At 25.2% G+C, this 144,179-nt stretch overlaps 1 protein-coding gene across 1 annotated transcript; it reads right to left on the minus strand.

Moving 5' to 3' along the window:
* Positions 1–26,118: 26,118 nt before the first annotated feature.
* LOC129615797 (serine-rich adhesin for platelets) lies at positions 26,119–78,175 on the minus strand. Its single transcript, XM_055531166.1, has 6 exons — positions 78,036–78,175; positions 28,944–31,852; positions 28,749–28,877; positions 28,259–28,658; positions 27,639–27,767; positions 26,119–27,559 (listed from the first exon to the last, which is right to left on the minus strand). Exons 1-6 carry the CDS (start codon positions 78,061–78,063, stop codon positions 27,411–27,413), a joined length of 3,744 nt encoding a protein of 1,247 aa, XP_055387141.1. The 5' UTR covers positions 78,064–78,175; the 3' UTR covers positions 26,119–27,410.
* Between the last annotated feature and the right edge of the window lie 66,004 nt (positions 78,176–144,179).

Here is a 144,179-nt window from a genome sequence, read left to right on the forward strand (position 1 = left end):
ATACACAATTTATACAAATTATGCTTAAACATGTTTTCAATGACTGACCTACATTGACTTAAGTCAAATTGTAAACCTCACAAAAATAATATAAAATTAATATAAATACATTTTGTAAGAGCTGGCAACTTTAATTATTCGCTGAGCTAATATCATTATTGTGAAATTAATTTTTGCTCTATTCTGATTCAGTTCTGGTACTATGTGCTTCATTTTCGTAAGATATTGCAGAAGACTGTCATACGAGCAACAGCATAGTGAACATTATGAAGAACTCTACATACATACGTATGTAAATTATTACAAATATTATTCGATATTCGGACAACATTGCTCCAAAATGATAATTTATTTCGATTGTCACAAGAAATGTTCCCAAATTCTAGGTAATTCCAAACTAGAACTGATACCGAAGAAAATCACATTTTATTTTCTGTAAATTAACTTGCATACATACTTACATACTATGTATGTATGTACATACTTATATGGCTATAAAATAAAGCCCTTACTTCTAGAAATCTTTAGATTTGATAAGATGTTGTTGAATATTGCAAATCATCAGTGTACGCCCTTCAATTTACGCAAAAAACTAAATAAAAAATCAAAGTCATGTTCTCTTTATTAAAGAGTAATCATGTGAATGTGTCATACCCACATTCAGTAATCTTGTCATAACATGTCCGTAGACAAAAAATTATCTGTTCTCAGTATAAAAAAAATACTTAGTATCTACGTACTGGGTGTTGAGTAATGCTTATAAAAACCATAAAAGTATACATGAATGTATGTACATATGTGTACACATGTGTAAGTTTATAAAAAATTCACATACACAAATGCATATTCAAGATTTTTATTTGCAAATGATATTGACGAAAAAGAACGTATTCATGCACTTATGTGTGTATGTAAGTATCGATAAATTAAAATCATGTTAGAACATGCATTAATATTTTTGTATATCGTAATTGTTATCTTTATAGCTACTAATGATTATACCATTGTTTTATTTTTAGTAAATAAATACACAAATTCTACGTTTAATTTAAATAAATAAAGAAGGGAGAAAGGTCAGTAACATTTTTGATAAAATTTTAAATAGGCAATTATCTACATTTTTAGAAGTATTTCAAATACTTAGATACTACTAGTGATTACAGGCATGTGTTGTTATTCAATTGGAGCTTTGATCCAAAATTTTGAAAACATGTGATTAGAATTAGTTCATTTAGCCAATAATAACTAATAATTATGAAATTACTATACAAAATTTTTATATTAAAGTGTAGAGTGTAGAGAAACTGGATCGGGTTAAACCAATAACCTTCTAAATAATTATCTGGAGAAAATTTTATGCAACCACTTCTCCTAAATGTATGCAAATTTTTCTGATGTGTAAAAAACGGTAGCAGAAAAATAATTTTCATGTGGTTTAAATATTTATTGATTTGGTTATTTTTACTTCTGGTTAATTTAGTATTCCATAATTCTTTAATATGATCTTTCTAATTAATAAATCCAATATAATTAATTTAAAAGGTAATATATTGTAAAGTATTGTATTTTTCGGATCTAATTCAAATAAATCTGAAACATTCCTAGAAATAGAAAGCTACAATAAGTACCTAATGAAATATTTGTAGATTTGTACAACCGGGATAACAATATATCGCGACCACGTTTAAGGATTTATTGTGTCCCTACCTGAGACACTCGAGACTCATCCTCCTGTTGAGAGCAAGTCGGGAGAACCGTGATTCCGCTACCGTGAGAGGAAAGCCCCCCAGTATTTCTTTTCTTCTATTTGAGAAAAATCAAGTGCATCACAGAAAGTGCACTGAGGTTTCCCCGTCTCCCCATAGAACCTTCAAATGCCGCCATTTTCCAGGCCCAGCCTGCAAATCGAAATATTTAATATATGAGAGAGCAAGTTTTTTATGTATTTTTTGAATAATATTTTAAGAGACTATAACAAAATTTTCTTAAATTTGGAATTCAGGTATGTAGGGTGGAAATTACTATACTTAATCGGTCGATTAACAATATAATTAATAACATAAATATATTCTGGTCGGTCATTATAGTCTGAAAATAACAAATCAACCATCTCGGTTACAAAATGAAGTGTTCACGTTTATTTAAATACAAATTATAAAAATATTGCATATACCAAGGCGTTTATTGCATATCTTTTTTATTTCCTTAGATTTTCTTTCACTGTTTGTTCCATTACATTTATAATTTATTTAAAATTACAGGAAATCCTTTTCCTTTTAATTCATAAATACTATTTTATAGTTACTTATATAAAGTACGTTATACTCGTATGTAGGGAATCTTATATAACACAATCTTCTAAAACAATCGTACACAAAATAAAATCAATGAATTCAAGATGACCAAAAGGATAACCAAAACAGATGACCAAGAACAATCAAAAAGTCATTATACCCAGTTATTTTAATAGGATACAGATATATACATACATATACAATCATGTTATATTGTTTTAAAATTTCAATAAGTATGTAAAGATATTTAGTTTGAAACAAATATTCAAAACAAATATTCCTGTGGTACAAATTCCTGTGATACCAGAACATTCGAGTATGTACACGATATTTTTATGTGTTGTTTGTTAGCAAATAAATATTGTGGCATACTACTTATAAGGATTTATTAATTTCATTATGGATGTTAGATATTTTTGCCCAAAATTTTATGTTAACCGCTATTATTCCTAATATTTACACATGTTTCTCATGTTTAAGATTTCTATCAGATATAATTTAGCATTATTTTCCATAACTAATGGCTATATTGATTTAAGCCCAATCTAAATGAAATTTATATATGAATTTAGCCAATATTCGCAAAGATTTTCTCGTGTATTATATACAATATATATATGTGTATTATATACAAGATCGTATACTATATACAAATATGGTTGCTTTGATTTCCATGAATACCCTTGCGGTTTGGCATACAACCAACCAATTTAATTTTCTTTTTTGGTTTTCTTAACCATTACTTATTATATGTATGTATTTTTGTATAAATTTAAGACCATTAGTTATTATTTTCAAAAATATTATTCATTCTTATAGAAGAAAAATCTTAATCTTAAAGATATTCCAAAATCCACAATGTTAAATATAGTGGAAAAGTAGAAATTAAATAAGATCTAATATAAGGTCATAATGTTGAGATATTTTTATGTAACCAACTGGTAATCCGCAATTTATATTAAAGACATATTATAGACTATGATATCCTAGTTAAATAAAGAAAATTTATGTTGTTAAATGGTGAGATATTTCAACGAAATTCTATAATCCATAATAATATTATTAAACAGGTCGTAATGTAATTTAAAATTATCATTTAGAAGACAAAAAAAACAGAACCTATAAATTGTGGGATTTTAGAAAATTACGAATAATTCTAATTTAAACTTCAAGTCATAGAAGTTTTTGATAAGCAATTTTATTTATTTGTAATAGGATCACTTAATAACCGCATTGCGTGTAAGTATTGTGTTTAATTAGATTTTTGTGTCAAGTATGTAAGAGGTACACTATTAGCTGTACTGAGTGAAGTGTACCTGCAATAAGTTTACAAAACTTAAGTGAAAATATTTTTTATCGTAATGTTTGATTGATAGAACTAGCATAAATTTGCTCGTACTTTTTACAAATGAAATTTGAAAACTTTTTAATAAAATTTTTTCGAGTTGTGAAAAGTAGTTTCTCTTCAAGCATTTTATATTTTTGATAATAAAATAACAATAAATGAAATGTAACTTTATTTTAACAACTTGTGCATAACAACCGAGATCTTTTTCATTAATTAATGTCCAAAAATACAACAAATTCCCGTGAATCACTCTCAAGTGCAAAAATACATTCAGTCTCAGATAATATTTCGTCACCTAGAAAATGATTTTTGTGGGAAATATTAGTAAGTACAATGTATTCGGATCAAACTAATGATTTGTGGGCTAATCTATTTCATACCTTTCACAATTTTAGCTGTGTTTAGCTTATTTTAATATTGCATATATTTAGGAGTAGTATTCATACAATGGCCAAATTAAATTGTAAATTAGAAACCTAAGAGTAAAACGTTTGGAAAATAATTTAAGAATTTATATTTTGCTAATTTTGTGGCCAGTTAATATAGGAGGGAAAGGAAGTAGAAAAAAATTTTAAATATTTGAAATGAAAATTTAGGAGGAGCTCATTCAAGATAGTGTATTCAGTTTCGGGGGCCATTTTGTTCAAGCATGATTTTCGCGGTACAATTGAGAACGGTTCCAGTAGATGGTGTAAACCATTTTCTTTCTTCGTATAACATCATTTCAGAGAACATAGATAGTCATCTCAAACAGAATTTTTTATGAAATCCGAGATCAAAATGATGTCTTAATTTTATAATGCCATTTTCTAAATAGACGATTAATGTTATAAAGACGAAGCATATTATGTGTGTTATCCTTTTGTATACCTACAAGCGTGTATATAATTCATCCCTTTATGTATAACATCCTTATTGTAGAATCCCAAACAAAATGTTAAATAATTTTAGAAACACTACTGCTTTCCTTTTTTTTATTATTTTTTTTTTTTGTTTGATTTTTGGTTCCATTGTTATCATTTCGGTGTCGGTATCTTTAAAAACATACATTGAAAATTTCTATCCTCTTCATTGTTTTCCATTCCTTCTAACAATAATATTATGTGGCTGATTTATTATATCATTAATCCTTATATAAGGAACACAAGTACAATACTAAGGATTATTATTCTTTAGATTTGGTGAAATGGAACCAAGTGGAAATAACAAGAAATAGAAAAAGAAAATTTATAAGAAAACAAAATAGAATTTTTGTGTCAAGACAATAAAAAATTCTTATTCCTTATCTTATGTTATTTTAAAGGACATTTTTGTTTTACTTGTAATACAGAGAAAGATTTTCATATTAAAAGAAACGAAAATATATAGGTACCCTGATAAAATAAATTATTATTTGATTATCAGCATTTAGTATTAAATAATTTCAAATCTATAAAATAAAATTTACTTTTAAAATAAATTAAGTGGCCATTATAGAGTAAAATTTTTTCTTCTTCCAAACCATGGACTTAATTTGGAATAACAAAACAATTTCATTGATTGTAATGGCTATGTGCTGATGTTTTGTGCTCATTTAATATTGCATTCTTTTTGTGTTATTTGAAAAATATTTAAAATTATTTAGAAAATTTTCACTCCATTAAATAAAAATTTTAAAAATTTTAAAATAAAATATGTAAGATGAAATTTATGATTACTTTTTTACTTGGTTTGTCGTTCTTTAATAGTATAATCCTTAGAGTAATTATGTGGAATATTATAATAAGAATTTCGATTAGAAATAGTAGGAATTTTTCAAAAGATACTGTTCCTTAGGTACGTATTTTTTGTTTTCTATTGAATGCATTTAACATTATCTCTTACAATTTCGGAAATAAACAGGAAATTACATTAGGAAATTTAGAATACCTCCTCTTATTTTGAGAATGGTTTTCAAATCTCACATGGTTCTCTCGATCTAAAAATCTACTCTCTCTTTGTCATCCTTTTCTGAATCATCATTTTTAATTATCTTTATTGAATTTTCGTTCTTGATTTCGAGAAATTTAATAATTTGTATTTGGAAAAATTCAAGGATCCTAAAAGGTTCTGGTTCAAGTTCTGTTCGCATATATACAATATTTTTCTTAATACATGTAGCTCCCTACATAAATGTTTTGTTTTTCTGACAACATATAACGCAATAGTATAATTAACGGAACACTCACTTCTATGTGTAACTCTATCTTCCAAACAAGAATAAATATTAACTATTAAAAATTAGTTTTCTACTTGCGGTATAAGGTTTTGAACATGTTGTAAATTAAACATTACTATCAATTATAATAAAATTATTCTTTGTCCTCTTATTAACTCAATTACATTATTAAAAGATCACCTTTTTTTAAATCAAGGCCGCATTGTGTACAAACTGCTTTCAATATTTTTTCAATTATTAATCGAAAAATTTGCAAAGGTTCTGTTGCACTAGGAATGATATCTGAAAAAACTGGTAAAAATTAAAAGTGAAAATAAGACAGTTTGGTGCAGTAGGACCCTAGTTATCTAATTGGCACAAAAGGATAAGCAATCACTATGAAAACCGCATCAACTTGTTGAAAAATATATTTTTGCCTTCAAGAATTTCTGCATTGTTTAATCCTCCTCTGTAAATAAATAATTAAATAACAATAAGAATAAAATGCATAAATAATGACAAAAAATTTATTTAAAATTGCACTAAACCGTAAATCATTTTTTGACAATATTTCATGATAAAAGATTCACCAAATATTTTTATTTACTTCCTGTTCAAAATACGAGGTCCTGCTATTTTTTCAAATTCATTCAATAAGAAATTTTCTCTTAAAAATGCCAAAAAATTTAACATTGAGAAGAAATTCACTTGAGAAAAAAATAAATATTTAAAATTGGTTGCATTCCATATGTGTTTTATTTTTTTCCAGCTTCTTTTCATCTTTGATATGGTTACAATCAGCTTATAAATCATCCACCGTGCAAAGCTTTCAAAAAATACAAAAACAGCAAAGAAAATCGCTTCTATTTCTAGAATCCCCTAGAGAATAATATTCAAAAAAAAAAAAAAAAGGATATGAATTTAATTCGTGCAGAAATATCTAATGTTTATGCACACAAACTCACTCCTCAATATATAAGGGCATAAATATCTAAATATAATATACATAAGTTAAAACAAATAAATGGGTTGTGCATGTTGATGAAATTGTTCTTCAAAAAAATAAAATAAAATTTTAGAATATGTTTTCGTGAAGTGCATAAAAAATAATTTGTCATTGTCATAACATAAAAGTTTCAAGTTAAATTCCCATTCGAGAAATAAAATACAAATGAAAACTATTATTGTAGGGGTACACATCACTCGCTGCCTGATTTTCTCCCTCTCATTTCTACCACACCGTAGATATGCTATTTAATAGAGTAAAAGAATGAAATGAAAAGCAACATTTAGTTTTCATCTTCAGATTAAAATTTTAACTTTTCTCTTTTATTCCACATTTTTTTTTTTAGATCCTTGAACAAAAGTTTGTTCTATCTATCAAAAACATATTATAGTATTCACAAAAATAAAATATCATTCACAATATGAAATGCAATTCATTCCCCCCCTCCCTGTACTGTTTGTACGGTGATTTTTATATAAAAAAAAGAAAATCCCAAATAATAAAAACAGAACACAAGTTTCCATCCATCTTAAATAGTACATGTTTTCCACGTTGAATAATAATAAGAATCGCATGAAATGAATTGCATAATAATAAAAATGAAAATTTTAAAATCATTTTGAACAATAATTGAAAATTGTAGTCATCTGAAAATTATTGAAGCAATCGGTAAACTTTTCTAAAAGAAAAAAAATTTTTAACAGTCTCAACAACATTTTATATTTATGTAGCTAAGCGAAAAACCTAGCAACAAATGAAGAAAACTAAAACAAATTTTATTTACTACATCCTAAATATATGCAATTTTTATAAATAGTAAAATAAAATTATATAGAAGAATGAGACTCGAATAATTATTTTAGTATTAAAGGCAAAAAAAAAATTTCATTGAAATTTTTATTTTAGGAAAATTTTATTTCACGCTAAAACTCACAGTTCAAAAATAGTTGTAGTGAAAAAACATGTACTCCTTTATTCTATGCGCAAAACATAGCTTGAATGTATGTATCATAAACGAATTATATACATATGAACAGGGTGATTCACTAACAAGTTAGCAGCAATATAAGATCGGATAGACAGTCGAAAATGAGTAAAGTTTTTGTTCTGAAGATATTGTCATATAGGAACCGTTTCATTGTTATAGGGATTTTAAAAAAAATTGGCGAAATTTTAATATACCTTAGTTGTTACTAACAGCATTGCATACAATAAGGGTACCAAATTTCGAATATCAAAATTTCGGTGGGAACGCATTTCTCCATAATAGAGAAGCGTAAATTAACTGTTTTTAGAGAGATGTCGGCCTGTGTGTTGGTCAGTAGGTTTGTTGGTCTATGTGCACACTTGTATCTTAAGTTCAGCTGAACCGATTTTGATCAAATTTTATATGTGAGTTTATTTTGGCTATAATAAACTCACATATAAATTGAGGTTACTTTTGGAATATGTCAGCTCTCGAGAACTAGGCCTCTTTACGAGCCCATTTTAGATTTTTGCTCATATAAAGAGAAATGATCATCCAATTTTCTTGAAATTTAATATTTGAATTCGGAGTGCTAAAACATATAAATGAACATATTATAATGAACCTATAAATTTTTTGGAACGATCAAGGCTTGAAACCGAAATAAGGAACTCATTGATGGAATTTCTCGAAATTTGATATTTGAGTTCGAGTTGTTACTGAAACTAACTGGTGAATTTTTCAGGAAACCCGAATGATACTAAGCGAAACTGTACTAAGAGATCAAATTTACAATTTTCTAGGTATATTAACTAAAAGCTTACCAAGGTTTACCTAAAAATTGGAAAGAAGTGTGTAAAAGACATTTTTATAATCTTACTAATTAACTAAACCATATACATTGCGATCAGTTATCTGTTATGTGTTGATCACATCACATTTTTTATTGTTGTAGCTTAATTCTAATAAAAATCGAAGCTTAGACAAACATCAATCTATAAAATTTTTTTTTTAAATTTAGTGATTCGAGCAAACCGATAATTTAGAAAGACTCAAATTCATACCGACACGCTGCTATACATGTAGTATATGATTCTACTAAAATAACTTGTTCTAAAAATTTAAAAGAGAAAGAAACTCAGTTTTGACATAAACTCTCTCATCTTTAATATTTTAATATATTCCTTTAAATTTCAAGAAACATTGTTGCTACCATCAAATGTCCGTGCAATTTACGTTTTGCATTTTATTAATTTCAGTTTTTATACGAATAATTCTTAATTCTTTAACAAAAACTAAATTAATAAAAAAAAAAGTTGTACACCTAATTTATTTATTATTCTGGATCCAAATATAAAATGAATAAAAGTTCTAAGTCAAATAAATAAAAATTAAAATCGAGAATAATCGCTTAATTTAAGTTTCATTGTTGAAAGTTTAGAACGAATAACTTCTATACATTTAGAAAGAAAATAAGAAAAAAAAAGTTTCTTCAAAGAACGCTTTTGAAATTTTTAATGCAATATCGAAAGTATCCAAATAATAAAAGTTTTTCCCACGAAAATTCTCTTTAACTGAGGATTTTAAATAAAATTTTGGAACTAAAAATAAAATGTCCTTGCACACAAAATGTACAAGAAAATTTTGCAATATTTTTATACCCTGCACTTCGTGAAGGGTATATTAACTTTGGTATGGAGTTTGTAACTACTTGAAGGAGTCATCTGCGGTATGGACATATATGTCGTTGATTTAGACATGTCCGTCCGTCCGTCCGTCCGATCGCACGATAACTCAAAAACGAATAATGCAATCGACACCAAACTTTCACAAGTTGCTTCTTTTGTGCCAAGGACGAACTCTATTGTTATTGGATCAATTCGGACAACGGGTTCGTGTAGCTGCCATACAACTCAAAGAGTTTATTTTAATTATTTCAAAAACTAATAAAGGTACAAATATAAAATTTTGTATTCATGTGTCCAATTATATTCTACATATGCTCTAAAAATTTTAATGAGATAGCTGCACCGGTTCGGGTGGCTGCCATACAACTCCAAAAGCAAATTTTTTATATTCGGCAAAATAATAAAGTCAGATTCATGAAACTTGGCAGTCGTGTGTCCAATTATAGGTTAAAGATATTTCTGAAGTTTTGGTGGAATTGCTTGACAGGTTCGAGTGGCTCCTATACAACTCCAAAAGCTTATTTTAAGTATTTGGAAAAGTAATAAAGTTAGATTCACGAAACTTGGTAGTTGTGTGTTCAGTTATAGATCAGACATATCCGCAAAGTTTCTATAGAATGGTTTCGCAGGTTTGAGTAATTGCTATACAATAATGAAAGGTGCAGGGTATAATTCAATCGGTTTATACCAACTGAAACGTTTTTACTTGTTTTTCTTATCTTTTTGTTCTTTTTCTCTTGCATGTTTTAACTTGATTTTAATCCCTTTTCAAAAAGCAGAAAAAAATAAGGAAACAGGGGAGAAAAGACAAGGAATTTTTTTGCTTTTTCTTAAGAAAGAATCACTATAAATCTTTTTTTTTTTTTTGCTCATATTGAAAAGAAAAAGAGAGAGAAAACGTCGAATTTCTTTCCTTTTTTTTGAAATATTTTGTATTTGGTTCATCAAATCCTTTTCGATTTAAATTTTCCACTTCTTTTTTCTGTTATTTGCTAACTCTGCTCTTTTTTTTTTATTTATACATTCGCTACTTTTAAAGAAATGTGATTTGAATTCAAGAATATGAAAAGGAATTTAAAATTTTTTGTTTTCATCTCTTATATAACAGAATTTTAGTTGCAATGGGTTTTGTGTTATAAAAGTGTTATTCAGTTGATTATTCGGAATATTTTATTGTTGACAATAAATTTAATGAAAGTGCTGTCAATGTTATGCTGTCAAAATTATTTTAGAATTAAGTGTTGAAATATTACTGGTATTTTCAAAGTTAATTGCGACAAAGAGATTTCATATATCTGTTACTAATACTGTTGTTTTTCATCTGATCAATGGTGTAGTGGTTATGGCAAATGTTTTTTAACTAAATGGGTCTCGGGTTCTAATACTGGTCAGGTTACTAAAATATAATTATACTTAACTTTATTATAGCTTATATTATGCAACATTATAAGAAATTAAATATTATAATATAAAAGTAATTGGGCAGATATCCATAATATTCGTGACGTGCCGACAAAAATCAGCAATAATCATCAATAAATTTGAATATTTAATATAAGGAAAAAACCACGGCAAACTGGTCACCACTTATTTAAACTGCCGTTTAAATTGAGCCGTAAAATTGATTACTGACTCTAAAGTCGAGTCAAGCCAGTAAAGTAATTATACCAGCACAAACGTACTTTCGAAAGATGTTATAAATTTGTAACACTCAGAAATTATGGTCTAAGATATGGACTGATCAGCCTCGAATCCTGAGTCGATTTACTAATGTCTGTGTTCTGTTAATGTCCTAGTTGAGTTAAATTCACCAAATTTTCACAAATGATTTATTATTGTAAATGCCAGAACCCTATTTAAATTGGATATGATCGACTTACGAGTACTAGTTTGGATATCTGCTATACAACTTCAAAATTTATTTTATTATATCTTTAAAATTATTTAACCTATAGTAATGAAATTTTGCAAAACCAAATATGATAATATGATTTCTGACAGCTGCCATATAACTTCATAAGTTGTTTGACCATAGCTCAGAAACTATTGAAGCTACAAAGCTTCAATTTTGAATAAACGAATTTGATAATGTGAACATCATTTTCAGTTAAACCCCTTTTTAATTTTATGGGTCTGTATAGTAGCTACCATATAGACCATATGTGTATAAAATAGCACTAGACATATAAAAAGCAAGAGGTTGTATAAAATCGTATGTCAATTTATCTCCGGCATTTAAAACCATTTACTCGTATTCTAGTGTTTTTTTCGTAATAATCATTGTAAAAGGTCATCAGTATCGAACCTGTAGTCATAAAAATATTGAAAGTTCGAATTATTATTTTTCATTTTACTCGGTATTTTTTGTTAATTTGCTTTCTATTCATTATGTACTTGAACGCAATCATGTATTTGTACAGAAAACTCATACTCAACATTTTCAAAATTTCGAATTCCATTGCAGAAATTCCAAAACGAATGGATTAGATCAATATTAGTTGGTGCAAGCAGCCTACGATCATGGGATGTTTTTTCTTATTTTAAACGTCAACAATAAAATTTCAAAATTTTGTGATTCCCATCTCTAAAAATTTCCATATTTTCTTAATGTTATCAAACAAATACCCGAAAGTTTTCAAGACAAACATTGTATTTTTCTTTATTCTTCAAAAAATTTGTTCAACTGTTCCAGTTTTTTTTGTTTTTTTTTTATTAATCATCAAAAATGAAAAAAAATTTAAGAAGAAAAGAATTGCATTTTGTGACACTATCGAGACACAAATTTTCTTCTTCTTGTCAGTATGCTTGTATATTTTTGCATATTCTTGAGATGTAAGGAAACTCTTGCGTCCCATATCTTCGCATTAAATTCGAAAAAAAAATGGAATTATTTATACTTGACGATATAATAACAATAACTTTAATAGTAACAGTTATAACAGTAATAAGAGTAATACAGTTTTACTTTATAAAGAAAATTAATAGCAAAAATAATAAAAAAAAATTTTGTATACAAGGATAATGAAATTCTTTTTTGTTCCTTTTTTTTAAGGAATTGGAATTTTTCGATAACAATCGTATTTCGTCTTTAATGATCCTTTCGTTACAAATTTTACTTTGTTATTATGTAGAAAAAATATGCAATTTTTCATGCTGTTTATGAATGTATGAGGCTGTGTGTGTGAGTGGATTGATGTGCAACGAATATCAAAAAATCAAATGAAATCAAATCACGTTTTTGTGCATTTCGATTTTTTTTTTTTGCTTTATTTGAAAATTACAAACATTATCCTTGTGATAAAAGGATAATCAAATGAAAAGTGAGAAAAAAAATTATGTAAAAATTTACAAAATAATTTTTTTTTTTATTTTTTCTAAATTTTCAAAGTGTATAAGGATTTTCTTATCGAAAATAATTTTATTTGTGAAAAATAGAAGAAGAAGAATTTCTTGTTGTTTTCTCCGTTGTTTTGTTTTTGTTTTCTATTTGATTGAAGTGTTCAATCGTTTCGATCAATTTAAATGATAACTAAAAAATTTAAGTGAAAATTTGTAAAGCTGCAGCATTTAAAAAAAAAAAAATACAATTTGAAATTTGTAATCACAACGCAATTTAGAATCATTTTGAAAAAGAAATTCACAAATGATTGAAGCACCCATTCACATTCATTTTCAATCCTCCTTCCACTTCCCTCCCCCAACACTTTTCTTAATTTTGCATATTTTCTTTCTTTTTTTTTGAAAATAATTGAGAATGAATTTTTATTTCAAGAAATCTTCTTAGCTGTCTTTAGAATAACAATTTGATCCCGAATAATTGATTTTCAAATGGAAAAACAAAAAAAGAAGACAAAAAAGAAAATAAGGATTGCAATTTGAAGAAAGTTCAAATTAATGACGTACAGCAAAAATTTTCAATTTATTGAAAATACAAAATTAAGGTAATTGAAAAAATAGACAATAAAAATTTGCTTAAAATTTCTCGGAATTTTTTTTTTCCGAATAATAGAAAAATCGGAATTTATAGTATAAACGAGAAAAAATAGAGTTGACCTTGTCAACTCTGTGATATCCGTACGAATTTGTTATCCTATGTGCGATTAAAGATATCATAACTGAGTATTGGACAGACTATGAATTTAAGTTGCAGTATTACCATATTAATTTATGCAAAATTTCAGTACAATGTGTTTTTCAAAATGCTGTGTGTACCAAATTACATTTGAAGTTGTATGGCAGCTACCAGAAAGAGTCAAGCAATTTTAACGAATTTTATCAAACACATTGGCCCTACTAATATATTCTGTTGCGCGAAATTTCAATACCATAGCTTTTATAGTTTGTGAGATACAGTCAAATAAATTTTGAAGTTGTATGGCAGCAACCCGAACCAGTACCCCGATCACGTCCAATTTAAAAAGGGTTCTGGCACTTACTATAATAACTCATTTGTGAAAATTTGGTGAACTTAGCTCAATTAGTCTTTGAGTTATCGTTGGGACGGACGGACAAACGGACAGACAAAGCTGAATCAACTCAGAATTCGACGCCGATCAAAAACATACACTTGAGTCTATATATAAGACCGTTATTTCTTAGCGTTGCAAAAGGTAAGGCAAATTTAGTATACCCTTCGAACATACGCTCGTACGGGTATAAAAAAATAAATTTGATTAGTAAATGATTGCTATATGCAACTGATCTATTTCCATGGTTAGCCGGACTGGTTAAAATAGTTGAAAGGCTAAAATTTGACTAAAATAGAAGGAATCTTGCTCAATATTTTGTTAATTAAAGAAGCTTTCATTTTATAGAAAAGCGAAACTTTTACGAATTTTTTTTTTATTAAATTTTTGGGGTAGAATGAGACTTGATCATATTGGAACAGAAAATTTTATCTTATGTTTCAGTATCAACAGAATCCATATTACATTTACATTATATGGAAAGGCAAAAAACCCGGACACAAAAACTTTTCAATTTGTTATAATTTACCTTAATCTTTTTAGCTTTTCTGTCCAACAGATAAAAAAAAATTTTGAAAAAAAAGCACGTTAGTTTCATTCCGTCTGTACGTGAAACGGTTTACAAAAACTTCCTATACCCATGAAGAAAGTAAGTTGAAATTTCATATATGCATAGATCTTTACTAGAAACATATTTCCGTAAAAGAAAATTTTTACCTGTCTTCCAAACTTTAAAAGTTAAGACATAAAAATGCTGTTTTTCGACTATTTACTTTAAAGAAATTATTAAAAATTTTCAAATTTTATTAGAATAGAAAAATAGTGCCAGATTTCTTCCACCGTGGCACGTTACAAATAAGTATCAAAAAGACCAATTGGTGGCTAATATCAACCGTTACCTAAAACCCGGTTTTTTCGAAATTTTTGATATTGTTTTTTTTTTTTAACTATAAGTTGTAGGAGTTTAAAATTTTAGCAGCTTTTAGATATTTTGTTGGAAGAAAATTTTTTACTACCTCCAACCCCTCTCAAGTTATCACCGCTCAAAATTTTATAAAATTTTATGAATTTTCGTGAAAAGTTGACAGTAAATACCATGCCATTAAATAATATAATTATTTTTCTTAACTCACGCAATTGACTCTTGAATTCGAGCATTATGTTAATGTCTCTTTTCAATTATTAATGACTTTTTAATAATTTAGATCCAGTTATCTAAAAAGAATAAGCAAAATTATTATTAGATCTTAATTTAGGTGTTTCCCCAATAACTATTGTTTGTCTTCTGCATGCATATGTCATTCTGCAAGCTTCATTATTATAATTTAAAATAAATTTTTGATTCTCTCTTGAAAAGAATAACTTTTCAGAAAAATAAAATGTATATATGCTGAACAGGAAGATTTACATAAATTACAATAAATATTTTCATACAAGGGCACATCTTTACTACTATACAATCTTTTTACTTTTAAAAGACCAAAAACTTTTGCAATTGAAAATAAATTTAAATAGTAATTTTAATAGAAAAATCCATTGAATATAAAAAAATGGATCGTAAAGACTCCATATAGACATTATTAAGAAGTCTTCGAAAAGTAAAAAAATCTCAATATCTGAACCAATAATTTTTAAGATTTAAATTCAATTAATTGACAACGAAACCTAGCTATATGAGGAATAATAAATTTTATAAGTCACCCAACTTCTTCTTGATATCTCTTATATAATATAAATGGGATCAGCTCCTGCATATAGAACAAATTTTCTCCTTCTTTTAGCTTGACAACATATATAAACTTAAGATGAAACGACCAATAAGGAATATTAAATGTATAAAAGTTTTTCTACCAAATCAAATATTTTATTTTAATACAAAAATTTTATTAAAAAGTTTTCTTTTCTAAGGATGTAGAGACTGCGAGAAGGAGCACAATTGCATGTATACATATACTGTCCTACTAAATATTCTATAGTTATTATTGGTACCTTAACTCTTTACGCACATATGCTCTTCTTTCTATTTATCCTTTTTAAATTTTAAACCCTTACGTTTTATTTTACAATTTAATATGAAAATATAAAGAAAATTTTTCAGATACTTTAAATAAATCAAATAAAATTGGCCATATAAAATCTGATTTTATGTTATCTGCTTTGTATTGTAGCTTTTATATCAGATAATTTTAATGGAACTTAATTTTTATATATGTATATGGAAAAAGTGGCTCGGAATATAGACCATCGAAACTAAGCGAATATTAGTGTCATATTGTGATTTACAACTTTTATTTAGTGATTAAAATCAAAAAAAAAAAAAATTCGGAAAAATCAATAAGCAAATAACATTGAAATTAGTCATATCATGAAAACTATCTTGGGAAACAATTGTTCTCCTATAAATATTTATCTTCCACATTAATAAAAATCGTAGAATTAAATAAATTAATTGTTATTTTATTTGGATGGTATAAACTTAACCCTACTCCCCCTACCTCCATAAAGCTATAACAATGCCATTTTTCGACAATTAATTCCAAGGAAGCCATAGAAATAATTTTCAAATTTTGTAAACGTAAAATAATTGAAGCTGGTTTCCTCTACCGTGAAAAAACAAAATTAGTTCCTTTCGAATTTTTGATATCGTGTTTCTTCTAGGCAATAAGTTGTAGAAACCTTAAATTTTAGTAGCTGAATATTGATAAATAATTTATTTCATAGGAAGAAAATTTCGTCATCCCATTCTCAAATTATCAATTTTTGGTATTTTATATTTCCGAAACTGTGACTTTTCCAAATTTTTATAAATGCAAAAGAGGCAACAGTAAACACCATGCCATTAAAAAATATAATTATTTTTTCTTAAATCGCGCAATTAACCCTTAAGTTCGAGCACTGTTGTAACGTCTCTTTAAATTTTTTTTTGTCTCATCCTAAATGTATGCAATTTTTGAAATACTGTAATATGTGAATTTTAATTTTCCAAAAACACAAATTTTTTAAACATTTGAAAGGGAAAAATTCATTTTAATTAAAATATAAGAAAATCCTTTTATGCACAATAGACTCTTGATGTTTTTTTATAATTTTCTCAAATTTAATATTTTTGTTAAGGAATTAAACCTGTGTATACGCAAACAAACATGAGTTTAAGCTAGAATTTTAAAAAAATTAAACAAACATTGAAATTCCTCTCGGAAACCCTAAAAATTGAATACAAATTGTAGGCATTTTTTTTTATTATAATAACCTTTGCGTGTCCACAATTATATTTACAAGATTTAAAAAATATATGTATAAAATGTTTTAAAACCACTTTTCAAAAAAGGATTTTTGGATTTAGTAAAATTAAAATTAAAAAAAAACAAAATAACGAATAGCAAATCCTTGCTATTTTTATTATTTATTCAATTGAAAACATTTAATTCCTGTGTTTTTATTTGGAAATTCTACATAAATACAGCAAGGACATCACAATATTTTAAATTTTCCCTAATTGAAATCAGCTTAAAATATTTACCTGTTGAATGGTTTGTCAATGAATGAATGGTATACAATTATAGAAAGGACTTTTTACCTACAATATTTTTTGTTGCGATTATTAATGAATGAAAAACAGTCGGCCATGAAATCCGTATTTGAGGGTAATTAACAATTCCAGTAATTAATAAGTAAACTGTTGCCAAATTCTATATTGAGAATATTAAAATTCACAATATTCTTATTGTAACTTATTTGTACAGTTGAATCTGAATCATATTTTATTTTAAGAAAATTTCAATATTTCAATAAAAATTTTAAAATTACTTGGAAATGGTTTTGCCTTATCTTAATTTATTTTTACCAAATTTGTAATACGATTACTTCTGAATGAACCGGTCTGTCAGAAAGATTTAAACGACTTCTGGTATTACCAATTTGCTATTCCGGAACGTACATTCGAAAAAGTTGTTGATTACAATTGATATTTACAAAAAAAGTGGCCCTAAAAGAATACGAGTACTACAGCTTTCATTCAAGTTTAATTTAAAAAATTTGACATTAATAAGCGAAAAATATCACTGTACCCAAAAATATCACTAACTGAATAGAATTAATTACAACTGTACAGAATCTTGTGCTCTGTAAATAAATTTTGTTCAGGTTTTCGCTTCTAAAATTTTAAAAATTTGTTCGAATTCTTATTAGAACAAATTTATTTAAATTCCGTCTGTTGTTATAGCTAAAATGCAAATGCTAATTATTTCATACCAAAAATATCAACTCATTCCTCCACCTTTTTAAAAAATTACACTCAAGAAATTGCAAATTAAATTATTAAATTCAAAATTTCTACCAATATTTTTTATTTTCAAATATTTCTCCTTATATACTTAATTCATGATTCACAAATAAATAAAGAAATTAATCTGAGAGCATGTGATTTCATTTATTCATTGAAAATCCGATAAAGTCACTAAAAAATCTCTTAAGAGTACCGAAGATTATGTTTATGTACGTGCATATTTCTATAAGAGTTTTCCACATAGTATCTTGTTAATTCTATGGTTAACCAATATTTACAACATTATTCTGTTTTGTATACAATGTATATACACACATACATAGAACACATTCATATTTTGTGAATAAAGTTATTCAGAATACCATATTAAAAAATATTAACGTTATGTGCATGATGTACGCAATGTATGTGCATTCTATACAACAGATGGCATATGTGAGATGCCAAACATAGTCTGGATCATTTTGAAAAAAATTCAAAATACGTAAATGTTTGCTTTTATCTTTTATGAATGCAAAACTAATATTCACAATACACTTTAGAATATTTTTAGACAAAAGTGACATCATAACGTGCAAAGGATTTAAACATAACCTGCAAAAAAAAACCTGCATGTATATGTTTGCAGTGTTGTAAGAAGTACGGCTTTCAAAACTGAAATCATAATCAAATCAGAATAATCGTATAGCTGGTCATGTTAAATTTGCAATATCCGTCTGAATCATTGAGTCTATGTGTTGCTCTTTCCTTGCATGCATATCAAATTTGACAAGTATGGCAACTTGAATATTTTATGAGACATAATTAAATTATTATTGAAATTTTATAGCAGTAAGGTTTGTAAAAATCCAACCAAATTCGAATAAATTTTTCGCAAGAATATTGGTCGGAAATAGTACAATCATCTATATAAAAATAATGAAGTTTCTTACAGTATAGTTTTTGACTGTAAATGACTTTGAATTTTGATGACACTTACATAAATTATTGCGTCTATCATATCCAAAACAAATTTGTTTCTTACATTTACTGTATGACAAACCATTTTCTTGCATATTCGATGAACTTATCTAACTTAACAGCTTAGACTTTAAGATCGAAAAGGTTTGTCACAATTCAATTTAAATTTGATGCTGAGCAAAATTAATGTACCAAATACCTACACATACTCGTATACAACTGTTATTTAATAGCATACCTTTGATGTAACAACGATAATCATTGACTTCATAATAGCTGACAATCCCCCAAGAACTCAACTTTTGAGTAAAATTTTTAGCAAAGCTTTTATGACACAAAAAATTTGGTATTTGTAAATATGACAAATGAAGTAGGCGATGTAAACTAGAAATAATAAAAATATTTGAAAATTAATTCTGAGACCTCTGGTCTTATATTAAGAACGCATACTTAGAGAGCATATTCAATGTTAAATTATAGAAGTGTGTAACACGTACTCTAAAGTGCTTAATATACTCTCAAATATTTGTAAAAAAAAGTGTCCTGCTCCTATATTTACACAATTAAGGGCTGCTGTTTTAAAAACAGCATAAATTTTTCAAAATTTTGTGATTCCATTTGATGTAGTGATTTTTTCTTGTCTTAGAGAAATATTGAATAGTAATGAAACTTTTTGTACAATCTTTCATATTGTAATTTTATTAAATTCTATTAAAGAACACCATTGTATTCCATGAAAATTAAGAAATTGTTAAAGATAGATTTGGAAATATTTGGAATAAAATTCATTGCCTTCACTTTAATATCATAAACTTTAGATTCTTTCTCACATAATCTTTTAAGAAAATTTAATGATTTACCCATATTTTCATAATTATATACACGGCTGTGTTCATATCCTGAATTAGTTGAAAACTATTATAGTGAGAAATATATAAGTTTTAAGATTCTTTTAAAAACTCTTATACTTATTCAGTGTATTCTTTACCCCCTTTTTTTCGTTTAAGTTTTATTTAAAATTTCTCGTCTTAACAGTATTGTGTAAAACTTTGCTAATTTTCTGTGTTGAATTTTTTTTTTTTGTCGTTTTGGCAAAAAAAAAAATAAAAAAAGTTGAAAATTTTAAGACAAATTTGTTGTACGAATTTTTTCTTTTCCAGAATTGTGGACCACAATCTTTGTTGCATTCAAAACATTTCACTTATAAACTTGGAATTAAAAAACTTCTTAAACTATATATAAGTATATATTCCTAAAACTTGTTAAATTGTGTGTTAAAAGAGTTGGTTCACTTGTAAGTTCGTGTAAACTATAGAAGAAAATTAGTTCGCTAAAATTTCTTCAACGAAGCAGAAAAACGACGACTTGAAATAAAATAAAAGAAAAGAAACTATTGCAGTGGTTCCTATTTAAGTTGAAAGATAAAATTTTAAGTTTTAAAAAAAGATAATAGGAAAAATAGTAAAGAAAATAAATGAAAATATTAGAATGGTGAAAATAATTCCATTTACCACGACAATTGGTCATACACCACTCAATAGAAGAAGAACAAGATATGGGGTTAAAAATGAATATTTTTTGGGAACTTTTAGAGCAAAACGCAAAACTTTATCAATAAAATAAAAAAAAAAATTAAATAAAATTTCAGTACCAAAGGAGCTGCCACAGTTCCGTAGTGTCGTTAAGGCGCTTGCAATAAAATCATTTTGTACTGAAGCCAAACATGTATGGTATAAATGTCAATATGAAAAACTTGCCATTTCATTAAAGTTCAATAAGAAAATGCAAACGTATTCTTAATAAATTATTATAAGGCAATGAGAGTTAGGATTATGAAATCAAGTAAGTCTTAATGAAATATATATATATATACAATATAATGAGTGTATGCGACATTCGGTGTAATGTATTCATAATGTTTATTGTGAATAATCCCGATATTACCTTGTGACATTCGCAATAGACTCAAATTTTCCATTGCATGCCGACATTTATTTTTTAACATTTTATATAGTCACTAATTTGGCATTAATAAAAATAAACCATTTTACCTTCCAGCCGAATTTCTAAATTTCGAAATGGTAATGCGGAATATTTGACAATTACAAGGCAGTCATCATGTAATTTAAGATAGAACCCCAGTGGTAATTTAATTATTTAAACTACCATTTTAAAATTGGATGTTTATCATGTTAGAATAGAGTAACCACATATTGCGGTAAATATTAAACTAGTAAAGTAATTTTTCTTATCAATATTTTTTAAAAATTTTGTAAATTAAACTACAAGGATTTTGGATCCAGTAAAGTAAAGGATATTACAATACGCGAGTTGTTTTCAACTACAGATCCCAAAAATTTAGTCTGATATGCGAAAACCTTGAAATTTATAATTAACCATGTAATTGCAATTTGTTTAATAAACTCTTTTCTTGCAAAAAATGGAAGCATAAAATAAATTGTAAAATTTACGTTACTTGTTGGAGTTTTAAGACCATTTTTTTTTTAATATCTGCACAAAAAAAAATTATTTTAATTGGCAACTTTTCTAATTACCATCCAAGTTTTTTCTTTTTTTAATTTAATTTGTGTTTTCCTTTTGTTTTCCACTTATTTTAAGGAAAAACTTCAAAATAAATAAAAAAAAAACAAAATTTTCATTTATTTTTCAAAATTGAATTTTTCCAGGATACGTTCATTTCCTTTCTTTCTTTTTTCCCATGAACTTTTTAAAATATAAACACTTTTCATTACATTTTGCTATAGAAAAAAAGAAATATGCAAGAGTGTTGTTCCATTTAATTTTTATAGCATTAAAAAATAGGTGAACATTTAACCGGATAATTCTGTTATAATTTTTTTTTTCCATGGATTCAATAAAAATCTTATTACCCAAATGGTATTATTAAATTTAATTTTCTTTTATTATTAATAATAAAAAATTTATTAAAGCTATCTTAACATTTTGTAAAATATGAGATCTGTTCTTTTTGCTGAAGTAGACTCAAGTTGAATTCTCGTTTGCAGTTTTTAACAAAGATCTGCAATGCCACCAAGTTTTTGTAGTTTGGTGCAAGAAGGTTCCGCTTTTTTTTGGTAGAAATGCAAAAGATCTTCTTTTAAATCGATAGCATAGAATTTCTTTCTGTTATTATATTGAGAACCTCAAATAGTAGAGAAATCAATTAGTAAAGAATATAAATTAAACATTTTAGACCAGAGTTTTTATTGACAGTGCAGTGCGGCTTTATTAGTTCTATTGCAGTACAGATATCTAATTAATAAAATGTCTCGCAGTCAGAACTGCAAATGCGAATTTAAACTGATTGTGAATTTTTGAAATAACGTCCACGTAAAGTAAAACCCTAGTTTTGTGAGTTGTCACAAAAATACAGTAGACTCTAAGTCAAATAAAAAATAAACTAAAATGTTACAAGTAACCAATTAAAATAGAACAAAATCTGTTAAGGTATCACAAATTAGTTTTGCGCTAATTTTTGAAACTATTTTTTCCCCAGACTAGACGAAAACTTGGGTGATTTTAAAATTTTAAATTTATTAATGTCTTATTTTATTACAAAATTTAATTAATTTAAAATTTTCACCTAAATTTATGCAATTTTTGTCGTAATAACGGAAATAATTCAATAGAACATTTTCATAATTTAGAACAACTTACATCTAAAAGTGATGTAAGGATAAGCACAGTTTTAACAGCCAAAGAAAAATGTGATATTTTACAAACCATAGGTTCAACTTAACTTTTTTCCTATTCACAACTTATTTTCAATATCTTAATATTTTAATGACCAACTACAAAAATTCTCTCATTTTCTCTTTTGTGTTTATTTCCGAGTTTTATCTTTGAACAGAAGTTTATTTAAAAAAAGTTTTTTGGGGAAAAAAATTTAATTTTTTATTTTTCTTTATTGTTTACGATAATTTTTTTTTATAGGTTGCACAATATATTTTCTTTTTTTTTTTTATAATTTTTCCTGCTGAATGGTAACTTCCGAAAATTTTAACTCATCTTTATTTTTCTTTTTTATGTGTTTGGAGAAAACAAGTTGTAAATAAACACTTTCAGTATAGTGTAATAATTTGAAATAATTTAAAATGCATAGGAAATTTATTGTGAAACGGAAGTAAAAGAAAAAAATATTATAAGAAGTAAAGTGAAAAATTTTTATGATTTATTTAAAATAATAAAAAACATAAATTTATTCTTTAAAATATTTATGTTTTTCCTGTAGAAAAATTGCCAAATTTTCATAAAAAAAATAAAATTTATTATTGCCCATTTGTGTTATCGAATAAAATTTCATATTAAAATTTAATTTTAATCTGTTTGTATTATTATTGATTCTGTAATTTAATTTAGCAATTTGGGATTAGCTGAATTTCAATTAAAACTGAATTTCAATTAAAATTTCTGTTCTACTGTGGATCTAGACTTCAGATCAAAATTGCAGTCTCTTCAAAATTTAAGAAATTTATAGAACATGATCAGGTTCTTTATTAAAATTATCTTCAAAGTTTAGCACTATAATATAAAAAAATTAAAAATCTTATTTTCTAATTCATGCTGTCCAAAAATTACTAAAGCATTCATTTTATGTATTTACTGTATAAGTGTTATGTATTTTATAAATTTATTTAATAAGGGTGTTAACTATAATAGTTATAAATAATAATTTAATAATTAACAAATCTATAACTAGGTTTGAATTTCCAAACAAAATGTACGATATTGGCAATCTTAACTCTGTTTTAGTGAACAGATTTAAAGTTTCTTGTAGAAAATGGTACTATTCCATTTGAACTACATGATTATTATTCTCTTTAGTATATTTAATACTAAATAGAATAATAATCAATAATAATAATAGCCTTCCCATTTCATTTGAAATCATTTGTAAAATTTAATTAATAAATTTTTTCTTTTAAAAACTATTATATTTTTATAAAATTCAATAAAAATAAATTAATACCTAAATCCAACTAATACAAAACTCAATTACAATTTTATTTTTCATAAAAATATTTATTTTATTACATTATAAAGTCGTATATAATAATAATTAAAAAACAATTACATAATATTTAATATTTTGATATAAAAAATTTAAATTAAATTTCTTATTGTTTATTTACTTTTCTTGTAATTTTATTAAGCAAAAACTTTATAAAAAAAAAAAAAATTTAACATATTTTTGTTTTTTTTTCTTGATTTGCAGTTGTTCAATTAATTAATCATCAGGTTGTATTTTAAAATTTATTTTAAAAATTAATTTTAATTCATGTTGATTTTAATTTCACATTTTCTATCGGTAAACAAATAAGAAAAGGTTCTTATGGCAAAAAAAAAAGTTTGCAGAAAAAATTTAATAAACAATATTAAAAAAAAATAATAGTTTTAAAGCAAAAATATTATTAATGTATAATTGCGAATAATAATAATATTGTAATAATTATAATAATAATAATAGTACATAAAGATTATAATTAATTTAAAAATATTATTTATAATAATGTTAAAATATTAAAAAAAAAAAAAAAAAACTTAAAATTAATCTAAAATTTCACTTGTATTAATTATTAATTAAATTAAATCTTATAACATAAAAAAAAATCAACATAAAAATTAATAAAAAAATAATATTATAAACATTTTTTAACATAATTTAAATTTTAAATTTTACAAGGTGTTTTTTTGAAGAAAAAAAAAATAATTTTTTTTTTCTATTCCATTTTCCATTTTATTTTCATTTTAGCTCATTTTACTCTTTTCTATTTAAATTCAACAAGCTTTTTAAGCTTATATTTCAGTTGAATTTTCGAGAAATGAGCAAGAGCTTCAATTATATTTATTAACCAAAAATTAAAAAAAAAAATAATAAATAAATAAACACACAAACAAATCAAAAATTAAAGATTAAAGAAATTTTAAAGTTTCACTTTTTATAGAATCTACAAAAATAATTAGGAAATTTTTTCGAAAAAAAAAATTAATATGAAGGCACGTCCTCATAATTTTTTGACTTTCAAATATTTAAGCTGAACTTTTATTGAATATTGATCGGGAACATAGTAAGAAATGATTTTTTAAGTGTTCGGTTTTTAAATTTAGCGAAGAACATATAAAAATTGCAAATTTTAATGCAATTTTTAGTTGAACCGATAAATTAAAGCATAGCTTTTTTATACTTTCTAAATGTTATTTCAGATAAAGATCTAATTTCGAACAACAATATATCTAATTATGCGTTTATTACTTTTCTTTTCAATTCTTCAAGTCTCGACAGACTTAAAGAATAGCAATAATTATTCATTGAAAGCACTATTATAATTTATGCTTGAAATAATAATAATTTGAAAGAGTTATTCATTTCTTCGAATTTAAAAGGAAAATCAAATTGAACCGATTTGATATTGGCAACTATATGAAAGCAATAAAAATAAAATTACAAAAAAAACCAAACATTAAAAACCGCCCCATTTTCTTTGCCTTATCATAAAAATTTTAAAAAATTGCTAATTCAAAGTTAAAATTTATTACATTCTTAATTAATAGTGTGAGTTCCAAATTATTATTAGTAATGTGAACGTGAAACTAAAAATGAATTTTTTTTTAAATAGTTTAATATTTTAGATCTTAAAAATACTATAATAATGATAACATTTATGAGATTTTAATTCTTAATAGAATTTCAGAATTCTTGTAAGAAAACAACAAATTGCACATTTAAGATCTAAAATAATTTCATTTTTAAATATAATTAGGATAAAAAATTATTTTCATAAAAAAAGAATTGCACTTAAATAATAGTTAATTTTTGTTTGTTTTTTTTTTCTTTTTACAATAAAAAAATTATTTTCTTTAGTAAACATTTTATGGAATATAATATAATTATATAGAAATAAGATAATAGAACCAAATAGAATTAATACTTAAGATTAATATTAAAAAAAAAATCAATAAAATAAAACATAAAATATTGTTATTCACAAAAAAATAATTAATGGTTTTGTTTTTTTTTTTTTAAAAATAAGCCAAAATTGAATTTATAGTTTTACTAAAAAAACAAAATTAATAATGGCAAGATTTTGTTTTATTATTTGTTTCTTTATAAATCTCACTTTTTTTTTCTTTTATTTTTTTTTTTTGTTTTGTCTTATTTAGTTCCTTATTCTTACTTTTACTTTGAATTTTTTTTTAAATTTCAATTTTATAAATTGAATTTTAAATATTTTAAAATACATAATATTCTCACTGAAATATCAGTAATCTCTTAGCAATTTTTGCAAATCATATGAATAGGGAAAGTTATTGGTTACGATAAAAAAAAAAACGCAACGATAAAAAAATACAACGAGGCTCCCAATTTAGTCGGAAAACCCCATGGATTCTACATAATATTAGGAGGATTTTAGCAGATATCAGAACAAGGAGCGTCAGTGTAGCTTTAGTAGAAACACGGAACTGTAACTATCGATAACAACGATTCCAGTTGTTTTTGAGAATAAAACAGGATTTTATAAGTTAAGTCAATTAAATTTGAATTACAGATGTTATAATTTTCAAAATATAATTTTGTTAACATCTAAAATCTCAAATATGACAACTACAGAAACCGATTACATAGTCTATTTTAAAAAATCTAACTTTAATTGCATTAATCTATTGTTAACTTTGAATATATTTGACAGTGATATGACATTTTCTGATATGACAGTGAGAGTTTATCTTATATTTTTAAAAAATATTTTAAAATACATAATAATGATAAAATAAATAAAAATTTAAAAATAAAAATAATTTTATTTTTGTAATCAATTTCTAATCAATTACAATATTTTGCTTACACTTCAAAAAGTAAAAAATCAAACTTTTTCTAATATTCTATGTAAAATTATTCCTGCTTTTTTTTCTTACAAATTTCTTCATTTCAATTTAAATAAGTATTTAAGGTTTTACAGCTCTGAGCTATTTTTTTTTTTCATTTTACTACAAATCAAAGAAATTTAAACAAATAAAATTACAAAATAAAATGTAATTAAAATCGTAAAACTTCGTTAAATAATAATTAAAAAAAAAAAATTCATTACAAATTAATTACATAATTACTTTTTATAATAATATTAATTAAGGATTAAATATGAGACAATTATGTATATATGTATATATATATACTATAGATAAAATAATAATATTTGCGACTTAAATTACAACAATTTTGACTGGTCCCGACGGTAATTGTTTCATATAATTCCATGCATCTACCCGTGACATTTTTGCTGTTGATGCACCATTTATAAATAAAATTTCATCACCATTTTTAATGTTACCAGCTTTTTGTGCAGCACCACCTAAAAACAAAAAAAAAATTAAGTTAAATATAATTTTAATTTATTAAATAAAAAATTATTTGGAATTTTTTTAATTTACCCATAAAAACTTTTTTAACAGTTAATGGACGATTACCCAATGGTGAATCCATACCACCTTCAATTGAGAATCCTAAACCACAGCTATCCTTGACTATTTCAACAGTTCTAGCACCAGCTGGTATTTCTTCTAAAGTAAAATTAAAAAAAAAAACAATGTTTTACAATTGCTGTCATAAACAGGTTAAGTCAAAAAAAATATGTATATAATGGACAATTAAAATTCGTAATTCATGACGTTTTTGACAAGTCCAATTTCAATCATCAAATCTGTTTGGTTTGTAATTTTGTCACTGAAAGACTCATATCCGAATACCGCTTCCAAATTAAATAATATTTAAGGAATTGATTAGAAATATGTCCGAAGGTATATTCCAAAGAATTTATTAAATCAGTTAGCATTAATTGCGAGTTTAGAAATTGGATGTGAAATTTTAGGATATTTTAGCACGAATATTTGTAAAAATTCGACTTAAAATTGATCCGTTTTAAAGACCCTTATAGATTGTAATCGTAGCTCCAACATTAACATGAAATTTTAATTAAACTATCGATTGTTTTAGAAATTTTACAATTTTTCACTTTTTATTTAAAAACGCAATCACACGTTATTTAACTAACCTCTTTCAGCAGCCAATACATTTCTTGTCTCCCTTACACGTTCTAAAATTTCACTTGTGCTTAATTTACCACCATCTCTTGAATATTGTCTTCTTGTTCTTGAAATACTTTGTATATCAGATTCTGAGGGGCTTGCTGTACCATTGCTACCCAACGAAGAAGAACTATTTAAACCACCATTAGAATCTTTAGAACTGTCATCATTCGAAACAACATCTAGATCTAAGTCTAATGATCTGGATGCTTTATGATAACTTCTTTTTGTTTTATCAAAATCAATTTCGATAGGTTTCTCAGTTAATGAAGTTAGAGAGCCTAACGATGAACGTTTCTTACTTAATGATTTCGCAGCAATCGATTCTGAACGTGTTACAATCAAAACAACTTCTGGTCTTGGTGTCTATAAAATAAAAAAAATGTAGAATTACATAATTTATTAGGTAAATATTAAATTGTTAAAATGTCTATAAATAAAATCTGTGAAAATTACTTTTAAAACTGAAATAGATTCACGATGGGTCAAACCACGCATAGTCATTCCATTAACAGCTAAAATACGATCACCTTTTTTAAGTCTAGCATCTTTTGCTGCTGGAGTATTTGCCAAGATTTTGTGAATCTGTAATTAGAATCCGAAAAATGTTAATGAAAAATTATTTCAATTCGTTAATTTTATTTATTTTACCGTTATTTCTTTTGCCTCGTAATCGGCCCCACCAGCTAAAGTAATACCAATACTGCTTTCGGGTGTTTCTCTTTGAAGAACTACTACGAAAGCTTCTGGAGTTTTCAGTTGAGGATCTGCTTCTTCTATAATTAATTGAATGTCTTGTGCAGTAATTAAACTTTGATTGCTTCCAAGTGAAGAAAAACTACCAAATTCAGTTGGTGTTTCTTGATTTGATGGCAAGTTTTGATTTCCGGATGAGACACCAGATGAAGAAGAGGCTATTGAATCTAAAGATGAGAAACGTTCATGATAAGTTTGTTTAGTTTCTTTGATTTGTTTTAATGTATTGTTTGGTGTAATTATTTGTGTTGTTTGTGTCTGTGCTTGAGATCTCTGTTCAAATTTCTCACGAATTTCCTGAGTTGAACTTTTCGGTTTTACTGATGTAATAGTTGTAGTCGTAGTAGTTGCTGTCGTCAAATGAGAAATTTTAGGAGATGATAAAATCTCCAATTTTTCAGCAGTAGCTTTTTGACGATCAACTGAAACTTTTGTTTTAATTTCAATTGGTTTAGAAATTTCTAACATTGCTTTAGCTGCCTCAGCTTGCACCCATTTAGCCATATCATTACTTGGTTCTGGAGATATTGCAGCATTTGTTGTGATGCTAGTTCTGGTTGTTGTTATAGTTATTGGTGAAGATTTTTTCCTTGTTATTGGTTTTTGAAAAGGATCAGCTTTAAAACTAGCTTTTCGTTCCTCATCAATAAAAATTGCACTGATTTTTGAAGGAGAAGTATCAGATTTTCGACTGCTGTCATCTGTATCAGAAGTTACTTCAACGTAGGCTGCAACATTAATAACTTTATCAACAATACTTTCATCTTTTGAAACTAACTTATAATTTATTGGTGCTAAAGTTATTGGTGTTGATGGAGTTGGTAATTTATTTAAAGAGTTTTGTTTATTTTGAGCTGCGGCACTAGATCTTTGTTTAAATTTTGGTGTCTTTCTGACATCTTCATCGTCGTATCCATCAGTGCTATCTTCATCATCGTATCTTCTGTTTCTTACTAAAGCAGAGGAATCATCCCTGCCACTGCGACATTTAGCAGAAGCTAACACATTTTTTCGACTAATCGAACCAGAATCTCCTGAACCAGATTTAATAATTCTTCGACTCATATCTACTGTTGGATTGCTTCCAACTGAGCTACAGCTGGCTTGTGATCCAGACCCTGAAGTTAATGTTGATGTTGTTGAACTAGCAATTGATGTATTTGTTTCTGAACTTAATGTTCTTGTTAAAGCAAATTTTTCTGGAACACTATTTTGAACAACATGACTTGGTGACATTGGTGGTGATGATACTTTTGAACTGAAAACTGAATCTGAATCACTTTCTTCCAATTGATGTGAATTTCGGTTTAAACTACTATTAGAACTATTTAATATAAGCGAAGTTCGAGGAGGTTTCATCGGGGGAATGATATTATCGTTCACTTTTTTCAAGTTCATATTTTGAAATCTTGAATTTTGTGTTTGAAAAATATTTTTGTAAGTACCATTACTTACATTTTGAGATTGTACAGGAGTTGAGTATCGATTAGAAAATTCTTTTTTGTGACTAAATGTTTTGAAACCATTTGTTGGTGTATTTGGGTGCGAATATGAATATTCATTTTGCGTAATTTCACTGTCACGACTCTTAATTTCTGGTAAATCTAGAATAGGTTCAAGTGTTGAAACTGGAATTTGAGGTTTTTCTGGTATCACTAAACCTCTTAATTTTGATAATGATTTACGTCGTTGTTCTAGTATATTTGTTATTGCTGCTTTTCTTGTTGCTTCATCATTATTAATTTGTGTGCCCGAAAAGCTAATTGTGCGTGATAATGTTGGAGTATTCCTTCTTGGAAGAGAAGCATAACTTTGAGTGTAATCAGTATTTAAATTTTGTAATGATTCCCCTTTTAAAGTTGAACTTGGTCTACTCCGGAAACTATTACTAGAGCTAACGATATCACTATTCAAATTTTCCACACTCATTGCTTTCTTTGGAAGACTATTAAATATTGGTTGATATTTCATATTGTTATCGTAACGATCTCTTGAATCTAATAAATTTTCGGTACTTTTATTAAGTGGTTTTTTATTGCATCGGCCAAAATCGGTTTTATCGTTTTCATTAGAAAACATTGCAATTTTATCACGAACTGATTTTTCTGATTTCTCATCTTTTCGCCAATCAGCAAATTTACGTCCAGTTGCTAATGATGGTGATGATGATAATGAAACAGATTTCTTTTGTTGATAAACATTATTTGAATTTATAGTTGAAGATATTCCACCAGATGAATCAACTTGATCTAATGAATCTCGACTTCCAACTAAACGTTTTTCATATGGGAAACCGGTGAATGGTGTTGTGACTGTAGTTGATGTTTGTTCTATTCTCATATATGAATCTTTTTTTGAATCATTTAATTGATTTCGAACATCATCGACTTTAATAATTAAATCTTGTCGATAAATTTTTCTAGGAACTGTTGGTGGAGGAACTGATTTTGGTAATGGTGGACGATCATCAAACATATTATTTTTATCTGATGTTTCTTGTGCTGATGATGTTAATTTTTTATATGTATTATGTGTTGTTGTTGTTGTTGATGTTATTAAACTATTTGATTTTAAATGGCTATTTGTTGGTATTATAAGTGGTTCAGAAAAATTTGGTGGAAATTCGTGACCATCGGGTGGTAAACGTGAATATGTTGGCGGTGAACTTAATGCTAAATAATCTGATAATATTAATGTTGAAGGAACTATCTGTATACTGGTAGTATCCATTTTCGTTGTTGTTGTTGTTGTAGTTGATGTATTGATTGGTGTACTGATTTGTGTATTGTTTGGGAACATGGAATCTGTAAAAGAACATACAAAAAAAAAAAAAATTAAAAAACACTTAGTATTTGTTAGACACAATAGGATATTAAATTTAAAAGAATTTGTTAGCAGTAAGAATAAACAAACGAAAAACATTAAGTATAACTCTGACATTAATCATTAATTTTTTTACATTTCACGAATTGGTTTGGAAAAAATATAAACGAATGTCATTATTCGTTGTGTCACCTACTGTTTAACATGACGACATACACAACAATTTGTCAACAATGATTTCAAAAACACATACATAATGAACAGTTATTTACACATTAAACGTTTTTCTATCTTGTCATTTTAATATGACAGCCTTATTATTGCCATTTAAGTCATTTATCTTTTATATTTTATTAAAATTAATTATATCACAATAATATTCCTGTCAAAGTTCATCTGTATTAGATGACAAATTGTAAAAAAACGAATTTTTTATTTTCAATCAAAATTTTAATCCAATTAAATGAAAAATTGTACCACAAACATTGCATTTTATTAACAAAGTATTAAGTGTTGCCTAGTTTTGCAATTTTTTTTTTCGTATTGTAGAGTAAATACATTGTGTTACACAGAGAGAAAAAAAAAAAATAATAACAAAAGTTTTTAAATTTAGAAATTCATTTTTTCCTAAAACTAATGACCTAAGATTGATTTCAAAGAGATCAACGTAGAATAAAAATTATCAATCTGCACCTATTTAATCTTTTATATGCGGTTAAAATATCAAATTTGATTTATTTTTATAGGTTAGATTTGAAATTGGTAGGTCGTTCACAATAAGCTATTAACAATTATTTTATATGAATTTTTATTACAAAAAGAAATCAATTAAATAGCTTAAAATTTTTTAAATATTTTATTGTGTTTGTAACAATAAAAAGTATTAAGAGTTTTGCAAAAAAAAAAAATTTCATCAATCATAGAATTTTTTTTTATTATTTTTTTTTTCTATTTTTACTTAAACTACTTTAATTTTGATTTAATGAAATAAGTAGGTAACCTTGAACATATTTAATTTTTTTTCGTACATTCAATTAATGACAAATCATGAAAACAATCCTAGAAATAGAGGGAAAGATGAAATTTAATCACCTTTACAATTAAATTCGGAGTAAAATCGAAAGAGAGAAACAAAGAAATAAGTCATCATCATCATTATATAAGCAGTTCAGTTGTGGCCAACCATTCTTTTTTGATTTTGGATTTTGTAATAATTTTTTTCAATTTTATTATTTATACATTAAAAAAATTGTAATTTATATTTCGTAATATAGATGGGGTTACACATACATAAGTATAACACAAGATTTTTTGAATAATTTCAAATAGTTATTTGTTTTTCACAAAAACAATAAATAAATTTAATGTTTTCGTGATGAAAAACAAAAAAAAACAAAATATTCAATGAAATCTTAAAAATTTTTATTTAATCATTAATTTGAAATTAATAGCGATATTATTGAAAATTTAGATCAAAATTAAAAAATGATCCACTTCAAATTCAATTTGAATCAAATTTTCGTAATTTTTTTTCAATGTTTTCTTTGTGAAATATTTTCAATTTATATCAAAAGTGTATGGGTTAACTTCAATTTAATTTAAGTGTATGAAAGTAGAACACATATTCTGCATACTTCAGTAGTGAATGTAAAACAATAATAACAATGAAAACTGTTATACATATTGTTATATTTCATAATTTTGTAATTTGAAGAAATTAAGAGAAAAGAATTTTAATGAAATTTTTAGTCAGGAATTTTAAAAATAGGCTTAATTTAACTAAATGACAACGAAACAGGTATCATATCGTATGATGTTAATAACGTACAATAAAAATACCATTCAAACATTCGTTCAAACAGGTATAATCATGTAACATCTATTGGCGATTCAAAGAATAGAATAATAATATTATAATCATCTTAACACTTGTAGATATTTTATATAGAAATTACATGTAGGACTTCTTATATATTATGTATATTACTTAAAAGGGTTTAAAACATTCATAAAAAATTTGCTAAAATCCTAAAAAATATTATATAACCCAAAACAACAATTTTTTTTTTTTGCCCGCGTGCTAATGTTATTATAGATTTCTAAATTACATTGTACGTAATGCTTTCGGAATTTCCTGTTTTAAAATAATTGCACACTAAAAAAATTGGGTTAACCCTTTGCACTCGTATGTCACACTGGAGGTGGCTATACTAATTTACTACTCTACAATTCGTACGTAACACTGGAGGTGGCATTACTATTGTATATCTGTAGACAACAGCACTAAATAACTCTAAAATTATAGTTTACGTTTATCGAGGTGTTATACAAGTTGACACGCAACAAACCCTGAAAATAAATCGACCGCAAAGGGTTAATCCCGAAAATATAACAAAAAAAGAAAAAATAAAGTTAACCATGTCAACCCTGTGATACTTGCATGAATGTTTTCGAAAATTTGTGGTAATATTTTACTTGTATATAAACTTGTTTTTTATACATTAAAACTTAAGATATGAGTGAATTGTTTTCTGAATTGTTTTGGAATTGTTTATTATTTATATTAAATAACAATATTATTTTTGAAATTGTATGTCAGCTTTTGTAAAAACTTATACAAACACAATTAAAATTAACTGAAATAAGGCCCCATATTACTGTCATTTATGCAAAATTTAAATGTCATCAACTTTACAGCTCTTTGGTTTTATCACACGGCCAGAGATAGTTAAATCTATTCGACTCTAATCAAAAACCTATAGAAAGTAACAAATTTATAATATACCTCGGATAATCGTTCGTAGGTACGGGTTCAATTATAGCATTATTCTTCCTTCATTCGGCAGGCATTTCATTGAATTTTATGTATAACCTCATTTTAAATTACTTTGGTTAGCCTTTCCAAATCAATTGAACAACTTAATAGTAGTGAATAATAGTGAAAATTTGGATTTTTTCCAATAAAACTCGAAAATTCATTCTCTTTTACAGTTACAATAATCTTGCTCTCGTTCTGTATAATCATATACAATTTATCAACATTTTTCAATCCAACCAATTTATCAAATCAAAAATTATATTTCAATAATCATTTGTATGGATTAAAGAAGATCAAATGTACAAAACAACCAAAACAAAAATCTTTTGTTTAAAAATTACTTTTAAAATTTCATAAAAGAACACAAAACAAAACAAAAAAAAACAAAAACAACACCAATAAGATTGAACCAGAAAAAAGTAGACCACTAAATCACAACAATCTCTCAGATCAATAATTTTTTTCATATTCAATTTTTCTTTTTCTTTCATTTTAACATACTTTTCGGATCACCTAAATTTGAAAATAATTACAAAAAAAAAAATTAAAATTATTTTCGGCACAATGAAATAAAAATCTAATTTTCACTCTCACCTTTTTATTGTCCAAAAAGAAAAAAAAACCGTTTTTTATTTCTGAAATATTTTCATTGTACTCAAAACAAAAAAATGCAAAAAGCCACTAAATACCGTTATTTAAAAAATATTTTCGTCTTTTTTTTTCTTGCTTTGGCCTCCAAAAACGAAAACACCAACAAAATATCAATAACGTACACGAACAATTCAATCAAAAATAAAATATCAAATGATCATCAGATGGTTGGGTTTTGGATCATCCCAAAAATCGCGCAAAAACAAAAACATGCTCAATCATAAATTTTTGTAACCCAATCAAATTTTAAACAACTGCAGTCGATGACGACAGATGGATATGATGATAACTTGTGTAATTGAGAACTTGTGTACAATAAAACTTTCAATTTTAAAGGATTTTACTTGGGTCATCAATAATAAAATTACAAAATAAAAAAAAAAATAAAAAATTAATGAAGCTGAGAGGGAAATTTTTAAAGAAAAAATGAAAGGATGTGAAGAGAATGAAGCTTAAAAACATTTTTCTTCGATTATCGTAATTATTGACATAATTCTGAAAACACACAAAAAAATTAAAATTATTTGTTTTTCTCTTTTTGTTTCTTGAAGACTTTTGCGAAGCAGCTGGTTAAAATCTGGTACCCGATCGTCAATATGTAAAGGATACCAGATTTCACTAGATAATAAAGACAATATGTTGCAAAATTAGAGCTTTCTATGAAATGAAGAAAATGCTTGCTAAAATTAGAGCACACAATAAGATCTACATAAATTTCAGAAATTCAAGCCAAGTTAAGAGCAATTTTGAATAAAGTATGCAAAATTTTTGAGCATAATTTCGAAAATGCTACAAATTTTTCATTATCTTTGACATCAAAAAAGCCTATATCGCAATCAAGCGAATCACAAAATTAGCAGAACCCACGATATTGTGTCATGTAAAATTGACGAAATTATCAAAAGCCCTGAATTTCCTTCGTAGAATTCTACGAATTACGAATTTAGCTACGGCGTAGACTTTTACATGATTACAAATACCTTTCGTAGAGATTATGATTCAGCAATGGCAATACAATATTTCGAAATGTCAAAATCAGTATTTTATTTCAACTGTCAAATGTTTATTTATATTTTTTGTTGCTATTTGAGTATACTACTTTCATAAAAAAGAATATTTTTTAAAATCGGCGTTTCTTAGGGTTACTTTTACTACGAACGTAATTTATGATTACTCTATTACGAACATATATTCGTGGTAGAATTTTACTAGTTCGGAATTGAGAATATGCACTTCGTAATTTTCCGAATATCAGAGCTACGAATGAAATTCATGATAGGGCTGCAAAATATTTATTCTCAAATTTTGGTGAAACGACATAAAAATAAAATTATTAAATTATTATACGACATACGGCAACCTTAAAATTAAAAAAAAAAATTTAGCGGTGAAAGTTAAAATTGTAGTTCAAAAAAAAGGTGTTTGCCTTCATTTTGCAAACTTTTATAATCTTAAAATCCTGTTGACGGCTGAAATTATTCTTTTCAAGAACCTTAATGTGACCAAAACATGGAAAGAAAAAGAAACAAAACGCGAATTTAAATTGTTTTTTTTTTTTATTAATCAAAAATTTTTTTCGGTTTTGAATTTTTGGTCGAACGCAAAATGATTGCACACTTTTGTTTTTGCTTTTCTTATGATATTTTGGTCTTTTATATTGCTTTCTTTGTTTCTCTTCATACACTCTTTTATTTTAAAATTTAATTCAATTGTTGGGTTGCTTCTTGCTTCTTTTTTTTATGATTTAGTGGTAAGTTGCTATTTTGTTTTGTTTTTTCTTTTTAGTTTTAGTGGTTTTCATTATTTAATTTGAATTGCGTCTTTTGCACCTTCACAGGTTACGAGTACCACATCGCACGATGATGGTGGAGTCTTAAAAATTAAAAAAAAAAAAAGAATTTAACGAAAAAAATCACAGCTGCTGTTTGAGTGGAACTCTTTAGTGACGATGGTGTGCGATGATGCCAAAATGCAATTTTTTGTGTTTTGATTTTTTTTTGTATTTCGTGATCGGCCGATCGTACTTTTGTTTTTCTTTTCGTTCTTTGTTTGAGCGCAAAAATATCCAAGATGGGCTCATTATTTCGGTGCTAAACAGTGAATTGTATTTTAACAGAGTCATTTCAAAAGAGAAGGTAAGGAAATAAAAATTTTTGTGATTTTTTTCTTTAATTTAATTTTTTTTTGCAACTTTAGTATGCTTCTCTCTGATTGCTATTGAGAGCATGATATTTTCGTTTATTTTTTTTTTGTCGTTTTGACACAAAAAATTTGGCGCGACGTATTGCTTTTGTTTTTTCGGAATGACGCCTTTTTGACTCTATGAAATGTCGATGACGAAATTTTAAGACAGTTGTGCCTTTTTTTTCTCACTGTCTTTATTCCTCTTGTCTGCATTGGATTGGAATACATATATTACGAAAAAAAATTAATAATCACCAGACTTAAGGAAGGAATTAAAAAAAAATAAAAGGGTTTCTGATTTTATCTTGCTTCTTCTTCCACTTTGAGTGCAATAGTAGATCTTAGATTCCGATTGACTTAAATGAATGATTGATGGGGAATGAATCGATTACAAAGTTATATATATTTTTCTTTTTCACCATTTGGTCAATGAAAAGAAATTATATTAGTTTTCTTGGTGATTTTTTTAAATATTTCTTACAATTTTTGTTTAGAAAAAAAAAAATCACATAACACAACTTAGTTCAACAATAAATGGAAAATCGTGCTCAAAAGATTGAAATCTAATGATAAGTAAATTCTCTCTTACGATATCGAAAATCATATTATATTTTGTAGTGTAACAGGCGCAGGTTATCTTAAAAGATAACCTTTTTTTATTTTTCTTATTTTACATAATATTTAAAATTTAATAGGTGAGATTATCTCTATATTATCTTAATTTCATTTTAATTGATTTATTATTATTCGCGTTTAATTGAAATACGGAAACAATTGGATTCCTCCATTTAAATATTGAATAACTATGTTATAAAATTAAACATTACATAAGAGCATTTAAGAAAACTTTATTTTATTAAATAGTTGATAATTAATTTCGTATATTTAAAAAATTGCTCTCACAATCAACAACAAATCGAATTTTGAAATTAATTTGAGCTTGAATATTGTGAATTTACGCTTACATATTAAATATTATTACTGTTATTGATGCACAAGTGAATTCAAATTTCAAAATTTGATATCCATCCTTGTTTGCAACATGTTATTAATAGAGGTGTTACAATGCTATCGCACTTGTATATGGAGTTAGGGCCCAGGAAGACATGCAATTTTTAGCAGTTTTCCAAACATTTTTTTGAAAAAAGTGCTTATTAGTTTCACTCTGTCCGTCCGTCCGTGGACACTTTTTTTATTTACAAAACTTCTACACCCTTGATGATAGAAAGCCGAAATTTCATACGTACATAGATCTTCACTAGAAACTTATTTCCGTAGAACAAAATTTTTACCTATCTCCCCCCCGCTGGAAGTTATACCCACCCAAAACCCTAAAAATGACCTTTTTTAAATATTTGTTGCAATGAAACCATAAGCATTTTTGAAATTTTGCAAACGCAGAAAGGCAGTGGCTTGCTTCCCCTAGCGTGATATACTATAGTTAAACTTTAGAAAAACAAAATGGCCGTTCAAATTTACCGTTATCTAAAGTCCCTTTTTTTCCAAATTTTTGATGTCGTTTTTCTTCTAGACCCCATAATCTAGAACTTTGAAATTTTAGGGGCTTTTAGACATTAACAAATAGTTTGTCATTTGTTAGAAGAAAATTTTTTTCCATCTCCACCCCCTCTCAAGTTATCACCTCTTGAAATTCGTAAAATTTGAATTTTTGACACCATATATTTCCGAAACCGCAAGCTTTTCCAAATTTTTATAAACTCAAAAGGTATAATTAACGGTAATATTACGGTAAATTCCATGAAATTAAAAATTATAATTATTTTTCTTAACTCACACAATTGACCCTTAAAATCGAGCATTATGTTAACCCCTTTTTATATTAATTTTTGCTTTATTTCAAAGACTATGCATATATGCGTCATCCTAAATATATGCAATCCTAGAAATAGTTTTGTGTGTGAATGAAAATAATTTTTATAGTGTGATAGGTATACATAGAGTGTTTTTAAAAGCAGAATTTTCACTTGTTGAAGGGAAAAGTGCTACAATACAAACCATTTGTTTGACCCAACTTTATTAGTTTTGCAATTGGTGCAATTTAAATCGAATGCGTAAAAATAAAAATTGCAATTTAAATCGAATGCGTAAAAATAACGTAAATGTTTGATTGCTTAATCGCATGCGTACCATACAGTTGCATGTGTGCGCGTTTGAATATAAACCAATGGAATACAAATAAACAATCAAATAGTTGCAAAACTATAAATAATTACATTTCTATCTGAGGTCTTAAAAATACTCAGAAAATTATCGAGGCCCCGAAATAATCAAGTTCTACAAGTTAATTAAAGTTAATTGAAAAAAATATTTATAACTATCTTTTCTTACACCTTTCGCTGCAAAATAACTTCTTTAATTTATAATAAATAATTGGTACAAAATTTGCTTTTCCTTCTCTTGGCTAATTTGTAAGAATAATTACTACAAATCTAATTATAATTGTAACATACAATTTATTTCAATTTGAATTTTAAATGACACAATATTTTCAGTTGACAGTCAAGAACAAGAAATGAAATAAATTATAAATGACATTTGTCAAAAATTAACGCTAACACAAATCGATATATTATCAATGACTTAAAAATCGAAAAACAAATCGAAACCATATTCAAATTGGAGTAAACCTGTAAGTATTGATCGAAAATATCTGTATTCTAGAATAATAATTGAAACCTTTAGTTTTAATGGAATTAATTACAAATATGAGAGCATCATTTTAAGTAAATATTAAAAATTTTCAAAATTCGATCAGATTCTTAAACACTACACAGCTCTTATAAGCATTATGACATAAAACTTTAAAAAAAATGAATTTGAATAAAATTTTCGACTTATACTCAACTTTTTTTTATTTTTGAGCGTTTAAAGAACGATGACCCCTTTCAACTGAGAACAAATTCACATATTTATATTGGTATGAAAAAAAAAAAAATCAAATTTTGATCGATTAAGATCGATTTGAATAAATTAATCAAGTGACACCAAATAAAAATTTTCAAATACTTCAATTCTTAAAATTATGATTCTTCCTGGTTAACTTTAAATTTATGAAAATGAAGCACTTTTCTAACTACATATTTAATTTTTTTTTTTGTAAACGAATGCTCTTTCTTTATTAATGCGTTTTTCTAACAAACATTTGAGCATATTTTCATTATGATGGATGATCATCAATAATTCTTTCTCTATTTTTTTTTTTAAGTATAAATTATTTTTCTAAAATCTTGTTTTTTATTTGTTTATTTTTTTTATAATTTCTTACCATTATTTCCATTAGTTTTTATTCCAATTTCTTTGTATTCTTGTATTACGTTATTCTAATTTGAATCCATCAGATTTTTAAAAGATAAAAATATTTCAAGTATTTTCTTTTTTCATTCATTACAATTATTGTTGTATGTTTGTTTTTGTAGTAGGCAATAATTTTTTCATTAAAGAAAAAGAATTTTTTTTTGTTTATTTTAAATTGTTCTCTTTAGTTTAAGAGTTCTTTCAGTCAATTAAAAATTACAAGTGTAATAAAAATAAATAAAATACATTAATGAAGAAAAGAAGGAAAATTCAAACTAGTTTTGAAAGTTTTAGAGAAGTTCAACTTTAACAGTTTGGAAAAAAACAGAAAACTATTGAAAGTAAAGACACTTGATTCTTAAAACTCTGCCATTGAAGCGTCATTATTTTTGTTCTTTCTTAATAACGAAATTCAATCCCATATTCTATCAAGTTCATCGGGATACAAATAAATTGATTAACTACCAAAGTCGAACTGAGTTTTTCTAATATTTTAAAATTTAGAATTTTATTCCCTTCCTAGAATGTAGAAGTTTTATTTAAATCTTAATCTTTTATTAGACTCTTCCTTAGAGCAAAGAAGTTTTGAATTTTCCTAAATCTATTTTTGGGAAAAATTTAATCAATTAAGTGTAGTTATGGCTCAAAAATATAGGCAGTTCAACTTTTTTTCGCAAAATTAAGAAAATGTAATTTAAAATCTAAATTTTTTTCGAACACACATTTTTTGGATTCCGTGAATTTTAAACTCCTGATTTATGTGTCGAATTATTTACAATAATTATCAGCCTAATCGGGTATCTCGCTTTTTCTTCTCACTCTTTATTCATTTTCAAATCAGTATTCTTATTCTTTCTATTAATATTAATAATTTTTTCAATTGGATTTTTGTATTTTTTCTTAAATTATCAATTGAACGTTTCAGCTTTAAAAGCAAACTGAATAAATTTTGTATAAATTGTAGAAAAAATGAGATACGCAAGCCGAAATAATTCTTCTGACTCGAAAATCACATTACACAATAATATATGATAATTAATTACTTTCTTTTCACTTGGCGAGAAATACGATCAGGATCTAAATTTTTACTTTAAATTATTTAGGAAACTTGTCATAAGAGAAAAGTTTCAAACGAAATTACTTCAAATTTTTGGTTTAAATTTGGTTTTGCTGATTTTTATTAGCTCAATTTGGAAACTCAATCTTTAGTTGGAGAAGTTGTGTAGAATTCTTCCATATACAAGTCGTATAATTCTAAAATGTTGAGACAAGTTATCTAGTTCTAAAATTTATAAATTGCATCTTATTAAATTGTTAAATTTCTAAAGTGTTTAGCCTATAGAATAACACCCCCAACGTTAAATTGAATTTAATTAAACTACCTATAGAGAGCTGAAAATTTTAAAAGACATGCATTTACAATTGTATTATTAAAATTATTAGCAAAAATCCAGTTAGATTTAATTTCAAATTTAAAGTAATTTAATTGAAAAATCAAATAATTTCTTAGTAATTTCCTTATTTAATTAAAATGTCTCAAGTTTAATTTAAATTTAACATGAAATTAAAATCTAAAAATCAAAAGAGAAAAAAGTGTTTACACTCAAAAAAATTTTTCATCAAAAATCATTGAAATGAATAAGTAAATAATTAATTTTCTTTTATCACTTATATTTATTAAATATACTTTACAATTATTATTAAAATCATTATTATTTAAAATAGATTTACTTCCGAATATCAAAATATCAATAATAATCGTGCAGAGTGTTCAATCGACCATAATTTTCTTATTTAAATATTTATTTTTGTAATTATATTAAAAATTAATTAAAAAAAACGTATGTATGTAAGTATGTGAGTACGTAAATAATAATCATTTCAAGCACTGAATCAACGAACCGTTATTAATGTAATTAAAAACAATTTAAATATTATACTTTACTTATAATATTAAATGCGATTGTACCCTAACGTGAATGGGAATTCCCGTGTATCGGAATGCAAATAACAATTTCCATCCAATTCAATAATCATTAATAATAACATGTGAGTAAATTCATATAGCACGCATTTATGCATGCCCCAAAATATTTAAAATGTATGCATTTATGTGTGTATGTATGTATTTATATAAATATTTGGTGAAAAAATTAATATAAAACGATTTTATTGAGTTGGGAAAAATTTTTTTTCAATTCCATCCGTATACATATTACATACATACATACATACATATAGTTTGTTGATTATTAATTTTTACTTATTTAAAATTAAATTAAGAAAAGAAAAAAATTTAACTGCAATTTAACGAGTTAAACATACTTGAATGCACACAACCAAAACAAAACCAAAAATCAAAATCGTTTCAATTCTTTGACGTGTTGTTGTTTTTTTTTTATTTATTTTTTTTTTCTTTTTTATTATTGTTTTAATTCACCTTCTCGTATGTTTACGTACCTAATAAAAGACATCATGAAAATAACACTTATGTTGGCATGAGGCAAAAAAAAAAAAAGTAAAAAGAGAAACAAATTTTGTTATTCTCATTAAAAACTCATCATAAATATAAAGAGAAAGAAACTATAAACAGTGTTACCGTTTTGAAATATTTCTTTTAAAATTGAATTATCTTTTTTTTGTGCCGGGAAAAATCTTTATTAATTTGATTCAATTGGTAGCAAATTTTTGCATCATAGTTCGCATGTTTCTTTTCGTAGTGGATGCATTTTTGTTTTTGGTTATTGGCGACATTAATTTTTGTTTATAAAATTCATAATCTATTGTGTACTTGTTTAAATTTTCGTGTTGTATTGATTATTGACACTTCAATTATTGAATATTTTTTCGTGTCAATAATTAATATGCTCATTCTAATAAGCCATGAAAACTATTATACTGTGAATAATTATGGGTGAAAGTGAATCAAGTTTAGAAAAAATATAATAGAAAAGCTAAAAACGGATTAGGTACTTAATTAAACTGATAATGTAGGTACGTAATATTTGAACTTCGTGTAAAATGAATTATTTTTCACCGATATTAATTTTTTTTTTGGGACGAAATGATTCATCCTGAAAACAAATTTTCCCTTAGCGGCAATACTGACCCTTAAACGCCATATGAAATGCAAACAAACATTCAAAATACTAAAAACATAATTAAGAAAATATCAGAAAATAAAGGGAAAAACAAAAGAAATAAAAAAAAAGATAACGAATGGGTTCATTAATTAAAATACTCAGGTGAAAAAATGATTGATAGGTTTATAAAAAAAAAAACAAAAAAAAAAAAAAGAATCGTATAACCCAAGGTTAATCGCAGTGTTAAAAATATTTTTAGAACTTTTTCCATCAAATCCACAAAAAGATGAGATGAAAATAAAAGTAAACTACTTTAATTTATTATGATTGGTTATAATTGGCTTGTTATTATTCAAAGAATGAAAACCGTTACTCAATTAATTTACAGCCAACTAAAAAACAATAGCTAGTATATGTGAAATAAAGAGCGTGAAATAAAAAAAAATTAACATGACAATCGGAAGTAAAAAAAAATGTTGATAATTTTATAAAAAAACAAGAGTTTTAAGCGACAAAAAAAAAAAAAATAAAAATAATTTTAAGTTTTTTTTAAATAAATCGTTAATTTTATTTTAATAGTTTAAGTTTTATTGTGCTTAAGGAAAAACAATATACAAAAGGTGTTTTTCTAAAGAAGCCATGAATTACAGAAACCCAATTAAAGTTTAACGATTTAAATGAAAATTTTTTTTTTGAAATTTCTTATTTAAATTCTGCAATCTTAAGAAAATAACAGTTTCCTTAACTTTATAATTTTTAAATGTAATAATAAAATTGCTGAAAAACAGAAGGTTCCCTTACTTATATACTTATGTATATAATATGTACAAAAATTAATTAGACATTTTAATATTTTATTGTTTTACGTTTAATTGTACTTATAATTGGATGCAATTTTAGGCTTTAATTCCTTAAAATGCAATAACAACACAAATGGTATGAAAGAGAGAGATGGAGTTTGGCACATAGATTGATTTGGTTTCTATTGCATTTCAAATTTAATTTTTAATTTATATGTGCGCATTTATTCAAAATATAGAAATTATACTGGGTATCCGAAACTCGATTTGATTCGTGCAGAAGAGTAGTTGAATTGGTTGCAAACGAACAAAATATATTGTAGGAGATGTTTATTTTTGCACCTTCCTTCTAGAGCTAGAAAGACTCAAAATCGATCTGCTAAAAAGGCTTCCTGGCAGGAATATTGTAATAATTAAAACGTTTTTTCAATTTATGAAATATTAAAATTTTATGACAAAATTTTTCTAAAAATGCTTCCTTTAGAAAAAAATATAAAGCTATTTTCAGTTCAGTATACGTCAAAAGTGATTTCATAAAAAAAAAGAAGAGAATTTTTTAAACACAAAGCAGGAATTAAAATTTGATAAAATACAAGACTTTTTTTTAAAACATTGTTAAACACATGATAATTACTACCAATGGGTGTGATATGCATAGCTGTATAGATAATTAACAAGATAATCAAACAATAAACTTCAAAGACTCCCGCACAAAACAAAAAATTGCCATATACAAAAAAAGAATGCCAGCCAAAAACGAAGAATTTTTTATTTCTTAGCAAACACAAACAGAAACCAAAATAAAGAGATTCCCAGACAATAATATAAAAGGTGGAATTTCAGGTATACGTACATATTTTCCTAAAAATAAAACAAAAACAAAATAACACTCATTTTGCAAAAGCAAAAAAAAAATTAACAAAACGTCATGTCTTCCGACTTTGAGCACATCATTTAAATTTTTTTTTTTAAAAGAAGAAAAGAAGGTGGTTTTCAAATACCTTCAGTTATTTTCGTGTGCTTTTTTTTTTACATCTCAATTTCACATTTGAATACCACTTATAGTTTTTCTATTATTCTTCCACGTTCACTCAAATCGTATTAAAAACAACAACATTAAATACCTGATTTACAGTTCTAAAAAAAAAAGAGAAAAAAATAACAAATTTAAACTTGCTGTTAATTTTGTATCTTTTTTTTTCAGTGATTTCTCACAGGGAAAAAAATACTTCCAAAAATTATTCAATAGCAAAGATTCTTTAAGGTAAATACAATTATTATGGCGATGCTAACGAGAATCTATTTAAATTTTAAAAGCAAGAACAAGTTTAGAAAAAAAAACAACCAGCATTTCTTTTTTTTATATACTCGTACGATTTAGTTAAAATTTAAGTCCGCACTTATTTGTTAAAAATTTATTCCGTGGAGGACAAAGTTTTTAATAAAAGTGTAACAGAAAACAGAGTTTTTATTAAAATCCAAACTCAAGTCAATGACTTTCCACCCTGTAGACAAATTCTCTAAATATTGTTGGCTACCACGTGTTGCGAAAGTACATGGCACTTCACCATTTTCAAACATAATTTTTCAAGCGAGTTTTCCGCCCTCATTTATTGTGTAAGTCTCTATTTTTTATTCGTAACTATTTTTGAAAAGTGCTTTTTGAAAATCATTTGTTTTTTATATTAACTTCTTATTTTTTACTTGCTACTTGCATATTATATACACAAGTTTATAAAGTGTTATTTACTGTTGTTTAAATTGTTTTACAGGTACCGTTTTTCAATGTTTTTCAATGAACCACCATCGCTAATGGCGTTTATGACGTTCTTTTTTTTTCTCTTTATACCCGTACGAACGTATGTTCGTAGGGTATACTAAATTTGCCTTACCGTTTGTAACGCTAACAAATAATAGTCTTAGATATAGACTCAAGTGTATGGATTTGATCATCGTCGAATTCTGAATTGATATAGCTTTGTCTGTCCGTCCGTCTCAACGATAACTTAAAAACTAATTAAAGTAAGTTCACCAAATTTTCACAAATGACTTATTGTGGTAATTGCCAGAACCCTATTTAAATTGGACATGATCGGGGTACCAGTTTTATATCTCAGAAACTATAAAAGCTATGGTATTTAAATTCTACACAAGCGAATATATTAGTAGGGCCGATGTGTTTGATAAAAGTCGTTTTGAAATTGCTTGGCTCCTTCTTATAGCTGCCATACAACTTCAATAGTAGTTTGGCCATATCTTAAAAAATATTGAACACACAGTACTGATATTTTACATAAATTAATATGATAATACGACAACTTAAAGTCATAGTCTGTCCGATGGTCATCTATGGTATATTTAGGATAACAAATTCGTACGGGTATCACAGAGTTGACAAGGTCAACTCTCTTTTTTCTCGGTTTTTTTGTTTTTCGTTTTAACTCTTTGTTTTTAATTTTTAATGTTTAGAATACTATAAATTTTTTTTTTTTTTAAAGCTTTGCAATTTTTTTGTTTTTATTTTTTTTTCCAAATGTTTCTTTTATTCTTGCTTGTAACTATTTTTAAATTAACCAACCGTAAATACTTATGGAGAGAAAAAAATTAGGGAAAAAATTGTTGATTTTTTCACATACTGTTTGGAATTTGATTTAGAATAAAAACAGAAAAAATGAAAATAAAAGTAGCATATTAAAAATTTACCAGCACGGCGATTTTTTTTTTCATAAATAAAACAAAAACTAAATTCTTTTTTTCATACAAAAATATTTTCGAATAATAGAAAAACATATACATAATACAGAGTGTGATAAAATTATGATTTATTTCGAATTGATTTTAGGAAACAGAAGAAAATCGCTTTTCTTGTTGAAATTTCATTAAAAACAAATTTCAATATGTAACTCCAAGTTTTTAAATTTTCACAAGTTTCTCCCACAAGTTGTTTTATCGTTTTATTACCATGTGTACTAAACTTTGAGATTTAATAACTCATTTGAATAAATCTTAATAAAAGCTGCCTTTAAAAATCTCCCACAAAAAAGTTTGAGGGTATTCACTCCACAATTCTAAAAATAAATAATCTCAACTTTTTTAGGGTTTTGACCAAAAATCGAAGACAACATCAAATAAGTGCGATAATTTCTTTAAAATCGTCATTGTTTGAGTTTAAATAATTTTTGTCAGTTTCTTCTGAATTTTGTAGTTTCAATATTTAAATAATTCGAATCTCGCCTCAGTTATAAAAATGATGAATAGAAAAATGATAAAGATTGAAATGAAAATAGAGAACAATGTAATCTTTTACACGTCAAAAGTAGAATCAATTCCAACTATTCATTTATTATTCAATTTAAAATTGCCCAAAAATATTCCTAACATATTCTATAAAAAAATTTGAATATTTTTATAATTCTAAAGACAATATACATACGTAACATACTATTAAGTATTTTTCATTTTCAACTTCATAAAAAAAAAAAATAAAAAAAAAATTACCTTAAAGGCAAAGTGGTGAAAACTAACAATAATATTTTTGACTGATGAAAAATAATTTGAAGCTTATAATTTGAACCTACACGAAGGTTTCTAAATTATTATTAAACGTCATAGAACAAAATTATATTATTAATAATGTGCAAAACATGTTCATAATTTACTTCTGGGTTTAATTTGGTATTATTTTCCGATATTATAGTGTTACCAATTATCAGTTTTGAATAAACTATTTCTATATTATTGTACAAAAGAAAAAACGAGGTGTAAAATACAATAATTATATGATTAATTTTGAAATTCAAAACTATATGAATTTAATAAAAGAATAGAATACAGGTAAAATTATTTATTATACAATATTTTACCCGGATTCCGTTAATATGAGGTAATAAGTAAATTATTTATAATTCCGTAATATTTTATTAATGAAAATTTTAATAATTACATTTGTTCAATAAAAATTCAATATCCTTTTATTAGATTTCATGAGTGAAAAGTAGTTCTTTGTGTAATCTATTAATTAATTTTAGTAATTTATTTGAGGATAATATGCAATTAAGGTACCATCGGGTACCTTAATAAATTTCCAGAAAATTTTAATATTACTTTAAGAAAAATAATACATTTTCGACACTTCAGAGTCTTGCAAAATAGATTCTAAAATTATAAAAAAATATTAAAATATTGAACGATAAACTTCTTAGTAAACGTAAGTTTCAAATGATTAAAAATTAAAGTTAAGATCATTAGCATATTAATTCTCAAGTCGATGATCTGCAGAAAAAATAGAAAGCCAAAGAAATCCAGATAACTATACGCAAGGTTCGGATAAAAGTTCAAAGGAGACAAATCGCTCTCTCTTTTCCTTTCTCTCTCTTCATGTTATTGCTATATTAGAATTCGGCAAATATTTTGACATAATAGTATACGAAACATTGATAGTATAATAGTTTCCGTATACGGAACTCTTAGTTTAATTACTTATTCGTTTATAATACATAAAATCTTTGCATATACAATGCGTTCCAATAAATATATCACATATTCATATTATATAGGCACATATATACTTGCAAAATATAGTCTACCCTACTTTTTAACACAATTTCAAAAAATGAGGAGACATTTAATATCAAGAACAAAGAAAAAAAAACAGACTGACAATAATTTAATCTCGTATGCACATAAAATAAATATTTTCGTAACCTTAAAAAAAAAAGTAAGCCTCACCTTTTTAAGTATTAATTTTGTAGATTAAAAAAAAAAGTATCTTACCATATCAATATAATAAACAATTTTATATTATTGAATTGCATTACATATATGTATATATATGTATGTATATAAGTCCATACTAATAATTTAACTTTTAAATCCTTAATTTTCACTCAATTCATTGTAGATTTTTTACATTGCATTATTCTCGCAAATTCTTTTGTATTTGCCTTATTTAGATGGTAAGAAATTAGTAACAATAGGTAACAGGTTCATTGAAGTTCCTATTTTTTTCTTTTTTCATTTTTTGAATAAATAAAAGCCAACCCCATATTTCTGTTCCGTCTCTGATCAATATATTTTATAACAGATTTTTTTACTTTTTCCAACCCAAATCTGACACATAAAATACACATGTACATACGTACACAATATACATACATAATATAACATGTGTATTTCCATATTGAACAAGTTCATTTTATAACAATAACAAAAAAAAAATATTTTATTAATAAAATTATTATTGTCAAACAGTTATTTTAAATTTTTTTGTTTTTATTCTTTTTAATAAGAAAATAATATATACAATTGTAGACAATTTAAATGACACACCAATTTAAATCAATCATAATACACACATTTATATATGAGTACGTATTTTATGTTTTATAAATTGATTCCGTTATGAATAAAAATTGTAACTATGAATAAAATGCAAAAAAAAATAACCGTATAACATTTTATTTGAGTGAAAAATGATTTGTAACCCTCTAACCGTTATATTATTTATTTCAGTAGTCACACCCAATTAACTGTTTCTTTTCCTCTTATTAATTTTTATTTTCTTTAATTTTTTTAAAAATACACATATTAATTTTATATATACAATTTATAAACAAATCAATTAGAAAAAAAATATTTAAATAAATAAAATAAAAAATTTAAATTCCAGATGTCAAAATGAATTAATTTGCGAGCATGACATTTCGTAAATTATTTGACATATGAAGTTAATAAAAACAAACTAACAACAGGAGAAGAATAAAAGTACGTAATAAGAAGAATAGAGAAAGAAAGAGAAGAGAAATCATAAATGACATTTTAAGAATTTTTACCGTTTGATCACCCCAATTAAAATGAATATTACACATAAAATGTTTGTATAATTGTTCTTTACATATTTTGTTTATTGAGTGCAAAATTTTATAAATTTTTTTATCTTAACCAAATATGCACATTTGTATTGTCATAAACATACACAAATATGTAACGTGTGTGTGTATGTAAGTATATTTTAATAAACAACATAATGTGTAGATGTTGTTTTCCTACACGAAATAAAATTATTTTTAATTTAAAAATTTTCAATTCAAAGTGAATTCGCAATTTAAATAAATTTTATATAATTATATTGTTCCTATAATTTTTGTTTTTATCTTGTTTAACTTTTTGATGAAAAAGGAAAATTCTAAGAATTTCTTAAACAAGAATTGTAAGAATAAATAACAATGTGTCAACAATATGATTGAGAATTCAAATAAAAGTGATTTTATTTTCAAGCAGATGTCTCTGTACAAAATATATACGTATGAATGTATGCCAGAATTTAGAATGTATGAATTTCAATTATTCACCATTTTTTAAAGAGAAAATTTTCTTTATTGAAATAATTTATGTAAGTACCTAAGTATATTATTTTTTTGAACTGGAGAACTATTTAAAGTTGATTTTTAGGGAAAAGAATTAGTTTAGTACATGAGTTCTTATTATTTTAAAGTTGCTGATTCTCTGTTTTCATAGCAATTTGTACAAAATTTATTGTGACATCATTGTAAATTGATTGCAAAGTGCGAGAATTTAGTATAGGTTTTATAAGCACTGAATTTTGCAAGATAATTTAGGGTGAAGGGTAATGAAAACTCCCAATATTTTTTATACTTCTTAGAATTTTTTGAAAAAAAAAAAAAATGGTGCAATAGGTTTGGAAACCACTTAAATTAATTCAATAAACATTGCAAGCATTACGATTGAGCAAAAATAAACAAGTTTTAAGATAAAATCCCTAAATCACCTTTTTTCGTTTTCCCTTCGAAAATTTCCTCTTTCAATAATTCAATTCGGAAATTCCAATAGATTTGTTAAAATAAATTTTGAAATTTATAAGACATAAATTGACTTTACAAGTTACAACCTCCTCAAAATTTGTTTTACCATATGTAGATTCTTAAAATAACTGAAGAAACAGACTTTATATTCCATAATCACGTAAATGTAATACACATATATATAATCACATTTTTTGCATATATAAACTTAAATTAAAAAAAATATTTTTTTTCTCAAATGTTATCAATCACAAATCAAAGCTATTAAATTATTTAACATAAATTGTACATTTCATATACAAGTGATGTATGTACACAAGCATACTTATATTTCCATTGCATTCAGATAGAAATAATCATAAAACTGAGCCAACGCAAACGCACGTTTATTTGATTTGAAAATAAAAAACAAAGAAAAAAAAATCAAAAAATTCTTTGTCATAATTTAGAAGACACAACGGTATGCAGAAGCCCTAAATTGAGATAGTTGGTCCACCAGGAAGTTTATTTTAAGAAAGTAATTGCATTCTAATACCTAGTACTGCAAAATTCTAAGTGTAGCAGTATGATAAAACCAATTATAAAATACATTGTATAAAAATCACATGTTAACCTAACAAAATTTGAAGAAATTTAAACAAATCAGGGTCTACAGTGCCTAACATTATCAAATTATTCCAAAAAAAGAGAAAATGCGAACCCATTCATGAAATCTGGTCTTTATAGTAAAGCATAAATGAAATAATACTCTGGGCTTCTAGCACTCATTTAGAAGAACAATTAACTAAATTTCTACAAAAAAATGAAAGATATTCTTAATGAAGCTGACATTAGGCTGCTCGTCTCCCAAAAAAATTAACGCAACGTAATTTTTTCATCAACGCTACTTGTAACGCAACGTTAAACTTCATAAAATATCCAAAAATAGTTAAAATCGGTTAAATTTTTATCTATTTCCAAAAATAATCAAACAATTGCTTGTTCATTAAAGAAATTTTCATACAATCGAACTAACATAGCGTAGGGCTTGTATCTCACCATTTTGATTTCATTTCCAATTTTTATATACAAAAATATATTTATGTGTAAATTTCATAACTCTGTCCTTCATATTATGATGGAAGAGCAATTTATCTTAATTAGAGTACAGAATTTATGATATTTAAATCTCGTCTTTCTTTAAGGTCTGCCTTTATTTTCGCTAAAACATATTTGTCATAGTGTCAAATTGTGGTTAATTTTTTTCTTCTTTTTGTCTTCAAATTATTTAAATGTGTCACAAAAAATTTTTCAACAAAAAATCAACTAGAAAATCATAAAATATTTTAACAACAGATAAAATTATGTCCAAGTTATTCACATATATGGCAATTATTGTTATATAATATGAAAAAATAAGCAAAAATTTTATAAGCTCTCACCAACTTTTTAGATAAAATAAAAAAAAATAACAAAAGATCATTGCAATTTGCACCATATCGTCGTGTCCTAAACATAAACTGAACAATGTAAAGGAAAAAATCTACTAAATGCAAGTAATTGTGAACGTATATGAACTGTTCCAAACAAAAGAAAAAATAAGTATGGTCAAATCCATTGAGAACAATGGCATTTGAAATATGCAATTTTTTTTTATATATTTGAGCACATTTTTAAAACAATGAACAAGTTTTTAATTTAAAATTAAGAATTTTAGCACAAAAAATTCTTTCAACATTATTAGAATCAGATTTGCTATAAAATCAATTGTGTACGATGCATTATGACGTAATGAGCCATCTGTTATTTTTTGACTGAAATACCACAGAAATTAAGGTAAAAAAAGTTCTAATGAAGTGTGAAGCAAACTAAGCAAATTTTCTCCCAAATTTTTAGTAAAATTTTTCTGAAATTGCTCTGACTATTTCTCGATTGTAGATTATTTATGAATTAAGTGACATTTTTAATATATCAAAGGGATTGCCACCTTCTCACATTTCTTGGTCATTCATCAATTTATTTGTCTTCATAATAACATGAGCTTATTTGCAAAATTTTAATAAGAATAATTATTTTACTTATTCTCATTTGAGAAATCAAAGCAACCTATTTAAATTTTTTTTTTAAAATAGCATACTTTAGGGCGAATTTCTTACAATAAGATATTATTAGCAATATTGTAACATAAGTTGTCACATAATTTCTTATTTTCTTAAAATATAAAAAATACTAAATGAAATTATCATTCAGATAAATTTTATCTTTAATTTCATCTTCTAATAATAATTTTTAATTTCATGAAAATATTTTAATGAAATTTTGTTAACTATAAACGAAGGAACAAGAGTTATGAAAATTACATAATTTATTTCTTAAAAATTAACCCCAATCGCAACAAGTTTATAAATAATCTCCCTAAATAACTTCTTAATACCAAACAGCCAAATAAAAATTCCAATAAATAAACAAAAAATATTCGAGTAGGTTATATAAAATTGTATTAAAATTTTAGGCAGGCAGCTATGTAATAACGAAGCCAAAAAAAAATAATAAAACTGGGCACAGTGTTAATGAATAATTTTCCACTGTCAAATAAAATTAAGCAAAAAAAAAACAAGCAATTGATTGCAAAATTTGAGAATTTATTTTTTTAATTTATTTATGGTATACGTTATAATGTGTAAGACAACACTTTTTATTTTAATTTTTACTTTGTTCTCAATGTGAACACAAATTGCATACCACACCATCGTCCAAAAACCAAAATAAAAAAAAAAAGACTAATATCCAAAAATAGACAATCAACAATTTTTCAATTGCTTCACAGCATTTTATTATTCAATAAAATTCAAGACCAATGCAATGGATTCTTAAATAAAAAAAATATTAAATATGGTGAGATACAAAAAAAAACAACAACATAAAAAGTAAAAAAAAGCAACAACAAAATTGAGTTGCCTGAAGAATGAATCATCAAAAACGAAATGTTTGTGGTCGTTTTCTTATTTTGTTTTTGTATTTTCCTGTGCTTGTCAAAAATTGGTATGAGGAATACATTTTTACTAAATTACCTACACTGTATATATGTACATACGTATTGCACTTGTAATTGAGAGGAATATACCAACATAAATCTGCGGTTTTAGCTAAGAACTTAGTAAATCGAGAAATGGTTTTTTGAGAAAATTACGTGAACAGAGAACAGAACACATTTCAGAATAGAGCGGTAAAGAGAAATATATGAGAAGAGAGATTAATATTAACAAAAATTTATCAGTCAATTACTGTTGTATTGCAATCATAGATGTCGACAGTGCTGTTGTTCTCAGTGTTGTTGTTTGTAAACTGCATTTTTACGTTATTTAATTTTCTTTTGAGTTTTTGTTTTTCTTCTGGTTTCTTATGAGTGGCACTAATTAAATAAAGTCTGAGTCAGAATGAGATTTCTGATTTTTTTTTTCTAATTTTTGTTCTTTTATTATTTTGATTTAAATGTGATTTAGCACAGATACAGTGCGAAGTTGTTTTGTTTGTTTTTTTTTTTTTTTTTTTTTGTAAAGTCGAGAATTTCAGTTTTCCTATCCATAATTTAAAGTTCTATTCCAATATTTACGAGTATATACAGGTATATATTTACGTATACATATTCATAGGAAATCTAAAATAGGAGATGTTGACAATATTTTTTTTTGTTTTAAAAAATAAACTCAAGATGACTCTTACATCTAGAACCGTTAATTTACTTGTTACGTAAGCCATATTTAATGTGCGAACAGAATATTTTAAAACAAAACTGTTTTTTTTTTAAAGAAAGAAAAAATAAAAGAAGAAAGAGAAAGAAATAATTGCATTTCCTTATAATTGATTTTTTAAGGTTACAAATAACTTTTTTTTTTACCTCATTATTTTTTACGACTTTCGCAGTTGTAATGTTTATATTTTTATTATTATAAAAAAAATCATTAAACAAGACGTTGGTTGCTTTGACTCGAGAAATTCAAAAGAACAAGAACTAAAAATTGAAGGCTTCTTATATTTTAATAAAGTTGGGTCAAACCAATGGTTTGTATTGTAGCACTTTTCCCTTCAACAAGTGAAAATTCTGTAACAGTCTACGAGTATGTATACCTATCACACTATTAAAATTATTTTCATTCATATACAAAACTATTTCTAGGATTGCATATATTTAGGATGATGCATACATGCAGTCTTTGAAATAAAGCAAAAATTAATATAAAGTGGGGTTAACATAATGCTCGATTTTAAGGATTAATTGTGTGAGTTAAGAAAAATAATTATATTTTTTAATGTTATGGAATTTACCGTTAGCTTTTCGTGTTTATAGAAATTTGAAAACGTTTGCGGTTTCGGAAATATAAGGCGCCAAAAATTCAAATTTTACAAATTTCAAGAGGCGATAACTTGAGAGGGGGTGGAGATGGAAAAAAATTTTCTTCTAACGAAATAAACTATTTGTTAATGTCTATAAGCCACTAAAATTTCAAGCTTCTACAGGCTGGGGTCTAGAAGAAAAATGACATCAAAAATTTGGAAAAAAAGGGCTTTAGATAACGGTAAATTTGAACGGCCATTTTGTTTTTCTAAATTTTGACTATAGCATACCGCGCTAGGGGAAGTAAGCCACTGCCTTTCTGCGTTTGCAAAATTTCAAAAATGCTTATGGTTTCATTGCAACAAATAGTTAAAATAGGCCATTTTTGTGGCTTTGGGGAGGTATAACTTCTAAAGGGGGGGAGATAGGTAAAAATTTTGTTCTACAAAAATAAGTTTCTAGTAAAAATCTATGTACGTACAAAATTTCAGCTTTCTATCTTCAAGGGTGTAGAAGTTTTGTAAACAGACACACGGACGGACGGACGGACGGACGGACGGACGGACGGACGGACGGACGGACGGACGGACGGACGGACGGACGGACGGACGGACGGACAGAGTGAAACTAATAAGCACTTTTTTTCAAAATTTTTTTGGAAAAGTGCTAAAAAGTGCATTTTTCCAGTTAAAATAATAATGTAAGTAAGTTATCCGCAATACTCGTATTATAAACATTATTTATTATTACTTTAATATAATTTTATTTTCCAGTGCACAATTCAGAGATGATTTTTATCTAGAATTTTTTACAATTATTATTAATTTTTATTGTTAATCCTCAGTCGTACATTCTCTATTTAATTGAATAATAATTCCATGAGAGGAGATGAACTGAACATTTTGTGCATGTGTTCATTTGCAAGCTACGCAATACAATATAGTATTGCACAAAATGAAAAAGTGTAAATTTATTGGCGTTATGAACAGGAAGTGCAATTTAAAAAAAAAAAAAATTTTTTTATAAATTTATTACTTTAATAATTTTTATGATAGTTTTATAAATTCTTAATATTTTTTTTCTCCTGTAACATAATATAGGCTTTATTATTATTCTGTTGTATATAGCGTATATAAAGAAACCTACATTTACGATATTTAATTTGATAAAGGTTTTTTTGAATGAGAAGAAATTAACGCTGAGCTATTAAAAAAATAATTACACACTAGTATGTATGTATGTATGCATCTAGTTCATATTTTTAAGTTTTTATAATTTAAGCACCTTTTTTGCTTCTCATAACTATACGCATAGAAGTACACCTGTAATAGAACAGAAGAGCATCTGTAGGAAACTAAAGATGCTCTATAGTTTCGTGGTTCCCAAACATCACCGTGCGACATACGCAAATCGTGGAGACGTTAAAAAAACTTTCCGTCTCGAGTGCTTATTTGAGTTTATTCAATAAAATATTTTTTGAACGAATAAGAATATTACATAAGTAATTGGAATAAAAATTCGGATCAAATCAATTGAAAACACTTTTATTTTATTGCATTTTTCCAATAAAATAGGGAAAAAATTGTTAATTAATTTGACTTTAACTTTCCGTGCCTCATTTTACAAAAGTTTTACATTTCTTGACTTCCAGAATGCAGTAATACGGAATCAATACACAATTCAGCTTATAATTGTGAATTGCTGACCTGAGTATTAAGAGGTATGCCATAATAATAATATATTTTGGTATGTTAGTGAGAATAATAATTTTAGTAGATAATTCTTTTTAACAAATTAAGTATAATTTAATTTATTCAAGGGAAATTTTACAAACTATCCCGTTTGATCCAAATTAATTTTTTTAATTAACTAATATTCTGTTAACGTTAATCTTTTAATATCATAACATTTCATATTTTTAGGAGGAAATGCAAAAATTTATTAATAATAATTGTTGTACTAGTGTGCAGTTAGGCGTGCAGTTCCGAATTGATTCCAAATAATATTACTTGCATAATACGCATTATGAATTTGCTTAACGTTTCATAAATTGAAATAATTGTATTTCTCTTTCCACAATTTTAACAATCATATCCACATATTTAAATATTATTTTCAATTATTAATTATTTTGCAATAGCAATAATTATTTTTCAATATTTTTCACTTCTTAAAAATATTAAATGTACGAATTCAATTGTATGAAACGTACTACTTTTAACAATTAAAATTTAATTAATGAAAATTATTTCTTTTATTTTTTTTTTTTTGAAATTTTACTCAATTCTCCATATTGTACAATAATTATGCACGCATTTTACGACAAAATAATTAAATATGATTTCATATTTCATTAACAATATTGAAAATTATAATTGATTTTTTTTAACTAAAAGCCCATGCGATAAAATAAATCACTAAAAACATGATGAAAATTTCAATATTTTCCAATATCATTTACGAAATAACAGTTTATTAACATTATTTACGGTAAAATTTTTGCAATACATAACAACACTATTGAACGTATATTGTGAGTAAACTTTCATTATGCACTTTAAAGAAAAAAAATTAATATAAAATACCTTTCCACAGGTAAATCAATTACAATCTCAGTTAATTCAATTCAAAACAGCTAAAAATTGTGTTGCTTTTTCTCTTCTATCTCTTATCTCTTCCTCTCTCTGGATTTTCTTTAAATTTTCTTTCAAAAGTTTTAATTTCCGTTTTTTTGCTTTGTTCCTATATAATTTAACTATTATTTTTTTTTTAGCTTTTTAAGCATGCGAAATAGTAGAACTAATCTCTTAATAGGTATTCATTATAATCTGTGCCTCGGATATTAATAATATTCATAAAAAAAAATATAAGTTGGTTTTATAAGTCGAACATTTTTCAAACATACTCAATTTAATATAGATTCTTGTTGGTTGTTATAACACGAAATTAAAAAAAATATTGCGGATCAAAAATCGACTAGTTGGAAAGCAGCACATTTCAAACCAAAATTTTGTATAATTTAATTGAGCCGGCAATATAAATGTAGTTAAATAATAACGTCAGTTTGTGTTCCTCCGAAACTCGGCTTACGAGAAAAACCACACCGAAAACAGTAAGGCCGATCAAAAATAATAATTAATTAAGACAAAGTACTTCCTACAAACTAAATAACAGATGGCCGAACGAAATCAAAGAGTCATAAGTACATTTTTCAAAATTTTTTTTGAAAATGTAAATCAAATACTAATTTCAAGCTGGTTCTTTTCATTTCTTTTCAAAATATCAATGTTCATAACGAACATAACCTACAAGTAGAAAGAAAAAAAAAATATTACCATTTCAGTAATTAAATAATTTCAATTACTTTAAATTGAGTAAACTTCAAAAAAATTATTGAAATTAGTAAATAAATTGCAAGAGAACCGCAATATTTCATCTTAGATAACACCATAATTTCATATTTTAATAAACGGTGTAACATTACCATCTATAATTATTAACTGAATAATCAAATAAATTATAAGATTTTAATTTTAGAAATGTAATCAATATGAAATATTCAATTACATTATAAGAAAAAGTAACTTGTATATATTTTGTTCACCCCAGCGCGCCCAATGGTGATAAAAAATTAGAAAAAAATTGAAAACATGTTGAAAAATCGAGATTGTACTGGAGTCGTCGTAAAAGAGCGTGAAATTTAAAACGTTTAGGTTTTTCTCTTTTTCATATTGAAAGTGAAAATTAATTTGGTTTTTCTTGTCATTTTATTTACAATCAGTTTAATATTTCATCTCTTTGAATTGAAATTGCATAAATATTAAAGTATAAAAAATGTTTTCTGATTTCATTTTTATCATATTTGAAAATTTATTGTTAATAAATAATGTTGAAAGATGGCAGTAGTAGCATTTTAACTTGTTAACAATAATTTTTGATTTTTATTTTATATAATCGAAATATATTTATAAATTAGTATGCAATATGATTATACATTGAAATACAAATTGTGATTTTACGTGATTAAACTATTTTATTTATTACATAAAGAATCTTCGTCAATTCAAATTATCAAAGTTGTCAATTTATTTTACTCAGCTTCTTTTGAAAAGAGTAGAAGAGAAAAAAATCTCACATTTCTGATCACGGTGTGTAGTCAGTAAAATAATTTTCTTTTAAATATTGGCTCTTGTTTTAATGTTAATTTTTACATTCAAATTCAGGAATACAAAAATTACACCAAAAAATTTAAAATAAATTTATTAAATGTTAAATTTTGAATATTTTGTTGTAATTGTGCTCTTAAAATGCATTTATTAATTGAAACATATAAGAATAATCACGTCCGGGTAAATTGTAGCCGCCCATCAGATCACGTGCTAATTATTTCGCACAAGATGGCTAAATACTTAAAGACAAGATATTTTTCAATTATTAATATTATTATAGTTTCATTATGCACCTCACTATTTCAATTTCTTTGATTGGATATGATTTTTCCAATAATATTACTACTTAATTTTTTCACGAAATGTCAACTGATCTTGCAAATTACTACCTTCAAAAATAAAGGGAATGAATAATAAATTAACTTTGTACAAATTTTGGAAAAACCGCGATACAAAAATATTCTTCTCACTGGAAAATTACATTCGACGGGGGGCGAGACACAAAAATCAATCCCTTAGAAATTATTCAAATTATAAAGTGTTCAAATAAAAATGTATGCACCAACAGCTTCTGTTTTCTATAATTTTTCTATTTAAGATTATTATAAGAATTTTTTTTTGTATATTCATCCAAGTAATTTGATAGTTTCGAGAAGGAAATTGCGTTAAATATGGTTTTCTTTAATACTTTTTTCTCATTATTTGCTTATACCCTGAAATTAAAATAAAGCTACCTTATAACCATATTTTATAAAACCACAAATAATATTTTTCATAAAATTTGTAATTTTTTTAATTTTTGTTTAACATTCTTTTTAACATAAACCAATCATTAAATGTAAACCCATATTTAGAAACGTTTAGGTTAACCGCCAATTAAAATGAATCAAATAAAAATTTTGACTTATTGCTATCAGTTTTTTTTTTTCTTGTTAAAAAAACGCAGCTTTCAATTTCATTTGTTGCATCAATTAATTACAAAAACGAAATTCGCTATTCATCCTTTGAAAAGAAAAATTAATGATTAATTTGAATAGACCTTAAATAGCAACTTACGGAATGAAAACATTTTTCATTTTGTTTTTTAATAATTTTGCTTGGTATCTTATTATTTTTCACAAATTTGAATAGTACTTCTGGATACAATTCATACAATTGATTAATGTGCATAATGATTTGCTTCATAGAATAAACCTCAATATTGGAATTATGGGTCTTATTTACATGACTATTGAAAAAAAATTATAAAACTGTTCAACTTGGTTAAAGTTCCTAATATACAACTACGCCAGAAGAAATGAACGATTTCCAATAGACGAAAATTTCAAATTACAATTACAATACGTCAAAAATTTATTTGCGATAAATTAAATCTTAGAATTTATTATACGATATTATTATTATACGATAACAAAAAATTATCTGGAAAAAAATTTTATTTTAGTTAAAGTTCTTAAAAATTCTAATATTCTTTTGTAATTTTCAGTTTCCACTTAAAATTATAACATTATTCTAATATCGTAAAAAATATTTAGTTAGTTTTTGTTATTTATAGCAATGTTTTTTTTTATAAGTCTGATTTGATAACTAAGATTAGAAAAATAATTCTTATGTATAGTCTTAGTTATTAAGATTTTCACGTAATACAAGTAGCTCTTAAGAAGAAGCACTAAATTCAAATTTTTTTTTAATTTAATTTTCATTTGAGTACATTGAATTCTTAAATTACAATTAATTTTCCATAAGATTTTTAAACTAAGTAGGTATTGTTTTTTTTTTTAAATTCTCATTAAAATTTCAATTAAAATTATTAAATCCGAAGATTAAAAGTTAGTAATTATTTTTAATCTAAAGTTCAAAAGAGGCCGCTAGAGAGATTATTAACCTTTTAAAAATTATTGATTTCAGAATTTTTTTTTTTCATTTTATAAAATATTTTAGCAAAAATTTATCGAGATTTTTCATATATTCAATTAAATATAACCAAAAATAATTTTAAGTGTCTTAAATTTTGAAAGTCATTTTAGCAAACCCAAAAAAAAAAAAAAATTAAAGCAATTCCTAAATTAAATATCAATTCTCATTCTTCTCAATATGTTACGTTCTATATACGATCTCAACTCTCAATTAATTTACCGTATATTCTTCATATTCTCATACAAATAAACACAAGTGCTTTTACATATTATTAGCTCCAATATAAATATTTTTCGAAGAATTAATCAAAATTCGAACATTACTGTAATTTATTGATGAAAATTTTTTATTGAATTGAAAAATATTTTGTGCGAAAAAGAAAATTACGGTAGAAAATTTATTAATGTTTTTGTTTTTTGTAAATTTTATTTGAAATTAAATTCAATTTCTTTTATTTTTTGATTTTATAGAATTTGGGTCCGTAAAAACGCTTGTGAAAGTTTGAATTGTAAATGTAAATGCAAGCGTCGCTTATATTATAAAATGTTTAATTTAATTGGTTTGGAATTTCAAGAAGAGGCACTTGCACACTCAATTACAAACAATAATGTTAAAATTGAAATTTTAGTACAATTTTTTTTTTTTTTCCATATTGCAATTTTAATTTTTTTTTTGCTCAATTTTATTTCAATAAAATTTTTACATTTAATTTTTTTTTTTATTTATAAAAGAATTCTTCAAAAAACCCTTAATCTCAATTATAGATTTCTACATAATATTATACGAAAACTTCAATGAGTTTAAAATAAATCGGCAAATTAAATTAAAACGGGAAAAAATAGAGTTGACCTTGTCAACTCTGTGATACCCGTACGAATTTTTTATCCCATGTGCGAATAAATATGCTATAACTCACTATGAGGAAGACTATGGCTTCAAGTTGCTGTATTACCATATTAATCTACGAAAAATTTTAGTACTGTGTTCTTCAAAATACTGTGTGTGCCAAAAAACTATTGAAGTCGTATGGCAACTACCAGAAAGAACCAAAAGATTTTAACGAATTTTATCAAACACATCGACCCTACTATTATATTCACTTGTGTGAAATTTCAATACCATTGCTTCTATAGTTTCTGAGATATAGCCAAATAACTTTTGAAGTTGTATGGCAGCTACCAGAAAAAACCAAAAGATTTTAACGAATTTTATCAAACACATCGACCCTACTATTATATTCACTTGTGTGAAATTTCAATACCATAGCTTTTATAGTTTCTGAGATATAGCCAAATAAATTTTGAAATTATATGGCAGCTACCCGAACCAGTACCCCGATCATGTCCAATTTAAATGGGGTTCTGGCACTTTGGTGAACTTAGCTTAATTCGTTTTTGAGTTATCGCTGGTACAGACGGACGGACGGACGGACGGACGGACAGACGGACAGACAAACCTACATCAACTCGACGCTAATCAAAAACATACACTTGAGTCTATATCTAACACTGTTATTTCTTAGCATTACAAACGGTAAGGCAAATTTAGTATACCCTTCGAACATACGTTCGTACGGGTATAAAAAAAATATGCAAATTATAAGCCGCTAGTGTGTATATTTGAATACAATAAATGCGTAAAATTTAACATTTAAATCAATTCAGTAAAATTCAAACAGTAAAATTACAATATGCTGATATTAATCATTTAGTGTTACCGTGTCTCCCCAAAAAAAAATTCCGATTTCGCATGATGTGTAAATGACAAATCATTCTTTATTAATACTAAATCATGTAAATTACCCGTTTTTTCAATAAATCGAAATTATAGTAAGTTCAAACGCTGTGACTTCCAAAATCTGGTTAAAAAAATTGTAATTAAAGCTGAAATTAATTAATTGTAATTTTAGCTGCAATGGCTAAAAAATTTTGCTCGAAAAAATGTCCAAAATGCGATTAAAAGAATCTACAGCCATTTACGATATAATATAGCCACATACATACATATAAGTAAAAAATATTGTATTATACCGCCCACAAAACTGTAATATAATGTAAATTACAAAAGCACATATTGCTAGTTTCATAATATAACAATTTTGCCGGCGATATTAAATTTTCTAGAATTCTTAAAAATATTCGAATAAAATGCTTTAGTATAAAATTAATATTAAAGCTCTTTTATTAAAACAATTCAATAAAAGACGGCAACACTTGGTATTCACATTTTCAATTCAACTTTGTTTTAACCAAGCCAGCCATAACTTTTTGTTTTTTGTTGACTGATGATCAGCAGTCAGCACAACAAATTTCGATGATATGTTGATGATGATGTTGTGCTCTAAATACCATTAAAATACAAAAAAAAATTACTAAAAAAAAAACAAGAAAAAAAAAGCTTATCACTGTTGAGTTGAATTTGCAAATTTCTTATTATTTTGTAAAAAAAAAACAATAAACAGAAAAACAACAAAAGAGAAAAAGAAATTCTTAAAATGTCGTTGACCCTAATTTACTGTACATCAATTGTTATTGTTGCTGTTTGTTTTTTTTTTCAGTATTATTGCTGAATTTGTTATTGTTGGTATTGTTGTGATGATCGCGATTATAAAAGGAAATAAAAGTTCTCAGGCTGACGATACACACACACAGAACGCGTATTTTTGCGAATTATTTTAATTTCATTAAAAGGTAAAGAAAAAAATGTCCAGCACTTCTCTTCAACGACCACGTTTTTCGTTTTTTTTTTTTTTTTTTACATATTTTATTAGAAATTTTATTTTTCAATTTAAAATTCAAATTTACAGCCAAGTGATTCAAAAATTAACGAATGTGGTAGGATCTACAAACATACACACGCAGTTACTTTAAATTTTTGTTTCCATTTTTCATAAATCTTCAACTTCAAGATTATTGTAAAGAAAACAACAAATAAAAAATGTAAATCGAAAAATTAAAGCTGAATTACAGGTAATTATTGCTAAATCTCAAAAAAAAAAAATATTTTTTTGTTCTGTAATTCCTTTTTAATTTGCTATTAAAGCGCGTACGCTATCACGATTTCCGCGATCATTTTTTTTCTTACAGTGTTCTTTTTGATTTTTTTTTCGTTTCTTATTTTCGATTTCTTAAACTCTCTTCGGTTTTTTTTTGCAGTATTCTAAAGGTAATATACACGCATTCTTAAAATATTGAATCAACAGAGTTCATGAAATAAATTTAATAATAAATATGATTTTGATTATTTTTGCAATTAGAGTTACCATTGTACCAAAAAAAATCAATTGCAGGGCAAAAAAAAAATCAAAAATCCCGGAATCTCGGAAGACCAGTATTACCGTCAAAAGCTTCAATAACGGAAACACATATGTATAGCTATAAACATACAGGCCCGGTTTACAGCGCCCTACCCCACCACGTTTTCAAATACACAATATATAATAACCATTCCATATAATAATCACTTTCTTGTAACTTTATCATGCTGAAAGCAAGATTAATCATAGAATTAAAGCCTGGAATTAAGTTTTCAACAAGCAATGTTTGTATACATATAGCTACATGTTCTCAAATTAATTTAACTTTAAATAGAGAAAAAGAGTTTTTTTGGGAAACACGTAATGGGAAAAAATTGTTGAAGTATTGGAAAAAATTTTATTTTCGAAAATTTAGTTTTATTTTAAAGTTTTCAATGGCACCATTGTTTTCTGACTCTCATTGTAAATGCTTACTATACATAACGTATGTAGTAGATTCGGCACTGTGTACATATGTTATTTATTTACTATATATAATTTTATTAATTAGGGAAACAATGACAGTAACAGTTCTTATTCTAATTTTTCTTCAACAATTTTTAATTATAACTTTTATAAAATGTAAAAATATTGGACAATTTCTCGAGCTTACCAAGTTTTAAATTTCCGACTCTCAATTAGTTTTATAGGTGCTCCTCTTTAAAAATAGTGTGTACTTTCAATTAATGCTATACATAATTACGGGTTTTTTTTAGCCCAACTTTTAATTTTTACATGAAGATTTCAAAGCTTCGCAATTCAAACCTTAAGAACTATTTTTTCAAAATTCCCCTACAATATTTCTTTATTAAACACAATAAATTCAATTTTTCTATTTTATTGCGTTTCACATTAGGCACATGTTTCAATAAAGTTGGGTCAAACCAATGGTTTGTATTGTAGCACTTTTCCCTTCAACAAGTGAAAATACTGCTTTTAAAAATAGTCTATGTATATCCACCACACTATTAAAATTTATTTTCATTTATAAACGAAACTATTTCTAGGATTGCATATATTTAGGATGAACCATTTATGCAGTCTTTAAAATAAAGCAAAAATTAATATAAACAGGGGTTAACATAATGCTCGATTTTAAGGGTTAATTGTGTGAGTTAAGAAAAATAATTATATTTTTTAGTGTCATGGAATTTACCGTTAACTTTTTGCGTTTATAGAAATTTGAAAAAGCTTGCGGTTTCAAAAATATAAGGTGTCAAAAATGCAAATTTTATAAATTTCAAGAGGCCATAACTTGAGAGGGGGTGGAGATAGAAAAAAATTTTCTTCTAACGAAATGAACTACTTGTTAATGTCTAAAAGCTCTTAAAATTTCAAGCTTCTACAGGCTGGGGTCTAGAAGAAAAACGACATCAAAAATTTGGAAAAAAAGGACTGCAGATAACGGTAAATTTGAACGGCCATTTTGTTTTTCTAAAGTTTAGCTATAGTATACCGCGGTAGGGGAAGCAAGCCACTGCCTTTCTGCGTTTGAAAAATTTCAAAAATGCTTATGGTTTCATTGCAATAAATAGTTAAAATAGGCCATTTTTAGTGCTTTAGGGGGGTATAACTTCTATAGGGGGGGAGATAGGTAAAAATTTTGTTCTACGAAAATAAGTATCTAGTAAAGATCTATGTACGTATTAAATTTCAGCTTTCGATCTTTAAGAATGTAGAAGTTTTGTAAACAGACACACGGACGGACGGACGGACGGACGGACAGAGTGAAACTAATAAGCACTTTTTTTCAAAAAATTTTTGGAAAAGTGCTAAAAACTGAAATTTTTCAATAAATTTAATTAAACCAAAATGACTGGCTTATATTACAATCTTTATTCATAAAGCTAACAGTAAACACCAAATCGAAGTGTTCAATAATAACGAAAAAGAAAGACAAAATATGTGGCAGAGAAATTTCGCATTTTGTTCTTACACAATTAGAATTTCGCTTATGTTATTCTCATTTTTTTTCGCCTAAAAGATAAACACGTATGTATTATGAATTTCACACATGATTTTACTTTAATTTTTTTTGCAAAATCAGAATTTTTTATTTCGGATTAAAAGAATCGCCTCTGGGGGAGTTTTTTATTTTTTACTCAGTTTTCTTTTTCTAAAACAAAAATTATTTATTTTCATTATTACAATATTTTATGATTTTATAAAATATTTCATTTCCTCATTTTTTTATTATAAAATTATTTGATTTTAAAGTAGCAAAATTAAGCGTAAATTTATATTGTCATGATTATAGCGATTGAGAAATCGTGATTTAATCAAGACTTCAATTGTATACATAAAGAGAGACAAAAAAAAAAGATCAATTTTTCATAAAATAATAAATAATGTGTACCTAATGATGTCAGCACCATATATTACAAAAATTTTTTTGCTACCATTCTTGTTAGCTCCGTTCTGTATTGGAATGTGAAGCAGGCCCAAGTAAAAACATAAAAATTTCCATTCTGGATTTTGACATATTTGTTTTTTTCAATTAAAACAAAATAAATGTTAAAAGTTGAGTAAGAACTACACAAAATATTAAAGGTACCTATACAGAGTTAATTAAATAATAGCGTTATGACATACAAGAATTGAGGAACATTGAAAAATTAGGCTTAAAAATCACATTATGTAAAGACAAATTACAAGAAACACTGACATTATAATGAAAAGGAATTTAATTCTTAAAATCTTAATATTGTTATATAAATTGTAAGTGTTAAGAGCGGCGTTTATTGTTGTTTTAAAATATATAATAGAAAATAATTGGCTTACTTTAATAATGTTTCATCTTTTATACATAAATTTGAATACACACCTGAAAAAGAAGAAAAAACAAAAATTAATTAATTATATAGTGTTGTTACTACATTTAATAAAAATTTTATATAAGTTCTTATAAAAATATTAATTATTTCTGTATTACAATCAATGAAAATAAAAGAATTTTAAACGTGGCTCCAATTGGAATTGACTCCAATTTTTGAAAATCTTGTTCAATTTATTTCACACAAGTGTTTGTATATCCAGATTTTTCTACCCCAACCCAAACAATGCAAAAAAGCTTTCTTTACAATATTTAAAATACATCGGTCCGCCCATGTCAAATAAAATATTTGTTGGTTTCAAATTTGCGTTTTTAGTCTAAAATTCAAGTTTAGACTATAAATTCGAAAAATGGGGAAAATAATTTTCCCATTTTTTATTCATTAATTCATTAATTTAACTCATTCAACTATAAATTCAATAATTAAGATAAATTTGATCTTATCCTGCCGAAATTTGAATCTATTAGTTCGGAACTCGAAAAAATATTCTCTCTCTGAACCTGACATATATGAATGCCAGATTAAATCATGTTAATATTACGTATTCATATATTTTCTTGTAAACGTTCCATTTCAAAACAATTTTCTAGGTATTAAAAGAAAGTCCGAAAATTTTACGGGGTATCTACTTTAAGTGTACCATAAATTGTTCATAGTAATATTAGGTATTTACTTATTCTAACATTACTAAATTGTAATGTAAGGCACAAATCCCATTCAATTTACAAATAATCTTCAATACTTACTATAACAAAATATTTTCATAGTCAAATAAAAATCAACGATCGCGTGTATTATTTGAGCAATAATTTTTGCTTCATCCACCATATAAGGAAACAACAGTGTTTCCCGTACTTAAATCAATTAATAATCAACATTCTTAATTAGATCTTTAATCATGAAATATTGTAAGTATGCTTCGTCTTTAAATTTATATTCTGATCGTTTACTTAATTACCACGATCTTTTTTTTTTTTGTAAGTCTTAATGAATTGCATAATAAATTAATTTTAACTGAATTGCACATTTTATTTTTTACCATTTTTCCGTTCTTTTGTTTGCATTTATTTTTTCCCTTCTCCCAAATTTAAGAACCTAAAATAATTATCAGCCATCTTTTTTATAATTAATTTGCAATAAAAAAAAAATTGCGATTTGTATCAACTTTTTTCTTTTCATTCAAAAAAAATTTTATAAATTTACCACCTGTTCTTTTCGGTTTTTTTCTTTAAGCACTTTTTAAAACTCTTCAACCTCATCAATTTAATGTACGATTGAAAATTGTGTATTTTGATAGCTTCAAACAACAGAACAGAACAAGAATGAAAGAGAAAGAGAAAGGAAAAGAACACCTTTAATATTTTTTTTCTTTAATTTTTATTTTGATCTCTCTTTGTTTTTTTTTCTGCTGCACTATCCTTGCACTAAAAATTATGATAAAGGATGAATTTACTGTGAAGCACAAAAATATTTTAAGCAGAAAAAAAAAATATTTTATTGATGATTCCTTGTTTTATATGAAAGTTTTTGGAGTTTCTTTCTGAATTCTGAAAAAAATTTAAAACAAAATCGTAACAAAAAAATTCATTAATGCTATCATGTGCTCCTGAAATTCTTAAATATTTTCAGTATCAGAAGAGTAAAGAGCGTGCATTAATTTTGTATTGCACACGACAAGAGAATAAAAAGAAATAAAAATATGTTTATCAAAAATTTATGAAGTTCAATCTTATGACCTTCTTACAACCGAAAATATTTACAAAAAAAATATTAAAAGAAAATGTTGCAGGTGCATGAAAACTAAACTGACTGACAAGAGCTAAATAAGTATTGCAAAAATTAACCAAAAACAAGAATTTTATATTTTTATTTAATTTTTTTTTGTAGCGTTCTACCCCCTTAAGACTTGAAGGAAAAATAGTTAATAAAACAATTAAATTTAATTTGCTTCTCTCCTGTTTTCTTACCAAATTTACGGTAACATTATTTCTCACCTATTTTTCACCACTGAGTTGGAATTATTTGATAAATTGAAACGAAATTGAAGAGTATTTTTTTTTCTCTTCAAAAATTACAAACTGACTGCTATAAATTACAGATTTTAATGATAATTTAAAATTACAGGTATTGTTGTTATGTTCAGGACAATTCTTCCGATTATTGCAATTCTAATCGGAAAGCATGGCTCTATTAAGTATTCGAGTCGCAATTCACTTAGAGACTGTGAACATAAGAGAAAATAGCTGTCTGAAATAAAAAGTTTTTTTAACTGATCATGTCTTTTTAAAATATCAAAACAAGTCATTAAGCCTAGAAGTCACAAAATAATCTAGTCTAGAATACTAAAAGTCTAGAATACTAAAATAATAATTAAAAAAAGTCAAATAAGTAAAATTGGTCTCCTCTATTAGGCAATTTATTATAAGAGTCCATTTAGTTTGAATTTTGACAGAGTGGTTTTTATCGCCATTTTGGCCGATTTCGAATTTTCGAATTTTTTTCAAATTGAAAAATTTGCTAAAATCTCAAATAACTCTTTCATTTTCTTTTACACTCTTTTTGAATGAAAAAATACCAAAATTCTCACCAATTATTGTTCTCAGTGCAGGCTGACTCATTCTTGTTTTACTTTTATGCATGCAGACGATCCTTGTTTATTTCAATACCATATACAAGGAGCTTGATGAATTTTTTTCATAAAATTAAGCAAAATAAACATGAAAAGAAGTTTTATAAAAATTTAGTACAAAAAAAATGCATCATTACACAAATTATTCTACTTGGTAACAAAAACAAACAAAAAAAAAACTCTCAAATTATTATAGAACCAGGTGAAACTAAAATTTAATGTAAATTTTTTTTTTAATAAAACTTGAGGGGTTTTATCGTTTATGTTTATTTTCACTCTTTTATGAATATTTTGTAAAAAGTTTAGCAAATTTGTTATTAATTATTCTATGTTGTTATAAAAGATTTCGAAGGTAATTGAAGATTCTAATTGAATAAAGGAAATTTGAATTTTTTTCAAAAACATTAAACTTATTAAATACAATCAATTCATATAAAAATATATTTTCAATTTTGGAACGTGCAATGGAAGATTAACAAAATTCTATTTCGAAATTCCCAAGAAATTTGGAAATTATAACAGTTATAACAATTAATAAAAATCGTATATCAAAAGAATAACTTTTAATCTCAACCATAAATTTAAGTTTCGAAAATAATCTAGAATAACCGGAATTTTTAAATAAGTATTTTCTTAAGAATCTAAGCTACTACACATGTATAGCATAATCGATGATGGAACAAACTAAAATTCTGTTAAATTGAGTTTTATTTTTACAGTATTAAACAAAATGAATCACAACACATAAACCTATAAGAAAATTGTAGCTTATCTTTGATCTATAAAAAAAAAAACTGTTCAAACTTCCTTTCAAAATTGATAAAACTAATAAATTTCTAAATTCGACCTTGAAAAGGTCGTTCAATCAATAAACTGTACTAACTTATCTTTAATATTGATTTGATCTTCAATAAAATGTTATTTTAGCTTAACATACAGAATGTAAGTGCCTACATGTGCACATATACACAGTGTAAATAAACTGCACTAGTTGTAAATAAATATTTTAGATATAACTACTTATGTACCTGCACATACATACGTACATACATAAAAATATTTTTAGTTTAAATGAGTTGTAAGATAATTAAGATTAAAAAAAAAATCGAAATATTTTGTTTTTGTTTAAGTATTTTTAATTAACTTTGATGAAATTTTCAATTAGCGCAAGAATGTTAACAAAAATATTTTGTTAAAATTTGTGGTTAAAAATGTACTTAAGTATATGTTTAAGAATATGTCAGTTATGTAGACACATATACATATAGTTCGCTTCTATTAATAATATTAATTAATAAAAAGAAGTTCTCGGAAGAAAAATACAAAAATTTTTTTAACATCTTGTTGGCAAAAAAAAGCAAATTTGATTATAGAAAACATGAATTTTTGATTTATAAAAAAAAAAATAATTTGTTTGACTTTCTTTGTGTCGAATTATAAGCTATGATTGAAATATTTCGGTAAATTAATTATAGTTTTTGTATGTATGTGTATATGTTTTTGAAATTTATTGGAAGAGTTTTGTTAATCTCATACAAGGAGAAGGCATTGCAAATGTTTCTTATCGAATTTTCGAACATAATAATTAAAAATTTCAATTCCAAATAAATTTGATCTTAGTATGTAGATTAAAGAGACAAAGTTTGTCTAAACATAATTCGGTTATGTCAAATAAAAAATGCAGTAAGAAATTAATTACCTTACGTAACAGATTCGTATTGAGAATGAAAATTTTATTCTAAAGGAAATTTTTCACCCTTCATAAAATGGTCTGTTTTCTCGCCTGTATAAAATGGTCAGTGTTGCCAATAATTTGATAAAAAGGAAACACCAATGCCATTTTTTTTTTTAGATAAAGGAGAAAATTATGACCCCATTATCTTTATGGTCATTAATCAATATTCTTAAAAGAACTTATATATTATGTATAACAGTTAATTTTGTTAAATAGTTTTTTTAAAAAAAAAGGTGAACATTTTGGCAAAGGTTCAGTGAAAGATTCTCTAAATGATAAAACAACACGTGACAGAATAAAGAAAACAAATTAATTCCTATTGTTACATAATCTTCTACCTGTTCTTAAAAAATTAGCAGTATAACAGATATAATATTGTAAATATAACAATTCTATTTATACTGCGTTTTGTGTCTAAACTGTTATAGTTTTACGATATTATACAAAATTAAGCATTAAATAGGGAAAAATTTTTCTTTATTTATAAAGATTTTATTAGAAAGTTGTTCAGCAAAATTTACAGAACCGATATATCATAAAATTTTTGACTTATCTATCTTGCTTAACTTGAATCTTAATGCTTGCTCGTAACGTACTAAAAAAATCAGAATGCTTTCTTGAAAAAAATCCAACAATTTTTAAATTTTAATTGATTTCTCGGTAGCTTCCTGTACTATAGCAAATTTTATTTGAGGCAGCCGACCAATTACCGGTATACATGGTTTCACTATAAATTCAGAACGAATTTTATATCAAATTGATTTATGTATTACAAATAATTAAAATAAGCTCATAAATTTACAATATCTTCAAACAATTCCGAATATAACAATAAAATTTTTGTAACAAATTTCTTATGAATTTTAAGTGTTATATTCAAATAATAAATAAATCATAGAATAAACTTAAAATAATTAATGAATTATTGTAAAAAGCAAATAAGTACTTATTTGTTATACTTTGAATAAATTTGTTTTTAAATTGTGATAATTTTTTTTATAAGTTTCGTAGAATTTCTCTATGTAATTTTGCCGAAGATTTCCATTTAACATAATAATGAACTTAATTATTCTTCTTAAAGTTTGTTATTTTAATAATTCATTACAAATTCTTAATTATATAAAAAAAAACTATAATAAAATTATACAAATAAATTTTTGCATTAATGTCGCCAGTTCGGCTTGTAAAACAAAAAATTTATTATTGCATATTTTAATCTAATTATTATTTATAGCAGATAATTAATTTTAAATTGAAATCGCCTCTAATGCAAATATATCGACCAAATCTTTTTGCAAACCGAATTTATTAAGATATTGCAAAACTCTTTCTGTAAAATTTACCGCATATCGCACGCTGATGTTTTATAGAACCATAAAACTACATTTTTAAAGTATACACTTTGACCAACCTTATTAGCTACTGCTCGTATTTTATTATTTAACACTTTCGATAGATTAGTAATACAAAAAAAATATAAAATAGCAAAAAATCATGTCATATGAGTCAATGATTTTAAAATATACAATATCGTAAATTTACTAACCTTATAAATACTTAATACTTAAGTAGTTTACTTTCTGTATAGTATGTGAATCATTACAAATTTAGAATTCAAAAGTGATTTGTCATTTACTGTGCTGACAAAACTCAATAATTTTTTGTATACTTTTACAAAAATCATAACTTTTCTAAGAATAATAGTGTAAAATCATAAAATAATAATGTCGGCGTTTCCATTTTTGGTCTTAATAATAAGAATTACTTAAAATACTAGTTTATAACTTTTAACTGCCTACAATTTGATTACAGTCTATGAAATTTTCAACAAAGAGGCATTTTCAATTACGATATTTAATTAATTTTTAGTTGGTATTCGTTCAAATAAACGAATTTAGTGTTATTCGTTTTGAACACGGAACATGTTAATTTGAACGAAAATTTTTAAACAGCTTCTTATTGTCATAAATAGAAAATGTACTAAGTATAAAATGTATTTAATTGAAATGTTTGTATTAGAACTCAACTCAACAGTAGCTTTAGAATTCCCTTATAAGATAAACTCTCTATAACAAAAATCTCCCCTTAATAAACAATTAACTTAGGCGAACAGGAAACTCTCTATTTCGGAAAATACATTTATGTATTATGAAAAAAATATATGTGATTTTGTACATAAATGAGATTTGGTTCATAGATTTTGGGTGTCCGTCAAATAAAAAAATTCTTAATATTTAAAATCTTTTAGCTTTTAATCTCAATTATAAGTTCAATTCAAATTTAGTGTCCTAAACACAAAAAGAAAAAATCAAACCTGACAACTGGCAAGCCAAAATTATTGAACCAAGAAAATTTTAACTTAAATCAAATATATTGTAAATAATAGTATAAATTACACTTAAGCCACACAGCTTACTTTCCTGTTTTTAGCTATAACTAGAATATTTTTGAATTGAATTTTTTCCACTGAAAAAAATAACAGTAAAATATTAATTTTCTTTTAATATTCTTAATTTTTTTCTCAAAAAATTTTTTCCAAAAAAAAAATTATTAGGTTCGGTTCTTGTTATTTGTTTCGTGACTTATTAAAACACAACAACAAAAATATTTTCTTAAATGAGTACTTCTATATATAAGATCTGCATAATTGTTATATTTTATCATAAATCATAAGGGAGAAAAAAACATGACCAACAAACAAAATATGACACAAAAAACTACTGAACCATTTATGAAAATCCAAAAAAATTGAAATGTTCTGCTTTATTTTTTACCGATTAAATTACACATTAAATTTTAAAAAATAAATTATTAAGTGTTTTATTGTTTTACCATAAATGCGCAAAACGAAACAAAAAAAAAATTATTATAGGTGAGTACAATCACCTGTAATTTAATATTTATTAAAATTTTGGTCACTTGTTTTTTTATATTTAAAATTGATACATTTGGTTCACAAAATTATTTATAATCAAAATTAGTTTATTGGAACAATTTTAATGTCATGGTTTACATTCACAATATTAAATTTTAATACATCGATACTTTTCTCACATAATGTACCAAAATACAAAAGCAAACAAAATACTTGACTTTTGTATGATTATTAAATTAGGACTAAGAATCACATTCCGTAATTCCGTAATCCGGAAGCATTCCGTATTTATATGACAATCACAAGAAAAAATAATCAGATTTAATTAATAAGTAAGTAAGTACAGCAATATTATATTATTAAAATGTCGCTTGGAACTCTGTCAGGTAATATTGTCCATTTATACTAAAAACTTCCCTGAAATTTATTGAACAAATTCAAATTTTAATTCAGTGATGTCAAAAATTTCAAAATAATATTAAAATGGCCAAAATAACCAATACAATGTGTAATTAATTATAAACAATATTTTATCATGATTCTTTTAAGAATAAGTAATTGAAATTTTTTCATACACATGCAGAAAAGATGGATGACATAATCAAAGGAACAAGATAAGGCAGAAATGTTTAAGTATTAAAAAATTTTTTAATAAACTTTTCTGACTCCAATCAGTCACCTACAGCTTTCTAGGCAGCGGTCTTATTCATGACTTTTTCTTTCATGATTTTTCTTTTTTATTAAAAATTCTTGAAATTCAAGGTATTCCTAACCCCTACAATATGTCCTCCTATTACAATTCCATTATTTCAATAAAGGAATCATTCTTGAAACTAGAATAAACAAATTTATAATCTTATTATTAGGAAAATTATTCTCTGTTCTTCGAATGTTGGCAACCCCATTTTAAATTTATATTATATACTTAATAAACATATTTTTTTGCAAAAAACAAGAAAAAAAAACACACATAAATCGGGCTTATCAACTTTTAAGGTGTGTTATAAAATATTCTAGTATTTTATAAAATCCAAGTTTATATGAATTCGAGAAATTATACATATATAAAGATAAAGAAAAAAAAATTAACATAATAGAACTTTTGAACTAAACCCACCGATTCCTCCCCTTTGAAATGTAATAACAAATCGGAGCAAACAACAGAAACCATAAAAGTAATCGCGATTTAAGATCATAATGGCAAAAAATAAAGGTTTTTTCTTTTCTAGATTTTTGATTGAATTTTTGAAGTAAAGTTAATTTTTTCCCTATTACTATTTTTATTACCTCCTTATTTTATTTTTATTACACAAATAATTAAAATTTTGATTAATTGCCTTTCTAGCACCTTTTTTTTATTATTGCTTTGTCTTATTTTTATTATCATTAAATTGCCTATGCCATAAAATTCAATTTTTATTCTAATATGGAAAATTTACTTGTATTCTAAATTTAAAGATTAGTACTAAGATTGAACTGTTTTGATAGCTGGGAAATAAAATATTTCGTCTCTTGTCACTAAAAATAATTGCAGATTCAAAAAAGCTATGATGAAAGTTATTTTTCAAAGATTCTTTAGATATGATTTGGTTTTTAGAGTCAATAAAATTTAGTGTTTGAAAAAAAAATGAGTGTGCAAACGGTATTATCAGTGGCTTTAACCGAATTCTGCAATTATTTTAATTGCCCAAAATTAAATACAAAATTTTATAATAAACTTAAAACTTGATAACTAACTATTTTATATGAATAGCTTTTCAATTACAAAATGATAATTTAATTTTGAATTTTACCCGATAATTTTACCCCGATTTTATTTGAGATAGTTCAAATTTTTTAAGTATTCGAGTTGAAAGAGTAAGGAATTTCCTAATATTTAATAATTGCAAAAAAAAAATCTTATCTTTGGAATTTTAAACAATAACAAGTTTAATCCCTGAATTTTACATGAAACAAAATATTTTTTTCTAATAATTTTAACTGACAGTCATTTCTAAAAGTTTTTCAATTAAAATGTGCTAAAACATTTATTTACTGTAATGTACTAAAACATTTTAAGTAATTCTTTTCTGTAATATCAAAATTCATAATATCAAATTATGATATGTTGTACCTAGAAATATGCAATTTTAACGTTTTCGCTCACTTACAATTAAATAGCGAATACCAAGTCGCATTAGTTTAAAATTCAAAAATTAAAGGTTTTCATGGATCAGATAAATAAAATTTAATTTTTTTTTTGTATTATAATCGCCGCATGTGATGCGCTAATTTTCGCAAACTACTTATCAAGGAAATTGAAGATGTTGTCAAAGTATCAATAAAGATATTGTTAAACAATGTATGTAGATTTTATTTCTTGTTAATTTCCACTTTATTTCTTCTATTTAGTGTTTATTTATAATTAAGCGTTTATTAAAACGTAAACTAATTATAATTATATATGATTTATAACTTATAACAGAAAAATCTATAATAAATCTCGTGAACATTAAGATTATGCATCTGCATTATGAAATAATGACAGATTTACAGCGAAGTGTTATCGCTGCCGAATTGCCACGAAAATTTTCTTATTCTTGAATTTTCCTAATGTACTTAAACTAGTTAAATAGCGATTATATTGTCAATTATTCTGAATAAAATTTGTTCTAAAATAACAAAATTATATTTGTAAAAACTGCAAAAATTAAAATCACATAACTGCAACAGAATTAACAAACCTTGTTTGAAATTATTCCTTTCCTTCATCGCGACAAATTATAAAAATTTTGCATTTAATATTAAGTATATTTTATTTTATATTTTAAAATTTTTTCCAATTTATTTTATTTATTTTATTTTACACAATATTTTATCCCAGATTTTAAAAATTTGATTTTGATATTTATTTTATTTAATTTTAATTTTCAAATTCAAAGCATTTACACTGAGCGAAAATTGTTCCACATTAATTAAAATTTTTTTCTTTTGTCAAATTAATCAATTTAAAATTTCTTGCATTATTTCATTTTTTTACTGTTAATCTTATATTACTGATTTTAATTCACCAAAAACATAATTAGAAAATTTAAAACACAAAAATATTAAAAATATTTTTACTTTCTTCCAACACTAAAAAAATTTTAAATTTCAAGACAAGCTTTAAAAACCGCAATAAAAAAAATTGTTTTTTTAAACTAAATAAAAAAAATAAGCGGAGATCATAAAAAAACAAGACGAAAAATAAAAAAGAATAAATTAAAATAAAAAGTAACACAAAATATTAACCGTGATCACAGCGCGTTTTTACCGTTCAAAATCATGTTAATAGTTTAACGTCAAAACTTCAATTAAAACGAATCAAGAAATTAAAGCTTTAACGTAGTTACGATTTGCGGTTTGCGCTTTTTGATCGTTTCAATTTTTTTTATTTTGCTGTTTTTTTTTATATAAAAATTAAAGTAAAATTATATTTTATTGTTTTTTGCTTCTTTTTTGCTTAATTTTTCTCTCTCACACCTTCATTTTATTGAACTCTCTTATTTTTCGCTTTTCATCATTTACTTTACTACTGCTATTAAATAGGATTGCCATTTTGGTAGTTTTTTATTAAACGTGGTAACTTTATATGCAATTTGGTAACATTTCTATGACATTCCTAATTTTTCAAAATTGAAATTCTAAAATATTCTTATTCAACTGTTTTGTAACATTGGTTAAAAGGTCAAAATGTCATCTTCGCAGAAAAAAGTGAATGAATAATGTTAAAATTTTGGAAATAATTAAATAAGCAATACAGGAAAATTCTTGTCACTGTGGTGTTTGTCTGACCACCGCTCTGGTCATCTCAACTGTTAGCTACAAACATGTAGTTTATTTCGCTAAAAGAAAATTTTTTTCCACCTTGATCAAGTTATCGCCTCCCGAAATTTTTAAACTTAAATTTTCGGCACCTTATATTTCTGAAACTGTAAACTTTTCCTAATTTCTATAAATACAGAATAACGGGAAATGTCAAGCTAACAAAATATACTATTTATCTTAACCCTTAAATTTTATCATTATATTATCGACTCTCAAATTTTTTTTTCCCCCATCCTTAAAGTATGCAATATTTTTTAAATAATTTGGTATATGAATGACATTAATTCAAATAGATTGTTTTTAACAGTGTTATTGAAGATAAAAATGCTACTTTGCAAACCACTGATTTGACTCAACTTTTTTTAAAGTATCGTATAGTAATATGGCAACCCTGCTACTTTATTATTCTTTCTTTCTCTCTCCTCAATTTAGATACTTTTTTTCCGTCAGCCTCAATTCAGTTTCAATTTCTTCCTAATCAAAACACTTTAATAATGACCAAATTTATGGAACTTGCGTCATCGAAAACGTATTAATAAAGAAAAGTCAAGAAAAGAAAAGAAAATAAGAAGTAAAGAGGAAAAGGTTGAAGAATTAAATGCGCGCACACACGAACAAATCTTATAAAAAAAATTGCGTAAAAAATTTAAATTTTTTTTTCTCTTTTATTTAAATTTTTTTTTATTTTGCTTTCAACTTGTTTTCTTTTTATTTAATCTTTCTATTATTATTAATGTTTTGATAAATTTAATAATTTCTTATAAAAATTGTTCAATTTGTTTTTGTTTTGTTGTTTTTTTTTTAATTTTTTATTAAACTGTACATTTAAAATTATATTTAAAATTGATTTTTGACCCGTTATTTTGTTTCTCGAACAGTTTTATTCTTATTCAGCAAAATTTAAATGTTTTTTTATGCATTTAGCAACAGAAGAAGAAAACAAGAAAAAAAGGAAGCAAATTTTTGAATGAAACAGTAGGTAGGTAGATATTTGCATGTTTTGTGTACGTACGCATACAACATACATGCATAAATAATGTTATGTTTGTAATTTATATGTATGCCTAGGAAGATACGCGGATATTGTAATAAAAAGAAAGAATGCGTTGCAAATTTTATGTAAAATAACGTTTACAAATAATCATTATTAAAAATTTTGTGTTAATAAACATGCTATAAAAATTTAAATGCAATTTCCGATAATAAAAAATATTTTAAAAATTTTAAATTTATAAGCAGGTATTTATGTAGGTAAATGTTAATGTTATGTTCAAAATATTTTGCGAGTATGTGGAATGCATAATATTTTAAGTTTATTTGGTCATCTAAAGAAAGGGATATAAATTGAGTTGAACTAAAAATCGCTGAGTTTGTATAATAAAAGTTTAATTGCACTTTTTTAAATTACATGGACGCGAATAACTGTAATTATCAGTAGAAGGCTTGAAACTTCAAAAAATGAAAACAAATATGTGTAAAAAATCTAATGTGATCAGCAAATAACCGAACGCAATGGATATTGTCAAGCTTAGCGAAAGTGTAAAATAAACTCATATACATAATATATATACTATTTTATCAAAATCGGTTCAACTGAACTTGAGATACACGTGAGCCCACATAGATCAACATCTCTCTAAAAATAGTTTATTTACGATTCCCTACCACGGAGAAGTACTTTTTCGCCGAAAACTCGACGTCCGAAATTTGGTGCTATCATATAACCCTTCCTAATTGTATCCAATGCGATCTGCAAAAACGAAATTAAATTTTTAAGCATGCTGAATGAGTAAATCTAAGGATATGCACAGTTAATCGAAAGCGTCTAAGCATCGCAGAGCATCGTTTTTATAAATAAAAAGATTTCATAGTTGTGCAATTTGAAATTGCGTCTAAAGCTTCAATTTCCTAAAACTTGATTCTGTGATGAATTTATAGGAACAAAGTTGTTTTATGATTTTTCGAGATATTACAATGAACTTTTCAGACTGCAGCAATTCAATATTTGTACGGAGTCGAATGTAAGTGTAGAAATCTAATCAAATATTCCGCATTATTTAAAGCATTTCCGAAATTTAGGAAATTTTTGCATATTTTAGAAACTTAATTAATTTCATGGAAAAAACTTGTTATTATTTTTATTAAAAATATTTTAAATTTCAAGTATTTTATAAGAATTAGATCACTAAAAAGAAAAAGAATATTATTTTATGTTCCTATAATAGAAATCCAATTTCTTGTCAAACAAGTTCAACAATTCAAAATGCACAAAGTCGTATTACATCATACCTGAATATTTTAATGCAAATTTATATGGTTATTTGTAAGATGACTTATACCATATGATGGTAGTTTACCCTATAAAAACCAAAGCTTAATTAAAATATGACACATTAATAAAGCATAATGAAATCACACACAATACACTCTAACGTCACAAAAATTTGAATTTCATATATGATTGATCTTTTGATACAATTGTTCTTTTTAACTCGTATACATTAACATTAATTATATAATATTAAAAAAAATTGTGTTCTAATTAAATCAAAGAATAATTGGATACTACACTACTAGAGCGAAAATATTAGTATAAACCATTAAGACTTCAGAAAAAAAAATTAAAGAATTTTTTTTAAAAATCTTCAATTTTCATCATTTAACAATTAAAAAAAAGCTTCTCAATCAGAAAAATAAGACACCCGCAGTGTCTAAATTCTTAAATAATAGAGGCGACTTCATTGTCTTTCAATATAAGTAGTAAATTTTTGCTTTATTAGAATTTATTTATTCGAAATAGAAAAAACAAGTTGATGAATTCAATTTATTGTTCTTTTAATTTCTAGTTTTTTCATTCATTCGTTTCATTTTAAAATAGACTTAAAATTTAAGTCACCAGAACAGTTTTATTTTCGAGTGATCTTCAAAAAATTTAAAATTATTTTCCATTTTAATCAATTTGAAATAAAATAGCCTAATGGGAAGAAAAAAACTTGTTTAAATTTAAAATAATTAAAAACCAAACAAAATAAAAGAAAAAAAAAATTTAATTGAATCTTGCATTAAAGTAATAAATTTTTTTGTATAAAGTAAAAATTTTTATTATTCAAATGGTTGATATTCATTCTCATTCATTCATAATAATTATAATATAATAGTTTCCAAATACAGTGACTCTGATTTTTTACTTAATTTTACAATGTGCAATTTAATTCATGTTTCAGTCAAGCTTCAATACAATTGAACACCTTTAAAGTATTTTCTTTGAGCAGATTTATACGTGAAATCTATTATATATATGATCATCTAGGATTGATTGCAGTTCTGTAACCCTGGCTCAATATCGGACTCTTCGATTGAAAAAAATGACTCAATATCGGACTCTTCGATTGGACCATCTAAAAGGTAGTCTCAACCAACAATGAGTTTGAAAATGTATATTTCAATGATTACCGACTCAGAAGTAAATAATATGCCAATGTTTGCTGTATTTTTCTATGAATTTAAAAACTAAATGTAGCCCCTCCAGTAAAATTGAGAAATGGCTTAAATTTGTTACTCAATATTCGTCAAAGAAGGACTTTACGTACAACTATTTAAATACCTTTTTAATTGGTCGATGAATAAATTTTGAAAAACACTTAAATATTTTGAAATCTAGCGGAAAATTTTTGGTACAACCCAAATTAATTCGGAAAGATCAATTCTAATCCCTTCAAAACCATGAATTTTGCATGACAACTACGATTTTTGCATTGCAAACTACAAATTAGTGAGAACCGAGTACATTCTCTGTACGAACATACTAATTTAAAAACAAAGTGAACGTTTTCTCTAGCTAACTTTATTCTACAGGAAAACTTCCTTTATACATCATTGTAATATTTCCATGTGCCGTAAAAACTAAATTGAAGGGTTATTGTATTGTAAACAAATATTATTACAGTAAATAAAATTTAAAATAAATATTAGAATTTCATTTGATTTTTAAAAAGTGTTAAGGTTAACAATTGAAAATCTTTTTTTTTTATTTATAAGAACCAAAAAAGCTTCCCATTTCAAAATTATTACTTGATATTCAAATTCAATCTTAAGCTACTTAAAAAATTATTATATAAAAATTAAGACATTTTATTTAATTTCTCATATACACACAAGACCAGTGTTTTGTTTAATTTGCGTAAATAATTTACACAGCTGGGAAGTAGAGAGATTCTTTTTCAATTCATCTTACTTGAAATCTTTGCCATATTGTGTGCTTTATAAAATTAGATCAACTTGAATTGTATTAAATTGTATTACGAACGCGATTGTATATTAGAATTGATAAATTGAGTGATAAAAATTTGAAAATTTTTAAAGTGTTTTTAATTATAACGACAAAACAAATATTTTTATATTTTTAATTTATTATACATAGATAATAAATCTTTATAATATTTATAGAATTTATAAAGTAATAAATTTTTATTTATATATATTTGAAAATTATTGAAAAATGACAGGTTTCATGACATCTGTGAGCTTTAAAATTGAGTCTTTCTTTTTTTTTTTTGTTTTTGTTCAAAATAAACTTTTTTTTATTACAAAATATATTGAAAATTTATGATTTAATTGCATAATTTATAGAAATTAATTGAGATTATTTAATTTCTCTATTTATGACGATAAATTTAAATAGAGATGGTTATAAAACATAATTAAAATATTACTCAATATTGTTATTACTCAATATGTTACTCAATATTGAAAAGTTCTGTAAAGAAACCGTAAATGTTTTGACGTTTATTATGGAATTCAATAATAGTGCTTTGGACGTCATTTTAATATTACTGTAAGTATTTTTATTTTTTGTTATACAAGTACGAATGTTCATAAGTAGGTGATCTACAATATGACGTACTTTCTTTCAGGTCACGTACTTGGATATATAAAATATTTTTACAATTATTATAATTCGTATAACAAATATACAGTATCTATGAGAATTATTATAAAAAATTTTTCATCAACAATTTTAGTACAATAATTTTGAAATGTCTCATCTATACAATATTATTTTAGATATAAAAGCATTTTAAAAGCATTCTTTGGATTTTACATAATTATTTTGCGATATAAAAATGTAAAACCATCTACCGGCACAAATATGTACTTTTCTATATTTGCGATGTTGCATAATTATGCGTTTTGTAAACTTCTGCCTCAAAATTGTTGCTAAATAATTTATAAATAACTGAACGGCTCAAAAGTAAAGTGGCCAAAAAAACCCTCACTACCAAAATTTTTGCTTTTTTGTAAGAAATGCATAAATATATAAAATTGGGTCTCAAATTTAATTTTATCAACAAAAAATAACAAATATTTCCTATTTCCGTTATTTTTTTTGGCCCAACCCACATATTGTGGAAAAATTTTTCGAATGAGGGTTAGGGCACTTTGGTTCTGCGAAACGCCTCATGTACTACTTAAAAATGAATTATCAAAGCGTACATTTAGAAAATCTTCATTATTTGATTTTAGAATTTTTCTAAAATCATGCAATAATCCAACAAGAATAATTATTCAATAAATTGGTTCACTTTATAATTTAAGAAATAAGTGAATTTTAAGTGAACCTTATCATTATTTTTATAAAATTATTTATTATAAATTTAAGAATTTGAATTTAATTCTAAGAATTTGAATTTGTAAAATTAAAGTGCCAAGCTGTCTTCTATGTTATCAATCTAAAATAAAATAGTACTATGTGTTTATTTTCCTATTTTCCTTATTATTTTTATGATAACTCTCTCACAATTATTATTATGATGACATGATCATTATTATGTACACACACATATGCACTAATACACACATTTAATCTTTACCCATAATCTCCTAAACCTACCATACAGTGTTATCAATATAAAAATAATTTTATTATTATTTTTTAAATACACAATAAATTTTTATTATTTTTTTAAAATTTTAGAACGATTAAAAACGTCAAAATGCTTTTACTTTTACTTTATTGTTTTAATTCTTAAAAATATTAAAATGAAATCATCGAATAAACTTTGACTTTGTGTTTAATACATTGGTAAACACACAATAACATTTTCTGATATTTTATTGTTAAATGTTATTGTGAATAGTTCATACATACATAAGTACATACATATATAGAATTGATATACATTCATGTATGTAGTTCTAATTTAATAATGTGTGTACATTCTTGACAATTAAATTGCGAAGTGAAGATAATGGCTTTTTATTTAAATATTGATTAAAAATCAATATTTGTAATAATAACGTCATTATTATTATTATAAAATACAGACAGCATGGGAATTAAGGAAAGTTAAATGATTCATAACGAATCGAAATACAAAGTATGTCAAAAAAAAATGATAATAATTATTTGTTAATCTCAACACCATAATATAGATATAGAAAATTCAAATATGTAAATATTATTATTTAATTTTAAGATTTATACCTAACGTACATAATATACTTACATAAAGTATATACATAAATGTGAAGACCAATACACAGAATTTCCTCTATTTGAAGGAAACGTAGGCAATTTTAAAATAATTTTAAATCAAAAGCAGTAATCGAATTGTGTAAATAATTTTTTAGCAATATGCCCACTAAAATATTTCTTTAACTAAAAGTGTTTGAGTTTAACGAAAATTTTAAGGTTCAATCAACTTTGTGGGAAATAAATTTTTCTACATTTTTTTTTAAAGCTGTGGGAAAATTTTTCAATTGCTTATTTAATAAAGTTTATAACGCTTAGAGCAAGAAATAAATTAAATTTAAACTAGAATCATGTGTAGACCAGCCGTCAGCAAAATGCGATCCATTAGCAGCATGCGGCCCATTCAACTTCAAAATTCGGCAAATCATTCTACTAGCAAGAAAAAAATATATTCGATTGCAACTATTAAAATTTTTCAAAAAATCCATACAAATTTTTTATTTGTCAAAATAAAACGATCAATAAAGTCAGTTGAAAATGTCATGTCTTCTTGTAAGTAGGTAATGTAAGAAATTTGGAAGGCCGATACTCATATTCACATATTAAATAATTGCCCGTAAAACACAAAAAAAATTTGCCTACGATTGATATATGCAGACATTTCTCTGTTTATTTTTTTTAAATTTTGTTTATTTATTTAAATACTTGAATGCTTAAAGTTCCCGGTCTCCGACTGGAAAAAAAAATAATATGTAAAAACTTAAGTATTTCAATCAAATTAGCAATATATATACATACATATTTTTATACCAGTACAAACGTATGTTCGAAGGGTATACTAAATTTGCCTTACCGTTTGTAACGCTAAGAAATAACGTTCTTAGATATAGACTCAAATGTATGTTTTTGATCAGCGTCGAATTCTGAGTTGATTTAGCTTTGTCTGTCTGTCCGTCCGTCCGTCCGTCCGTCCGTCCGTCCGTCCGCCCGTCCCAACGATAACTCAAAAATAAATTGAGCTAAGTTCACCAAATTTTCGCAAATAATTTTTTGTAGTAATTGCCAGAACCCTATTTAAATTGGACATGATCGGGGCACCGGTTCGGGTAGCTGCCTTACAACTTCAAAATTTATTTAGCAATATCTCAGAAACTATAAAAGCTATGGTATTGAAATTTCACACAAGTGAATATATTAGTAGGGCCAATGTGTTTGATAAAAGTCGTTGAAATTGCTTGGCTCTTTGGCACACACAGTATTTTGAAAAACACAGTACTGAAATTTTGCATAAATTATTATCGTAATACGGCAACTTAAAGTCATAGTCTGTCCCATAGTTAGTTATGGCATCTTAATTCGCACATTCGTACGGGTATCACAGAGTTGACAAGGTCAACTCTATTTTTTCTCGTTAATATTAGCATCTCTATACCTTAAACAGAAGCATTTAGGAAACAAACGAAAATTTCTATTCACCAAAATTAATTATGTGCTTTAGAACGAACTAATGTCACAAGTCACTGAGCAATGTACGCTTCCGAACAATCCACAATATTTCTTCCTCATTTTAAAAGAAAGCTGTCCTCTTTTTACCATAGAATATTCTGCCTACCCTTAACACCCCGTCCTAAATTTTTTTATACGTTACATATACAATGGTAATGTACCTTTCGACTTACACATAAAATATGTTTATATGTATATATATTCTTTGACGACATTCCTTTAAGCTTACTTTAATGATCATGTTACTTCATGTTTATTTTCAAATAAAAAATAATTTTTTCCGCTTTTTTTTTTTTTAATTTTTTATTGAAAAAATTGAACTTTCAATTTCAAATTCTTTAAAATTTTGAAACTACGCTTAATCCTACTATGACCATCTGTTCAATTTTTGGATTGCATAATATGTCCCAATTTTATTGTACAGGATATTTTTTTCATTATTTTCAAAACGTTTCCTATTTTTTGAAGGTCATAAACTTTTTAGAGTTAAAAATTAAGAAATTCATTCTTTGAAGCAAATTTTGTTGCCCTTACAATCAAAAGGGCAAGAAGCTACATACTAAACGGAAATTTATATAGGGAGCACATTAATTTTCACCTTTCGCAGTTTCGAAATTTTGACATTTTTCCTATAAAACACATTTAATAATTAGCATTTTTGTAAATTAAATATTTAATGTCGTCGTTTATACGAAAATTCAATTTCTGCTCTGTTCTTTTTTCTGTACTTAATTATGAACAAATGGTCACCCTAAATCACAAACAAATAAAATGATTCATTATATTAAAATTTATTTATTTTAACCAATTTCGACTTTGATTTTTTTTTTCAATTTTTTGTTTAATTTTCTTTTTTTTTTCGATTATTAAATTATTGATTTAATCTATATTAGCTTTATTAATACACGCAACAGTAACATACATGCATATACATAGCTAATAAAATAAACAAAAACAACGACAAAAAAATTTTTACTTATACAAAAAGTTTTTAATTTTATCTTATACGATTATTCAATTACGATAATGTCACAGTTTAAAACTAAATTAAAATCTATATATACATACATACATACCTATATTATGTACATATGTGACATTAATTTAACAATATTGCTGACGTTAAAAATTATCTCACCTTTATAACAACTACTAACATGATTGAGTTTTTTTTTTTTCTGTTTCAACGTGACAACAATACAAAACAAAGAGAACGACGACAAAATCAACGCGATAGTAAATCGAATAAAAAGAAGGAAACGACGAACAAACGTTACCAACTATGCAAAAACAAAAAAAAAATTAATAATAGAAAAGTAAGCATTTTTATTTTTTTGTCATTCTTACTTTTTGTTTTTTTTTTCTTTCTTGTCATCTGCTATATTTTAATATTTCATAACTTTGGTGGCCAAAAGTATCATATAGATTTTGTAGATGAAATTAAATTCAATTTGAAGAAAAAAAAAATTCATTTATGGTATTTGAAAAGAAAATTAGAAATAAAGAGAAGTTAAAAGAACAATAACAGTTAAGAAAACAAAAAAAAAAGAGAAAAATTAGTTCATCGTTATTAGCTAATGTCAAAAAATTTCTAATGCTACTCGTTATATTTTTCATTGCATACACACAACAATCATACAGAAAGTATATGGAATATGAGAAATGTGATGAAATTTAAGTAAAATTGACATTGTTGACAAAGTTTTATGACAGCACTATTGAATTTCAAAGTTTTCGAAATCTAATTTATTGTTTTGGTAAAAAAAAAATCTAATTAAGGTCAAATTAAAAAAGAAAACTGGGTAAGTACAATAATATTGGACAATAAGTAATTATTAAAAATAAATCAAATATTTGGCAATAATTTTATGAATGTGCTTTGATTTTATTAAAAATTAAATTGATTTAAGATGAAAAATAAAATTATTTAAGAAATGTGTGAAAAGATTTACTTTAGTACTGAACTAAGTTGACCATGGTATAAAAAAATGTACATTTGTTCTAAGCAAATACATAAATGTCCTTTAAAAAAAATATATGCACTTTAAAATTCTACTCATTGCAAAAAATAGAGGAAACAATTCAATATTTCCGAAAATTGTAACATCTACCATTCCGCTAGTAAAGAAAAACACAAGCTAGCAGTATCCGGCAGTATTTTTTATCTTTTCCCTTCCCTTTCAAAAATCTTTTATTTGACTCAATATTTCTTGCGGAGACTGTAACTAAAAAGAAATGGTTCACATTGTAGAAATTATGTGAAATTTTTAAATAATTCCTGTATTTCCAAAACTGTTGTGTATATTGAACCCTTTTGTAATTAAAAGTTTTATCAATTTTCGAGTGTCGAAACGATAATACTTTCAATTTTTCGGACTTTTTACAAAATCTCTTTGTACTTATAAGCGAATTTAAAAATAAATTTGAAATATTTATTCCTGAAATTGACTACTTAACATTGTCAGTAGATTTAAATTTTTACATTTAATACTGGAAATTTTTTAATATTGTATATACAAAATTTAAAATATTTTGACTTTAGTTTTATATTACTTTAATTAAAACATATGCGTTAATATTAGCATTAATAACGTAAGCATGAAATTGTACAGCATCACAATTCATTAAAACTTGTTATCAATTCTTTAACAATTAGTTTTAAATAATTTGAAGTTAAGAATAATTGAAGATTAAGAATAATTTCATCATAACAAAAATTTTCTCTCCTGACAGAACAAACTTCAAATTCTGCATTGAATTCAAAAATTCTAACATTCAAATGTCCACAGCTGCATGCCGCATGTATGGTTTATTACTAGAATGACCCAAATTTTGGCTCATATTAGAATTATTAAAACTCGTTATTTTACTTAACATTTCATTAGTGTATACCAATTATCTTAACTGCTCTACTAATGAAATATCATGCAAGTGTGGTGGCACTTTCCCTTTTTTTTGTTTTTATTTCTATTTTTGTTACACTTTCCTATTACATGTACAACAAATTGCAATTTAAGTATTACAAAACGATATTATAATCGGATTCTTTAGAAAAAATAAAAAAACACAAAATCAGATTATATAAAAAGAAAATTAAAATTAATTTTCTATAATGGCTCAAATTTTTTCTCCTGAATTTCTACTCCACAAAAAAAACTCTTCTGTCTTAAATAGAAACTCTCACTTTTTTCATTATAAAAATTTTTTTAATTTAATTTTTATTTTTGCATCATCTTTGTTTTTTTTTTTTATTAATTAAATTTTTTTTTTTACCCTATATACTTACACAAGAAAATAAAATGAGTTCGAAATAAAAACAAACTCAATTAACCGCAACTAATCGTTTGTATACCTTATAGCTTATACCAAAAAAAAAAGTTCGATCAAAAACACCAAAATACACACAGAAAAACAAAACAAAAAAACAGAACACAAAGTTAAGTGATTAAAAAAAAAAAGACGGAATCAAAAGACCTTGACTTTTTCTTTAAACACAAACTTTTGTTTTCTATTCATTTTACAATTCAATACAAAATGGTAAACAGAAAAAAGGTAAAAAAAAAAAAACAAACACCTGTTAATGATACACAAAGTGTAAAGTAATTATTTAGATAATAAATTCTTCATGCACTAACACCTACCGCCCATCACACCGTTGTGATTCGCACACACATACACTCGCACACAATTCAACTGGCATTAAGAAAAAATAAGCGGCAACTCATCTTAATCATCACCATCCAATAAACAGTAACTCATCACACTCTCTTTTTTCTGAAATGGGAAATTTCCACAAAAATAAAAGGGAAAAATAAGAAAAAAAATTTTTTGAATATGAAAAACAATTTTCACATTTTGTAATCATTTTTGTTTGATTGTCTCATCCTCATTATTTTTACTTGAGTTAAGTTTTGTTTTCCTGGGTTTTTTTTTTGCTTTGTTGAAGAAAATTTCACTTTTCACCACTTTTTTGTTTCATATTTACCCACATATACACTACCTACACCTTTCTTGCTTCTTTTTTTTTTTTTGTTTTTATTTAATTTATTGATTTAATTCCTTTTCTTAATTTTTAAACCACACTTTTCACGATTATATCATTTGATGTTAGATAACGGTAAATTTTTGAACTTTGCAAATTTCAATATAAGTCAATGAAATTTCTAAAATATTATCAATTTTCCATTTTAAACCCTTATAATTGTTTTGTATTTTAAAGAGAAGAGACTAATCATTTTTTATTAATAAAGAATTAAATTATTTTTAAAAGAAAAAAGGTTCAATTTAATTCAAATGGTGATTTTGTAAATTACAAAAAAATTGCATACTTATAGGAAAAATTTTAAAGTTTTACATTTTTATTGTATACTTACATATACATAAATTTGTTAAGATAAAATGTTATGAAACTAGAACAAAATTGTGCGATTATCTCTTTGTGCGCTTTGTATCGGTCGGTTTGCAGGATGAGAAAAAGCAAAAATATTAAGAATTTAAGTACTTCAGAATTGTCATTTTAAGAGCAAAATTATTTTAAAAATTTTAATTCAAAATAATGGTAAATTTAAGAAAGTAATTCTGAGTCTTGAAATCCATTTATAAACTATTGCAGAGAAGATTTTTTGTAGATTTCACGTGTTTGCGGAACATGCTATTCTTATATGCTTTTTCGCGGTATAAGCTGTTAAAAACGGAAATTTTTTAAAAATATTTTGAAATTTTATACTACAACTTGGAAATATAATTGAAAAATTATTGAGATACTAATTTGATTGAAAATTAATTGAGATACACAACAGATGCATAATGAAGCTCAATGGTTCAAAACTTAACACAAAATTTTAAATAATTTAACTAAATTCCATTAATATGACTATTTATACGTAATTTATTATACAAGTCATTATTAATCGTTTATTGGCTTAAAAATCAGCAATGGTATACAAAACGAATAAAATAAACACGCAATTGAAATTCATCTTACGATTATTATTAACACTATATTATTTTCAATATACATTTAAAAATCAATTGGTTGTAATAACATTACAGACATTTAAAATGAAATTTAAAATTTAATTTAAAAAAAAAAAATTCATCATATTTATACAAAACAATAGGTAATATTATTGCATAACATGCGACTGTAATTATCTTTTTGAAATCTTAAAAGAAAATATTTTTTTTTTAAAAAGAGTAGTGATAATATTCAATAAATAATATAAGGACTAGGAATGTGCTAGATTACTATTACTACATTCAATTTTACTGCATTTATTGGAATTCTGCTGAAAATCTAATAATAATAAATGCAAGAATTCTGCAAAGTAAGGCTGATCGAACTATGAAAATCGAAAAAATCGATTTAATACCGTAAAATCGATTTTTCAAATTTGTCAGTATTTTTATTCAATCTACAAATACAATATAATTGCTAATCGAACTATAAAAATCGAAAAAATCGATTTAATCAAAATACCGTAAAATCGATTATTCAAAATGGCAGTATTTTCATTCAATCCACAAATACAATATAAATATTATCAATAATATGTCAATTATTATATTGTAGGGATTCAATTAATATAGGTTAAACCACAAAAAAAAAACCGAAAAACAAAATTAGAGCACGACATAGAAATTAGAAAAGATAGAGGAGCGAGAATTGAAACAATGAAACATAATCAAATTTATGCAATACAAAATATTTCAAATTTCAATCACTTTTGAAATTTCAAAAAAAAAAATAAATAAATTTATAAATGAAATTGAAACCAATAATGAATTGGTTTTTCAACCAAAAAATGTATTGAGGGGAAAAAAAATATTTTGATGGGAAATGACAAGAGTATTTGATGAGTCTTATCTCAATTGAAAGATCGCGGTTCAATTTAAATGCATTTAAAATAATTTATTTTTGTATTTGTTTTTATTTTGTTTTTGGATTTTATATTAAGTAATATTTTCATATTATTTTATGATTAATTGGAATTTGGAAATAATTCAAGTTTTTTTTTTTTTTTTGAATTACATCCGGTTAATGTAAATTAGTGCTTTTTTTCTCTGTTTTGCTGTTATTTTATTGTTAAATAGAAAGTAAAATACTCATAAATTTCATTATTTATATTTTATTTTTTCCTGTGTACTACTTACATTGTTATTGCACACACCAACAGTAAAACATATTTGAATTTTCATTCAAATTTATTTATTTTTTTGATAAGGAAATTGAATTATTAAAATAAAAACATTTAAAAATTGAGTACAAAGTTACGTTATTGTAAATGCTTATACAGAAATTTTTTATATGACATGTTTTTTTAATTCTTTCACTGCACTTAGGCTATTAAGCAATAACCCAAAAATATTTTACACTTGAACGGAATTACATAGACTTTTTTCTATGTGTATATGAAATTTTGAGTGATTTGTTATTTTATTTAATAGTGATTGTAATTATTTTAAAAGTTGTGTGTTTCATATTAAAAATCAATTATCATGAACATGTTATATTTTAAATTGGAAATAAGGGTGTTAATTTTAATAATCAAAACAAATTTACAACAAGAAAATCCTTTTCATTGCCAAATTAAACAATTCGCATACAATAAATAAATTCAATTTAAATACACAGTTCTAATAGTAGTGCTGAATAATCCAAATTCAAATCATACTTGTAAATAGGGTGTTTCACATAAGCTTTCAAATAATTTCAGGAATGATTCTTTTTAAAGGTGAAAAATTTAGAACAATTGATCGCCTGTAAAACAAGCTCCTAATGATAACTCTATTTTGTATGGTTCTGAAGTTATAACTACTTATTTATATGTAGGAAAAAGCTGGTACCTCTTGTAAATACTCGTTTTCGAGCTACAGCCTGTACAATTTTGTGCTGAAAATTGATCAAAGAATCATCTCTGCAATTATTTACCTCCTTATGCGAAACAACCTGTGTATACCAGCCAAACATTACCAATATGCTGATATATATTAAATAATCTTATACGGAACTGAATAATTTCGACATTAATTGCATTTAAATTAAATTAAACAAAATTATCTTATCACACAGAGCAAAATATAGGAAATAGAAAATTATAATCAATACGTGTACAAAATTATTTGAATTAAAAATAAACAAAAATAAAATAATTAAAACTCTTTATATAAGAAAACAAATCATCTAATTCCGACAACATAAAAGGTATTCAAAATGAAAAAACCGAAAATCCTCATCAAAAGCAAACCATCAGCTTATAACAATGCCACAATTATTTTAACAATTTTATTAATTTCATTTCAGTTTTGTGTCCGATAAAATTATCGTTAATCCAAAATAATATTCGTTTGCTCATATAAAAAAAAAATAAAAAATCCTACCATCTGCTCCTTATATAACAAAATTTAATAGGTATCCCAAATAAACCATATTATTTTCATTATAAAAGCAAAGTATTATTATTTAAATTATAAAAGAAATAACCTCAAAATATCAAAAGAACAAAATAATAAATGAAATCTCTAACTGGCAACAATATAAATGCAAATAGCATTCATATAGAAGTGTTGTTCAACATTCAAAGTAAATAAAATATAAATCGTGATTTATCCACACTTAATTCACAATATGTTTGCATGTTTATTACTTAAAATCATGCAAAAAATTAATTATTTTAATTTCATTTTGGTTTTTTTTCATTCATCTCATCTAAAACTCAATTTAACATCACTGGCATTTTCCAGTTGTATAGGGTACTAAATATTTACAATCTTAACGTATAATACATATTGTGGGTACATAATGTAAAATTTGACATTTGTCATTCATTCAAAATTGTAAACTACGTATACGTACACCTTAACCAAAAACAAAAACCACATTAAAAAAACTAGTAAAGGATTTTAAACCTACGTAAAAAAATAAAATTTCTCTTATTAAATCTCAAAAAAGAAAAATTAAATGCAATCAAAAAACGTGCAACATGAATCTACCCAAAATTTTAATTTTATTGCATTAAATTCATTCTAATTTTACTCTCTTTCTAGTTAATTCAAAGTTTACCTCGTGCATATGCTCTCAATTATGTGATTAGTTTTTATTTTCACCTCATTTGTGTAATTTCTTATAATGTTGATAACATCAAAAGTAATTGAGATTTGAGAAACATCTTTATTTAAGAAATTTTCATTCCAAGACTTGCTGTATATACATACATATATGTATGTAGATAAGTTATGTTATACATAAAATAAAAGAGAAAGAGAAGAGAAAATATTTTACTAATTATAATAAAAATTAATTGTCATTACAACAAAGTGATTATTGGCTAGTTTGATGATCACGTGTTCAATTACGTAGTGTTGCACATTTTATTTTTGTAATAATATTGTATAACAATGATAATTATGTAGTTCAATTCTAAAACTATAAGTTTTTTAATAAAATATCATGAAATCAAACCGATAATAATAAAATGATCAAATAAAATTTTCTAAAAAATTAGCAAAATCCAGTCATGACATAATGAATAGGAAGCAGGAAAACAAATTATTACATCGGGTATTTCAGTCAAAGTTTCGAATCCAAAAAAAAACAGGTATTATACTGACTATAAGTTGTACTGCAGAATGGAAGATGAATACTGCTACTCAATTTCGAGCAATTACAACATGAGTTGAATTGTATATAAAAAAAACATTTGAAATCTAAAGACTAAAAATTTTGATCTACCAATTTGGGAGACATCTAGACTTACAATAAATGCTAAAAGTTTTATACTGTCGAAAGTAAGATGAATTATTGAAGTCATTATATATATGTATAGCCCCAAGTTTTCGATCGTACTTAAAAATAAAAATTCAGAATATTTTCTATCCGCAACAGTGGAACGTACATTCACCACCTTCTGCAGACCATTTAAAAATTTTAATAATTTTAACAAATTACTAAAAATAAGTAAATCCCAGAACATGATTTTAATTCTTTAACTACTCCTACAAATCTTGATTATTTAATTGAATTCTACCACCGGTTCATTTATGCATTCTTCTTTTAACAAAATGATAAACGTTACGTCTTGTTAGATTTTATTAATATAAATGTAAACAACAACTACAAGTAAGTAAAGGATACAAGATGAATCGTTGTAATTTCAACATTTTTGTTGTTATTTCTGTTGTTTTTAATGTTGATGAACTGACGGTACGTAATGATTACATTTTTTAAGTAAAAATCGTGAAAAAATATTAATGATCTGGTTGCACCTGTTATTTTTAATCTACCTACCTTATTATTCTTCATACTTGTATTTTATTTTTTTTTTTGTGTAATTCTTCGCGTGTTTTTTTTTTTTTTGCATATAGTTATGATTATTTTAGCATTTTCGCAGTATTCTTATAGTTCCTGTATATCACTTATACACCTGGCGAAATCGTTTGATCCAACACAATTTTTTATTTTTTTGTTTCGGATTTTGTTTGTTTTGTTGCTTTCGTTTGAATTTCAATTTAAACGACATCGTAAGATTAAACAGGTTGTTTAGGATGTACAGAAGAGTTTATATGTTTAATTCTAGTGTTTCGATAATAAAAATTTGCAAATTCGGTTCCCTTTTATAATATTATTTCGATCAATTTCAAAAGAGGAAATGAGGTTAAAATGTTCATATTACATAAGGAAACTAAAGGGAAAACAGAACATCTGACTGCGGAACAAAAAATAAAAGAACAAAATGAAATTTGAATAACACTTTTTTAAGGGAGACATGAGTTTTTTTATTTTTTTGTAAGTTAAAGTGAAGTTTTTGGTTCTTTTATAAAAGGGCAGATGTTGCTTTTTTTTGGACATTTTGAGAGGAAACTTAAATTTTTTTTTCTTGTAATACCAAAGAAATTTCAATGAACCTTATTTTCCTGTCGAAATTTAAAAGTATTTGATATTAATAAACTTTGGTCAAAAATTTTGCCCATTTTAAGTTTCACTTTATCAAGAATACAAAAATATTTCAAACATTAAATATGAAAATTGCAAAAATAATGCATAAAATTCACATTTACAATAGAAACCTTGTATTCAAGGCCGGCCAATTCATTTTTAATTCAATTGTTGATATGACACCAAATAAGTAGGTTATTTACAACCCCTAAGAAAATATTATGTACATTTTTTCTTATTCTTATTTTTATTAAGCTATTTAGTAGCATGACAAATACACAATGGGTATAAAATGAATTATATGAGCGAAATATCCACTTTTTTACTATTATAAATCTTACAATTATTATTGGCATGACACTCACAACATTTAATCTAATGTCTTCTTTCTACTTTTCTCTCTTATTTCTATTAGCAACACAACCATACTATTATTATGCGAGTATAACAACCGCATATCATATGAGCAATTATATTAATGTTATTATTGGCACGTATAAATCTCTTAATTTTATATTTTTCTTAATTTTATCTTTATGATCACAATATTTTAACGCGAGCGTTAATTTAATTGCAAATTTAATGATTTCAAATCAAAGTGTAACCACCTTCATATGCGATTTTAATCTAATAATTATTATGGTAAGTTAAAAATGGTATTTTATCTAATTTTATCTGCATAATACTTATCTCGTGTTATAAAACAATGAATACACATACTTACATATAAACAAGTTCACCACGCCACCCGATTGAATTTAAAAATAAAAACAAAAAAATCTACAAATTGCAAAGAATATTAATTTTCCTATTTTTTTTTTTTTTGCCTTTTTCTTTACGAAAATTTATTATTTCTTCCAGTTCAATCGTTATATTGTTATAAATTTTCCGCCAATTAGCGCTTTAGGTAAATAAGATCAGATTTTAGTTAAGTATACTCAACTTATTGGAAAATTATTGAAAAAAAAGTATTAGCACAGATAAATTGGATATTATCTACTAAAATCTTAAATACTTTTAACTAACCATTTTAAAAAATTTCATATTATTTTTAAATTATCTTAAAGTTCTAAAGTCGAAAATAAAATAGATTTATCTTTATTATAAAATCTATTAGAATAGTTAAAATTTTATTCAATTGTCTTGATAAATTATACTTTTAGTCGCATATACCCTTTACACATTATGTACGTTTCTACATAGTTTAATAAATATCAAAAAAAAAAATTTGTATTATAAATTTAATATTAGAGCAAAGAAAAAAAAAAGTTCTTTTCCACACCCAATTGAGAGTAAAGGCATAAAATTTAACTTGACATGATAAATCAGTTACAAAACAAATGATACCAAAGAATAAAGGCATAGTAATGTGATATATTAAGTCTGTGGTAATGAAGCGAAATCGCTTAAGTCGTTTTAATCATAATTCAGCAAAGATCGATTCAATTTTGACAATATTCTAGAGGATTCAAATTTAGGTGAGAAAAATGTCAATTGAAAAAATTTTAGTAAATTATTTGGAAATAAATATTTAAAAAAAAAACGAGAATAAGCAGAGTTGGCCCTGTCAAAATACACTTGTTTGCCGAAATTTCTATATAATCTATAGCTTCAATAATTTCTGAAATAATGCCAAATAACTTTTAAAGTTGTAAGGCAGCTACCCGCAACACTACGTCAGTCACAACCAATTTAAATATAGTCACGGCATTTATTATTGTAAATCGTTTGTGAAAATTTGATAAGCTGAGATAAGTTAGTCTTTGAGTTAACGCTGGAATGGACGCATGGACGAACAGATTGATAATAAGCTTCGACATACGTTCGTACGAGTACAATTAAAAAATCTGATTAAGTTTCAGAAAATTTTTGTAAAAGTTGATTCCCGAATTTCCGTAATCAAGAATGTCACTTGTAAATGAATAAAATTACATTTTAGGAAATTTGTTAGTTGTAGTCCTTGAAATTTTTTGAAAAATGAATTTATGGTTTGTCCAAAACTGATAATTTTGGCTTATCAAGATTTGCCTCATTAGCACAGATTCATATTATGAACAAATTGTAAGATTGTAGTAATGGAAAAATAAACAGAATTTTTTTAAGAATAAAGAATGAAAAATAAAATCGAATTGCCTCCTGGACAATAACTAACAATCAAATTTCAAGAAAAAAAAAATCAATAAAAAATCAAATGCAATTTTAATTTCTGTAAATGGTACTGTAATTTTTGCACTGAATCAGTACTTTAATTTGGCAATGATTCATTTTTCTTAGTACATTTTTAAAAAGAATTTTAACATTTTAATATTATGTAATAAAGGTCACGTTCATAATTTAATTGAAATTTAATTTTAGTATATATATATAATGGATTTTTATACAGAAATGCAGCGAGTATGAATTTCAAAATAGAGAAGAGACCGAGTATGAATTTCATAATTGAGCCCGTAACATAGTAGATTCAATTAAAGGAATACATTTAAAAGCCTTCAGTTAAGGAAGAATTTTTATTATATGTACATATATGATAAGACCTGCTGAAATGCAATTAAATTTATGGGAGATTGCATGACTCTATTATATTTAATAACCTCTGAAATAGCACATATACTCTTGGCGACTCATAATTGTACATTTTACACATAAAATTAAAATATTTGAATTCTACAGTCTGAAACAAAAAAAAATCCTATAAGTACTTTTCGCATTTGGATGGTAGTATTTATTTTTCACAAGCTCTATAACAATCTCAGAAATAATATTATACCTAGATGCATAACAGTATAACAAATACAATAGCCTACCAGAAATACACCTAATTAACTATAAAAAACAATGAGAAATTTCTATATAGAAGGCAGACATAAAATAAGATTTAAGATCACAAAAAAATAACAAAAACCTAAAACGTTCTTAGCAATTTCAATGAGATAAAAAGCAAAATCTCTACAATAATAATTCTTGACGCCAACTCCATTTATTCAACCAATTCTATTTTAAAAAATAAAAAAACAAAAAAAAAAAGAATTAAGAAACTAAAATTTTAATAAGTTTTTTATTGTTTAAAAGAGCGCGTCGTATGTGAATTAAAATGTGGAGGTTTTTCACGTCCATTTCAACAATAATTATTATAAATTTTTTTTTCTGTGGTATTGTTTTTCCTTATTTATTTCTTATTTATCATTTACCTGTCTATATGCCCAATGTATCCAGAGTAATTTTGCATTTTGTTTTTTTTTTGTATCTTATTGCTTTGTGTTTTATTTATAGCGTTGCAAATAAATCCACAAAAAAAAAAGTCTACAAACTACAAACAATCAACTGTAGTGTTGGTTTTATTACTGATATTAAAAGTTTCATGTTAACTTTTGTAGCAGCTACGTAGATTGATCGAAAAGTATCGAGAATTGAGAAAAGTTTTATATATACCTGCTTTTTAATCATGAATTTCGCTATTGTGATGAAATTGAACATTTTATTTGCAACAATTACAATACCTTTTCATTTGCTTTCAAGATATTATAAAGAAAATAGTTATAAATATAGAGTCAAGTGGGGAATATTGGTGTTCAATTGGATTACTTATTAGCAACAGTAAGTTTTTCTAAATTTCAAACACCAAAACAAATTCTTATAATCTTTCATAATTTGTGTTTTATTAAGAAAACATTGATATTGTGTATGGAATAACAAGGATGGATCAAGTGCGAGTGCAATTTCGAAAAATACAGTCGGCCAGCCCTTGTCATTAAGACGAAGCTATTATAAAATGTTTTACATGAGCCAATTCAGCCAAAATGAAAAACGTCACCTGATTAAAAACTATTAAAACATGTATTAATTTTAGGGGGCAATATATTTTTGAAGACAAAAAATGGGATTTTCATTAAAAAAGAATTACCGATAATTTTACAGCAAACCCTTCTGCGCACATTAATTTATAAGTACATATACGTTTATTAATTTTTTCATTCATTTTAACAATTCTACTCATTCATACACAATGCATGAAAATGTGCTAAGCATACATATCCAAAGTTGACTTTCATGTACGAACTTAATCAGCGGTGTGTAAGACTATTGAATTGGAACGTCAAAGAAGAGTTAAATTTTAAAGTACGAAATTAAGTTTTGTTCTTTTTTTCTTTTTTTTTTTGTATATTTCCAGAATAATTTGCAAATTTAATATGTAAACATTAAACAAAAGTATATGTGAATACAATATGGACATATATGTACACAACATGAATATATGTATGTATGTATTAAGAATATTGAAAAAGATTAATGAAAATCATAAATAAATAATTTTTCATTTGTAATTTTAATAATTGATTTCTACCCTTGAGCTTAACAAAGTAAAGTAGTCAAAATGTATACAAAATATCATATTAAAATTAAAAATAAATAATAATATAACAATAACAGCAATAATCTCTACTTATTTGAATGCAAAATGAAGGTATTTGTTATTTATACATACATATGTGTGTGTGGTATTATATTTGTATGATTTCGTGTGCAAATCTAAATTATTTTGTTTTCTATATAGTAAAGAAAAGGAAGTAGGCAAAAAACAAATTATTGATACGAGTAATATTTTTGACAAAAAATCCAGATGAGCTTTAAAATTTAATCTCAAATAATTATTATTGCAATGTTATACATGCATATATAGGTATTGTATACCAAAATTTATAAAATTAAATTATTAAATTATTTATTGTAATTAACAAAGTTATAGAAGTTATCCATAGCATTCAAGCAGCTAAATAGTGAAATACTTGCTAAAAATCAAATTTGTAAAACTTTCTAATTAAAACTGAGGGATGTGGTCACGTTTGCCAATTTTTAGTTTTGAAATTACAGTTATAAACAATTTGAAATTATTAAATTGCAATGCAAAATAAATTACAAACTGTTTAATCGCTTAACTGCAAAAGCGCACACAGCTTGAATAGTTGAAGCAGTTGCAATACTAAAAATTGCATGTTTAATTACATTGCCCTTAAAAGCTCATACTGTATTGACATTTTTTTTCAGTGTTTTCAGAGTAAAAATGAAATATTGTGTTAATTTTGGCCAATTTCGAGTCTAAATAAAATAAATATTAAGATTCCAGACTATTAAGACTAAAAATAATTCATTAATAAAATTTACTCTTTTGTCTACCTGGGAATCGTATAATAATCACCATAATGAAATTAAATAAAAAAAATATTAAAAATTAAATTTGACATTTTTGTTTCATATTTAGAGTAATAAAGAATATCAATATAAAAAAAAATACAAAATAATAAAAAAAATTAAAAATAAAAATTACAAATTACTTCTAGGCTTTTTCTGTTTTTGTTTTTTTTTTTTTCTTTTCTCTTTACCGATTTTGAACTTTAATATTCAATTAAATATTGAAGGTTGAATTAAAATATTGAATATCATATTTTGTTTTGACATTTAAATTCAATGCAATTAATTTTATACAGTACATGCATACATACACATGTATGTATATATATATATATATACTATAATTATGCTTTTTTGATTTATGCATAAGTAAATAATAAATTTATATAAAATTTTTTGCAACTGAATTGAAAAAAAACCAAAGCTTATAAAATGATACCAAATTTATAATTCCGTTCTGATCGCTTCAAACTAAAAACAAAAATTCTAATATTCTATAAAATGCCAATATTTAAATTTGAATAAAAAAAGAAAAATAAGGGATTAACCTAAGAATAATTCAAGGATTGGTTCCAATATTTCAAATTTATTATGCCAAAATTAATTGTAATTGAATTTATTTTTAAAATTTTTAACATGAAATTTATTATTTTTTATACACAACATTTTAAAATTAATTTATGGTTCAGTTTAAAAATTTCATAATATAAAAATAATAAATACTCGCATAAGTGTACATTACAAATTTTATATTTTAATATTAATAAAATATTTTAAAAAAATTTAATTTGATCTAAATTTTATATTGGATAATTTTAACAACAACAGTGCTATTAAATTAATTTAGGACATAATAATTTGAAATAATTGGAATTGAATAAATTTTACAGTGCTGCAATCTATACAATAAAACATGGTAAAAGAAGCATATTATTTAATAATGGGTATATGTGCATGTTAAAATTCATGTTGTTTGTGTCTTATAATAACAGTGTCAAAATTACATGGGCATACGTAATAAAATACAAGCTCAGTACAGAATTAAGATTTCATAAAATTTACATTTCAGAATAAATTAGAGTAAAATTTTTCTCATGTAAAACGTAAATTTTTTAACTCATGTATAGTGCTTATACTACACAGAATAATGTTAATTTTTACTTAATTAAGAAGTTATAGAACAAGTAGAATTCTAAGTATTTATACAGGGTGTTTCGCATAAGGTGACAAATAATGTCAGGGATGAATCAATTTCCAGAAAAAAAAAAATTGTATGGGGGTGAGAAGGATGCCGATATAATCGTTTTCCAGCTACAAATCTATTAAAAAAAAGGGTACCAGATTTTTCCTGCATATAATATGAATGCTTATAGCTTCGGAACCATGCCACATAGAGTAACTATCGGAGGCTTGTTTTACAGATACATAATTGATTCTCATTTATTCTCTCTTTACAGTACATACTATTTAAGCAATTTATTTACTCCTTTTAGGGAAATTTTTAGAAGTAGTGGGTATCTTTTAAAAATTCATTACGCAAATTCCACATAAAAATTTACATGTTTTTTAAAACGTATTTTTATTATTTATAATAACCATTTTAATTTCTAACTTAATTATGTATATAATTAATATTAAATTTCAATTTAAATAAATTTCAAAATTTATTATTCAATTTTTAATGTCCTAGCTTCTACTATTTTTTGAATACTGTTATACATACGTATGCATCAAAAATTTTATTATAAAAATTTCCTAATTTACTTTCATATTCGTTAATTTTTTTTGTTCCTCCTAAAAAATCTCCAATTTCTAATTAATTAATTTAGCACATTTCTTTCCCATAATAAAAACAAAAAAAAAAACATAATGAGATTAAATTAATATTTAATATTTAATCTATATTTTTTCTTAATCTATGGTAGAAATACAAATATAAAAATTAATAATGGAAAAAATTAATTTCTCAATAATCATAAATATTTAATTTTTTGCAAAAAAAAAAAAATTAAATATTAAAACGCTATTAAAATGAATTAGCACTACTAAAAAAATAATTTTCGATTTGCTTTTTTATTACTTAATTAATTCACTTTTTAAATTTTCTTTTTTGTTTTTACAAATCGTTTCACTTTCAATTCCCATAGTAAATCTTTTTTATGCATCATTAAATTTTAAGTATATAGTTTTAAATAAATTATACGAGGTTTACTATAAGAGAATTAGTAAATTCTACGAGCTACTTATGAAATATACTACAATACTAACTGTATGATAAAGAGGTGATGTACGACTCGATGACGACTGTATAATATACGACTGAATGATGCACGACTGGAAATAGATGACGACGACTGGATCAAATTAGAACATTATTCAAGTGCATTAGTGAGCTCTGACAATTATTTTAAAGAAATTTTAAAAATTTAACTAAAATTGGAAAATTTTGCAAGAAATGCTATTTTACAATTTATGGAGTCGTAGGTCAGTTGACATTACAAACATATTTCATAACTTTATATATTAAAAATTTCTTAAATAAATTTTATTTTTGTTTGGCAATTAAATAAACCTTGTCAACATAAAATTTTCCTGGATTATACGAAATTATAACCTTAAAGGTGGAAAAAAAAACAAGCAGAAATAATAAAGTTCATTTTATATTTTCTTTCTTCTGTGTTCCTCTCATAATCTGTCATGATTTTAACTGTCACTCATAAATCGTTTTTTAATAGCAAATTTAAGTGTTTTATGCACATTATAATATAAACGCGTAAAATAAAAATTAATAATAATTAAATGTCATGTAAATGTCAAAAAATTGTCATTAAAATGTCATATGATTACCACTATCACAACAGGTTAAAAGATCAAGAGAAATAACAGAAAAATTTTTTTAATTTTTGTTTTCCACAAAAGTAACAATTAAAACAATTAAAACGAGAAGGAAGACAAATAAACAATTTTTTTTTGATGATTTTTTAAATTCCATAATTAATTTTTGCAACGTACAAATTGTTTTACAATTTATGCAGCTAATTGTTCCCATTTTAATGAAATTCATATTACATAAGAGAAATTATTTAATTGAATTAAAATAAGTAATTGAATACTGTGCAAGCATAAATTTGACAATATTGCTAATTATCAATTAAAATATTCGGGACTGAAAATTTACAATGTGCATTAATTAAATATTTGTCAGTAAATTATTTTATTGTTTTAAGCCTTTCTTTTTTTAAATTTTCATAATTTTTATGATTATATGATAAATTGTCTCACTGACATTTAAAATAATATAATGTCATTTTAATCGTAGCTATAATTTAAATATCATTTTATATAATTATTATGTAGCCAATTAAATTTGCCTTCTGAAATTTTTACTGGTGTCAAATTGATATCATTAGATTTTACGCCGTTGATATTATTGTAAAAGATTTTAACTTTGTTGAATAAATTTTTTCGTCAATCAATTATTATTAAATCATATACATAACAATAGTTAACTTGTATTACTCAGTGCAATGCGACGTATTTATTTTCGGAATCACAAACTCAATTGATTTGCATTTAGAGTGTGTACACTTTAACTTATGGTATTCACAGAGCCCAAATTTCAAAATTAAAACTAAATTTATAAAAATCAAATTCAAATGTTCCATTTATTAACACTTTTTTTAACAACAGACATTATAAAATTCACCTCACAATATATGTACGTCATCCCAGTATTATGATGAATACGAAATGTATATATATGGTAAGTGCTACACAATTCAGCTATTGCAATTCAAACTCTAGAGTATGATTAGTATAATTACTAAATTATTAGTAATTAGCATAAATAATTGCCCAATTGAAAGTATTCGACTAAAATTCAATTGAACATTTGGGAGCAATTTATTTTACGGATTTGAATCGTGCAGATATACCGAATTAGTACAATTTTCCATACCTCAATTTTCTTGAATATTTCTAAAAAATGTATTAATAACGAAAATTTTAAATATAGAAAAATATATGCAGCTCATGTGACAGTAAAATAAATATATAATAATAAAAAAATTAGGACAGGATTTGCAATAATTTAAAATAAAATTTAGTTGTTATATTAATACTTTTACGAACTCTATATATGTAATATCAATAAATGCAACCCATTATTTATAGTCTAATATCTTTAACATTATAGTTAATTTTTAGCACATTTTTGCAGTTACACCGCACAATTAAAATCAAGGATTTTTGTATAGAAATTCTTATAACGCAAGAATTTATTATTATATCTGATTTGTGAGAGCTTGCATTGTCATGATGAAGAATGATTCGCCGGCGCTTGTTTGTTTTCCTTATTTCTTCTTGGCCGACCTTCACGAAATTCATCCTGGAGCGAACGGCGTCCGAAACCAAACTCTTGGTACCAGCGATTTACAGTGGTTTTTGATGGTGCTTCATCACCAAAAGTCGAAACAAGTTGATCGAGACACTCTTGTCTCGATAATCCGCGCCGAAAATCGTAAAAAATCATCGCACGAAAATTTTCACGGGACAATTCCATTTTTTGACCGAGATGAATTTTTCAAGTCACTGTAAACAAAACAATTCGCGAATGACAAAACGTTCTGAGTGAAGTTGTCCTAAAAAATGTCAAACTTTCCAATGGAAGTGTCAGATTGCACCTGGCAGCACTAGTATTGCCAGGACCCGAAGTATAAATAGTGACCCTCGTATCTGACGTAGCAAGGGATGTAGATAATTGGGAGTACGTGTATTATGCGCCTCTACAAACAAAACCACCAACTAGATTAGTAAACGTGAATTGTCTGAAAATTTCTATTTTCAGAAAGTGTAACATTTTTATGTACACACATACACTATTTACAGTATGTATATACATAATATGTATGAATGTACATATGTATTGTAAGCAACCTAACCAAAAATTAATTCATATTTAGCTCATATATTTGGCAATAAAAATGATATAAAAATTAATCTAATATTTCAATATTAACATAACAATTTTTGTGATTGTATATAGATATATTGTATGTATATGTACAAATTTATATGCATATATATATGTACATCTATAGGTTTTTATTATTTTTCTATATAAGACAAGCATATTCATATTTTTTTAATTAATAAAATATTTTATAATCCCCCACGAAATATTTTATCTTTGACACAATCTCACTCCAAAATCTATTATAATATTACGTTCCACTGATTTTATCAGGTGTTAAACCGAAAAAAAAGAAAGAAATTCTGATGAAAAAAACCTTACTGTTATGAAAAATTTAAAATTTTCTTTTTTTTAATTTTGTTGTTTTTTTCCTATATTTTTTTTACTCTTCTATTATTTTAAGCTTTATGCGCTTTCAATTTTCGCCTCCTCTGCTGCGATTTAATTTAATTTTCTTAAAATATTAACGAAAAAAAAAATAAAGTTTTGTTTTCTTTCTTCTTCTTCTTGTTTTTATTGTTGTTCACCTTAAGTCAAATATTTATTTGTTTAATTTTTCTCGTCTTTAAAAAGTAAATTACAACTTTTTTGTTTTTTTCTTTATATACGTTTTGTGACAAGCAAAAATTAAACAACTTAATTAGTTCCAGTTTGTTCAGAAACAAAAACCAGTGGTGTGTGTGTGCGGCTAAGAAAAATAGTAAAAGCCAAAATAATAATAACAAAAAAAAAATCTGATGTGGTCAGCACATAACCGACCGCATTGTGTATTGTCTAGTTAAATGAAAGTGTTACAGAATATTATAAAAATCTCTGTTAAATACTTCTTTCCAATTTTTAGGACATTAGTAAGCTTATAGTTAACATACTTAGAAAAATGTAAATTTGGCTCTTAGTAGAGTTTCGCTTTGTGCTACCCGAATTCCCTGAAATGCTCGCCAGTTAGTTTCGGTAACAACCAGAACTCAAATATCAAATTTCAAGAAATTCCATCAATTTGCTCTGAGGATATGGTGAAAAATGTAAAATCGGCCCGCAAATCCGTTTTCGAGCCCTGATCTTTCCAAAAAACTTATATGTTCATTGTTTTAATACGAGGAGTTCATATATTAAATTTCAATGAAATCGGTTGATTATTTGTCTTTATATACACAAAAATGTATATTTGGCCCGTAGTAAACGTCTAGTTGCCGATGCCTGATTTCTTCCAAAACATAGGAATTTTTGCGGACGGTCGAGCTTCGCTTATATATAAAATTTCAAGTAAATCGATTGAATATTTTGTTCAAAATGTTCAAAAATGTAAAACAGGCCCGCTAAAAAGTGCAGTTCCCGAGGCCTGATATATACCAAAAGTTGATCGATCCGTGCCATGGTGGAAACAAACTTACATATAAAATTTCATCAAAATCGGTTCAGCCGAACTTGAGATACACGCGTGCACACACAGACCGACAGACCGACAGACCGACAGACCGACAGACCGACAGGTTGCTAAAAATAGTTTATTTACACTTCCCTACTATGGAGAAGTACGTTCCCACCGAAAACTCGATATGCAAAATTTGTTGCCATCACATAACCTACCTATTGTTTACACAATACGGTCGGTAAAAAGTTTATTTAAAGGCATGAAAAAAAGAAAGAATGAGACAAACTAATTAATATGCTAATATTGTTTTTGTTTTTGGACAAATTAAATTTGAAGAAACTTTTATAACAGTAAAAGAAAACAAAAAAAAAAAAACAGAAGGAGAAAAGCAGAAAATATTGACAGCAATAGAATTATTGTTATATATGAATAATAAAAGCAATAAAATAACAACAACAATAACAACGAAATAAGGTGAAATTGACCAATGTTGATGTGATCGAAGATGATTTTCGATTTTACTTCAAAAAATTTGATCTATGTAAGTATGTAGGTTAATGAATAAAATATGTAAGTTTGCACGTTAGTAAAGCAGTGGTATATATTTTGTATGTATTTTAGGAAATGCGGTAAATCCATTTTTTTAGACCTTTTCCAAAAAAATTTGAAAAAACATTTGTTTATTAGTTTCCCTCTATCTGTTCGTCCGTTGTGCTGTTTTCAAAACATCTATACGCTTTTTAAGATAGAAAGCTGAAATTAAGCATGTGCACAGATCTTTACTAAAAACTTATTTCCGTGGAAAAATTTTTGTTTATACCCCCCTCCCCCCTAAAGTTTGTAGCCCATCATCTGGTTTTTTTCAAATTTTTAATACTGTCTTTCATTTAAACGTTAAACTTTAAAACTATGAAATAACAGTTTACAAATATTGATGTCCACCTCAAAATTTTTTAAATTTTTTGATAAATTCACATCAATTCCATCTCCAGTTATTGGCTCTCAAAATTTGTAAAAATTTAAATTTTCGGCATCTTATATTTCCGAAACAGCATGCATTTATAAATTTCTATTAATGCAAAAACCTAACGGCAAAAGCCAAATCATCAATCATAATTATACGAGTATAATATCGTAACACACTCAATTAACAGTTGAATTCACCATCTCATCCTAAATGTATGCAATCATTTGAAATATTTTGGTATTGGAATGAAAGTAAATTAAGATAATGTAATGAATTGATTTTAAAAGCAGTATTTTTTTTTCTTGCCAAAGGGAAAGGTGCTACTTTACAAACCATTGGTTTGACCCCTTTTTATTTATTTAATATCTAAAAAGTGTGTTTAAAATCCAATATATAATTGGGTTTATGTCGGTTATATAAGAACTTACTCGCTGTAATTTCTTTTTAAAATTGTTGCCGTTTAAGATTTTTCGTTTCTAATTAAGAACCGCCAATGTAGGCTTGAATTTTGAAAAAAAAAACACTCTTACTTAGTAATTTCTTTTTTGACATTCAACACTATTATTTACGTAACACCTAGTCTATGGATATACAAATTGTGCTTAACCGAGTTTCCGTTCTAAAATATTTACAATTTTGTTCTTTTATATTAATTTTACTAATTTTTGCGTTACAATGTCCAAATTTACCAAGAGTAGTGAAGACAATATTACAATTGGTGTATTATTGTAAAATTCCAAGAAATTGATTTGGTCTATAATGTTTAAAACCAATGAGTTCACACCGACTTCCGTATTTAATTAAAAGAGGAAGGTGCAAATAATCCTATAAAAGGAGTTTGAGTGATAAAGTAAGTATGTTGAAAAATGAAAAACAGTCCATGTTACAATAAAATTCCTAGAAAATTGAAGAAGAAAGTCGTCATAAAACTTAACGTTTACGTAAGTATCACATTGTAGAAGGTTTTATTATTAATTAAAACAAATAGCTGTTGCAATTTTATTCTTTCATTTTTTTAAATAACTTCTTCTTTGTTTTTCAAATAATTAACAAAGTCAATAAAATTTTATTGAAAAATTTCTTTCTTTCATTATTTTCAAATTATTTATAGTTTGTACCAGTATAATTTAAATCTAAGTTTTTTGCTTGATTTCTAAAGTGCTCTCCAACATCTTTAAAACCAATAATAATATGAAAAGCCTTTGAAATTTCGGAAAGAAAGTTTAATAAAAAAAAGAACAAAAAATTTGAAAAACAAAGTCATGAATTAGTAATTTTGATGACATATGCTAAAATTTTAGCAAAAAATAAAAATAGCGAAAATACACAAAAACAAAATAAAATTAAAAGCGAAATTTAGCGATAATGAGAAAAAAAAATAAAATGTTGCTAAGAAAGCAAAAACGACAAGCAAATTTTAAAGCAAAATCGAAAATATTTAATGAATCAAATGAAGTGCTAATAGTCTCACAAACACACATACTTGCTATAATACTTTTCGAGCACAGGTATATGTATGTGCATATTGTATGTATAAATATTTATGGCAATAAAGATAAAAATGGCTAGATTTAATTAGTTGTCATCCTTTTGTTGTTTTATGTTTTTTTTTCTTTATTATTTTCTTTTTGTGGTTTTTACTTTTAATTTTATCTAGGGTGAATAATGATTGTGAATTGGTGAATTGTTTTAATGATGAGACACCAGGTGATTTTAAAAAATTTTGTGCTTATTTTTTTGAAACGCTTCAGGTAATAAAATTTGACATTAATAGAGTGTAATACTAATATAATGTTGATAAGTACGTACACACTTAACAAAACAACAAAATATACTCTCAAAAAATACACCGTAGTTATAAAACCAATAAAACAAATATAAGAGAGAATTATGAATTCTTGAACAAAAAACTTCGAGCAATCGAAAAAAAAGCAAAATTATGCTCTTTAAAATTAATAAGGCGAAAAATATTCAACATCCGGAGACAAAAAAAAAATCAACAATCTTTTCTGATTTTAGAAATTTAGAAAAGTGAAATTTTTTTGCAAAAAAAAAATACTTGGAGTTTATTAAAAACTAACCTTCATCACATTATTTTACTTATTAAGCAAAATGTTGGAGTCCAATTTTGGAAATAATCGTTAATATTTTAACATTAAATTAATAGATTAAAATTAAATTAATAGATTTAACATAGAGTTTAAATAATTAGGATAAAAATATGGTAATTAAATATGCCATGTTTAATCAAAAAACGAAAATCAGAGAAATTTCCCGCTTAAATGGTTTCTTAAATAGGTTTTATATTTTTTTTAAATGATTACCAAAAATATTTTGAATATTTTTTTAAGATTAAAAATTATTAAAATTAAATACGAAGCCAGAAATCGAAGCAAATTTCAGATTAATTTCAATTAATTTAAAACTAATATAACAGTTTCAGAAATGCAGTTCAAATTTCTGAGCGTATTAAAATAAGCGTGTCCTACATAAATTAAATAAGTAATTGGATAATATGACAGAGCGTTAACAGGTATAAAAAAATTTTCGGTTAAAACAGAAATTAAAAGAACCGTCAATATAATGGTTGAATTTGACGGTTAACTAGGTGTATTAAGACCTAGATGGCAAGACCCAACGAACCTACGTGCCAGTTTTGGAAAAAAAAATTGATAAAATTTCAAACGTGCCAGGGTTCAGCGAAAAAATGTCAGAACATTTTTTTGGTCAATGAATTAATGAAATGAATCAATGTCGATTGTAGGAAATTAATTCGATATGACTTTGATGAAAATAAATATTTGTTTTCCTGGAATATTTCAACCTTATAAAGCAATTTTTATATGAGTTAAATAAAATTAACTATTTCGAATAAATTTCCTTTGGAAACTAAATTTCAATTTTATATGAAATGGTTGCTGGGCATCGCCGTTGAAATTTTAAATCGATAGTTTTTTTCATGAAGCCGTTGAAATTTTGAAGCGTTAGTTTTTTTTCGTGAGATAATAAATGGTTGGTTGTTTATTTTTAAATTTTTCAAGTAATGGGATCAGTAAGATGAGAAAAATGAGAAATCTATAAATGCCTTACTTTCTATTATTTTTATTTTTAAAATAAAATAAACATTACAGTTTTTCATTACAAAAAAAAAACACAAATTAATTCAGTCTTTAATTAAATTAAACGAGAATAAATAAAAGAAAATAAAACAAATTAAACATCACATTCATTTTGAAATTAAATCTTAAATAAAAATAAATAAAAAATTAAGTTATTTGTCAACTTTTAATGCCAAAGCATTAATATCAGCCTCATACTTGGTTACTTTTAGCAATGTACAAGCTGCACTTGATTCATCTGTAAGTCTATTTCTTTGAATATTTTTAATGTAATTCATTGATGAAAACAATGCCTCACATGAATAAGTTGAACTAAAAATAGTTAAAAATGCTTCTGCAAGTGCTTTCATGCAACAGAGAGATTTCTCCAACAGAGAAACAAAACACCAACAGAGAGATTTCTCGTTATTAATTCTCTCATTGTTTCTCATTGGATCAAAATGAAAACGAAATATTAAATGCATTATACAGGAACAGAAAAAGCGAGTAGGAATGTTTGGTAAAATAAAATTCAAAAATTATTTTGGTATTAGGAAATATTGAAGAAATTATGCTCGATATTTTTTAAGAAATAAGTAACTAGGTACGTCTAAATATATTTAAATTGTGAATACACTGTTTTCCATTTAAAAATTAAGTAAACGGGTAATTAATAACAAATAATTAATCCAAAAAAAAAGTTACAAAAAAAATTATCCAGCAAAAAAAAAAAAATTTTTTTTTAAAACAAAAAAAAATTTTTTTCAAATAAAAAAAAAATTTTTTTTTCAATTCGATATGAAAAGTTGAAAATTTCTCGCGTGCCAAGGAAAATTTGAAACGTGCCAGTCTTGGCACGCGTGCCATTGGATTGCCATCTAGGTATTAAGATATGTAAACAACCATATTGTTTGATAGCAAAAAAATTGCTGTTAGCTTTTGCTTTTATAGAAATTTAGGACAGCTTGCAGTTTTAGAAGATAAAAAATAAAACAAATCGGTAAAAGATAATTTCAATTACACTACTTTGTCACTGTTATATAAAAAAATGTTTGCTATGAACAATTTTGGCATCAGATCCAGTATTGTATTTGCATTATATTGTATTCATAAAAAGACTGTTATACTTTTGTAAAACTGTTATACTTTTATAAAACTGTTATACTTTTATAAAACTGTTATACTTTAATAAAACTGTTATACGTATTTAGAAAACCCATAATTAATATGCATGTAAAATGGCACTATTTTAAAAATTCTCACGAATCGTGACGCACATAAATCATACGATCTGATTACAAGATTCCAACTGAGAAACATTGCCCTAAATAATTATTATACTTTTATTACAATTTTATTATATTAATTAAATTACAATTTTCATCTTATTAATTTTCCAAAAAAAAAAAAAAAATTTAATTTTACATCACATAATATTCACAGCTTTCCTATATTCACTATACATGTGAATGCACATGTTTATATCATAATGTACTACATTAACCGTTAATCTAAAATTTATTGACCGTTTCTAAATAGAATTTTCTTGGTACATTATTAAATTAGTAGCATTCAAATAAATTCATTAATAGCTTTTTCACAACATAGAAATATAAAACATTCTCACATTTCGTTGAGTTCATTTACATTAATTTAGAAAATCAAGCAAATAATAGAACATTCTTATTGTATAACATAAATATTGCCATGTATATGTATATACTTGCATATATATATGTATATGCGTGCAATATACATATAGGAATGTGCTTATGTATATACTATAATAATACGACCCTTTCTCGTATTTTAGATGCACACCTAAATTTAGAATGGCCTTAGGCGGTACAATATTATAAAATAGACACATAAAACTACAACACGTTTTACATAGAAAAATGTGTAAGAAAAAAAGAATAAGACAAAAAAAAATAAAAATAAATCCATTAGAATTTCAACTATTTAGGAGTAATCAAATCAAAGCAGAAAATAGCAAATTATTTTACGTGAAATATAAAAAAGAAAATATAACAGTAAACATTTTAATATGCATGTATATGCGTACAAGGTATTTAATTTGAGGTAGTCGAAGCATCCCTTACTTATAAACAAACTAGCGTCCTAATGAATTAAGTTTCTAAATAGAAAGGTTCGTAATTTCGTTGTTAATAAAGTTTTGAATTAAAATATATGTAAAGTTAGTGTTGTAGTCTAAATAACTTCAAATCATCTTAGTCATTTGAATTAAAAATGCAGTATTTTATACAATAGAGTCTTATCTATTAATCTTCTTAACCCTTAACTGTTATCGTGAAAAACATCTACAAATCGGACTTCCAAACCAAATTACCTATCTACCGCACATCCAAAAAACTTAATTAGAAAACTTTTCACAATTAAAATAAATCATTGAATATAAGAAGAAGAACCTTGAAAATGTATTAAAGCTAAGGCTCTGCCAGTATTGGTGCAGTCAAAATGTACCACAATCAAATTTTAGTAATTTTCAAAATCATCTTGAAGTTCAAGAAATTTTTCCTATACTTTGACTATAATTTAAAAATTGTACATCTAAAATTTGTACATTTCATCACTATTTTGGTATGTACATTCGGTATGTATACACGACAAACACAAAAAAATCACACACAACTTGTCGTTAATTCTAAAATTTCATACAAATTTTTTTCAATCTCTGAAAAATCTTATTTTATTTTTGTTTTTTTTTTTTTGTAAATTTTAAAATCTCATGACGGTGCAACAATTTGTTTTTCTTTAGAAATTTTCATACCATACGCATAAAATACAACAAGTTTCTAAATTATGAAGAACAGCCGAATAACATAAAAATTAAGAGAAAATAATAATAAGCAAAAAAAAAAAAATTTAGAAAGTAAGAATTTTTCCACTAAAATGTAAAAAATTCTCTTTCTCCTTTTTTTTTTGCTAAAAGCGTAAGAATTTAAACAATTTCATGGCTCATTATTTAACAAGCAACTGAAACAAACAACAAACTAAAAGAAGAGAAAAGCAAAATAATTTTTTCTAATCTTTTAACCTAAACATTAATGTATAGGGGTAAGAAGTGTGTGCAATGTTCATACGCGCATACACACAGTGTATGCAATAAATTGTATAAAATACATACCAATAGAAATAAAGTTGTTGTGTGTGATTTTTTATTCGATATATGAACAACATTTGATTACAATGTTAGAAAATTTGTTGCTTAATGAAAGTCTACAATAAATTCTTTAATTTAATTAAAAATAAAATGCAAAAATTATTGATACTTCAGATAATACAAGTGTGTATATACTTTTCTTCGAAATTTTTTCTCCCCATTACTCTCTTCTCACTTTTACCTTATTCAGTTTATTGTTCTCAAGAAACTTTTTTAATCGAATTAAATTTTTAAGCTTTTAAAAAAGATTAACTGTATTAATGCGATTACAGATACACACTACATATGTAGTGCGTATTTTTTACTGCAAATAGAAATTCAATATACCCTTAACAATCTCTAATATAACACTTTCATTTTATCACCAAGGATTATCCTAGATTAAATAGAAATTAATTAAAAAAAATTGTTTAATTTTTGCTTTATAACATTATAAATTAAAGATTGCGATAGTGATATTATTTTTTCTGATTCGGTTTATATAGTAAAATTAAATAGATTAAACATTTTTTGGCAACTGAAGTGAATAACTAAGGAACATTATAAATGGAGCACTTTTTTTTTTAAAAGAAATTGATAATGGGGTAGTGTGAGCCTCGATAACATTCACAATATTAAACAAATTCACTTCTGATGGACATCAGAAGTGAACTTATTTCATCATGACATCCATTTGCCCTATATGACATTCCATTTTTTATGATATTCATTTGCCCTATGACATAATTGATCCACATAACTTTTCGAAATGGTTTCTAATTCGCAAAACAGAGCTTGTCTCGGATAGATTACTAAAAAAACATGGTATTCTGAACGAAAACAGTTAGTCAAGAATCGTATACAAAACAATTTGTGTATGTGAAGAATGAATTTTTTAAAGAATATTAAAACAGTGTGAATGAACGTTAGAACGAACCGCAACAAAAAATTTTTTTTTACAAAAAAAATCTATTATTCTGTACAAGCAATAAAATAATTAACTGAATGATTCGTGTTCCGACATATAAGTGGTCTGCATTAAAAATGAATATAAAATGGGAACAGAAACTTCAGTTTACGATCTCAAAACTAAAATTATTTTTAATAAAAATTAATTTCATATTTTAAAGTTTTGCATTGTGATTTCAGTTTTTATTTTCATTCATTTTTCTTATAACCCCAAAAAAAAACAACTCTCTTAACCATAAAATTTCAACAAACTATTTCAAAGTACAAAAAAAAAACATAATTTAAAATCACGATCTTCACACTTAAAAAAAACATATTCAAAAATTTCATATTTTATGAATTTTAATGAGTCCCCCAATGTACAAGCTACAAAATTTCGCCTCCCGTCGTTATTGTTAACTAAAAAAACAAAAAAAAACAAGACATCATCTCAATAAAATTTTAACAAATTGACGCGCCTAAATAGAACTTTCGTTATTAAAAAGCATTGAATGGCACAGAAAAATAAAAAACAAGACAAAAAAAAATTACATGAAATAATTAAAAAATAATTTTTATGGTAAGAATATTGTGTCAGTTTCAATAAACGATTTAGAACATTGTCATATTCGTAAAATTTTTAAATCTATCTCTAAATTTAAGTACAGGGTTGTTAATAATAACATCACAAGATTTGTTTGAATCAAAAAATATTGGAAATTCCTCAAAAAGCATGCTCAGAGTCCATCTCCTTAAATATAAAATTTAAATTATTTTAACCAGCGAAATATGGTCTAAAGTAATTGTTCCATTCAACAGTATAATTAATTTACGTGAAGCAAACATAACAACTTTGCTTAATTTTGTACTTGGGATGAATTTTTATTTTGTAATGGCGCCCGATCTCGGACCGGATTTCATTCTAATAATCATGCACACATTTCTTACTGTTAAATATTATTTGAACAGCACAATGAACACATAAAAATATTAGAGAGAAGAATAAGAATTCATTGAAAAACTTTTTAATACTCAATCAACGCTGGATCTGCGCCATTGACAACTTAAAAAAAAAAATTTTCAAAACGTGATGAAATTTTAAAAAATAAAAATTTTTACCATCACGTGCTTTTCAAAAAGCCTCTAATTCAAAGACTTATTTTGAATTCAGCATGATAAAGCTACAAGGAAGTGAGGGCAATAAACAAATGAAACACCGGGCCTGTATTCAACATTGTTCAAAAAAAACTTTTTACATACAGATTATGTACATTACATAATTCCAAAGAAAAAAAAATTTTCTTGTCTAATTTTTTTTCTATTTTTATTTTTTTTAAATTTTTCGCTTTATTTGTTAGATTTTCTTTTTACTGTTAATAAATTACAGAAGATGAATTGAAATATAACCATTCTCTAATGAGGTTTTGATTTTATAATAATTTTATTATTGGTGAACGAAAAATTAATTGCTTTTGTTAACTACATGTTCAAGTGTATGTATGTATGTATGTATAGAAAAATAAATTTTCAACACTGCCGTCGTGACATAACGTACATGTTCATATGTAATAATCCGTATTTACTGTGAATACTGTGATTTACAGGCAGACAGACAGAAGGGGTGTTTATTATATTGAAAATAAAGAGAATAACCAGAAATCTGTTTATTGACAATGAATATTATAATTTAATGTTTCGGGAATAATAATTTAAGTATAATTTTTCTACTGATGGTTCTATAGCTTCTTCTATATATACATAAATAAAATTGAAATATTGAAATTAAATAAAGTAGGTTACAAAAAAGAAAAAAATCTAAAATTCTATTAAAATCTTGATGATTTCCTTTGTTAAAAAAATAAATTAATAATTTGGCAATTCTTAATTTTTTTTTTCAAACTCTTTTATATTCTTATATAGATTACTTATTTTAAGAATAGAATATAATTTGAAAATAAAATAAAAGTCATAACAACAAAGAGGGATGTTATAATTTATTATACAGACAACTTAATTTAAATTTAATCATTTTTTTTCGGTTTTATTTTGAAAAAGAATTTCAATAGAAGTTTTTATTTAATTGTTATATAAATTTAAAGTATATAGATACTACAACTATATGTACATATAAGAGTTTGTTTTGAAAGAAATACTTTAGAATTCAAAAATATATTCAAGCAACAATAATTATTGAGTAATTAGATTAAAATTACCATAAGGCATTAAGAGTATAAGTAATAGTGGCTATTCTAACAGAAATTATAGAATTTGTAGATTATAGATTTGTAGAAAAAATATACGGAAATCAGAGTAAATGTTAAAAAAAAAGTTAACTTGTTAAAGGTAAGTGTTAAAGTGATAAATTCAGAGGTCAAAAAACTTTTGTTGAATATCGAAAATCAAAAATTTGAATGATTGTTGCTATAAGCATATTAAAATTTAGAATTAATAAAAAAACAACTATGATCTTTTGTGTAATTTATAACAAATTATACTTAAGAAGTTAAAAAATTTGAGCGAATTTATATACGTCTTAATGTTTTGAAAAATTTTACACTCATCTTGCACAAAAAATATTATTGCGATTTATAGATCAAAAAATTTTATTTTTCAATTCTAAAAGTACCTTATCATATTCCGGTATTCGATTTATCGAAGAGAAAGAGAGAGCGTATAACAAAAACTGGTTATTTGAATGAGAATTGTAGGTATATGAAAAAAAGTTTAAGAGATATTCGTAATTAAGCGATCTAATTTTTGTTCGGAGTTTTAAATTTTGAATTTTAAAGCGAATTTTATAATAAATGTGGAAATATTAGTGTACTCTATTACATATTAAGTCCCAAAACTGATTCAGTGTGTCTAAGTGATATTTTTTTGAATTTAGTTGTTCATTTAGCAAGATTTGCGTTGCATAAAAGACCATAATATTTATCTATTCGAAGGGCGCTGTAATAAGGATTTCCTTTTTCGAGCATATTAGGGGAGCGGACTATTGCAAATATGACAGGATTTCTGAATAGGCAATTTTGACGAAAACAAAGAAGAAATTATGACACATTTTTTACGCTTTTGTCAAAAACTGACATAAGCATAAGAAACTCTAGACGGGGAATTTTTACATCTGTTTACTTCTAAAAATTACAATCTGAGCGATTTTAAATGCTACGGACCTTAAGCTGATTTTTTAGTCTTCCGAACTAATTCAAATGAGTGAGTATTGGAGGGAAGGTTTTCAGGTCGAACAGACGTCAGTTGATACTACTTTTCGGAAAACCACAACAAAATAACCGAACCTAATTGTAAGTATAATTACTCTAACGTTTAAGAATTGTATGCAATCACCATCTAATGTTACTTCCTAAAGTCTCAAAATTATATATTTTAAATAAATCGTTTTTAAAAATTTGTTAGAAGGAGGAATTCAAACTTAAATCTGTAAATAATAATTTTTATATGTGGTTGTCTGCTTAATGACTTTCGTCTGCAAAATACGAATGCAAGTCAATAATTTTTTAAAATGTGTCAATAATTTTTTATTTTGTAAAATTCTGAATGAAATGTGTTTCTAGAATACTTTAAAATGTACTCATACTATAAAGGCCAAAAAAAAAAACTACCCTTTAAGTTCAAATAAAAAAACAAAAATTCTAAATATACTTAGCCCATATTATTCATATTATGCATATATGTATGTAAAATGTGGAGATAAGAACTACATAGATAGAGAACAAAATTGCATCTTTTAATCTTATTTATAAAAATGAATCACTTCCTTCCATTTTTTTTACAAAATAATTTATTACCGTTAAAAAGTATTTTATATATATATATATATATATATATACATATAATGTACATAGATATTATAGGTATGGCAAGTTTTTACATTAATAACGTTTTCTAGTCATAATTTATCTTCAGTTTGGTTTTTTATTTGCAAAAATATAAAAACGAAGATTTCTTTTGACTTTAAAAGTTCAATAAATTTATAAATTTTTCTATATCTTTTAGCTTGTAATTCTTGTTTTTTTTTTTCTATAATTTTTTTTGTACAAACTCTTGATTCTATTTCGATCATAATGTAGAACAAGTTTGACCAAGATTTTTGCCTTTTTTTTTTGCTTACATACATACAAATTTTTTTTTAACAATATTTTGCTTTTAAATTTTTATTTCATATTTTTTTTTTGTTACCATCCTCCACAACGCCCTTTCAATGATTCATTTGAATATTTTTCAAAATGCAAAAATGAATAATTTAGTAATAACAAAAAAAGGAAAAAGTATATTTTTATTACAAATATGCAATATAGCATAGAAGCATCAACAATAGTTCTACATATATATAAAATACATATAACCATATACGTATGTAGGTATGTAAATGGATACGATTAACGATTTAAATGGCAAACTACAACAACAAGACATAATCTGTAAATAATGAAAAAAAAAGTAACCGTTTTAATCGTAAGTAACCCTCATACAATAAGTTCAAGAAATGAGAAAAAAAAATATAAATACTAAAATATATGTACGTATATGTATAATATTAATCTATGCATAAGAACCTAGGTATGTAAAAATATAAGTATACGTGTATATATATACAAAACTTATTTATATATGGTCATCACATAATATAATAAAGAAATCTCGATGTTTGACATTGATTACATTGAAAATAAATTAGCGTTACGATCGTCTTTTCTTTTCCACTTTATATAATACGAGTATGGGGAAAAAAATTATGTGCACATCATATGTATTTATAATAACAGAAAAAAAAATAACAAAAAAATGGTATAAAATGGTAAAAGCCAGTTAGGCAAGAATATTTTTCTCTAAAAATACAAATGTATACAAATACACATTTACCTAAATATTCATATGAGTAACAGATATGATGGGTACATTTTTAATTTAACGGATATGTGTACACGTATAATACTCTTTATAATAAGTTACATTTATGCAATTTTTAACGGTTCAATCAAGTATTAAGGAAATATATGTGTCTAGATAAGTAACTATCTGTATTCATACTCAATATTCATATTTTATAATTCTTGCATAATATTAAGATTTTATATGTACATATATAGTATGTATAGCTATAGTACATAATTATTTAAAAATCGCCTTAAAATTCATATACATAAGAATCAAAATTATTACGTTTTTATTCTTTAAAATTTAGTTAAGATTATAATAATCTTTTTTATGTAATAAGCATACATGCATTATGTATAAATGAGGAATTGTTACTACAATACTATTATATTAATTGTAGGAATTTTGTCCAAGATTCAATCCTGTTAAGTAAACTCGAATTGATTTTATTCGATTTAAATTTCCACTATCGAAACTACTAATTCATATGGAACAGAACATATGAATTTTACGATATTTAAAAACATTTAATTTTGTTACCCCAATGCGCGGGAATGCACAAAACACCTGTATGGTTGAGGTGCTGATTAAATTCGCCTCATACGTAACATAACATAACCCAATGTTAGATATTAAAAAAAAAAAATATAAAGCATCCAAATAGATTTTAATAATTTTGTATTTTTTAGCAAACCTATAATTTCTACATCATTTTTTCCACTTTTTCTAAAAATTTTGTCAACATGTTCAATTGAATCCGAAAGTATAGGTTATATAATATGTATGTGCGCAAAGGAACTATAGTATAGTTATAAAACAGGAAAATTTTAATTCGTATTAGAAAATTTTCTAGCTTACTATAGTAATTTTCGTATTTAAATTTAATTGTCTTACTTTAAATTTTCTGTTAATAAAAATTTTTTTTAAATATTACATTTTTTTATTAATTTTTGTTAAGAAACAAACTAGATACTCTATAAGGTTTTCTTAAACGTGAGAAATTACTTTCAAAAATTTGCTGCATCTCTTGTTTTTTACAGGATAGTTGGCATAACTCTAGGCGCAATACAACCATATTAAGTTTTGATATTGTATGCATTGTGTAATTTACTATTGATTAATTAAAATAAAAATTAATTTTCTTGTTGTTCAAATGAAATTCCAAAAAAAATTTTTATAAAAATTAAAATTTTCCCAATAATTTTTTTTATTACTCATCACTCCTTTGCTACAATCAAACATGATTTAAATTCCGTATTGAACTGAACGCAGTAAATAATCTATTTATTTAAAATATTTAAATTAATGGCACTTCCTGATTTTGCAAACATTAATTTTTCTCTATTCGATTCTTATATACATATTTATTCTTTTGCCCTAGTACAAAATAAATTTAGTAATTTTTTATACCCTGCACTTCGTGAAGGGTATATTAACTTTGGTATGGAGTTTGTAACTACTCGAAGGAGTCATCTGCGGTATGGACATATATATATATTCTTGCTCAGCGTAAAATTCTGCGTTGATTTAGACATGTCTGTCCGTCCGTCCGTCCGTCCGTCCGTCCGTCCGATCGCACGATAACTCAAAAACGAATACTGCAATCGTCACCAAACTTTCACAAGTTGTTTCTTTTGTGCCAAGGACGAACCCTATTGTTATTGGACCAATTCGGACAACGGGTTCGGGTAGCTGCCATACAACTCACAGAGTTTGTTTTAAATATTTCAAAAACTAATAAAAATAAAAATATAAAATTTTGTACACATGTGTCCAATTATATTCTACATATGCTCTAAAAATTATAATGGGATAGCTGCACCGGTTCGGGTGGCTGCCATACAACTCCAAAAGCAAATCTTTTATATTCGGCAAAATAATTAAGTCAGATTCATGAAACTTGGCAGTCATGTGTCCAATTATAGGTCAGATATATTTCTGAAGTTTTAGTGGAATTGCTTGACAAGTTCGGGTACCTGCCATACAACTTCAAAAGCTAATTTAAAATATTTGGAAAAATAATAAAATCAGATTCATGAAACTTGGCAGTTGTGTGTCCAGTTATAGGTCAGCCATATCCGTGAACTTTCTATAGAATGGTTTCACAGGTTATAGAATGGTTTCACAGGTTTGAGTAATTTCTATACAAAAACGAAAGGTGCAGGGTATAATTCAATCGGTTTATACCGACTGAAACGTTTTTACTTGTTTTTAATAGTTTTTGTTTGTGACAAAATTCTCATTACCAAAAAAAAACCCTGTTCAATTTCTCCAACTGCTTTTAAAATATTCTATTTTTCTCTTTAAATTATTTAATATGTGATTTAGATAAGATTTATGTCAATAAAAAGTCATTTGCTTTTTTTTTTGTACATTTATAAAATGTATTGCAAAATATTCTCAAAAGAAAAAAACACAAAAAAAGAGTCCCATATCAACATCACACAAAAAAATTCTTTAATATTTTCATAACACTAATTCTCCTCTCTCTCTCTCTCTTCACTCTTCTATATTCAAAAACGAATAATATTTAAAAGAATATGTCATAATATTCAAATATAATTTATAAGTTAAAAAAAAAATGTGATAAAAATAATAAAAAAAAAACTTGAAGCATAAAATTGTATTAAACGAGGTAAAAGAGAAAAAAAAAAAAGAGCATGCCACTAATGATGAATATTTTATAAAACGATTTATGATTATGCAGAGAAATGAGACAAAAAGAATTGAAAACTGTAATATTTTGCATCTGCAATAGTAACACTATTATTACAGCAACTGTTCCAGCTTTTGATATATTGTATAAAAAACATTAATGTTTATGCATGCATATACATATTATATACATACTTATACACATTCGCATTACATAAATTCAATATTAAATAACTGTTGCCATTTTTACGAGTATTATTATTAAAATATTTTTGTTATGATCACAATTTGCTATAAATTTTTTTCCCTCATATTATCAGAAGTGTTAGTAATATAAATACTCGTAGAGAAATTTAAGCAACAACAGAGAGAACGCTATAAAATATTAACATCATCATCATCACTACCGTCATAACTACAATCATTATCATTACAATCATGATAATAATATAATCAATAATGTAAACTATATATAACATTCAACCATTATAATCATTAAAAAATGATTATGCAAGAATGCAAAAATGTGAAAATCACAGGTGAAAATGCAAATTTCATATAAAAAATAAGCAAAAATTAAAAAGATCTTAAATAATTTACTTTTACTCTCTTCCGTTCTGTAATAGAGTGTTTTCAATAATACAAGAATTTAATACGGGTTTAAGATTTATACAATACAAACACATTGAAAGAAGAAAAAAAAAATTATATATTTAAAATTGAATCTGATTATGTGCTTATAATTTTCAATTCAATAAATCAACTGGCACCATGCGACATCATATTATATACTTAAGAAACATGAAATTTTAATTCTTGAATATTTTCTTGTCACTTTTTTTTTTGTGAAAAAGAATGATATATGGCATTGCAGTGAATTAGTTTTCAAAAAGGAAAAGATATTTCTTTTTTGGATGATTGAAAAATTTTGTGAACGAGGTTCTACGTATCCGAAATTCTAGGGATCCCGATTGCAATAAAGGTTGAAAGTCTCTGCATCTTTAAGCAAAAAAATTGTAATTTTAAATTTTCATATATTCTTTTCATAATATTCTTATAATTTTAATATGTAAGCTTAAAATATTATTGGTAAAGAAAGAAAATAGTATAAAGAGCATGATAAGCAGCTGCAAATTATTTAGCAATAATTATTGTCGGAAAATAACATCAGTTACATTATGGTTATGTGTTTGTGTGCATGTACATTCAATCTTAATAGATGTATTAAAAATATGAAAATATGCATGTTTAATTTCCAGCTCCCATATAATGAATAACACTCATGGCAAAAAAGATAGTTTTCTAATTCAGTTATCATAATATTAAGTATAAACAAGTGTTATTAAAAACGCGATCTCTGGAATTTCAAAAAAAAAAAAATAAAAACAAAACAACAGCTATTCCAAAGCTGTACTTAATTTTTAACTGAATACTTTTGTGCATTTAACAGAAATATTACACTCAATAATGATTTGAAAAAATTATACAATATATAAAATTCTTTAAGATTATGGTATGCAAACACAAAATATTTATAGCCGTTATTTACTTAAGGAAGTAAGAGTTTATTTATATACTTATCTAATTCTTATTTACAGTCTAATTAAAAATTTGAAAAAACGTTTATTAAATTAGACAAGTTTCTTTGAAAACGATTCATTTTTAATAACAATAAGAATATGTATTTAATTATTATAAGTCCAGGCCGATAGATCAGTTTAAAAAAGTGAAGTGAAATTGAAAAAAGGAAACACAAAAATATTCTTTAATAAAATTCTAGAGAATTACAAAATGTAAGTAAAATTTTTATAACTATTTTTCATAATTATAAAACGCAATTTATTCTCAGATAAATGGTCATAGCGTAAATTAGAATTATGAAAAAATAAAAGTTTAAAAATGCCGTAAACTTGAATTTTATTTGTGACATTTAAATGAAAATCTATATGAGCAGCTCAAACCATATATGAAATAATAATAAGAGAGCAAGAATTATTGAGTGATGACAATTTTCAATTGAAAATGATTCTTAAATAAATTTGTATTTTAAAACATGTAAGAAGTTGTTCAAAATTAAAATTAAAATTAATTTAGTAATATTAATAAATATAGTTATTTTGCCCTGTTTTCGACTTTCTCCATTGAATATGTGGGCCTGTTGCACGGATTTATGGAATAAATTTCTTAGCATTCTAAATATTTCACGAAATATAATACAGAAAGGATTAATATTTGATTGATAAACATTTATTTAATCATAATTAAAATCTATGCTTTGTTTGTCCTTTGGACTATAGGAGCAAAAACGTATAGGTACGCGTAGTCTATAAAAAATATAGAATTGATTTATTACAATAATAACTTCTTAATACAATCAGAGTCATTTCTTAAGAGAAATCAGTTTTATTTTGTAATTTGTGAAAAAAAAAATCCAAATATTTAAATTTAATATTTAAATAATTGACTTTCTATATCATAACAATTATTGTTATGATTATTAGGAAAATTTGCCCTATTTCTTTCAACTAAACACAATATTCTTTCACTCACCTAAATATTTCCGATAAGACGGAAGAGAAAAAAAAAAAAATAATGAAACAAAAATTATTTTTCAATTAAGTACAAACTTGTTTTAATTTGAAATTCAACAATTTTAAGTACGTACAGTAAGAGCTCGATTAACGCAACAAAGTTTAAAGTAATTTTTATTATAAAGTGAATGTCATCATAATGTGGTATTGTTCGCCATTTTTTTTGTAATGCGATAAATATATTGACGCGTATGATATATTGGCCATTTGTAGTAAGTCTAATAAATGAGTTTATATTTTAAAAAATAAAAAAAAAATTATAAGAAATTTCTGTTCGAGAAATAGTCTTTTCTCCCATAATTTATTTTATTTTATATTTGCCTTCTTAAATAATTTCCGAATAAAATATTTGCTTTGTCTTCAAAAATTTCTTGATATAAGATCCTTCATTTTTAACGAAATATTACTGTCTACCCACTTAGTCAGCCACATTAAAATCCTAGACAACAACCATTTCACTTTTTATTTATAAATTTATTATGTACAACTAAACTAATAATACTTAACCTCGATTTGATTGAAAATCAACTTTACAAAATACATATTTATATATATATATATATATGTATATATATATATATGTATATATACATATGTATATATACATAAATATTAAATACATTTAAGTATACTTAATTTTACATTATTTAGATAATTTCTAATTGAAAACTGTTGTTGTTTTCAAATTAATTTGATTAAAATAAAAATTTATATACTTAATCGTATAATTATTTTTTTTCCCCCTATAAAATTCTATATTAAATTATTCGATTATAAAATGCAACAAAGAGAAGAATAACAAAAAAAAAATGAGAGTAAAAATAAAAGAGCTTTCTTATCTTCGCAAATAAATTTTCTAGGTACTTTTCAATAGTTTGTTTGCCAACAAATTTGCTGCTAACTTTTGCCGCTTTTAAAATGTTTAAGAAAAAAAAAAAATTCAACGTAATCTTAATGGCATAGTTTAAAGAGGTTTTATTACCAATGATTAAAAAAAAAACTCCCGCGTCTTTTTTTCTTCTACACTTTGTTTTCTGCCATTATTAAAATTATAAGAAACTCTTTGATCGTAAGTACGAGTATAAAGTAATTATGAAGATTAAGAAAATTAAAAGTTAAAGTTGAAAATGGCAAAAAAAAAAAATTAAAAAATTGCAATAATGTTTTTAACACTTAAATTTTTTTATTTATTTTTTCATTGCATTTAATTTTTATAACGACACTTCTCACAATTTTTGTCGCTTTTTTTTTAAATATTTAAAAAACAAAATTGCAATTATTGTTAAATTTATTTTTATTTATAAAAACTGACACAACAAATGAAAATGTCGATATGAAATGTTGAGGATTTTATAAAAGGTGATCTCTTATAAGCGTAAGTGTTAAGCATTCCAATAAAATGCAAATGTGAGTGAGTGTGTATTTTAAAGGTGGCTCTAATTTTGAATATTTTTATTTTTTTGGAAAACATGTAAGACGTCGAACAAGTCATAACCGACCCTGGATTTGAAAAAATTTCGACTTTGTTTTCTGTTTCATATTTACAGTTTTTAGTTTTATTTTATATAAATCCAGCTTTGATCATCGAAACAAACGTATAATATACCTTTTAAGAGCACCTTTATGCTCCTTTCTCCGCGTGTAACATTCGATGAAAGGCTTTCAGTTAAATGCTGTATATAAATGGAGCGGAATTTTCGATTAAATTTTAGAGTACTGTAGCGACAAACGGGCTTGTAAGTTTAAAGTACATAGTACAAGACAACGTTTTGTTTTAAAAGTATGCGTTTCTTGCTATTTTTGTTTTATAGGAATACTACTAAGTATTTTTATGCTATTATAGAACAGAAGCAATAAGGTCGCAGATATTTTTTTCAATTTCGCATTCACTCATTATTTTTTCAATGGAGGTAAGTAAATAATGAAATAGTTGAAATGAAAAATTACTTTTAAATGGAGAATTTTTCAAACAAATTAAACATTTTGCAAGTTAATGACTTTGTTATAGTTATTGAATTCTTTTGAATTTCTTACATTAAATTCCAATCAAAATTGAAATTTTCAATTAATTGATGATTTATTTTCAAATTTGTATTTCTTTATTAATTCAACAATTCAATTAATAATCGCGTCTATAAAAATAATCCCTATGCCTACATTTTAAACCTTAATTGTCTAAACAAATAACAATTAGAAAAATTATAATTACTTTTAATAATACATTTTTGTTATATACCAAATAAATTTAAATTTAAAAGCATTAAACTCGCTATATAAACTATATCAATTTTCCCATTAAATTAAGTTAATTGTATATTAGAACTAAATTCAATTCAATTGAAAATTGCTTTATTTAAAATAGGTCACTTTACTCTACATAGATCGATTATGATTCGGTAAAAGTGGTTTTCCATATAGGCATATAACAGTTAAATCACAATCATAAAAATACTCTAAAATATTATTTTTGCTAAAAAAAAATTATTTTTTTTTATAAACCAAAAAACTTTCTCATAATTCATTTTCAATATTGACAATTTATTGAAAAAAACAAAAAAAAAAAAAAATCCAATTCATTTACCAAACAAAAAAAAAAAAATCTAAAAATCAATTTGTTTACAAAATAAGATCAACAGAAACAATAATAATGAAAAAAAACAAAAAATCCATTAAATTTAAATTGACCACCATATTGCCATACTAGACTATAAAATCAACAAATATAACATTATCAATATCATCATCACTATCATTATGAATATGGTTAGGTACCATCATAAATCTGCAATTAAACTAAAAAAAAACAAAACAAAAATCAATTCAAATCGGTATTCATTGAAAATTCTTAACAAAACAACAAAAACAACGAAAAAGAGCTTCCCAAAACCTATAGGAGTATACACCAAAGATTATTTAACTTTCTCTCTCACTTAAAAAAATCCATTCTCCGCAACTATAAAACCAGTGAAATACCGTTCAAATAATCAAGCCAACCAACTACACTAACTACATCCCTGCCTACCTAAAATATTAATTATTAGGTTTTAAATGGAACCAAACAACAATGTTGTTATTACTTATGATGTCTAGCCGTTTACGTTATACTTACATTCTATTCAAATCAGATTTTTTAGCACTACTTTGTTGTAAGAAAATAAAAAACAAAAAATACATATTACCACTATAACACTATTTGTATGTATATCATTAGTAATGGGACTACGGAAGACTATAAGAAATTTATTTTGTTTGCTTCCAAAAATGAAATATTTAAAATACAATGTAAAATAATAAAAATCACAAAAAAAATATTTATGACTTTATCTACTGCTTCGGTTGATCTTCTTGTTCCCTTTTCCCAAAGAATTATTACAATTCACAACAGAGCTCCTCTATACGGGAATTACATTTATGATGAAAGCATAGAAGAAAGCATATTTAATAAAATTTCCGTAAACAAAATTTTAAACGCTCAATGCACACAAATGTATGTACATACATACTTGCATATTAGACTTTCAGTTGTGAGTATACCATTTTTTGTGTATACCTAAATAAAAAATCAAAGTTAAAAAATAAAAATTTGTTCCAAATAAAGACGGATTACCCATCATATTGCCGGTGTTTTTTATTTTTTTGTTGTTTATATCTTTGTTAACCCCATATAGTTTTCACAAATATAAAGGGTCTCTCACAAATATAAAAATTAATTTATTTAGTTGTTATTATCATTGGATTGTAAAATATAAATCTGATTTTTAAAAACATAGCGGTATTAAAGAGTTCAAATTACAATTCGAACATGTTGTACACTTGGAAACATTCGGTTGTCATATACAAGAAACGTAAGTTTTTGTACAAAATCGTTTTGAAATTCATTTGAATTTGTAAAATTTAATTGTAATGAAACACATTCTCCCGGAACGAAAACGACAAGCTGTTGTGTGACTTTAGGGCTACAATTTCTCTACTGGGCCAAAATAGCCAATTTTAACAGTTTTTTGATATTTCTTATAATAAATACCTGAAACTTTTTATTTTCTTTGTCAAATTTTATCACAGATGTTTTAACGGATTAAGGGCTAGGTTCTGTGTTGGAATTTCAAAAAATGTTGGTTGGTTTCATAGTTATAAACTAATAAGCAATGATTTTTTCTTTTTTTTTAGCCCTGGTAAAACTTAAGTACCTCTTTCGTTTCGTTTAAATTTTGTTGATAAAATGTCTGATTACTAAAATATTATGTTCTTGATTGTATTGTTGGACTTATGGTGAAGCATTTTGTAAATATTAAACAAAAAAATTTACAATCATCGTGCACCGAACGTTCGGGGAGCATGCGGCTGGAATAGGATTCCCTTTCAATGCAATCTGTTGCAGCTGCTAGGAAATGCGAGTGTCCGGCTCTGAGTGGGCCAAACTGGTCACAAGGGGGCAGAGCAAGTGCAACGGAGCAAGTGTTGGACGGGTATTTAGATAGATTCCACATTAAATAGAGAACCGGGTGGCCTAGATAGAACCTGTAATCGTACGCCCAATGACGGCCTGGTGATCACAGGGTGACGGTAGCAAAAAGATACATCTTTGTTAATTAGGGTGTGGTGATTCTTCTCCACTGGGCAGCCCAACCAATCTTAATTGTAATATAGTTTGCATCTATAAAGCAACTCTTTATACCTTAAAATTTTCCTGATTAACTGTTTATATTTTATATATTTTTGTATATATTTAATATTTATTTTTTGTTGCATATCTTTTTAAAAACAAATCCATCATAGGTTGTTGCTGAAGAGATTATTTTGATAACATTTTTTTCTACTTTTGTTTTTTTAATTTCCAAAACATGATTTTTTAGTTTTGAAACTTGATCCGGTCTACCTACTCTAATTTATGACACCAAATCGAAAACAACAACAAAAATTATAATATTTAAAATAAAAGTGCCTGTAAAATGTTTTCCAAATTTTTTTTTTTTTATAAATATACACATTTCTATTACATTTACATATGTATGTGCTGCTCAGCATGTTCTCTTCACTTTTCAAGAGTGCGCCATTCTCATAAAACAGTTCAATAAGAGCCTATTATATCTTCAATTTATTTTTAGTGTTTGTTTTTTAATATAAATGACTTTTTATATGAGTATTTTTACTAGTACATCATTTTTCTTGTTATCATGGGAGTAATTTTTGGAGCATACAAAAATTAACAAAAAAAAAAAATTTAAAATTTCCAAATTTACATAAACATACGTACACACGTCCTATAATATGCCTAAACTTGATGGTAAATGAAATTATTGAAAATGAAATTGGAAAATTTTTCATTATAACTTACACACACACATTTTAAGTGAAGTAAAATGTGAAGATGTCAAAAATGAAAATATGAGTATGACAGATATGGATTAAGATATGAAAAAAAAAATGTCAAAAATTAAAGTCAGTTATAAAAGAACTGCTTGCCTCTCTACTGGGTACTTATTGTTTTTATAATTTCATTATTTTTGTTATTCGAATTGTGTTTGTTATTCAAGGCTTATATTTTTGTCATATTTGGGATTCAATCATTTAATTTTTCTCTTTTTTTTTTTTACTTATGTTTTTTTGATGAATTGTTTTTACTTGGAAATTATATTGTAATTAGCTTTCACCAAAAGAAAATATGTGAAAAGAAAAAAAAAATTCAAAACAATTTCTCAAGAGATTTTTGTAGGTGATTTCATAAAGATGATGAGAGATCAAATTGAAGAGATAAGTTTTTATGACAACGTAAAAACAAAACAAAAAAAGTACTTAAAGACTTAAACTTTAAAAGTTTAAGAAGCAACAAAAGAAATGAAATTTGAATAATTGCTATCGAATTGCCTTAAATGTGGAAAATTACCTTGAAATTCATTAAAATGGGAAAATTATTAAATAATCTTTTATGTTACAAAAACAAAAAATTTCCAAAGAATTGAAATTGAAAATAAGACTGCTTAGCGAGTAAATTTTTATTAAGACTAAAGAAATCTTTAATCTACATTATTGTAAGATGATGAAAAAATTTCTAAATAAATAATTTTAAGATTAAGAGTTAAAAGGAGAAAAAAAATACAAAATTGTGGAAGAATAAATCTACAGCAGAGGGCTAGTATGAGGGTATTGCAATTAATTGGAAAAAAATATATGTATGAGTATACATTCATACATACACTATTTTGTTTTGATTTTTGACAGCTATGATCGACCAAATAAAAATAAAAGTTATTTCAATCGACAGTCACAATTGATTATTTTTATTTCATGCCAGTCATAAGACAATTATGTATATAAGAGTATTTCAACGGGGTAGGTCTCGATAGAGCGCTTTAGGCGTGATAGGTGGAAAGTAGGGGGTTTTTAAAAACGTAGCGGTATTAAAGAGTTCAATTCAAAAGAAAGGTAGGTCTCGATAGAGTGCTTTAGGCGTGATAGGTGGAAAGTAAGGGGTTAGGCTCAATAGATCCACCTCTTGTATCGAGATACATTATGGCTCATGTCTATTCTAATTTAATTTAAAACATTTGTGAATTCTACTTGCATTTATAGAATGAGTTTTAAAATGTTAAGGTAATATTGTCAATTGACCGAATTCCGAATTTTTTAACAAGTGTAGGAGTAACATAACAAGGTAATCGATACTTAATTTGATTTTAGGTTTCCTAAACCAAGTTGAAAACGAAATTTTTAATTTGCTTTAGAAAGCCAAAAAAAAAAAAAATTAACCTTAATTCTAAAAACTCAGTTTTAATATAAGAATTTTTAACATTTCCTAATAATTATTCTAAATTTTTGAAAAAAGTTAAAATCTAACCAATTTTGTCAGAATTGACTGTCATTTATGCAAGTTAAACTTAAGTTTTTCGTATTACGCAAGCACAATTCAAATTTAATCGAATAATATACATGTGTACCTATACTTAAATATTTGGCCAAAATGTTCAATATTATTTGCAACAATTTAATTATTCAAAAGTTAATTAAAATTTACAAAAATTAACATGAAAAAATTTTAGATAAAAACTTACGATAACAGACTTAAAATATCCAAAAAACAAATGTTGTAAACATACCTGAAAATAAAAGACAAAAAAAAAATTTAATTAATTATGAAAATTATTTAAATTTAAATTACGTATAACATGTAAATTGTATATTACAAAGCCTATAATCCAAAATTTATTATAAAACAGAAAAATCCAAAATTTTTAATACCTGAATCTCTTTCCCTGAGTCCATTGCTTTTCGTTTTCAAATATATTATTCTAGATGTTGAATTTGAATTCATTTTATGACAATATTTTTAAATTTTAATTTTATTTATTCAATTACAAAAACTCTTTAAATTTAATATTTTATAATTCGATTAATTAATTTATTAAAAATATTTAATTTAATTTTTTAAGTTATTATTTTAATAAATCATTATACAAACTTTCAATTTTCAATATTTTTTCGCCTAAAAAATTAAAGAACATTTAAATATTAAAGTATGAGATCAACAACAAAACAAAAAAAAAATTGAAATTCGAAATTCTTTCAATAGAAAACGAATGAAGTTTTAAAATTCCTAGCATGCTACAATTTATTTATGCTAGAAAATATATAAAAAATTAATTTTACTTCAATTAATCAGTGGATTATATTGCTCAATACAATAATACTGAGGATTTCAAGTATGTGTTTGTTTCGGATCGAAATAACGTAATTGGAAGAATACTATGGACTAAAACAAATAGATGGGACGATCGAGAGAAACGAAGAGAAACCGTCTCTTAATCATATTACTCTTCTGAAATATGTAACAGACCACGTTGACAACGTCTTTCAAATTGCCCCGCCTCTCTACCCAGACAGATTAAACCACGTTATAATTTCACCCGGGTTCTTGAAAAAATTTTTTTTAATTTCAAATTTTTAGTATTAAAACAATAAAATGTCTGTCTTCTCCTTATCATAGTCATAAGGGGAAATCGTATTTTTGTCCTCTTTCTATTGCTGGCACTGCCACCTACCCGAATAATACAAAAATTTATATTAAACATTAAAATCTTTTCAATTCATTCCGATTTCTTGCCACAGATCGGAAATTAAAACCGCAACCACAAAATATGAAAATCACAAATATTTTATATGCACCTAAAATTAGACTTTTTTTTTGTTGTTTTCTTAAATTTCTGTAATTCTAAAAATAACTTTAATGTATACAATATACATGCATACGCACACAATATAAAAGTATGCATAAATGTTAAGAAAAAAAAAACATGCATTGCGTGTTGGCGGCAATAATTCTACTTTCTTTTTATATTCCATTTATAGATTTTTCCAATTCTTTAAAAAAAAAAAATATTCTTTTTCGATATTTTTCGTACCAACAAACCCAACTCTCGCAAACATTGCTCTTATTCCCCCTTTTTCCTTTTAAGATGGCACATACATGTACATGATCCTCTTAAAATTCATGTAATACACTTATAAAATATAAAATCTAAGTTAGTACATACACGTAAAGGTACCTAATGTGTGTTTGCGTGTACAAAAAAAAAATTTTTCAAGAATTTTCAATTACAACAAACAAGCATCGCATCTTTTTACACTATTAAGGAACGCATCGAGGGTGTTTGAACTTTTACACTTCCAGTGTTTTCTATATTTTGTGTATATAGGAAAATCAAGTGTTCTCAAATAATAATTCTCCGACGATCTCTTAAAATATTTTTATTGGATTTATTTCCTTTTTTTTGTGTTTTGGTTTTGTTTTTTAATCATAAAATAGTGTAGACTTGTAGAGTACAGAAAATACTTTTGCAATATTGCAATGAGATTTCTGAAATGAAAATTATTGCCATTGCTTGGATCATGCTTGCTTTTATTTTTTCTCAATTGAATTTCTTTAACTGGTAAAAAAAAAAAAAAAACAAATTTAATTCATTTTTCTTTTGTTTTGTTTTTCAGTTGTGCTTGTACTCATTTCAACCCATTATGGAAATGATTCGAAAGAAATCAATAATAATAATAAGAAAACAAAAAAAGAAACAAAATCATGTTGTACTACACAGAGTATGGAACTGGAAATGGAAAAATCTTTCAAGGAACAAGACTAAACCAAAAAAAAAAAACAATAAAGAAACCAAATAAAATTTGAAAAACAAAAACTTCTTTGTCATTAATTTTCCTTCAATTTGAAAATGTTCAACATTTTTGTGTTTGGAAAATTTTTCTTTTTTTTTGTTTTTTTAAACAAAAACTTACAAATTCAATCTAAAAAAACAAAAAGAACCAAAATGAAAAATTCAAGAGGAAAGTTGAGAGAAAAATAAAATATAAAATAAAAATTACAAGTTTTTAATCAAAACCAACAAAGCAACAACAACAACAGCAGCAGCAGAAACAGCAACAACTACTACCACAATATTTGATGTCTTCGAAGAAGTTCGAATCCCAAGCCATAAAACAATAAATAAAATAAGAAAATAAGGAGTAAAATAACCGAAAAAAAATAAAAAAATCCAAACATTCGATCTACATTTAAAAAAAATACAAAAACAGAAAAAAAAGAGACAAGAAGAGCACACCAATAGCTCTCTAGTCAGAGCTAGAACAACAACAAAACAACTACAACAAAAAAGGCATTAATGCTGCATCGTTGTTCTAAAAATAGACCAAATCGTGATTATTTTTAACAAAAAAAAAAATAGCAAAAACATTAAAGAAAAATTTTTAGATTTTTTTTTTTTTTTTGAATAAAACTGGAGGAAAAAAGATTGTTGTCTATTTTTAGAAAGGGCAAGAATTCCTCTTTAAGCGAAAAACTTCAGAAGAGCAAGCACAATAAGACCAGCAAAGCAGGAAAAATTGAGAAAAAAAATATTTGTTTTTGTTTTTTTGATTTTGCTATTCTTATATTTTTTTTTTCTTCTTCTTTTTTATTTATTTATTTAATGCACAACTGCACAACTTCTTCTTTTAAAGGATCTTTTCACTCTTTTCTAAAAAAAAAATATAGTTTTATTTTTTTGATTATCAATAATTATTTTTATACTTATAAAATTTTTAAAAAATATCGGAGACTATGAATTATTTTTACTTTAGCAAGTTCAGAGTAATAAGATCGTAATATCGTAAATTACTATATCAGTGAATTTTTTTTGGGGGCACTCAATATTTGTAGTTAAAATTCAATTTAGAAATTAGTAATGAAAAATGGTAAGAATGATAAGTTCTTTCCCAAATTTACATTGGTCGAAATCAGAATTTCCAAAATGTTTATTTGGCAAATTAATTAAAATTTTTTTTCGTAACTTATTGCAGAAAATTAACATTAAATTTGCATTCTGATTTGTTGACAAAAAATTCAAATGTAAAAGCTATTCAGGTTTTATGGGAATTATGGGAATGTGCCAAGTAAATCAGCTAAAATGGTGGAAATTTTGAAAAACAAAAAAAAACTAAATTTCTTAAAATTGTGAAAATCTTTTTGAATTTTTTGTCTTGTCCAACAATATTCTATTAATTTATGAACTACACAAGACTTGAAAGTGATTTTAATTGATATTGTTCAGAAACGGTTATTAAAATTTTCAATTTAAGAAAACTAATATCAAAAATACGAAATGTTGCAGTAGCTTTTTAACAGATTCGCTATACACAAGAATGCTATCTCTAAACAAATTAATAATATCAGTTGTTAAGTTCAACTTAACAACTTTCATCTGTCAAGTAATTACTTTCCATCAATTGGAAAATATGTATTGCAGAATATGTCAAAATAATTGTGTCATAAAAAATATATCCACATTTTTTTTTAAGTCTTTCAATGAATTTTTAAAATTTCCGGCAAATATCCAGTCTATAACTTCCTTCTCACTTTTTTTTTTTAATTTTTCATAGAAACTCATTAAAATTTACAGAATTATTGGAAAAATTTGAAGCATTTTAAAAAAAAAAATTCAATTTCAAATTTTTCAATAATAAATAAAATTCGCGTCAAGTTCTTTTTTGAAATTTTCAAAATTTGTATTGCACACACGTTATAATATTGCTATTATACAAATTTTAATGATAAAATTACAAAAAATATAAATTAATTTTCTTAAATTTCAAAAATCTAATCGAAATTAAAGGCAAAACCAAAATAAAAAAATAAATATTTTGCTTCGATTCTGTCAAAATAAATTCAAGTTCCTTATATAGGAAACCAAAAAACTACTGATCACAATTCAATGATAAGTGCACTATGTTTTAGTTATAAAGCAACAACAACAGTAACAACACTTAAAAGAAAAATTAAAGTAAAAATCTGGTAAAAACAAAATTCCTGCTTTTACCTTATTAGCAAAAACAAACAAAAAAAACAGAAAAGTAAAATTTTTTTTTTCTTCAAATTGCACGAATCAGCACTACACATAGTTTCACTAGTGCACTCTTGAACACTCAATATAATTCACGCTGAACTTGGCAGATCAAAAACTTTATAAGCAAAACTTAAAAATAATAAAGTTGGGTCAAACCAATGGTTTGTATTGTAGCACTTTTCCCTTCAACAAGTGAAAATTCTGCTTTTAAATACAGTCTATGTATACCTATCACACTATTAAAATTATTTTCATTCATATACGAAACTATTTCTAGGATTGCATATATTTAGGATGACGCATATATGCAGTCTTTGAAATAAAGCAAAAATTAATATAAAAAGGGGTTAACACAATGCTCGATTTTAAGGGCTAATTGTGTGAGTTAAGAAAAATAATTATATTTTTTAATTTCATGGAATTTACCGTTAGCTTTTTGCGTTTATAAAAATTTGCAAAAGCTTGCGGTTTCGGAAATATAAGGTGTCAAAAATTCAAATTTTACGAATTTCAAGAGGTGATAACTTGAGAGGGGGTGGAGATGGAAAAAAATTTTCTTCTAACAAAATGAACTATTTGTTAATATCTAAAAGCTCCTAAAATTTCAAGCTTCTACAGTCTGGGGTCTAGAAGAAAAACGACATCAAAAATTTGGAAAAAAAGGACTTTAGATAACGGTAAATTTGAACGGCCATTTTGTTTTTCTAAAGTTTAACTATAGCATATTGCGCAAGGGGAAGCAAGCCACTGCCTTTCTGCGTTTGCAAAATTTCAAAAATGCTTATGGTTTCATTACAACAAATAGTTAAAATAGGCCATTTTTAGGGTTTTGGGGAGGTATAACTTCTAGAGGGGGGGAGATAGGTAAAAATTTTGTTCTACGGAAATAAGTTTCTAGTGAAGATCTATGTACGCATGAAATTTCAGCTTTCTATCTTAAAGGGCGTAGAAGTTTTGTAAACAAAAAAAGTGTCCACGGACGGACGGACGGACGGACAGAGTGAAACTAATAAGCACTTTTTTCAAAAAAATTTTTGGAAAAGTGCTAAAAAAGTAAAATACAATGTATGTATAAATGTGTGTATCCAGTTTGGTTTCTTGTAATTTTGTAAGAAAATGAAGGAAAAACCCTTAAGCCAATACCAACAATTATAAGGTATTACAAAGTGATTAAAATTTGTATGGAAAAACGTGAAAACTCACAATAGAATAATTTTCGTATGCACATTCAATAAAAATTGGAGACAAGCTTGAGTAAAATAAAATTAAACGCAAATTTAAATACTAAACTGTGCCGAATAAAGTACTGGAAATTTCAAATTAAGTATTCTAACTGAAAAATTGCAAGAATATGGTATATTAAAACGCAATTCAGCTTATGAGTTGTAATTGCTGAATTGTGCAACAATATGTTATTAATGTAATTTCAAAGTCATAGTTATTTAATATTAAAATTTTTCATGTTTTTTTAAAAGAATTCTATAATTATTATTTTTTTATATCGAAATTTAGTTAATGTTTACGAGTTTGTTGTTAAGTATATAGTGATCCAGTTTGTGTCATATATTTTTACATTAAGCACGTTACTAAGCTGCTTTAGCAATAAACATTATATTTAATTCAGCAAAACCACATAACACAACGCTTGAAAATCAATTTACCGCAAATTATCAATCTGAAAATTTTTTGCCAAAGTTTTATTTGTATATTTTTTGCTGAATTGAAAATAAAATTTATTGTTAATTGCGCCGTACTTCAGAATACTGTTAAAGTTGAAGCTATTATAAACGTTTTGCCATTTGAAAATTTCAATAATACCTGCGGCTTTTAAACTTTAATATGATCGTCCGGATATAAAAAAACAAGACAAAAAAAAAAGAGTGAAAGAAAAAATGTTTTTTTTTTTTAAAGTTTTTTTTCTTTATCTGTTTTTTTCTTTTTTGCGTAGGAATTCAATAAGTCTTCAAGGTGAACGAGATGAAAATCTTGGAATGCGATTTTTTCAATTTTTTTTTTCCTCTTCTCTTTATTTCTATAATATTTTGCTTATTTTTTCTGCTATTTTCTTCATTTTTTCATTATTATAATTTTATTTTTCTTAAAGTTTTATTAGAAATAAAATGCTGGTATAAATTTAAAAGAAATTAAATACAGCAAATATTTTTTTTTGCTCTTCGGCTTTAAATTTTAAATCAATTATTTAAACGACTCTGCTCAAATAATAGTTGACCATAGAAACAATACTTCAATTAACTAAAATTCTTTTTCAAATGAAGCAAGGGCACATTTACTTAGTATGTTTACAGTAGCCAACTGCAATAAAAATTAAAAATTACATGTAAAACTTTAGACAGAGTATTTTTTTTTTCACACTTTTAAAAATTTAAGAGAGCACTTAAATTAAAATTTTGTACTTTAATTTTAAGGAGAAAATTTCTCTCCTCTTTTATTTCTCATTTCAAGTAAATTTCCTTTATTTATATAATCTATCGTTAGAAATGAATTTTTCTTGTTTTCAGAAATGTTGTATAACAATATTAACTGAGCGCATTAATATTGGTAACATTCCGTATTTAAAAACAAACGTATTTATTACGTTCCGTATTGCATCTTTAAAAATTTGACAATGTTACGCGCTTCGAATTCAGCATTCCGAATCGTAAAATCGGAACGCGTGGTTTTCGAAATGCAGAAAAAGCAAATCGTACATTCAAAAAATACTAGATGATTTTTATAAAATTTTGACAGTATGAATTAAAAAATAAAGTGGGAGTTAATATTTTAATTGACATAATGACAACAAATCAAAATTTATAAACCGAAATGTCAAAAAAAAAATTGTTATTGTTTGAGAGTGCAGTCTAATTCTATTTGGTTTTGGATTAAAATACGGTTTTGAAAGCGAATCCAAAATTTTTGAAAATACGAAATGCCACCCCTTTAAAAATTGAGAACAAATTCCCTTTAAATTTTTGAGAAAATTAAAAATTTTCTGCTTGATTAAAATTTATTCTTTAAAAAGGGCGGCTTCATCCTGAAAAATTTCGGAAATTTTTAAATATTTTCCAGAGAAAATTCAAACTTTGAATATTTTTTTTACATATTTTACTCTGAATATTAATTGAGCGCGCTAGAAATTACCGAAAATTCAAATTCTTTCACATCGATATATCAAAAAAGAAACAATTTATAGTGGAATATTAATAATAAATTAAAAATACAATTTTTCTAACAATAATTTCATAAAATAATTCATCATAAATTTTTTTATATTTTAATATTAAATTATTCGGGATTGAAGAATGCTTAAACAACATTTGTTAGTAAACTAATCAATTTAATATCACAATTACAAAAGATTTTAATCTTAGAATAACATAAAAACAAAATCTTATTCTTTGTAAATAATAAATTGTAACTTTAACTGATTAAATTTTCTATAATAAATTATTTTAAATTATGAATCCTTACCAGAAATCATAAATTTTGAAAAAACATCAAAAATGAAGTGATATTTTTACCACCTCATTCTACGTTTATAAATCTTTTTCTATTATCAATTCCATAATTAAAATCTTTAAAGTTTTTTTTATTTAAATGAAATTCAACTATAGGAAAAAAATAATGCCCAAAATTTAAAAATCACCTTGTTAATCCGTCATTTATCATAAAAATTATATTTTATTCTCTTTAAATTCTTTTAAGCTTAGAGATTTTTTCCTTGTTTTTTTGAAAGCAAAAAAATAAAATTCCAGATAACTTCATCAAGAAGCCCCCTTGAATATTAAATCGTATAGAAAACAACAAAAAAAAAAAAATTAATAGAATCACCTTCTAGCTAGAATATTTTTAAAGAAGAAACCTCTTCAACCATAATTCTATAGAAATTCAATTGGAAAAATATGAGTAAATGCTAAGCCAGAACAGCTACACAATAACAACAAAATATTAATCTTACCACATCATTTAAATCCACAAATTACATGAATATAACAATCTTCATCTTTGTGTACAAAAGACAAAAAAAAAAAAAAACAACAATGTTTCAATCTGTTGCCTCATAGTCAAGTCAAGTGCTTTATCATTTCCATCACATTTATGTGTATTCCTGTATATTAAATGAAGAAACAGCAAAACAAGAAAGTAGAATCAAGAAAGAAATCATGAAGACTATAAAAAAAAAAATGATAAAGAGTTAAAGAACATTTTCAATGCAATCCAATCCATCTTTTCTGTTCTTCTTTTTTTTTGCTTTTTGCCAGATTGATTTCTAATTGAAAGAGATTTATTTCAAAATCACCATTTTTGTTTTTTTTTTTTTCCAGCGCTCTCGAATTCATTTAAGCTCTTGAAATAATGAAATTTTTTTCAGTAAAAGTAGGTATGAATGTGCAATTGTATATTATTGAAGATTGTAATAAATGAAAATTTCTGTTGCATAAACCTTAAAAAATTATGAAAAGAACAAATTAAAAAACGAAAACCAAAAAAATTCTGGAAACTTTAATAATTTAATAAAAATGTTTAAAATTTGAATTTCTTCAAAATTAAGAATCAGTCCACAGCAAAAGTCTACAATATTCAGTTTCATCAATTGCACGTCAATCGATGAACACGACTAACATTCGTTAATGCAAACAGAAAACCTCAAGCAATCAAATATTACGAAAAGCACAGAATTGCCATAGTGAGTGTTATTTAAAAAATGCAATTAAATCAAATTCATTAAAACTTTTAATTTTACACTTATTCCAGGAAGCCGGTCAACTGACTGTTTGTCAATGTGAAATTAAAATTATATAGAGTATGTTGTATCTGAATAGACTGCATATAAACCTTTGTGAATAAGTAAAACTTTTGTATATATATAGACAATTATGACAACTTAACGGGTGGGTTCCGAGTTACCGAATCTTAAGCACATCTCGACTTTTTTTTTTAAGTTTTAAAATTTTATGCGTAACTCTGTTCCTACGCCAGACAGTCGCATAATCAATTACGAAACCTCAGGAGTTTTCTCATGAATACTCACACCAATTATAATTTTTTCAGATTTCGAAACCACATATTTTTAAAATTTAAAATATTTAATTTTTCAATTTTGTATTTTTAGAAAAAAACCTTAATTTTTTTATAAAACGTATGACATTGTATAGCTTTCTTTAAATTTAGCATGGCAACCAACCCTGTTAATTCAGCTTCAGTGTTATCACCATCCCTATCTATTATGGTTTAGGAGTCAAAATTAAATTGCAATAATCTGGTGTAAATAAGTCTTTATTTTATACTTGATATCAAAATTTTACTCTCATTTTACAATGCCTAAGAAATAACAAACAATTTAATTAAAAATCTCTTGATATTTCAATTGAATTAAATTCAAATTTTAAAAAATTAAATATCATTAATCGTTGTATCAGTCCTAACAAGATCGTACCGTGAATAATATTTTTTTCTATTAGAATTTTTGTATATTCTTAAATCATTTTTAAAATAGAGAATAATGTTGTCATCACGGATTAATATTTACAATTAAGAATCAAGGAAAACAAAAAAAATAAAAAGCAAAAATCAAAATCCTCGAAATCAAAGCATCATATTTCACTGCACCTACACTAGAATAAAGATTTCAAATGAATCTTTTCATATTCTAAACGGTTCACGGTTTTAATTTAATTTTTTTGGTAATTTCAATTGAAATTCATGATATACAATAATAGTTTCCATAATATCTTCATTTTTTCTTATTCTCTGAATAATTTTAACAATTCATTGCGTAGTTCGTATACTATAGTATCTTGGAAAATAATTTGAGCTCATTGAAATGATTAATAATTGAATGCAAGTCATTTGTATATTACGATCGCCACCGCTCTCTATTT

This window comes from Condylostylus longicornis, unplaced genomic scaffold, assembly GCF_029603195.1.
Source record: "Condylostylus longicornis isolate FDR11 unplaced genomic scaffold, ASM2960319v2 ptg000148l, whole genome shotgun sequence".
Classification (NCBI taxonomy): Eukaryota; Metazoa; Arthropoda; class Insecta; order Diptera; family Dolichopodidae; genus Condylostylus; species Condylostylus longicornis.

Coding starts and splice junctions, on each gene's coding strand:
- LOC129615797 (XM_055531166.1), bottom strand. CDS start 78,063: ATGAAGGAAAGGAATAATTTCAAACAAG. Junction 28,659..28,748: donor AATCTATTTCAGTTTTAAAA/GTAATTTTCACA, acceptor TTTATTTTATAG/ACACCAAGACCAGAAGTTGT. Junction 27,768..28,258: donor TGTATTGGCTGCTGAAAGAG/GTTAGTTAAATA, acceptor ATTTTACTTTAG/AAGAAATACCAGCTGGTGCT.